The 114,229-nt window shown below is 41.1% G+C and overlaps 3 protein-coding genes across 3 annotated transcripts; 1 reads left to right on the top strand and 2 right to left on the bottom strand.

Annotated features, from left to right (window-relative positions):
• Positions 1-970: 970 nt before the first annotated feature.
• On the top strand, positions 971-51,763 carry PDZD8 (PDZ domain containing 8). Its single transcript, XM_042863859.1, is given in 6 exon segments — positions 971-1,872; positions 18,292-18,414; positions 23,530-23,632; positions 47,819-47,981; positions 48,519-49,816; positions 49,818-51,763. Coding segments are annotated over 6 exon segments (3,465 nt in total). The 5' UTR covers positions 971-994; the 3' UTR covers positions 50,718-51,763.
• A 2,719-nt stretch (positions 51,764-54,482) lies between these two features.
• On the bottom strand, positions 54,483-74,524 carry SLC18A2 (solute carrier family 18 member A2). Its single transcript, XM_042863914.1, has 15 exons — positions 74,397-74,524; positions 72,436-72,787; positions 65,886-65,944; positions 64,438-64,521; positions 62,517-62,609; positions 62,035-62,124; positions 61,886-61,929; positions 61,746-61,806; positions 59,559-59,654; positions 58,008-58,086; positions 57,711-57,762; positions 57,199-57,262; positions 56,987-57,106; positions 56,616-56,749; positions 54,483-55,820 (listed from the first exon to the last, which is right to left on the bottom strand). The coding sequence occupies exons 1-15, from the start codon at positions 74,512-74,514 to the stop codon at positions 55,713-55,715; spliced, it is 1,554 nt and encodes a 517-aa protein (XP_042719848.1). The 5' UTR covers positions 74,515-74,524; the 3' UTR covers positions 54,483-55,712.
• A 28,697-nt stretch (positions 74,525-103,221) lies between these two features.
• Positions 103,222-106,366, bottom strand: KCNK18 (potassium two pore domain channel subfamily K member 18). Its single transcript, XM_042863558.1, has 3 exons — positions 106,150-106,366; positions 105,494-105,640; positions 103,222-104,015 (listed from the first exon to the last, which is right to left on the bottom strand). The coding sequence occupies exons 1-3, from the start codon at positions 106,364-106,366 to the stop codon at positions 103,222-103,224; spliced, it is 1,158 nt and encodes a 385-aa protein (XP_042719492.1).
• Between the last annotated feature and the right edge of the window lie 7,863 nt (positions 106,367-114,229).

Genomic DNA, 114,229 nt, shown 5'->3' with positions numbered 1-114,229 from the left:
TTAACCTGATGTTCCTCCTGACCCCAAACTAAAGCTGCTATTGCCACTCTGAATATATTATTCCTTTCCTGAAAAGCCATTTAGTTGCAAATTCAAAAACTTTCTTACTGCATATGCCCGTATTAGCCATGCTAAAGGCCTGTAACAGAGCAGAGCCAATTCTGTACTAATGACCTCTCTGGTATTTCTATAGAAATGCTCTGTTAAACACCCAGGCATTTCAACTTCCAGTCACAAGACCTATAAAAAATTCATACACTGAATCTCTAGTTTCAAACCACAGCTCTGCATCATTAAGAGCTTTTCAATCCTCCCATCCCATAGACATTATGCAAGAAGGGGGGAGGGAGGCTTTATCCTCCCAGCACTTAAATTTCACATTTTCTTCTCCTGTCTGCGATTTCAACTGGCTCTGTCGGTAAAAATGTGTGAGCTGAGGACCACAGAAACAGGTTCATGTCTCATCACCACCGACAGAGCTTGAGAACACTTCGCGTTTCAAGATTCGCCCCCAACTTCTCTCATCAGCAAAGGGGCTTCTAAGGAATCCCGGCACCTCCGTGCACCTCGAGCTCTCTCCAGTGGGATTTCACTCAGAACCCACCAGCCAGCTGCTCGTCTCCGAACACCGCCCCTGGCCGACAGCCCCGTCCCATCCCCCGACAGCCGCCCGCCCCGCATCCATTCCCAGCGCCCCGCTGCCATTCCCGTTCCTCCCACCCCCGCGCATGCGCACGCCGCACAGTGACGCCATACCGCCCGGCACCGTGACGCTCCCTACGGGACCTTCCCTTCTCCGCCAATAGCATCGCGCGGAGGGCGGGCCGGCCCCGCCCCCTACGCCCCTGCCGCCGCCGCCGCCGCCGCCGCCGGGCCGCCGCGGGGTGGACCCGGATGAGGCGGCGGCACGCGAGGAGCGGCGGCCCGGCAGCTGGCAGCCTCGGGCCGTTAAGCGCGGGGCCGTGAGTGGAGGGAGGCGCGCTGGGGGGTGAGGATGCTGCCGGTGTACGCCATCCTGCTCTCGGCGCTGGCCGGCTGTCTCCTCACGCTGCTGCTGCAGCTGCTGCTCCTCTATAGGAAAGCCCCGCAGCCCCCCGGCGGGACCGGAGCCGACGACGGCCTCGTCTACGCCCGAGTCGCGGCCGGCCGCAGCCTGAAGGACTATCTGCGTGGCACCGAGCCCGCGGGCGGACAGGCGGCCCCGGAGCCGGCCCCGGCCTCGGCCCCCGCCGCCTCAGCTCCTTCGGCGGGCCCGGAGCCCGGCACCAAGCCGGCCCAGCAGCCCGAGCCCGGCCCGGAGCCTACGTCCAGCGAGGAGACGTGCCATTTCCTCAACGCCATCTTCCTCTTCCTCTTCAGGGAGCTCCGGGACACGGCCTTAGTGAGGAACTGGGTGACCAAAAAGATCAAAGTGGAGTTCGAGGAGCTGCTGCAGACCAAGATGACGGGGAAGGTGTTGGAGGGGTTGAGCCTTCGGGACGTGTATCTGGGCAACGTCCTGCCCGTCTTCAAGGCCGTCCGGCTCATCCGGCCCGTGGTGAGCAGCGAGGAGGGCTGTCCCGAGGAGCTGGGCTTTGAGGTGGACCTGGAGTACAACGGCGGCTTCCATCTGGCCATCGACGCGGACCTGGTCTTTGGCAAGTCGGCCTACCTCTTTGTCAAGCTGTCCCGGGTGATGGGCAAGCTGAAGCTGGTCTTCACCCGCCTGCCTTTCACGCACTGGTACTTCTCCTTCATGGATGACCCCCTGATTGTCTTCGAAGTCAAGTCACAGTTTGAAGGGAGGCCCATGCCTCAGCTCACTTCCATCATTGTCAATCAGTTCAAGAAGGTTATCAAGCGCAAGCACACCCTACCCAATTACAAAATCAGGTAAGAGGTGGCCTGTGCCCAGAATATTACTTGGGAAGGGGCGTGTTGGAGTTGGTGTTATGTTCTTAGTGGGTAAAGAGAGACTTCTGTCAGTATTTCTGCATTTGGGGCGCTTGTGCATCACTTACTGATAAAGCTTTCTATGAAGTTAAGCATGGATTTACAATTGCAACAGGTGGAAAAAGCCATCGCACTGTGAGACTGTGACAAGCCCCAAAATACATAGGACTAAGTGCTAGAAACAGGTGCTGGGAATTCTTGGATCCTGTCAGGTGTCTGACAACAGGACTGTGATCACCTTTGGGAAGGGCTGAAGGTTGGCTCTGTGGGACAGCATATGGCTTGGGGGTGGCCGCCTTCTGCTGCTAAGCCTCCTTGGCCAGAGCTGTGGCTGATGCTCGTCCAGAGAGACAAGGGTTTTGTTGCTTAATGTGAGATAGGAATAAGCCCACTCTCTAGGGAATATTTCTGGAATCACATGATAAGCAGTGTCCTCCTCCTTCTGGTTCGCTTTATTTCCTCATAACTTTGGTGAAATGTGCAAGTTGATAGGGGTAGGGGATGTGTTGCGACTGTTGTGGTGAAGCTTCGGGGAACTTCTTGGTTTTTTTTTGTTTGTTGTTTTTCTTTTCTTTTGAGGCTGAAACATTTTCTCTCTGTGAAGGCAGATGCTGCAGCACATAAAATGCAAAGTTCAGGGATGTTTCTGTAGTACAAGTGGCAGGTGGCATCATTTTGATTCCACCTTGAGTTCTGATTTGAAAAATCGATACTGCCTTACCTCTGTCAAGGTATACAATGTTCCCCTTATCTCAAGTATCTTAACACTTGTAGGATATGATGTTTCCTTTCTCTCTGGTTCACTATTTGTCGTTCTTGTTAGGTATTCAGGAAGGATTTTTGTTTACTACATTCCTCTCCAATAAGCCTTTTCTCTGAGATTCCTCTGGCATGAGTAACTGAAAATGTCTGTTTGAAGTGTAATTAGCAGTGTCATAATTTTTAAAGCCTTTTCAGCTGGTTCTTCTACAAGCTAATTTAGAAGGGTTCTCACCAAGGTGGATGTGTGAAATATCCAAAATTTGAAAGTCTCTAAAGGGCAGTAAGTAGTTTCTTAAAGTAATGCTGTGGTCCTTTGAGATTTCAGGGTACTGAATTGCTGTCTGGAAGGCCCTGGGCAGCAGTGAAACTGTCGAGCAATGTTGCTTCCATCCTTCTACCGTTTTGGAAAGAGACTGAAGCTGCTAAATGTGGAAAAGAGCCCAAAGGAGAGGCTGGGAGAGCACAGCCTCAGTGACAGTGAGCGTTCTCAGTGTACCTAGAAGGAGCAAGTAGAGGAAATAATCTTTATGCTCTCCAGACAAATTTCTAGCCTGTTTGTGGAAGCAATGATGATATGCTCTTCCCCTTAGCAGCAGGAGAAAGGCTTCTTTGCTTTTCCTTTGGGAGATTCATCTGGACAGCAGGGCTTTGTTTTTGTCTGGATGTAGGGGATTGTCAATATATTTCTCAAATGTTCTGCAGCATTTGGCATATGGGAGCCACTGGCATGTTAAAGAGACTGGAGGGGAGAAAGGGAAGAAGCAGAGCTCAGTGTTTGGGCCAGAAATGAGAAGAAGTGTATGAAGACGGGAGCTAACTGACACTAAGAACAACACAAGACACATAAATGGTTATAAAACTAAGAAGAGTTAACTTATTTTAGAACATTCTCTAACTTGTCAGGAGTTGGGAATTTGAGAATGCTTGAAGGGAAAGCACTGTCACAGCTGATTCTCACACTGGATAGTTGGCTTGTTTTACAGGGTGGTAGATGTTCAGTGGTGCCCATCCCATGTTTGGTGCTTTGGTCCTTTACATTTTATTTCATGTTCTGAGTATGAAATTCTGACCCACTGTTTTGCAACATTGGGGAAGGCAGGAGACTGAGCTTAATGCCTGTTAATGAAATTACCTTAAGTAAGGAAGACTGGGTCATTGGCATTCTGACTGTTTAGAACTCTGCCTTTGACATTTGCTAGTGGGACTGCAGAGCCATTCCCTCATGGGGACCTTTAGGCTCATTATCTGTGAACCTTCCAGCTGTCCACATGCACCCAGCATTTTGTAGAGCATATTGTATGAGTTAGTTTGGCTAGATCCCTAGACAGCAGAAGAAACTAACAGATAAGTAGTGACAGTGCACTCTTATGTGATGGTATAGTTGAGAATTAAAGCATTCAGGCTTATGTGATATAGAGAATTGATTTGGAAAATCTAGTTCCCTATTATAAAGATGCAGAACTTGGTATTTTCAATAGATGTACTTACATGGCTAATGTATTCTTAGAAATATTCCTTACCAAAGAGTGTAAAGAAGTCAGGACAGTTTCACAACTGCTTAATAACCTGCTACCTTATTTAAAACTTAACAATTTCTCATATACTGGGAATGTGCTTGTCCTCTCTCCATTCTTTTCATATGGTCTATATGCTTCTTGTTTAGAACCTGGTGCTTGCTTCTGTGTGTAGTTCAAAGCTCTTGCTCAAATAACTGTAAATAAATCTTTGAATAGCACTATTTACAACCCTGTAAACAAAAGCAATTGGAGTGTAGGGAGTTCTCTTTCCAGCTGGTTAAAAGGGTTTGTTATCCTGATAGATTCCAGATTGAGTCCACAAAGGAGTTTTAACTTTAAGATGATAAGTGGTATCAAAATTAAAAATATGCCATTTTTGCTGCTGTCTTTATTAGGCAACTTTTAGAGAGTTGTTGCTGTTGAATGACTTGAGAACTTCTGCCAGTAGTTGATTTTTTAACGCTCTGTAAATAAGTTGCAGTAACACAGATCCCCCTTCTTGTGTTATTTAATTGTAGAATATTATCTAGAAAAAGCATATGTGTATTTTGTCTTCGCATACATAGTGGATGTCTCCTTTTGTTGCCTTCCCAGATATGTACCAATTTTTAGGCAACAAAGCAGTGATTACCAATACCATCTTCCTCCATATCATCCACTGCCAGGAGTGCATTGCACACAGCTGCAGTGTGAATGGGAGTGAGACCTCGTGCACTCCTGATGCGCTCTGGGGATCTCTGGGGGGAGGCAATGTAGAACACTGTGTCTCAGAACTCACTTAGCGTAGCATGTACAAGTTTCTCTATCAAAGCAATTGTCTACTAATTGAAGAAGGAGGGATGCAGTTTGTCTAAACAAATAAGTAGTGATTTGTGTTTTATTCTAATAGTGTGTAATCTCTTTGCTTTGGCTCTTGAAGAAACGTATTTATATCTGGCAAATGCTCATTTTGAAGCTATTGCCATTCAGTGCAGAGCAGCTATCTCATATGGTAGGGGCTGGTTGCATTCCTAGAAGCGAGGCTGCCAATAAAATTCAGTGAATAGTAGGGTGGGTTTTATTTTTTTCAGTCATTGTTGGTGAAGGGTCTGTGCAATTCACTTGGAAATAGCAAGAATTATTACTATTCTATAGCTAACTTCAATGTTTTTGTCACTTTGCTATAGAAATATGAGCAGCTTGCTTTTCTGAAACCTGTGATCTGTTAGAGAAGCATCTTGTACAAAAGTGTTCTTCCTTTTCTTCCAATACATGTGAGCTTTGGTTCACTCTTGAGAAAGGAGATAATCGCAGATCTGCCACTTACCACCAGCTGGGTTCTGCCATCCCAGGATCTCTGCTACTGGCACTCTCTGGATCCAGTGAGTCGTACCCACCAGCACACTTTGACCCATCGCTGGGTTTTTTATGTCGGCTTCTTTTGCTACAGATGCTGATAGATGCCAGTTACCAGCATGCAGAGTTTATTGAGCAGACTGAACCCAAGCTGTCATTTCTCATAGTATGCCCTCAAACAGTTCTGCAGAAGTAGTACCACAGACATTTTTTTATGCTGGTTTTGACTTCTATATTGTGTCCATTTAATAGTAGGCTAAAGTGGTTAATGCTGGGCTGTGGTCACTAGCATTGCCATAGCACACTTAGTGTTTAGAGGCAGATAGCAAGGACTGTTTCAAGTTTCAAGTGTCTGCCTTCTTGATTGTTTGTGCTTCTGGAGGTGTTACAGGTTCACTTCTTAGTTCTCTAATGAGCTTACCCTTGCTTATTAACCTGCTTATTGGTGGCAATGTTGATATTTCATGCCAGGTGTGTAGTTTCACTAATTACACTGTATTCAGAAGCCTGTTCTTGAGTCAGCTATAGTACCTGTATATAGTATAGTATCTGTTGATTTGTACAGGTTCTGATTTTTTTTGTGCCAGGAGCTCTGGTTCTTTCTTCATTTTGGTTATCTTTTGTGTGTATGTGGTTTTTTTTTTTTTTTTTTTTTTTTTTTTGTTTTGTTTCTTTATTTGTTTTTGGCTCTAGACAACTGAAATACACATTTCTGTAATACACAGGAAGAGTTTAGTATCTATAAAGGGAAAGGAGGAAGTACTTGCAATTTCCCTCCAAAAGTGAATTTCAAAGTATTTCCCCATCAGTGATGTCAAAATTCTGGCAGCTGCTGTTTTCCCCTGAGTTTAAGGTCTTTCAAGTTCATCCATTTAGATCCTAAGCAGCTTAGGTATTGTCAGAGCAGTGGGGGAGTTCTGTGTATTTTAAGAACACTTTGTATCTCTATTCTGTATAGTAAAAAAGGAACTCTAACATTTCTGTGTGGATATAAGGTTGTTTGAGAGAGTGCATTTAGCTTTAATTTAATGCATGCTGTCAGAGTGGAGTTGCTCTTTCTTCAGAAGTAATCTCACAAAGGATTACTTCAACATTTCTATGTTTGATATTAATTAAGTGACCACCTGAAGTCTTTTCCAATGTGAATGATCCTTTCGGCTGGTCATTTGCAATATAATTAGTTACGTTAAATAGTTTTCTGCATTGTTTGTAAGCTGGAGCTCTATTGAATATCAGTGGCAAGAACCATTAGACAAACTTATTTTAATTTACTATTACAGAATGCAAGTTGAGGGTTACACAGCAGTTTCTTATTTTTGGCAAAACTGAAGCTGAGAAGTAACGCAAGTAGCTATTGATTATGGAATGTTTCTTATAATAGAGATGACTTCATAATTTGGCAGTAGAGGTATTGGAAGAAGTATAAAATTAAATATACCTATATTATCCATAAGATGAAGTTATTCTACCCAGAAATATGCATAGTGAGCATTTCTGGTTTAAGAAATTAGCTGTAGTAGAAATACCTACCTTATAGCTTCTGCAAAGTTAGAGCGTGTGGAGGTTCTTTTCCCGAGTGGATTTGTGCTGTAGGTGTGCTATGAACCTCTCTCACCAATTAGATATGTAGGGTTGCACCTATTTGAATGATGTTTTCATTCTGCTAGAAGGAAAGAATTATTGTTCTGTTAATATATCACCGTGCCCCTGCCCACTCTAAGCAGAAAAATAAAAAAAGAGCCTCTTTTTAAACTGCAAAACCAAATGATAGAAAAGCATTGTGGTGATGTGGGTTTTCAGATTGTTCCAGAGAGGTGATGTTCTAAATGACGCCAGCACAGAGACTTGTGCTGCTGCTGACAGATTGGTGATAATTGGGATCAGTAGATCTGTCTGTAGACAGCAGTTTCATGCTTGGAAGATTATCTTTGTAGTGCATGGACAAGTAATTATTTATTTGTACAGAACATAGAGAAGTAGATCTGCTGGTAAGCTGACACATGGTAAACAAACCTGAGGCCTGGAACCTTAACTGTGTTGTTGTCTTCTTCAAAGTGCTGCAGGTACAGAAGGGAGCTGTGTACAGTACTGAGCTTTTGTGCCTTCACTTGGGCACTGTGTCTCCCTCAGAGGTCGTGTCCTGAGGATCAAGCTGATGTTGCTGCCCAGTGAGAAGGAACAAATTTCTTTTGTATTCAGCTGTTGGTTAAAATTACTTTATTTGACTGTCATAATATTTTACATTTTTTTTAATGAAAGATGAAATACAAAGATTGAAAGTACCACTGTAAAGGTAATTTATTTCAAAGCAAATATCAGTCACACAGGAGTTGCAGTACTGAACTATAAGCATCTAACCCACCTCTGAGTTGGGATGTGAGCCAGGCAGGGAGGGATGGTCAAGCACTGGGGCTGGGTTGTACTGAATTGCCTTCAGTTTCTGTGCTCTTAGGTTTCCGTGGATAGGTAAGAGCCTGGGGAAGTTCAACAGGCTGCAGTGGCAGCAATGTAACTGTGCTGCTCCAGCCGGTGGGAAGGCTGGGCTCCGGCTGCTGCTGGAGCTGCTAGTCCTTTCATGCTATGGGGTTTCAAAAGGAAACTGCTTGTTCTACATTCCTGCACAGATTGCCTCAAGTCACCCAGTGTGCTCCTGTGTTCACAGTTCATGTTCACGCTTGTTTGATTTAAAACTATTTCAACATTTGACTATTCTTGATATTATAGGAAACTTTATATTTAGAACTGCTACTGGGATTAATAAGCTTTATTGCTAAAATGTGTATGAAGGGGACAATGTTACATATGTAAGTGATTTGTTAATTTAATGGATAAGCTGTGCCATCCTGATCTCTAAAATACATCAATGGCTGTAATACAAAACCATTTGCATGGTGATCTCAAACATGCACTGTTGCTGCATGAATATCACTACTTTGTTTGTAACAGTGGGTAAGTTTGCATTTTGGAAATGAGTGTGGCTGCCAGTTTGCATGGCAGAGGCTTGGGGTCATTATTTTGTACAAGCATTCCTCAGGGTGACGGTGACATACTGAGTGTGCAACTGGGGCATTCTTCAATGGGGATGTTTCTGCTATAGTCACTAAGCTTCTGGTTAAAAACTTGCTGCTGGCATGGTGTGCATCTCAGTTCAGAGACACAAGGAAGATCCATACAAGTTTTGGAAACATTTCTTGTCGTTATTTAACTTTACTGTATAAAGATGGCAGTAATTTCAATAGCCGAATAAATCTAGGCTAAAATACAGACCATACTCCAAAATGCTCTGTGTGAGATGAGAGAGAGGCTTTTCAACTCTGAGTTGGACTCCAGAGGGCTGCTTATTTTCTTGGCTCCTTTTTTTCTTTATTGTGCAGCTGCTGTAATTTATTTTAGCCTTAAAACTACGTGGGAACAGCTTACCTCTATAATTTATTGATTGCACTGTTCAGCTTGTAGCTACGCTGTTGTTCAGCAGGATGGTCTGTGAGGAGCAGTGCACTCAGCCCTCTCCATTAAAGCTTATTTGTCTAATGGAAATCATTGCTGTGCTAGAACTCAGTATTGTTTTCATGTTTCCAAAGGCTTATCTGATATTGTAAAAATCTGTCTGCAAAAAAAGAGGATATTGCAGAGATCAGCAGATGATAGAGTTAATCGAACTGTTACACGTGCTCAGGGACTGTGGTTAACTGCCAGATATGACTAGCATAAAGTCACATTTGGACAATCAGAAAAGGTTTTTCTTTGAAGAAATTTTGTGTTTGTTGAAGTATAAAACTTGCCAAGGCAATTTGAGATGAAATTTAAAAAACACTTTAAAATATTGGGCAGAAAGTGAGAAATAATTGGTGGACGTCTAATGGAAAACACAGTACTGTATTTGTATCTTTTCCTTCACCTTAATGCTAAGCCTCAGTGAATTTTCCTACATCAGTTTTAAACATCAACATAGTTCTCTAAAATGCCCGTTCAGAAAGAAATGGGTACAGGTATTATGGTCTGCTTTTATAATGGCACTAAGTACAAGATTATACTTTGGCACATGGAACAAAGATGTTGGTGTAACAAATAAATGATTCTGCAAACTTTGAAACCTACCCTGCCAGATAGACTTTTACACTGTGCTTTAAATATAAATGCTAAAGTAGGCTTTTATATGAATTGCAGTTGTGTAGTAAATGAGCTAAAGCATCATTCCTGTTTGCCTTAGCTAAAATAGGATGAGTGGATGTTGAAGATCATAGTCTTGCAGCGACATGATAGAAGCCTTCATGGAATTGTTTGAATCACTGCTGTGAATGATCTGGTGTGGTGAACACTTCCAAAGCAATTGAACAGGGGAAATGATGCAGTCTGGTTCTGGAAATTTCACAACAGCTTGTTGGGTTTTGTTGTTGTTTTGTTTTCCTGAATAATTCTGTATACTTCAGGCAATATGGCAGAATAAACAAAACAAAACTTCTGAGGTTGCCAAGCAAAGAGCCCAGTGGGTTACAAGGGGAGGTGGGGTGGGAACAGCAGTGTTTGTCAGTAGTATTGTTTTAAAACAATAGCACAAAAACTGAGATTTTTCTGTTCTTTTGAAAGAAGAGCAAATTAGAGAAAATACCCACATTCATTATGGACGTGCTGGGAGAAGGTTATGGTAATTGGAGCAGCTGCTTCTTCCAGAGGTAATCACAAGTCACAGCTAATGTGCCATGAGTGGTGCAGGGTTTGTAAGGTGCAGGAATCCCTGCTGATAATTCATTCTTGCACCCCTTTTCTGCACATGGTCATCAGCAGCAGTGCTGCAGGGCACATCCAGATGAGACAGCTGTATTATTTGGGCTGCTTTGCTTACAGCAAGGGCTCATTTCTAATCTGCTCTCAGTCACACATCTCCCCAAGCAGAACTGTCCCTAGCTGGCAAATATGCTTGACGGTGTGCCCTCCCCACTGCCACTGTCCAGGGGCTGTGGCTGAAATGGGTCCTTGGTTGCTGATGTTTGCAATAGATTTTTTAAGGTGCACCTCAGTCATCTCAGCTTTGCAAAAGGGTACTGTTGGTTGGAGCTAGGCTAGCTTCAACACTTCAGAAGACATGCAGGGTGTAAATGGGACCATCGTCAGTGCTGTCAGAAGTGACTAGATCAATGTAAATTGAGGAGAAACTTTGATACTTCATACATTTTTTAAAGCTAAATGGAGAGCAGAGTTAAACCTTGCAAGCTATGATATCTAGAATTCAAAATAAACACAAAGAGTTTTTCCACTTTTGGTTTTTGGCTCTTGGAGGCCGCCTTCAGAGTGTAAGATGATTTTCTGGCCTCTCCAAGAGCTGCCTGAGAGGGTGTCAGTAGTCTTCACGTGGGCTGGTGTTTAGGGCAGAGGACCAGAACTCTCCATTTCAGTGGGCAAGTCATGCTCCGAGTTAGGATTTCTATTTGAACACCAACATCGTTTCCTTCTGACCAGAGCTGCACAGAAATGGTGTTTGTAGAGAGGCTTGAGACCTGGGAGAGTATGTTGTTGAAGTGGGAAAATGCTGGCATTTTGCTAGCAGTGCTTACTGGAACCAGTCTCTATCTGGTTGAAAGTGCAGAGTTCTGGAGTGTCTTTGCTTTGTTTTCATTTGATTGCTTCCTGCTGTTGTTGCTGTTCTTAAATGCCTAAAAGCTGCTTGTTGGAATGGCTGCTGAAGCACACCTGCATCTCTCCACCTCTGGTGGAGATGAGCACGTTGGGCACCTTCTGTGTCCCACATATTGCAGAGCCACCGCTCAGCCTTCCTGGTTAGGTGGCTGTCCGTGTCCTGTCTCACAGTGACAGTTATGTTCTTTCTCATAGTTTGAACCAACAGATGGCTTAATTAAGTGTAATTTGAAACAAAATGTAACGAAGCCATAAAAAAAAATCTCCGCAGGAACATGAAAACTCAGGGAAATGAAACAGTTGTTGGCTACATTTACAGAACTTGGAGTTTGGGAAAATATTTTTGAGATGTGAAGAAATCTGTATGTGATCAAATTTATGGGCTAGGAATGTAAATTTTGATAAGGCTGATTTGAAATTTCCCTTTGCCTGTGGCTTTTTCGATACAGAGAGCAACAGCAAGGCTTTCCTTGCCATATCTACGATGACTTCTGTCATATAAGCTGGAAAAGAAATCTACCTTTTGTTTTTTCTTCTGAAGAGAGCTGCTTGAATATATATTTGTATTTATATATGTGTGTGTATATATATATATATATATTTTTTTTTTTTTCAATCAGCCATTGTAGAGTGTGTCTTAGAGTTTTAAGTATTCCTTTTAAATGTCTGATTTGAGGCACTTTGGGGATGCTGATACCACTGTAAGGAAGAAGACTGGTCGAAATGTGTGAAATGTATCTGAAGGAAAAAATCCTTCCAACCTGAACTCTTCCAAAAAAATAGATTTCTTCTGATTTTTGAGGTCTTGACTTAAAAAGTGACTGAAGTTACATTGGGAGCTTCCACATATGAGCCTCCCACGTCTATGGCAGAATATCCTGTAACACAGTGGGTGGAGTGCTAGGAGGCATTTGCAGTTTTCCTTAAAACTCCCAAGAAAAGAAACCTACCCTTATTGTAGTGACTTTCTTGGGCTGAGTGTTTTTTAAGCGTGGGTAGAGCTCAAATGAATGGATTTCTGTTTGAGTAAAGGCGTATTTAGGGTTGCTGAAGCCCTCAGAATTGGAATCATGGCAGCTGTGGGGCTTCGTTCCTCATGAATTCAGTGGAAGGTGGAGAACTGCATTCGCAAAACCTAAATTGCTACTTTACAACAAGAAAAAGAAAAAACCCTCCACCTATTAATTATGTTTTCAAATAAGACAAGTTCCATGCTTAATCTCTTCAGTGTGAAGAATGATATACGCAGTTTGCAGTTTAATGCTAGCAAGCCTAAATGTAAGCTGCTAAGTGCTTTTAAAATCTCATTGATGTGGTCATGCCTTTTTAGGAGTAGATTGTAACATTTTAAAGCTTTTCTGGTGATAAACTTCAGCCAGAGTTGCACACAGTGTAAGAATAGTGGGCTCTTCCCCAGTGGCAGCGATTAAATGTTATTTGGTGTCGGTCTATTTTTAAATGCATCCATTTTATAAACTCTGAAATTTCTAATTCTGTGAATCAGATTAAAAAAAAAAAAGCCTGCCTCTAAAAGTCACTTTGTGTTTCATTCTGTAGCTTAATAAACCTTTTGTATATCCCCGAAATTATAAAATAAAAATAAAAATTAAAAGAGCAAATATTCTTTCCACAATATTTTGGATATGAAAATCTTTAAGTGGTGTAGAATTATGGAGACTAAATTGTTGTTTTCCCAACCATGGTTCCACTTCAGATTTTTGAATCGTTTTCGTATCTCGTGGCAAAAATAAACGATGAAGGCTTGAAATGTGCACAAAATGAAGTTACCGTAAAAAAGCTCACACGTTTAACCAGCGGAGGCTTTTGTGATTTAGTGTCTGTCTTTTTGCCTTGTTGGTTAAGATTTAAGCGTTCACATAATGTCTTGTGACATAAATCTGTAACTCGATTTAAAAAATTCACAAACTTAGCGATGCTGAGTCGTATTTTATGGCAGTGAAGCTGCGCTGGGATTCATAAAATACAAGTGATTAATGTGGGCTTGAACAGAGACCCGTGAGGTTTGAGACCGCTCGCTTACATGTTAAATATCCTTTGTAAAACCAGAGAACGGTTTAAACATTTCCCAGAACTTGTTCTAGAAACATCTTCTCACTTGTGGACCAAAGCTCTGTTCTCGGCAAAGTGCTCACCTCCTCCTGCCTTTAGAAACGAAGCTGTAAATCTGCGTACCGAGGTAGGAAATGGGCTGCTGAGAGTTTCTGAATGTTTGCTTGTCTCTGCTGAGCCTTCACAAGGACTTTTATGCAGGGATTCGGGATGTTCTTGACAGACGCAATGAACAGAATCACATAAGCCCTGGGTTATCTTTGGCTGGATAGCCTTATATTTAGTTATTTGTTTTACATTTGGGTTTTTTTCCTCAGTTCCTAATAGATTTCATCACATGACTAAAAATACCATATTTAAGTAAGTTCTGGGGAAGCGGCTCAATCTATCCAATCAGTTTTGCAAACTAAATCAAAGTGTAAAAACCTTTTGTCCTCTCCTCCATTAACCGCTGGCTTAAGGAGCACAAAACATACAGTAGTGAACACAAATTGGTGGGAATTTGGATAAGGCATTTACAAAGTAAAGCAGCAGATTAGTCTCGTTCCTACCACGTAGGTGAGTTTTGCTGCTCCCCAGAACTGGCAACTAGAAGGCAGAAAGAAGCCATTCAGGGGCTGGACCCGTTCAGATGAAGGGAGCAAGTTTGATTTGTTTCTTTCAGATGCAGTTTTGATCTCAGGTGGTGATGAGAGCAAAGGAGCCCCTGAAGTGGCTCAGAAATGCAACATGAATCAAGTGGAGGAGTTCTTAGTGTGCAGGAGACACGTTGGCTGCAGGCAGGGTCTGGAAATGTTTTTGCTGTGCTTTGTGCATGGTGGAGCTCATATGATGCTATTTTAAGTGTATCTTTAATCCTGCCTGTTAATTGAGTAACCTTATCTTAATTATCTTTCAGTGTAATCATAATCATCTGACCTAATTCCTTATGTGAAATTACCTTTTTTTTTCTGGTTGTGCCTTGCAATATTTGTCGAAACCCTTCTGCTGCTCACCAACTTTTAAATAATTATTTTCATTTGCTAAAACTTCACTAAACAGGTCAGTGATGTTTCTCTTCTCACAAAGTCACAATGCTGCTCTTTAACATTTCCTTAATACTGTGCAATTTGAATTTTAGGCTTCTGGCCAAGACGAGACGATCCATTTGTGGAGATATTTTGTTAAACTAAAAACAATAGAAGTATCTGATATGAGGCATTTTAAAAAATTGTTAAATGATGTGCCATATCCAAGCAGGATTTTGGAGTGTGCCCTTAAGGTGTTTGGCTTTTAGTATAGCTACAGTGTGGTGGTTTTTTGTTTTTTGTTTTTTCCTCTCTGTGGAAAAGATGCAGAGTTCACAAAGACTTAATAGCTGCCGCTTAAAGACAGGGAGATCTTCCCCTGCCAAACTTACCTTGTTTCTGATACTTGTTTGGTATTGTGTACAGGTCTGGGTTTGTAAAGGAAGCTTTTGGATATATGGATCAAGGTGGTGTAATCCTGCTTTGCAGGACAAGGATTTGGGACGTGAGTGTGAATTCTTGACTTTGCTGGATAAGAAGAGGCAGCATTAGACCCTACTTGGAATGGGTATAGCGGAGATGCAGTGAAAGTTTGCCCAGGAGATCCAGCTAGCAACTCAGTTTAGAAGCATCCTGTAGTTCTTGCAAGTAGCTTTCAGTAACTTTTCCTCGGTGCTGCACTGCCAGCAGAGCCCTGCATTCCCCAAGCCTGTTGCCATAGCTTGTAACCTTTTTTCTAGCCTGCAGCAATCAAAGGACCCATCGCAGACCCATTTCCTATGGGCTCGTTCTCCAGAGTGAGGCCCGCAGTTTAACCCATAACCAACAAATTTGCATTAAAGCTGGGAATCCTGGATTAGTATTTAAAGATAAACAGCCAAGTAGACACCATGCTTTTTTCTCATTCAGGATTTCCAGAGCAAAAGCTTTGAATTCCGGAGAGCAGCTCACCAAAACAGCTTCCCTGAATTGTTACTGTCATTAAGAGCTAAAAGCTTTGATACTTCAATATACAGAAAAATAGCTTTACTTTCATACTAGAAGTGTGCTTTGTTGTCCCTGTTGGAAATGCTTGTTTCATAAAACTTTACATTTATTTTGTCAGGCAACGGGGTTGTTCTAGGCAGGGAAGTGAGATGCTGCCTGTTCTGTGCTGCTCTGACCCTGGGAGCAGCAGTGCTGTGGCTGCAGGCGATGGTGCCTTAGAAGGTAGCACGACTTTTAGGCTTTCCCTACCATGGGGGAAAAGCTGGGAGATTGTGGGATAGCTGTTAGGGCACAAGTGTGGGTCGCATGCTGCCCACATGCCAGTGGATATAAGTGATGTATTTAGGGTTTCTTGCTGAGGATTTTGCAAATGAATTTTATTGGTAAGAACATGAACGTAAACTCTTGCTGTAACTTAGAAATTTTATTGAGGGCTTTTTCTGTCAATATTATAGGAAATTTATTTATGTGCTACACACCCAAAGTCTAACATATACTCCTAAGTGTTTTGCATGTCACTATAGGTAACTGCATTGACATTTCAGATTTTGTCCTCTTTTTAATTCACTAGAGCATTAATTTAAAATATTTGTATATATATAAAACAGAAATCAAAATTTTAGTTAATATTATCTTCTTCTAGTGAAAGAAAGACTTGTTCTGGGAATTATTTCCTCATCCTGTGTTGTTGCAAAAGATTATACAACAGTGTATGTTGTATTTAACACTGTGTTCTGAAGCTACTACTTTAGAGACTACATCTTGACCGAATGTTTGATTGGAATATTTTGCTTATTGCATTCTTGCTATTTTCTCAATATTGTGACTAAATTTATTTAGTTACAGACTTTTTTTTTCCCCCTTCAATATCCTGCAGTCTGATATGTGTAAGGGGAAGGTCTTATCGATACCAGAAGATAAGGAAAGTGATTGGAACATACTGGACCCCCTGTTTTTCCTCCCTCCCCCCTGCAGCTTGCTGAGGACCTGGTGCTGGTCATTGGTCTGGAGTTCCCAAGGAAAGCTATTAGGCTATTTTTGGAAGACCTCTTGGAGCAGTTCATAGATAGCTGCTGGACTAATGGAGAAGGTGGATTTTGTTGTTGTTTTTTTATTCCTTGCACTCTTGCCTGTGCTTGTGGAAATTAAGTTCTTATTGTGCTGAAAAATCGGAAATGTACAAGTAATGACTCACTCAGAACATGGCATTATTTTTGCAACATAGTTGTCTAACAGATCCTTCTTTTCTGAACAAAATCTGACCAGGATCTGTTTCCAAGGGGAAAAATCATTCTTAAAAGGGAGAGGATGCTGCTGCTCGTACCAGGAGCAAGAGTTCCTTGGCAGGGTTGTGCTGGGGTTCAACTTGTGTCTGAGGTGGCACAGCAGCAATGCTTCTCCCAGTTTGTAGGGTGGGAATGGCGGTGGTATTTTTCCCTTTTTTGTAGTTATTACTATTTGTTTAATAGTTCTAGAACTTCAAGGTAAGGTTATAAGTAGCATATCAAACCAAATCGAACACACATATGGAGTATTTGGGGCTGGTAGGTTATGGTACTCTAGTCTAAACTATGGCCACTGTGATCTTACTGCTTCATATTTTTCACACAAAATAATTGTATAAAGTTTTAAAATCAGAGTGTTTTGAACTGTCCAACTTCAAAGCTGCCTTCTTTTTGGAGAAGCTAATGAGAGAGAAACTTGGAATGAAATTAAAGCTAGAAATTGAATTGGATTTATAAAAACAAACGGCAGCGTTAGGATGGACTTATTCACGAGGAGAACAAAAGAAATGTCTCTCTCGTGGCTCTCTCCGAGGCTGGTGCTGGTACAGAACTGAAGTGTCTTGAACCAGTGCTGGGCTCCCTCCTGAAGAGTGTCGACAGTCAAAGGGCACTTCATGATTTATTTGAATTTCTGAGACTCCACTTCAGATCCGTGTGACTGTTTCCTGAACGTATTGTGATCTCTGAATGTGACAAGCAGATGCTTCTGATGGTTAAGCAAACAGTGTTTGTGAAAGACTTCTTTCTTATGAAATGGCAGATACATCCTGCAGGCAGCGATGTTCCTACGCTGCTATTTGCAAGTCAGCTGTGCAGAAATACTGGAAGGCTGTGTCAGTGATAGAATGGAAAACCAAGCACTAGAAAGTGGTAGGAAATAGCACTAAGTCAAAATGGAAAGAAGAAATTCCCTAGAAGTGCTTTCTCAAATGCTTCATGTAAATACTGCTGCAGATTCCATAATATTTTATGTTTCCAAGGACAGGCCCTTGCTGCCTGCTCTTGGATGCTGACCGTGTCCCATGCTGGAGCAGGGGCAAGTGAGAAGGGAAGGCTGTGCTCAGAAATCGGCATACGCTGCTCAGATAGGGCAAGCTGTGTGGTGAGCTTGTAAAACCCTGACCGTTTTGAACATGTACTGCTTTTCCTGAGAGTCGCCGTGCAGTGATGAGGGAAATAAGGCTCAAGGAAAAAAAAAAAACAGACGTTTCCTGTGTTTTCCTTGTAGTTCCAGGAGATGGGAAGAAAAGAAGTTACATGCTTTTCACAGAATAAAAGAAGCGCTGATCTGCGTAACTAAACTGTGCTGCTGCTTTAGGATTCTTCACTTATCACATCAATACTGAAACCATTGAGGGCTTAGTATCTCAGTATTTTTTCCACATTTGAAAGCAGTGATGGTTTTTGCTATTGATGAACTTAAAATAAAGACCTGCTGAGGCATTTTGTGCAAAAAGGACTCTTGTATGGTAACATCTGCAGTCCTGACCGTGTTCTGTGGGATTTGCCTTGTTCTCAGAATTGTCAGTGCTAGTAAATGTCACTCAGATTACACATTGCAGTGAAGGTTGTTTACATGTTCCCTAGTTTTGTGCATTCAGAACTTTTTATTAATTTTTTATTCCTTTTGAGCAATAAATATGCAGGAACAGCAGTTTTTCTCTTGTGGAGTATTAGAGATTCTCTTCGATCCCGTTACCACTTCATAAGATGTGTGTTGATCTGGTTTATGTAATTTGAATTCTCTTCTGCATTTTTCAGGTACAAGCCTTTCTTCCCATTTCAAGTGTCGTCACCTGATGAGTATGAAGATCGAGACCTCTGCATACAGGATTTGCCACTGACAGAAGGTCGACTAAAAGTCACATTAATTGAATGTACAAGGTATCTATTGTGGGCTTTTGCTTATCTTTATTAAGCAAATATGTATGCTTCTGAATCATAGGAATTATAGCTGTACTGATTGAAGAAGTGGCATCTTTGGTGTAATGATTGAACTCCAGTTTAGAAATATATTTTGAAAATAAAAAAATGAACAAATGGAAGTTGCTGCACGTTTGAGGCGCTTCTACATTGTGTGCATACAAATGGATTTCTGTTTCTTATGAATTTAGTCTAGTTAGAGGCTCCTGTTTTCTTCTAGTTTGGCACACCGAATTATGAATCTCTTTCAGGACAGTATAAATGTTGTAATTATCCTATTGTATTATGCTGTAAGTACATGGGAATAATTTCATTTGGTTTTACTTTGATCCAAATAACTTTCATGACGCATAACTTACTGCCTTTGTCTTGAACAAAATATTGGAAACGAACAAAATCTATTTTCTTTCTTTACTGAAGAGAAAACTGTTCTCTTTAAAACTGGACCAAGTGTGCAGGCTTCTTGTTTTGTTTGTTTTTGTCAGACCTCTTAGTTCCTGGTTTGTGTTAGATCTTATCTTAGTAGTGCTTAGGCTTTGATCTATCCTTGTGCCATTCTGCTCCTTATGAACTAAACACTGGTTTATGCTGATGTTATTTTTAACTCTTCATTAGTTATATTACTATGTGAGTTCCATTTAGCATGCCTTTTTTTCCTGTAGCCTTGTATAACTATGTTGGAACTGTATTTGCTGTAATAATGTCTTATCAGTGCTACTTACCATTCAAAACAAGCTTATTTCTAGAAAGTGTTATACTTTGAAGGACTGTGTGGGGCACAGCAGTGAATCTTTAACACTTTTTTGGAAAGAATTTCTGCTTACCTGAATTCCAAGCTCTGTGATATGTTCTCTATGAGCAAGCCAGTAATTCCAAATGATTTTATACATTCCTTGTCTGTTAAGAACCGTTCCTCTTCACCCACACCGAGTAAGGAAACTCAATCTCTTCACAGACAGTCTCTAATTTCAGTCCAGTAGTGTGCTCGTTTTTATTCTAATAGGACCCAAAATAACTACTTTTGAGCTCTGTGCAGTTGTTTTGACTTTGGAAAGTCACTGTTAAGTACTTTGTCTTTCCTGAATATGAAATGCTGTGTAACATTGCCAGCATATCAGCAACGTTTTCTTTCTTTCCGTTACCTTCTAGAAGCCAGATTGCTCAGTCTGACATCATCATTTGACCTTTCAGTATTTTCAGCTGTCACAGATGCTTATCAGATGGCAGAGAGAGGATGCAGTTGCTGGCTTGTCAGGCCTTTTAAGCTTCAGGTCTGATTTAATCTGACTCTTTTATGCTGCTTGGAATTTCTAGACGCACGCTTGAGCAGACACATCTCAATCTAGATGTCTGTCTTTTGGTCCTGCAGTAATTCCTCAGATCTTCCAAGTGCCCATCCTTTTTTGAAATTAAACTTCTACAGCTGTGGTCTGTAGAATGCCTCTGGAAGCATATCTTTTCCTTACTTTGTAGCTGAAGATATTTGTGAGCTGAAAGGCATGTGAAAGATTTTGGAAGGAAGAAATACAAAATGCGCATAGAAGTAACAGTCACAATTTCCCTTTTTCATAGTCACTGTGTGTGAAAGTTGTCTGGGACTGTTGGGAAGAGTTCTTTTGCCAAGCAGCACTGTATGCAAGCACACAGAGGGTTTATTCCCCCGTCTGCCATTGGGATTTTTGGGGATTTTTGCCATGAGAGACTTAAAGTGAGCATTGTGTCTTGCTACTGACCAGTGTTTGCTTTTCCCTGACCTCAGTTCTTCAGGTAAAGGTGCTTTGAGGTCACTGAATCTTCAAGAGCACCTTCTATCACAGGCAGAGTGCCCCAAGGAGCCTGTACTATAGATTCTATATGAATGAGCTCATAGAAACCCAGTCATTGTTTGCTAATGAGAACTTCGAAACTGTTCTGTTTGGAACAGTTTAACCAACTGTTACCTGACAGTTTTTGGTCTTGACAGTCTTCTCACTTCCAGTAGAAGATCTCTGTAACTTCTGTATTTTTTTTCCGTTCTTTTGCTCAATGCCTCAGAAGGCTTTTACATTCTTTCTCCATATTGTAACTGTGACAAAGATGAATGACAGAAGCTTTATGTCAATCATTGCATGGAGGAGCAGCGGTCAATTTCTGTTCTCATGTTTAACAGTTAAATCTTGAACAACAGTGGTGACACTATTGCGATGGCACAATTTGCACGCTTCCTGTATTAGACATGGCTTGCTTAATTTTATTTTTTCTTCACAGAACCAAATACTTGAAATTAGAAAAGTGCAGTTGTCATTTTAATGTGTTTTTTTTCTGCATCTTAATGCAAAATTAAGGGAAGAATGGCCTCCATTGGCATAAATAAGAAATACAGTCTTTGCCCAATCTGCTGAAAACATGTTTTCATGGTTGCAGTACATTCATTCCCATTAACTCTCAGAACTCATTCATTGCAAAAACATTATCAGCAGGTAAAAACCTTTTACATTCTGACAGTGAAGGTCATTCTATGAAAGAGGAAACAAATCAGACCAATGATTACAGTATTTTAGGGAAAGAGAAGGACAAAGCAACATGTCCCATATAAGTTTTTTTTTTTTTTTTTTTATTTTATTTTATTTTATTTTTTTTTTTTTTTAAGATAATCTGTGGAGGAAGTCTGAAAATCCATCAACTCTATACAAAACTATGCCATAATGTGAGCTATTAAAATTAACATTTATATTAATTAAGTGGCAATTTAATCACATTTCCTTATTGATTCATTATAACTAAAGAAAGCTACAAAATTTGTATCAGAATATCTTTCTTAAGCCCTTTCAGACAGATTTACAAATCTTATGTCTGTGAGGTATAGATCTCAGTTCAATATGCTGTAGAATCATAGAATCACTAAGGTTGGAAAAGACCTAAAAGATCACCCAGTCCAACCGTTCACCTATTCCCAATAGCTCCTACTAAACCATGTCCCTCAACACAACATCCAGCCTTTCCTTGAACACCCCCAGGCTCGGTGATTCCACCACCTCCCTGGGCAGTCCATTCCAGTGCCTGACCACCCTTTCTGAAAAGTTGTACTTCCTCATGTCCAGCCTGAATCTCCCCTGCCGTAGCTTGAAACCATTCCACCTGGTCCTAGTAGTATTGGGTAGTTTTGGGTGTGCTGTGGCACAGCGTTTATCTTTTTCTGTCATTGCATTAAAGAACACAGTACCTCTGTTTGCATGCTAGTAGAGATGTTATTCAAACAAAAACTTCCTTACTGTCACAGCAATTAAAATTTCCCCTTTGTCTTCCTGAATATGGAAATTGGACTCCAAACTCCAGCGTGAAGCATCCATGGACAGTACTGCTCATTAGAAATGAAGGAAGTATTTTTGCTTGCATGTGACACGTTTCTTCAAGTGGGGTGTTGGCAGCCTAATGTCACCTCTGTCCTCTGCCTGTCTCCTCTGAAGTTTGGAGACCAGAAGATGAAATGTGTGCAGCCAGTGACCAACTGTGGAAAAACTTGAGTGGCTGGTAGCAATGAGAGACTCGCTGTGGCGTAGGCACAGATGAAAAAGTGCGTTACTTAAAAGCAGCTGCTAAAAACAGAACAGAGCAGGCACAGAGGGTTGCAGGGGATGGCTTAAAAATAAGGAAAAAAGATGGGATTTGGTCAGTTTAAGTAACCTTGAACAAACTTAGTCCTGTCAAGACATAATACCTAATCAGTTTGGTCTGAGAAAAAATTTCTTTTTACTGTAATTGATCCAGTGGTGTTTAGATAAACAAGTGCTGAGGGCCAATCTAGAAATAAGGCTGACATCTGCTCTTTTCATCTGCGGTGTTTCAATAAAGAGATTTGAATGCCAAGAGATTGGCATTAAGGATGCAGGGACTGAGCCACACTGAGCTCACACTAACACTGAGCCACAAACACCTGATGCTTTGTACACTAGGTGTGCTGGGTACAAGCCCAGTGCAAGTGTGAAAGTTGAGCAAAACCTAGGATCCTCAACTATTTTGCCCACACATTCACTTATTCACATTCAAGCAGTTAAACAAATACTTTGTAGAGAGACATACAAAAAGAATACTTAATTCCCTTTGCTGCAACACAGGTTAGAGAGCTACTGTAGACAGAGAGATGCTTTACCTTGGGATTAGTTTAATTTCACCAATTCTAGTTTTTGGTTACGTTTGCTTTCAATTATTTTACTTAATTATAAAAATGTTAACACATTTCCACATCTGGAAGTCTGTGCACTTTTTGATCATTACTACTTAACCTAGAAACATTATTTAAGAGCACAAACAGAGAACTGGTGTGGTTTTCTAACAGTTTTCATCTCTGTCATCTAAAGAATTGTATAAAACATAAAAGTATCTCAATCACAAATAAGATACTTTGCCTGAATGCTTAGAAACTATCAAACTATATAGAAAAACAGCTCTCTTGAAAGAATATAATTTGAGGTTTTTATTCCAAAATATTTATCCAATTCCAGCTAATGTGAGATAAAACTGTGTATAAGTTAAGTGCACTTACGAATCCTAAAAGCCATTGTTTGTTTCTTTCCCCATTTTGTAGTACTGGTATCCAACTGAAAGGCTTGGTAGCCCTCTGGAATAGCATATGATGCATAAAGAACCTCTTCTGCTTGTTATGAGTGTGTCAAAAGAATTGCAGATAGGAGAGGATCCTAATTCAGCAAAATAGGCACAAATAAGCAGCAACTTTAATACTACAGTAACGCCCTTCCAAACCAAGAAAAGCTGTTGTATGCTGTAAGTTTAGGACTCAAGTTGCTATCTTTATTTATAAGTTGTTACTGTCTAGGAAAGTACTCGTCTTCCAACTGAACATTTAATAAAACAAACAGAAATCCTAGCTAAAATTTTGAAATGATTTATGGCACATATAGAATTCTTCCACTAGAGGGTAGCAGTGCCTTGCCTTTTGTGAATTGCTACTGTGGGCTTGTGTTTGTGCACGCTGAAAACAGTGCGCAGGGGATGGATAAGGGAAGAACAGTGACTTTAGCATGATATCTGGGCTATGTAATAGTGTTACAATTCTTACTACAGGCTTTTCTGTTTCAGGTTATTTATATTTGGATCCTATGAAAAGGAAACAAATGTTCATTGCACAATGGAGCTGAGCAGTAGTGTTTGGGAAGAAAAATCAAGGAGTTCTATTAAAACGGTAAAATGGATATAATCTTTGTATGTTGCAGTGTGTCTTATGGTCTTACATTGTTTAGACAGTGAGCCTTCTGGGCAGTCAAATGGGTGATTTGGCAGGAAGAAAACACTGAAAACATAATGTTTTCTTTTTAATCCATAGCTTTTTGACTGTCAATTTGACATGTATGGATAGCATCATGCTCAGTTATCACAATTGTGCTTGATAATTAATTTATGCAAATTAGGTTTCAAGCACATTTTCAACTGTTATCTGCATTAGAGCAAACAGTTTAAAATGTGCATTTGTAGACCTGTTGCCTTTGGGTGAGGCGGTGTTTAGAGGTTCACCTGTCTTTCATTGTGCAGTCGTGTATTCCTTTCTGACATGAATTACCCTTTGAGCACGTCTTCAGTATTCATCACCAATTTCCTGCTTTTGCCTACATTTTGACAAAATGTGGAGCGAATTGCTATGTATTTCTAACTTTTTCTAGAGTATATGAACCCTACCATGTGTGCTAAAGAAAAATACTTCTAAAACTGTGCAAATATAGAACATAGTATTAGTGGTATTGTGAGTTAATCTTTTACTATCATGCTCGATAACATGAATTTAGCAGCACACAACCCACAAAATACATTTCTTTTGCATATGTGGGAGGAATAACGTTGCCTCTCTTCTTCAAAACAAGAGGTGCAATATATGAGAGCCTGAACATTTCACATCAGTGATATTGTGGTAGTTATCAAATTGAACTTAGCCTGAACAGAGTAAGTATTGTGCCTACTGAAAACAACAGAAGCTTTACAAAGACTTCATCTTAACAACTGGCTTCATAAAGAGAAATCACTGGAATGAAAATGAGTGTTATGCATTTTGCCTTCTACTGTCCGAGTTCAGCTCTCTTAAGCTCTGTGCATTATATTTGACTGCAGTTCTGAAGTTCAGACTGTTTTCTTGCTGGAGCAGCCAGAATCTGGAATATCTCTTCAATCTCTGTGATCAAATTCCATTTTGTGTTGCTTTTAAAACTCTGTGACAACAGCTGTGAAACTTGTTCTCAGCTTACTTATACTGTTATCCCTAAAAGCGTATGTGACTGAGCATCAGAAAGACAGTTGCTTCCCAGTGTCTTAGCTGCTGTATTTTCAGTCAACTGAAAAATAGTAGTGGTTGCCCAGAGGTTCACTCTAGCTCCTTTAGCCACCTTGAGCATTTGTCACAAGCACCTTTCTGAGCACAGCATGCAGGAGGTGGGCAGGGAAGGCACAAGCAGGGAGGAAGCCAGTAATTGGCACGCAGGCAGAGAAACCACTGAGGTTTTAAGTTTTGAAGTTTTAAGAGCCTGGTTTGGCAGCCAAACATCACAGAGAACAGTGGTAGTTCCTAGAGTTATCTCCATTTATACTAGCTCCTGGCACTGTGAGGGCTGTTTGGCTGTGAATTAGCTGTGTTAGCTCCCTGAGCTCATTTGCTGCATGTTAGCATCTGTGCCAGAGCAATTTCAAAACGTGTTTTTGCCCTCTTGTTAGCAGGCAATGTGGCATTGGTGTGTTTGTGACAGCAGATGGCAGTAGAACTAAACTGGTGGTGGGTAGAAAGACACCTTTAAAACTGCAGAAAAGTACTTGGGCTCACGTTCTGTTTGAGCACCTGAAATGAAATGGCAGGTTTCTGAGTTTTCCATCCTGAAGAACTATGACTTGAGATGTAAGGAAGTTTGAGTAGCTGTGTCCTCTGCTGTCTCATCACTGCCTGCTGAAAGCAGTGGCTCCTTGGTGAGCTGCTGGATCTGTAGCTGCACTGTCAGTGTGGGGAACTCATTGTGCTCAATCACCTGGAATTTTATGCCACTGAAGAGGTAAACCAACTTTAGGATCCTGGTTCTAAAGATCTTGATTATGGTTGAATACTGAAACTAAAAGCTAGCACTGGGCAAAGCCAGTTTGCTATGCAACTTCTATTTATCAGGTTTAATACAATCATGGGGGTATCTTTTCCTTAGAAAATCAGTTCAATTATGCAAGTTAAGTTAAAAAATATTAGGAGACCTTCCTGGATAGCAAGAGAATTGCCAATTCCTTCAATAGAATTAGAACTGTTGCAAACATGCTTAGGTTTGGAACTGACTTTTCTGAGAAATTGCAATTGTGTGAAGTCGCTCTTACATTAAATCCTTCTTTTAAATGACCGTGTCTGCAATAATTAATTGAGATGAAGTTGTTAAAACGAATATCAGAAATTACGGAGAAGAAATGATAGATTAAGTTGAAGTGAAAAATAGTTCAGTAGATTCTGGTTTAAATGTTTGTTTTCTTGTTCTCTCATATAGGCATGAGAATATATCCAATGAGGCAGGTAGCATTCTACAAAGTTCCTGAGGAAAATTCTCCTAACTTTCTGCACTTATTGGCATTTTCATTCTTTTTGTTATATTAGTAGTAGTGATAAAAGATTAGACAGGTTTAATACTTCATAATAAAGTTGGTGAGACTTTAGTCTGATCCATTATTTATGGAATATTAGCAGATGTCAAAATTGCTTCTGAAAAAAAAGTGCTGTGTTAGTGAAGGTATCTGGATGATTACTGAAGTATCTGTTGTAATTCAAAGATGTTTCTTGCTTCTGAGCTATTTACCAAATCAGTCTGAAATACCAATAAAACTTCAGAGAAATGATTTGGCACATTCCCATGTGACGTGTAAATATTCTTAAATACCTTAATTAGTACTGTTGCTGCTGGAATTAACGTTAATCACTGCACTGCTGTGGGAAAATTATTTATGGATAGGATATAGTCATTAGACAGCATTAGCAGCACTGGATTACTAGACAGGTGTTCCACAGCTAAAACTGTACTTATGTGTGTATCTACTAGCCAGCACTTACAGGCTGGGGGGGGAAGGTTTTTATTGTTTGTGACAGTGTAGAGTAATAGAGGGAAGGTTCTGAACTGCAAGACGAAATGTATCTGTTCTATGGGTTGTTGGGTTGTGGGTTTTTTTGCTTTGTTTTTGCAATAGAAATTCAGAAGCATAAGATAACTGCTGTTGATTGTGAAATAAGGAAGCTAGATAATTTAAGACAGCTACGAGGGAACACGTCTTAAATTCTGATTTCAAAGTATTAGGCTCCTTCAGGTTGCACTGCAGGAACGTCCACACTTCTGTCATCTGAAAGGCAGCAAGTGTGGGTGGGAGGGTACTTTGATTGGGGTTTTACCTGCTTTTTTCTTTTTTTAATAACATTTTTTCAAATCCCACTTGCTCTTTTCTGTGTACTTTCAGAGGTCAGCACCGAAGTAACTGAGGGTAAGGGCAGTGCCATCTGCTCAGTATGTTCTGAGTTTGTGTGTGCCCACATACACACACAGAGACCACAGTCTTTGCTGTTTGTGGGAGGTGATTCTGGTAGCTATGGGCTTCTACACGTGAATACAGTGCTAACTTGTGAAATTGCTTTAGGTGGGCTGATTGGTACATTTTAATAAAAACAAAATGGATGTTTCTCGGTCTTTCATAAAACTAAACTTACTTTATCAAGGCTTATGGAAAACTAAAGGTATTCCAGTAGTGACACATAAATGTAAAACGAGTAATAATGTAAATCAAATTCAGCACCTTCTGAAATGAGTTGCCTGCGGATACTCAACAATAATGTCAAATTTTGAAGCAACTGTGAAACGTTAATTTGTAAATACACAGAATTAAATGCCTCACAGTTGGCATTTCGGTCTGCTTGTTTAACAGTCTGCCATTTCAGCATTTAATCCTACCAAAAGAAAGAAGGAGGATTAAAGCAAGGGAAGCTTTTTCAAAATGTCACTTTTTATGAAAATTCATGATCTTGTAAAATTTGATAATATTAGTAAATTCAGTGGGGAATAGTTCTGAGATTTGTGCCTTACATAACGTTCTGTAATCCGTCTTTCAAATAAACTTGAAGGCCATCAGGATTTTTTTCTGGTTCACCTGAAACATTTAAGCTTTTTGGACTGGAAGCCTCACAGCATTTGTGCTTCTCTGTGATGTAATGAGACCTTCTGTAGTGAGGGCCAAGTGTTGGGTCTGCATTTTGGTCACAACAACCTCAGACAGCCCTACAGGCTTGGGGCAGACTGGCTGGAAAGCAGCCTGATGGAAAGGGGCCTTGGTGTACTCATGGACAGTCGGCTGAGTGCCCAGCAGCATGCCCAGGTGGCCAAGAAGGCCAGAGACATCCTGGCTTGGATCAGGAATGCTGAGGTGAGCAGGACTAGGGAAGTCATCCTGCCCCTGTACTCAGCACTGGCAGGCCCCACCTCAAGTACTGTGTTCAGTTTTGGGCACCTCAGTACAGAAGGGACGTTGAGGTGCTGGAACAACAAGACTTGTGAAGGGCTTGGAGAATATGCCCTCTGAGGAGAGACTGAAAAACTGGGGCTGTTTAGTCTGGGGAAAAGGAGCCTGAAGGGAGACCTTATTGCTCTCTTCCAGTACCTGAGAGGTGCTTACAGCAAGAGCGGGTTTGGTCTCATCTCACTGGTGACAGGTGACAGGATGAGGGGAAATGGCCTTAAGTTGTGCCAGGGTAAGTTTAGGTTGGATATCAGGAAACACTTCTTTACAGAAAGGGTTGTTAAGCACTGGGATAGGCTGCCCAGGGAGGTGGTTGAGTCACCATCCCTGGATGTGTTTAAAAACCGTTTGGATGTGGTGCTCAGGGACATGATTTAGTGGAGGGTTGTTAGAGGTGGAGTAGTATGGTTAGGTCATGATTGAACTCGATGATCTTCAAGGTCTTTTCCAACCTGAGCGATTCTAGGATTCGGTGAACTTTAAAACAAAAGCAAACAAAATTACTTTTTTGGTTCATGTGTATTCAGGTGGTCCAGAACAAAGTGCTACTGCCACAGTCACAGTGTGACCTAATACTGCTTGCTTGTATGAAAATAAAAATAATTCAGGAGATACACACCATGTTCTTGGGCATGCATATCCTGATTGAAAAGCAGAGTGCTCCACAGCTTGTTGCAGGAGGCAGTGTAAAAAGCATCAACTGCGTCCAGGTCTATAACAGCATATATGCACATTCTTTCTCCCCACAGCTGGGCTTGAAATTGTGAGCTTTCCTCAGAGCACTTGTTGTTCTGTGGTGGGTTCTGATAGCCTGCTATGAGTCTGACCTTCTGGCTTTCACATTTAAAATATTAGGAAAAAGGATTACAAAGTAAAATGAAGTGCTGCCTCCTTCCACACTATTACAGAATGTATATAAAACTTTTGAGTTTCATCAGGGATTAGTTCTTCTGTTCTTTCAACACTTATTACTGACCTGATAAGCATTATTCATTTTAGCATTTAATGTTCATTTTCACTTTTTCCTTAGAGGTTACTCACGCAATTACCAATCTCTGGTACGTATTCTCTCATTTTTACTTTCATATCTTCTATATCCTTTAGATAGTACCTAGTTAGAGTAGAAACTGTAAGCTTGTCTTATTATGCAACTTCACATTTAAAATAAACAATTACGAAGGAAGTACAGCATGATCTCTTTTCGTTAAGAATGCTTGCAAAATACAAGCCAGGCACCATGCTGTAGTGCATCACTGATGCCCTGTGCTGATTTACTTCTTTATTCTTCTCACCTGCTCAAAACATTGGATGTGGGAAAGAGTTCTAAGTAGGTTTTGCAGCAGCTGCGTTTCTTGTTTGCAAAGAAGTTGATTTACAGTGATAGCCAATCTTGCTAAATAAATAGATGGCTGGCTGATGCATGAGAGCTAACTTTGTTTGTGTAAACAGTGTGGCCTATTGTAAGAGAGATAACAGTGTTTCATTGACCAGAGTAAACAAAATGGTTTCTGGGCAATTTAGTACATTTTGGGAATGACTTTCTAAAATATGTTGTTATGTCCTGTTGTGAAGTTGTGCAGCCAGGGAGCCAGCAGCTGTGCTGGTGGTTGCTGCATGTGGCTGCAGTAGAGGGGGAAGGTTGGGGGTGGAAGGCTCAGGGCTTTCCTCCCTTTGAAATGCTCTTTTACGAGTGAATCATCCATGCAGGTTCCTCTTCCTGAGGGTCATAATGCCCAAAAGTAGGTGTTTGGCTTCGTGGTGTGGTGACTATCATGTTAGATAGGTGGCTTCCAAACTCTAGAAGTCAGAGACGTCAGAGACGTCCATTTTCAAAAATCTTTTGTTGTTTTGAAAGTCAGACCTTTTATGGCATCACATTCATCCCAGAGTGTTCTTTCTCACTTTGGTATATTCAGACTCAATTATTTGGCTCTGAAACACACGGGGGGGGAAAATGAAAGACTTTATTGACTTTAAATGGAATTATTACATGGAGTTTCTTTTACCAGCTGACAGAGTGACCAAGTGTTTCATATCCAAGACATAAGCTGAGAGACATAATTTTGAAACTTTATCAGTTTAAAATGTGACAATTTGTATGAAGTTGTTCTCTGAAGCAATTGTTTGCCTGTCAGGGTTCATGGAAATGATTCATAGAACTGAGTCTTTAATTTGGAGAGTCTCTCACTTACAGTAGGGATCTGACTATCCATCAGCAGCAATTGAAATCACAGAATCACACAGAATCACAGAATTGTAGGGGTTGGAAGGGACCTCCTGAGATCATCGAGTCCAACCCCCCTGCCAAAGCAGGTTCCCTACACCAGGTAGCACAGGTAGGCATCCAGGCAGGTCTTGAACATCTCCAGAGAAGGAGACTCCACCACCTCCCTGGGCAGCCTGTTCCAGTGCTCCGTCACCCTCACTGTAAAGAAGTTCTTGCGCATGTTTGTGCAGAACTTCCTATGCTGCAGTTTCCAGCCGTTTCCCCTTGTCCTGTCTCCACTCACCACTGAAAAGAGTCCGGCCTCGCCATTCTGCCCCCCACACCTTAGATATTTATAGACCTGGATCAGGTCCCCTCTCAGTCTCCTTTTCTCAAGGCTGAAATGTTAGACATAGGCTAGAGTCTGGTTGGTGGGTATGTGATTGAGGCTGTACTTCTTTTGCTCATCTACTTTGGCCTAAGCGTTGTACACTTAGAAGGGTGATGTGCATAAGCACAGCTGTTTGTAATGATTTTAAGTAGTGATGAGCATCAACTTCTTCTCTGGTTCTCTGTAATTCAGATTTCTTACCTAGTAATGGCCCTTTACATCTGTGTTCCTGTCCTGGATTTCAGCAGCTACCCTTCTGTTCTAATGAGTTTGAGAGATGGTATTCAAATCTTCTTGACTGTTTTATATGTAGACCACATTAACATGTCCTTAAAGTACTCGTTAGTAGAGAAAATCTCAGTACTTAGGTCTGATTCTTACTGCTGTTGTAGTTGGTGTAAATACAAAAATTACATTCAATTAAATGAGTGTAATCAGGCTAAATGCCAGGAAGAAACTTGAATGAAGGTTTTGGAAAATATCCTTATTTAATTAATTGGCATTTAATTAATTATATATAGTACAATAATTTCAGAATTAAAGATTTCACTGAAGAACCTACTATTCTTTAATATAGGTACTTGATGTCCTTCCACAGAAGGAAAATGAATGTTCATACCCCACAGACAGTTGATGTGTAGTGGTCTGAAATTGTGGTTGAAGTGTCAAAATACAGGGCTATGAACTACTGAATGACTGCAAAGAAAGCCTTTAATTTTGTGGGAGGAATTCCTTATTCTGAGTACAGTCTTATGTCATGTTGCTATCTTTATGAAGTCAAATGAGTTAAGTAGTTCAAATTCTTGGACTCGAGGTGCTGTGTTGTTACATGGGTTGTGTCTCACCTTTCTGGAATGCTGTAATTATTTCTCTGAACATTGTCTCAAATTAACTATTCTTTTATTTTTTTGTTCTTTTTCCCTCTAATCACAAGCCAAAGCAGAAATCAGATGCTTGTCTCTTGGTGTTAAGTCTTTTACAGTCTTTCAGGGTGTTGCTCAGCATCTGGAGGTCACACATTGAATGAGGATGGTGTTTGGAGTACACGTTACTGTTATTGTTCTCATTAGCTACAATACTGTGGTTGTTTTCTGTCATTGATTCTATGATTCTTAGAATTGCTCAGGTTGGGAAAGACCTTAAAGATCATCAAGTCCAACTGCAACCTAACCATATTACCCTAAGAATAACAGGGGAGAAATCTGGTTTTGAGGGCAAAAGTGCGTGCTCTGATTAATAGTACACAAGTGGTTGTTCTCCCTTTTACTTAGGGATTACTATTTTTAAAATACTTTTGGTAATGGTGGAAAAAAGCCTGAGCAGGCATTTTGTAATGCAGATGTGGTATATAACATGGGCTCTATAACTATGCAGACAGAAATGAGAAAGTAATATGGGTGGGCAGCATAGCAGTTGCCCTACAAAAGCCTGGAGGATCAAAAATGCAATTGCTGCTTCCCCTCACGCAAATAAAACGACTAAAAGGTCATTCCAGTGTACAAAGGTTAGGGAGAGCAGCCTGATACTCTGCAAAGGACACCTATGCATCGGAAGTAATCAGAAGTGAGTCATCGTTTTGAAAAATGGAGCATTTCTCTTAATGCAGGCTATTAAAAGGCTGGCTCCATTAAATTTTAGGTAAGATAAATAGACTCTTTGAACTATGATGTCTTTACAGATATCTTAAGCAAAAGTCAGTATCTTCAGACCTTTACTCACGTCATCTGTTTCCATTTTTAGCTGCTTAGCTTTTAACAAATATAACATCTGCACACTCTCAGATCCATTTGATGTTAATTGAAACTATATATTTTCTTTAGCTGAAGGAAGAAAACAACCCCCCAAAAAGCCTCTAGAAATCTGAGGCTGGACATCCAGAAAGCTTGAATTTTTAATTGTTTTTAGTTATTTTTTTTATCCGAATATAATTATATATATGCATATTTTATGTACACACATACTTTTAATGTTGGAGTGTGTATGTGTGTGCATGCATATATGTGCATTTATGTATATATAAAATCAAAAGTATCAGTTGTTCTGCAGTTAAATTTACATGATGATTTTTTTGGATAGCAAATTGACCCAATGTTTAAAAATGTAGTTTGTTACAATAACTTGTAACTCATGAGACATTGGCCTGGAACTTATCTGGGACTCATTTGAACCTACAGCTCTAATCTTGTAGGAGAGAGTCAAGAAATGCAAAGATGATGGATGGTTAGCAGAGCAATTGCAGAAATTTGGTTCTAGGTTCTCAGGTAGTTAAATCATACATCTGTGGGAGTAAAGCAAGAACAGGATGTGCAGCAGCTTGTAAACTCAAAATACTTACATAACTATGAATTACATCCTAAGTAAGCTTAGGAATACAGTGTTCACAACTTCCTAATACAGCCAAGCATTGTAATCTTCTCAGCCTCCCCTTAAAACTGATGATTTCCGTTGGTCTCAAAGCTGATGGAAATTTGTGGATAAGTAAAACAAAAATGCACATATGCAGTAAGAGTTCAATAATAGAATAAGTTACCTGCATAAGAAGTAACATAGTAAAATTATAAATTAATGTTCAGTCACTTGCTTCTGTGAAAATGTGGAGTCAACATTAATTTGAGCTATGTAACCTGTTGTTAGGGGATACGAGATGAACCCTGTGACAGGGATGTTAACAGATGGTGTATAACGTTCTTTTACTCAGAAGTTTGAATTTGAGACCTGTTAATAGACCACGAGTGAAGCTGACCACAAGCAGCAGAGCGTGGTGGAGTTTAAGTTTGGCTGGCTGCAGTGCAGGTTGGGTTGGAGGAGCCCTCTGTGATGCAAATCACAGTTCGGGGAGCAGAGGCCATGGGAAGCTCAGTCTCTAAGCACACACCTGATCTGAGATAAAAAGCAAATGCAGACATGTGCTTTAAATAACTCTTAAATTGCAAATTCCATGCTGGCGGTTTGCTGCTGCTATCTCTTTTGTTTCTTGAATGAGCTGAAAAACCATAGATTCATATTGTTGTCATCTTGCTGAGGTTTACTCGTTAAAGGTTTTCCAGTTTTTTTCCCTTCTTTTTTGTGAATAGCATAGTAAATAATGGAAGTGCATTGGAGGCATGGGTAAAACTTGGTCCTGTTGGGAGGCAGTAACTTAAGTTGCTTGTCCATGGATTTAGATCATGCGGTGAGGTTGATGCTAAAGTTCTTTACAGTAAAGATTGTAGAAAGAAAGAAGTTTGCAAATCAGTGTGGGAGAAAAAACTTGAAGAGCTCCAGCTGTGTACGGTAAGTAGTTGAGGGGGTGGAAAAAAAGGACTGTGGGCAAGGGGGAATAGATCTTAAACTTCTAACTCAAATCCCACAAAATGGAAAAGGGGCAGGTAGTGATGACATGCAGGTGAATGTGTTCTATCTAGGTGACCTTGTTTCATGTGATGTCTGAAACAGAGCAGTTATGTTTGCTTTGGAGGTCTTCGACCTGTTGCATTACTATGACGGGGTGAAGCCCAGTGCTTGAGTTTCCTTAGCTTTGCTGTTCTGCTTAAAAATACAGAAGAGTAAGGGAGAGTTAAGAGTTTTTGTTGATTGCTGGCAGTTTGTTTTAAGAGTGACTTTAATGTAGGGTGTGAAAAAGCAAGAGTTCAGACAGTTTTGACCCGAGGAAAATTCTGTGCTAGAGTAATAGGGTAGGATGTGTTGGGAGTAATATACTACTACATTGTATGTTCAACTCGGGGGGGAGGGGGAGCTTTAGAGGGCAGTTGTAAGACCTCTGTTGGCCGAGCAGTCTTGTCAGTCAGCAAAAATAAATGGCTCAGGAAAACCCTTAGAGTTTCTTTGAAATTTTCCAGTAAGGAAAATACTCAAGGCACTGGGGAGTTCTCTGAGCAGTACTTAGGGATGTAATATCTGTTAATTATTAAAAGAAAGCGGGTGCAGTATTAAGGGAGAGCAAATAATACCCATTAATGTGGTGCAGGAGACCAGGTGTGATGATAAATAGCTGCATGAACAGACCAAAGGACATTTAACAAGGATAAAATCACCACCACAGTCATTGCAGTAGTAAGGTCATGGGAATACAGCAGCTGTAAATATTTGGCTAGTGTGGAATCTTTTAATGTACCTAGTTAATGTACATATTATCTATAGGTAGTAGAAACTCGAAGATACTTGTAATTATACTATCAAGAACATTAAACAGCAGATATACTGACTATAGCAATTATATATATAACTACCTGAAATTGAGCCAATTTTTCTGCTGTAGTCAGTATTTCTGCTGTTTAATATATTAATATTAATAATCTATTAACATATAAATATATAGTTCCAAACAAGACTGAACTCTAGCTGAACAGTGTGTCTGGTTATTAGACTAGAGCCAGGGTAATGTGGAGTGGAAGAGACCTTGAGAGCTAATCTGATCCTTCCAGATCACAGCAGGGCTACTGAATTCATTTAGACTACTTTAGACTAAACCACTCTTTTTACTTGAGACCAGTCTAGGAGTATTTCTGTACTGACAGACTCAGGGTAATATTTCCTTGTATTACAGATAGTCCAGGCAGGAGGCAGTTCTAGCCTAAATACTCTTAGCAAAGCAGAGGAAATACTAAATGTATGATGTTCTTGTTTATTTCATTTCCGCAGTCTGGCTACAGGGGATGTTTGGACAAAGCATGGGAACATCTATGATGGATTTTCATTCCTTGCAGACAATATCTGAACAAAGAATATTTTTTAACAATTTCACTTTTGCCTGCTTTGATAAATGTTTCTACTTCCATAATAGTTTTGAAGTTTTAGCTGTTGAAGAAGAATCACAAATAACATTTTCTGAAAATATGTTTGTGATAACAAGGAATGAATGTTGGCCGCTGTTGTGAGCGAAGATGGTGAGATCCTTGCCAACTGATCTGTAGAAGTGTATTTGGAACCACAATCTTGGCTACATGTGATTGAGATAACCAGGGCTTGTAATTAATTCCTGAACATAAAGCTGCTAGGAGGAAACAAATTTGTAAAAGGTCACTAAAACAGTATTCTCTTAGGTCTAATAAATGGAATGAAAATAAACCACACTTACCATAAAGTAAAGAACATGTTTCCAGCTAGGATCACACAATTTGCTTTTTACAAAGATTAGTTTCATTTTGGATTTTGTTTGGCCAGCTGGGACTGCAGACCTGTAGATGCACTGGAATAAGACCAAATACTCTCTCTTTTGTGAGTTCAAAAAATAATGAAGTGGACCAAAGAGATCTGTTGATATTGCCAAACCACCAACCCAACATACACAAAATACTGATTCCAGTTCAACTCAGAAGTATGCTCTTCTTTCAAAATGGCAAAAAAAAAAAAAAAAAGCTTCTCCTGAAAGTACCGAATTTAAGTCCATGTTGGTATTTTGTGACTTAGCAGTGTAGAATTCTTTCAGTATAAATCAGTATAAATTATCTTCTGGGACTCCTCTTCCAATGGTATTCAAGTATGTAAAGTGAAAGGCTTTTTTCAAACTTCTAGAGTTCAGGAAGAAGGGCAAGCTGTGCGTGATGGAAACACATGTTTATTCATTAGGATTTTCTGACACTGAAGGCTAGCAGACTTCTAAGTTTAAAATTAAAGAAGAAAAAAAGCACCATACTGCCAATTTTATCTTCCCAAATTGTATGTCTCACAAAAAAAGAGAGTTCTTTATACCTTTCTCTGTCAGACTAGATAGTAATATTTGCATGACAGTCATTACTGAAGTATAACATTGTGCACAAATAGCTATTTAAAAATGCAAGTGTGGCTTTTAAGTAGTTTGTGTAAATAGTTTTAATAACCAGAGGTCTGCAGCAGTGAAGCTATGGGAATTTACCACGGTACCTCACATGTGGACATGCAGGCAGCAGTTCTCTAGTACAGGCTAATTATTTTCTCTCTCTGTTTTTCTTTTCCTTCACTCCGTAGATGTGGTGGTTTTACCCTTCCCCACCCCCAGTGTATGACTAAAAATAATTTCCTGACTACACTGTACTTCAGCTTTCAAGAATGTTGTAGAGATTGAACGTTTTCTTGAGTTAACGCATCTCTTGCTCTCACCAAATACACCAAAGAGTGAAGTGACTATTAAGAACTGAGAGCAACTTAGTAAGTTTGTAGTTTTGCATCCTAATGCTTTTACTATATTTCACCTCTTTTACTTTATTGACTTTATTACCATAAGCAATTTCATCCTTCATCACACTGCGCATTTGTTCTTCTATGAGGCTCTAATTTCTGTAATCTGTAGGTATTCAGATCCTATTTTTATTATCAAGATTTTTAACTTAGCTTGTTCTTATGGTCAGAAAATGCACTTGTTTATGGCTTCATTGTTAAATATATATATATGTATATGTATGTATTTTTAACTTGTGCTTAAACTAAACTTTTACGTACTTTGCTAGCTCTGTTTTCAGTGCACACTCCACTTTATTGACAACTAACTTTTAAAATAGTACTTGTCCAGTACCAATTTAAATAAGAAACAGACTTGGAATCTTTAGTACTGGGTGCACTGTTTATGAAAGTGAATCTTTCTCAGGGGAGTTTTCAGAGAGCTCTTAAATCACAGTGCAGCATTTGGTAGGGTTGCAGCCTTTGGCTGCCGAGGGCCCCGCGTTCGCTCTGTTCCACGTGCAGGCAGCACCGCTAGCTTGTCTTTATCAGCCAGCAGACCTTCAGTGATGGTCATGGAAGTATAGCACTATAGACTCATACTAAATACACAAATTATTTTTTGTACAGGATGTTTTCATCAATTTCTTCGATGTGATTTCAGTGTCTTACTCATTTGATGAAGCTCACTGAAGAGAATAAATCTGAAATATTGATACATAACTAAAAAAAAAATTCTAAAAATTGTGTTTTCGTGCAGATTCTATCCAAGTAAATAAACAATTACCACCTTAATATATAAGAAAAAAGCTGTTCCTAAGTATATCTTGTAATGCATGTGTGTTTTACAGTCTTCTCTGCCCCTTGTTAAATATACATTTTTTAAGACATGTGTCTTTCTCAAGCACCCTGTAGTATTGGATAAATCTTTGTTCATTTTTTAAATTGAACGGGGAATGAGTTGTAAATTCTTCTGTTGAGCTAATTCATGGCAATCCCAAACAAGCCTTCTTTCTGGTGTCACAGGAGAGAATGGGAAATTGAAATAGAATGGGAAATTGAAATAGGATGGGAAATTGAAATAGGATGATCATGTGTTATGAAATCTGCTGGGTATTTTTCTTATATATTTCACTAGCTATCAGTAAGATCTGTTGTTAATTTAAAAATAAGAGTGCATAAAACCAAAGTATGGGAAGTGGTGAGTACTAAAGTAAAATGAAAAGTTTTTAAACCTGGCTATTTGGCACTTTTGCATGCTTCAGTGGCACTACGGTATCTCAAATGTGTGTGGCTTTTTTTTGTTTGTCTTTCTGTATTTGTTGTGATGCCACCTTCATGCTTTGCTACCTTCAGAGGCTGGGTAAGTTCAGGTAGAGAATTCTGCAAGAATTGTGACAAAGTCAAGTGCTTTAATTATTATTTCTTTTTGTTTGGGATTGTTTCAGTGGACATCCATTGTAATTGGGCTTGTAATTGTCTGAAATAGTTATCCCAGTTCTATTTTCTTGCCAATGTGCTATCTATCTACAGGGAACAAAAAGTGTATGATCCCATTGTTTCCATGGAGAGAAAAATATAACATGAAAACTTTCAGACCTTTGGATCTTCGAAGCGCTCGTAGAAGTTCAGCTCCGTAGTTTGCTAGCGTGTTGATTCTGCATGCAGCTCGTGTTCAGTTTCTGAATCATTCTTTTGATAGACTGGGAAGTGATTTTTGTGTGTTTGGGAGGAGGAAAATTCTGGAAATGTTTCAAGTGCAAAACAAATATAGCTAAGTATTGATTTCTTTTTCACAGAGAATTGTCTGTATTTGACTTGGTGTGAAGACCTTTTCAGTTTATAGCTGTGGCAATTTTCCTAAGTGATGAATGGTAACAGTATGAAAATGTGGCATGTAGGTGTGCTGTTGTCTTGGTGCCACTAATTAGATGTGACACTGAGCTCCTATTTTGCTGCCTGCCAGCAACTTGTGCCCTATAACCATAAACAAATTGATTTGACATGATGTGTTCAACAGAATAACCAGAAATAGATGTATGGTCCTGGAAATCTTTACTGTTTATTTAGTTATGTTTATACTGCAGTGTTTTGTCTGGAACTTAATTAAGTTTGCATTAAGTGTGATTTGGATTCTGTTCTACTTAGAGGAAGATTATGATGTACAAAAGCTTGTTCTTCTTGCAGTAATTCTTCAGCACAGGCTGGATATAGATCCCCAGCTTTTCCAGGGTTGGCACTGTAGAATTTCTGCGGTAAGCTGATCTGGTTTTACCAGGTAACAGTGGGCTGGGGACAACATGTGTAACCAGAACTCAGTTTTGATCCAGGTGGACCCTCTGTTTAACCTCTGAAGAGTTGTTATAATGATAAATCACATTATTGTGTCTCCTTTAGTTCCTCTGGCTTCAGCCACTTCTGCGGGAATGTGGGAACCTGAAAAATGACCAGTTCATATGGGATGTTGGTTTGCGTTTTGCTGTAATGGCCATTTAGGCTTTTGTTAATATTGATGGGAAATGTAGCAGTTGTCAAGAAGGTGATGTGAGTACAGGGTGTAGAAATCACCAGCTGTGATTACCTCAAGTCATCTATTACTTTAAATTGTCCAAGTGCGTTGATTGCGGATACGTGTCAGGTCACTGTTGCTTAGGCTATGTTACTGCTATAAGGGTATAACTTGTGTTACCAGAAAATGCAAGTCTGCTGGTAAGACTGAGTTTTTACATCTTTTTACTCTCTTGGGTCAGTAACTGTTTAAATATCAGACTTTTAGTAAGTCAAATAATACTGCTTGACTTGACTTCCTCTCTTTTGCCATGAAGCCTGGTGTCAGAACGCCTTTACAGCTGAAGGCACGCAGTGCTGGAGCCTGGTGGCAGGGATGGCAGAGCCCTGGCCTGTCCCTGGGCTAGCTGAGCAAGCTGCTGCTGCCCTGCAGCACCCAGCTCTTCCTCAGAGCAGTTTTGTCAGCAGTTCTGCTCCTGCCGTGAACCTGTGGGTTTTGGTGAAGACTCCCAGGTGAGAAGTATTTATGAAGCTTCTGCTGTCTTATGAAAGTGAGCTGTACTCCAGATGTGACTTTCTGAAATTAGTTATTGAAAAGAAAACTCTCTGCTCCAGAGTAAAATAAACCTATAAATAATGTGCTCATTCATTCTCTATGTTTTTCCTTCAGAAATGTAATTTTTAAGCCTTTTAAAATGTAACTTTTGGGCCTTTCAGTGAGAACTAAGAGTTAAGATTTGTACGTGTTAGAAAGCAGTGTTGTAGATTTAATTTCCATGGAAACTGCCATCTGTGATGACTGTACAGACAGTGGGTAATAACTTTTTCATATTTTTAATTTTGATGGCAGTATCCACATCAGTAATCAGATTGATGCTGCTAGCTGCAACAGGCAAGCAGTGTCTTTGTGTGAAGCAGAAGGCTCTGCATGGTGCCTATTGATTCCATTATGAAAAATTCTACCCGATGTTCTAATAATTTGTCTTTATTACATGAAGATTAATTGAATTGTTTGATAAGGACTAGTTAGCTCTAATATAAGCAAAAGTAATTACTAGCTGCTCTAGGGACTTCCTTCTAATATATTTACTTGAATGTGTTCTTTCGTTTTTCTCCTCCACCTCTGGAGTGATGAACAAAACCCCGGACCTTTCCCTTGTGTACATGTACTCAAAGCACCAAACACAGCTATGTTCTCATTAATCTCACATATCTGTAATTTGCAGTGCAACAATTTAAACCAATTTACGCAAAGGAAGCCATAAGGAAGGTAAACTCTATTGATTCTGTCTTGCATGCAGTGCTAGTAATCATCTTTAACAAGCACTTTCAGTAAGCTTATTTCAGTGTTTGTTGTTAGCCTGCCCAAAACTTTTACAAAATACTCATGTAACTGAGTCATCCTGAAGTAACACCGGAGGAAGCCTCTTTTCTATCAAAGGCATGAATGGTGGTGCAAGATTTGCAGAAATCAATCTTATCTATTTTTTTCTGGGCCAAAGGAAGACACCCCAGTTGGGTTTAATAACGAGCAAAAGGATGTCAGAGCACTTAGAGAAGAGCTACGTCAGTGTTTGTACAAAATTGCTCTCCAAAAAAAGCTTTGCGCATAAAACCGAAGGTCAGCATTGTACCTGCCTCTGACACTTCCAAGTTAAATGCATGTTTTCTGACTCCTTGTTTGTCTTTAACTCTTCCATTCAGCTCGTGTAATTACTGTTTAGTGAGAACGCCTCAGCAATACATAATTGCTGAACAGCTCACAGTTTGCATGTCATGTAGCCTGCTTCCTTGTGCCATCAGCAAATGCAGGTTAGTGTTGTTTCAGGAAAAGAGTGCTTGCAATGCATCACAAGAGCTGGTGGAAAATAGCACGTAGCTTTTTGCTTTGTGCAGTACCTAGCTTGTTCTGTTTCTTGCTGGTGACAAATGTTTTTGGTGCTCGTTGGGTAGGCATGCAGCTGTTTAACGTTACTGTTGTGAATTGTCACTGTGATTCCAGACAAATAGTGTGTGATGGTGGAGTTAAACACATGCATAACAGTCACAATTTAAAAGAGGTGATGTAGAACAAAAAATAGTGATGCCCACTGGCTTTCTACATCACAGGACTAGTAAAAATAAATAAATAAATGAATAAATGTATCTTCTTCCCTAAAGAAAAATGCGGACTGCATTGCAGCCTTAGTTTGATGTAATTGTGTATCTATCCATGTGCATGGACTGTGATTCACAGAGCCAGAAGAATTACCAGCAAAGGCTCTTTTTCACTGTCTCTATCACCATGAGTACTCTTTCAGTTATTTCCAATGCTCCACAGAAAACAAAATTGGCTACTGTTGTGCAGTGATTCCACTGCTGGTAATCCCCATCTCTTTTTGTGACAAATTTGCTGTGCAGATTCCTTTACTGATAATGTTTTTGTTTTGTTTTGTTTTGTTTACTGTGGCACGTACTTTATTTAAAAATCGCATCTGTTCATAGGAAATTGTCCCATGAAAATTGCTTCCAATATAAATGACTTGATCTGAAACTCTTATTTTTCAGGCAGTGCTTTCAGTTTGCCTGAACATTTTCACTTTGCAGAATTTTCTGTCATTACTTCAACCTCTTTGTATTTCCTGAGATTTGTTCAGTCAGAAATGTCCATTAATCAATTAGTTATTAATTCTGGCAGGCAACTGATACCTGTTTTCTATGGCTGATATTATTCTTAGCGGCTTGGATAAAGTTCTGTGTTATACTTAAGGATATTGGAAATGGTCAAGAAGAGAAAGAGGAAAGCAGTAAAATCTTAGATTCACACTGTCAAAACTGTTCAATTGAAAGAAGGACCATGCTGCTGACCATGCACAGTACAGGACTGTGATATCGATATACCTGAATAATTCAGACCAGTGACAAGTTACTCTGTACTAAATCGAAATACAGTCTCTAGAGTGGGCTAATTCCTCCTGTGCAGCTGCATCAGTATCAGAATACAGGCTAGCACAGTTACGGCCAGTGTATTCATTCTATGGCATAGTCACAGGAGATGGGAAGAACTTTTTGTTCCCTGGGCATTTCCAGATACCAGCAGAGGCACTGATTCTTTTGAAGGCAAAGCTGTTTGCCTTCAAATATATAAACTGCTCTGAGTGGAGGGGAGAAGAAATGAAGAAGTGGAGTGCAGGTCGTGCATAGGACGAGCTGACTGCTGGAACTGGTCACAGCTTAGGAAAGCAGACAAGCAGGTGAACAGTTTGAAATGGCTGTGCAGCTTCTGTGTGTTGCTCAGTTGTACTGCATTTTGTATTTGTTTTGCTGTATGTTAGAATGGATTACTACCCAGAGGACCACTTGGCAGTTCCAGCCTAAGTTTCTGAAGAAATCTTTTTCTTAATTTCCATGCAGCTGTGTATATTAATACATTTATAGGCACGTAAGACGTGATAGCAGTGAACCTAGGTTGTAATTGTTGATGATCAATACATACTGTATTGATTACTGAGCTATTTAAGCATTCATAAAACAAGGCTAACTCTCAGATGCTCAGCAAACTTTCTTCTCTTCTGTTGCTGAGAGTTGTCTCTATGCCTGGGAAATTAGAGTCTGTCATCATGGATTCCTTGGTCAATATCCACATCAGACAGTTCGTGCTTAGATTGAAATCTTCTCTGAACATTCAGAACATTGCTTTTTTTTTTCTTCTTTTTTTTTTTTTTTTCTTCAGAACACTTCTGGTGTTTGTGAGGAATGTTTCATGAGTTTGGTGATCCCTGCTTCCTTTGACTGTCTGATCTAACCCATATAATTAAGCTAGCAATCAATTCCCCATGTAGGTCATATTATCGAAATCTGTCATTATAGGGTTGAAAAAGCAACAATTTTTGACAGATTATACACCAGAAACTTTTTTTAATAGTATAAATATGAGTCTCCTGAATAGAAGCAACTGCTTCCCAGTTTTGTTCTTTAATGTTATTGTTCTGACATGAAATATTCCTTCCTTGCCTCACAATGTGAAGGGATCTCTGTAATACTTCATAGGCACATTGTAGACATTTTAACTCTACTTTTTCCCCTGAACACATCAGAGCATCCTTGCAAGAGTACACAAGATCCTTTATAGTAACTCTCATGAGTTGGAAAAAGTTAAGCTTTTATCTGCAATACAGCATAGAAAGTGATGTGTCAGTGACATCATGCAGCATGACAATGAGCAAAAAATATTTGTAGAAGTATTAATCTTTAGTTGATGTAAATCAGTAAGATAAGATTTCTTGTACAGTGTGAGGAAGCACTTCTTGGTGTTCAAAATTTATTGTCCGTATTTTTTGACGTATATTATGTCATCTTAGAAACTCAAAATGAAAGTGTTTTATCTAATGCTAACTTACTGTGGTCTCATCACTATGATGTATTGTTGATGATATTCTTACCCCTGTATCTAAAAAGTACATAGGTAAAGTTTTAGAAGCAAATAGTAGATGAGATGGCATCACACTTGTATCTGTAGTATGCAGGCAGATGCCCATGAGAGGCGTGTTCATCATCCCTTTGCATTTGCAAACACTGTCAAACCAGTGTTTTTAGGAGGCATTTGGAGATTAAATCTGCATCCTATCTGAACAGTCATCCAGACATTCAGCTATAAATTTCTGTATTCTTATTCCCTTGCTGTGAAGTTCAATATCAATGTGTTTAAAGATGATTTTCACAAACATCTTTTAGGCTTTCAAAATGAGGAGACTAGGGTAGGGTGAAGCTAGGAGACACAACAAAATTCTCTGCACATTTCCAGACTGTACTTCCACTACAGAACAAAATATTGGGGGAGTTATGCCCCACATTGGCTCTTTGTATGCACTTATGCCTATAAATGAACTGAAGCCTTTAGTGTGAAATCAGTGCTTATATATTTTGTTCTCTAAAAGTCAGGCATCCACAGCTGTGCATCAAACAGTTTTATTAATTTTAAAGTGAGTGGTAATCTTGTCGTCTTCTCATTTTTTGTACTTGAATAGTAAAACACTGAGGAAATTACTTACTCTTCAGCTCTGAGCTGTGTTCCATTCGTGTTCCACGGCATCTAATGTTACTGTAAAGGGCCTGGGGAATGCTTACTTTTAATTAAAAATACCCAAATTGTATGACATAATTCAGTTCTAACACTTCCAATATAAATTGTCTGTCTTTCACTAACAACCATGTCATTTTATCTATTTGATCTTGCACCTTGTTGAAGCAACTGCAGTGGAAAGTTTGCAGGAACTAGCATCTATTGAAGTAACTCTCATTCCATATGATGCAGCTAATTGTTTAAAACTTGTTTCTCTGAAACACTGCTGTTAATTTTTCTCCCTTGGAGCAAGTTTCCTTTGTAATAATTGTCCTTTGATTATCAGCAATTCTCTAATACCTGCTCTGTCATTGACCTGACTTATAGCTTCTGATGTTCCAGTTTCCTGTAGATCTTGCATTTTTCATGCTTCTAGTGTTTTATTTGAGGTGTAACATGGCCATGTTGGTTGCACAAAGATGCTGCTGGTTTTCTTTTCTTGTGTTCCGAAAAGCTTGCAGCTAGCTGGAGGTGTGAGGGGTGTTGGCATTTGGTGAAACTGGGAATTGTCAGAAGGGGAAAAAAAAAAATCAAGAAAACTGTTCATCTGGTTTGGATTGATACATTAAACTGGTTTACTCTGTGACTCTGTGACTGTGCCAAAGTTAATAAAACATTGGGATGAACAGGATGAACTTTGCTTGCTATGTTCAAAGGCCTTCTCCTTCCAAAAGCAGCTTTCCCCTCGGATACCGTTCAGTTATTGCACATCTCCTCACCACAAGTGATTCGTGCACGTTCTAACAAGCAGTCGGTGTCCCTGCATGGAAGCCAAATGTGCTGAGATACCTAAGTGTCTTTGGGTCCCAGCTGTCCTTAGTTGCTTTTATGTGGTCTGGCCCTGCGGGAAGAGGAAAGAATGAAATGCTGGAAATCACCTCTGAGGTTTGTCCTCTCTTAAAGCAGAGCATTTGCATTGCTATGTCAGACCACTGTTGAGAGCTGCTCAAAGAAGTCCTTGAATTCAAAGGGAGCTTAACAGGATAAGGATCTATATTGACAAACACTATAAGAAGGAGGTTTTGGTAACTTTTTTTCCCTTTTGCCATCTAAGAATGCTCTTTTCTCCCAAATTCTGTTGGTCATGCAATCTGCCATGATTTGCAAGTACCAGCAGCAATTAAAGGTCCTCACTGCCTTTTTCAAGTGCTGGGTGTTGCAACACTTTTTTTTTTTTTTTAACCTTGTAATGTTCTTTATTGAAGAGAGCTTACTACTTTCTGAAGAACGAGCCTTTTGAAAGGCCATTGCTTCTCTGTGCTGCTCTTTGGAAGGATGAGGAAATGTAAAGGAAGGTAGATTTTTAGTGAGGTAGCTCCTACAGAAATATGATGGCTGTCAAGCAAGCTTAGAGCAGTGTTTTTGTAGTGACACAACATTAATTGGGATTCTTATGACTTAAAATTGTCATGTCTTATTTACTAACTCCAGTTCTGGAGGTGAAAATCCAAGCCTTTGTAAGACTTAGGAAGACACTGTATATCATCAAAATATATCCAATATATCAAGATACACCAGAAGATATATCCATAAAGGAGCTTAACTGCATTACATGAATAATTTAATGTTAAGAGCAGAATTCTCCTGTTTTGTTGTTGTTTTTTTTTTTTTTCTTCACCAGTCTGTCTAGAGATCAATTTATTTCTTGAAATTCTCTCAATAATGGCTCTGTATTTCCTGGGCTAATGAAAAGTAGAGCAAAAAAATGTGTGTAGGTTTGCTTTTTGGTCTATGTAACGTTCTTACTGAAATGGAAGTTCCTTTTCTTATCTTCATGATCATAGCTTCATTATCTATTCAAACATGAAGATCTGGAAGTTCTTGTCCAATCTAAACTTAAAGCAGGACTTTCAAAGTAAAAGTAAGAGTTAAGTACTTCAGAGTCTGTGGCAAATCCCAGAAGTGATTGCCTCCTCATCTGGTGGTAACATGCAGAGGTATATTGCATAGAGAGATTGACTGGTGAAGGGATTTTTGTTGCAGGTGTTTGCTACTGGGGCAAATTTGTGTAATTTGTGTTCTTGACAGTCGAAATACTAAACTAGTGCTTGCATTAATTGTAACTGAAAACTAACATTTTTTAATTTTAAAAGTTTCTCTTCCACAAATGTTTGCAATTCTTAACTCTTCTATGCTTTCTTCTATGCTTTGTAGCAGAGTTTGAGTTAGTATATTGCATATCAGTTGGGATGACATAAATGGGAATGACCTGGAAAAAAAAAAGAAAAAGAAGCCAAAAAATACCATTTGCTTCTGTAAGGGACCTTTTGTGTTATAGAAGAACCTTGAGTCTTGGAAATGCAATTAAGCTTATACTGGATCTTGTTATTCATGCGTAGTTACTGGCACTCTCAGTAGGTTAATGAAGTTTGAGAGAGCATCTCTTGTGCAAGTGGGAAATGCAGAAATTAAGTGGCAGAACTTAAAGTTAATGCAGGTTTGCTTTAAACTCAGTGTTGATTTTGTGCCTACTGTTAATCGGGTAGCAATTTTACCTTTGTAAAGAAGTAAACAACAAAAGGTGTTTTTTAGAATTATAGCCAAGGAGTGAGAGCTGTACAGCTAAGGAGAGTCATGTACCAAATGTAGGTAATTCATTTCATCTGTGAAATGTCACTGTACAAAACTAAGCAAGTGGACACATCCTCAGAAGAGGAGGATTGACTTCCAGACATTGCTATTCAAGTGTCTATGCTTGTAACAAGTAAATGCAGAAGGGTGGAGAAGTCTACCTACACTCAGTAAATTGAAACCAAATAGCCTATGTAAGAAACCTTCTACAAACAGATCTGTCTCTGAGCTTGGGAATAATAATATTAACAATAGTAAAAATAACGAACAAATTTATCACCGTGGAGCTGAGTTGCAGTCTGCAAGTTCTTCTTTTCAAATAAACAGAATATACTTCAGCAGACTGATAGTAGGCAGCTGTCTGAAAGATATAGCCTTTAGGGGAAAAAAAAAAGTACTTAATTCTTTAAGAACTGTCTGTTTTAAGAACAAGATTGACAAAAATCTCAGCTATGGAAGCACGTAAACAATTGGTCACAACCTTGATGTATTTTTCAATAAGGATCTCTTAACTTGGAAGTCTGTGTGTGAATGGTCAAGGTGGAACTCGGCTACAGAGCTTGTGCCTCAGACATTATTTTTAGAATTATTTGAGATTGCAATTGAAATTTGTCTTGTGTTTACCATGTCAAGGAAGATAAACATGAGGAAATTGTTGTTGGTCTTTCACAAAACTTCTTAGACTAATAAGTGTTTTATTTTGTCTTAGGCTTGTTTTACATAAGTTTTAGTAACAGACCTGGACCATAAATCTTTCTCACTCCAGATACTTCTTGCAGACTGCTGGAGAGATACCGAGAGTAATGGGTTTTATAGCATAAACATAGTATATACAAAGTGATTCCTATCATAACATCAGCTGTATAATTTCAGTGCAGCAAGCTCATTAGTAACTATGAGTCCTTACAGTCTGTTCAATCACCATACTCTTAACTTTTAATTTTCCTTTCTCTAGGCAGAGCTAGTGAAAGGGAATCTGCAAAGCGTTGGCCTCACGCTCCGCCTTGTGCAGTCCAAGGAAGATGATGCAGGGCATGTTGTTATTGAAACAGTTACACCAAACTCACCTGCAGCAGCTGCTGATCTACAGAGGGGTGACAGACTCCTAGCCATTGGCAGTGAGTAATATGTCAGCTTTCAAAATATGTGTTGTCTTGCAAACAGGAAGGGCATTTCCACTTAAAATTCAATTAGACTGCTGTTCTCAACAATTACACGTGCCTAATCACATAATAAATACAAACACTTATATATTTATTGCCACTTAAGGTTATTCACTCGTTCATTTCTCTTGCATATTTATTTACTATTTGCTGGGTAGAAGCCAACATAAAGGTAAATAAACATTTCAATGTAAATATATTTTAACTACCCAAAAAGTGTTTAAAAATAAAAACAAACAAAACAATAACACAAAACTGAACTGTGCATGTTAGTATAATTTCCAACTCCTGAAATGATATATTTGTATGGATAAAATTAAAGGGATCCAGCTGTTACATTTCAGTTTAGCTCTTTTGTCATAATTACTTGACTTCCTCTTAGTGATAATTCTATTGCTCACTGTTAAAGCTCTAAAAGTATGTGTAGACTTTTGGGTTTTTTTCCCCTCTATTATCTTATCATCAAATTTAACATTTTTATCTTTTTTATAGGTGTTAAAATCACATCAACTGTCCAAGTGTTGAAGCTTATTAGACAGGCTGGTGACAAAGTCTTAGTTTTTTATGAAAGGCCTGTTGGATATAATCAACATGGTTCAGCACTACAGGATGGATTTGGACAATTGGAAGATGCTGCTTTCTTGACACAGCAAGAAGATGACCAAGTTAATGTATCAGCTGATGTTGACAGCAGAGATTTTGATTCAGAATTCGAGGACTTAGCATGTGAATCACCTGATCAAAAAGAAGATATGCCAACAACTCCAAGTCCCAAACGTTCAGTAGTAATACTTGCTGCTAAACCACTTGGAACCATATCTCCAATTCTGAATCGAAAACTGCATTTAGGAAATTATCAGACAACATCTAAAATGCAACAGAAAGATGGAGCCAAACTGGCAACACCCAAAGCCTCTGAGAGTTCAGATGCATCACTGGTATCAGGTAAGCAGTCACAAGGTTCTGGTGCTAAGCCTCCTGTTCCACCTAGACCACAAATCAGGCCTACTTTGCCTACTAATGAAACTCAAAATCAGTTGGAGTCCGGAGGTGTATCTTCTGAAAAAACAGAGAGGCCACCTCCGTCTTCAGGTAATGGAGATAAATGTACAGAGAAAGTAGTAAAGAATAATGATCAAACAGAAGACCCAACATTATCAAAAGTAGCAGCAATACCAAAACAAGATGCATTAAAAGATGGAATTTCAGAAAATGCACGTGGTCACAAAGATGGTGGAGATGATCATCGAACTTGGGAATCACCAGAAATTCCATATCGAGTCCGACAAGGTCGGTGGCCAAAGACAAGAACATCCTCCTGTCTGTTTGAAGTAGAAGGATCTCATAAGTACCTTAATGTTGCACTGTGGTGCAGAGACCCTTTCAAAGCAGGTGGTTTTATCTGCCTAGGATATGCAAGCATAAAACTTGAAGAAATTGCTTTAGACTGTATAGCTACATCATCAATGGAATATGTTAGAACATTTAAATTGAGTGCTCCTACACCTAAAGCAGCAGTCACTAGAACGGCGTTGAGGAATTTGACAACCCATAAGGGATTTAATGAAAAGTTCTGTTATGGTGATATAGTTTTACACTTTAAATATTTTAAAGAAGGTGAAGCAGATGATTCAAATTTTCTGTTGGAGAAAGAAAAGGAATGCCATCTGGAAGAAGAAGTTAATGTACTTCAGAAAGAGGATCCTTACATGGGACAAATTGTTCTTACTGAGAACAAGCATAACTTTCAAGATACTCAGTTTCAGAATCCAACTTGGTGTGATTACTGCAAAAAAAAAGGTATGGACTAAAGCAGCTTCACAGTGTATGCTCTGTGCTTATGTTTGCCATAAAAAATGTCAAGAAAAATGTCTAGCTGAAACGCCCTTCTGTGTAGGAGCTGAAAAGCGACATGATCGAACTGCAGGAGGTTGTAGAGCAGAAGGACAGGAAACTTCCCAAGCTGCATCCATTCGTGTCGATTCAGAGTCTAAATCTGTTAACAGGACTGCAGGTTTGACCAGGCATATCATCAATACAAGTACTCGTTTGTTAAACCTCCGTCAAGTCCCCAAAGCTCGCCTTTCTGAGCAGGGAACAGAGATTGTAGAGCCTTCACCAAAGCACACGCCAAACACTTCTGATAATGAAAGTAGTGATACTGAAATTAGTGGTCCAAGTAGTCCTTCAAAACGTGCATCGGGTAGTGGGATAAAACTGGTCAGAAAGGAGGGTGGTCTAGATGACAGTGTCTTCATTGCAGTTAAGGAAATTGGGCGTGATCTCTACAGAAGTCTACCCACAGAGGAACGTTTTCAGAAATTAGAGTTTATGTTGGATAAGTTGCAGAACGAAATAGACCAGGAGCTGGAAAATAACAATTCACTTGTTAAAGAAGAAAAAGAGGCAACCGAGGCAAGGAAAAAAGCATTGATTTCTGCTGCGCTGGCTAAATCAGGTGAAAGACTGCAAGCCCTTACACTGCTGATGATCCACTACAGAGCAGGCATTGAGGATATAGAGTCTTTGGAGAGCATGTCCTCAGACCGGCAGTCTAAAAGAGTGACTAAAGATTCAGAGGAAGCCAGTATAGCAGAAGAAGTGGATAATGAAGATGTTGGTCTGACAGAGGCTCCGACATTCAACGTCATATCGGATGAATCAGTTGATCCACCTCAGTCGGTAGACTGATATTCACGTTTAGCCTTTGAAGGACCGGACTTAAACAAATGCTTTGCACTTAATTACAAACATACAGAACGAAGTAAAACGCTGGTAGAACACACCTGCTTCTCCACAGTTATTTGCCTATGTAAGAGTACAGCTGATAATGGTTCTTCTCCAGCTGCAGCACCATCGTTTTATTAAACCAGCTGGTTAAAACTGCATTTTGGGGTTTATATTGGAAATTTATTTTTAATAACTTATTTTCATTTTTTCTAATTTTGTAACCTTACCATTTCATATTAATGTGTGGTGTCCCCCACCACTCTTGGACCCCCTTCCCCCTCCCTTTTTTTTTTTTTTTTTTTTTTTTTTTTATATAATGATTTCAACAAGAAGCTATCAGGATTTTTTTTGAAATATTTAGTTTCCATTTTTCTGTTTATGATTAAAAGAAAAGCTTGTTGCATGCCTAAGCGGATGACTACGCAGAAATCACTGAGGGACCAGGCTTTAAAATTTTGATTGCAGTTACTTTGTCTGCTAGGCAATTGTGTATTTCTTGCCAAACATATCATGAAAACAAACAAAGCATCTTTTTATTTAGTCTGTTATTAATACTTGTTAGAGTGATTGAGTATTAGATCACTTGTTTTCCATGCTTTCGTTCAATACATTCATAGCAATGCTATGCAAGAAAATGCCTCCCTGCAATTTCAGGACATCATATCCTGATTTCATAATATTAAAAGGATGTACCACTATCTCCCAATAATCAAACTGGGACTATTTTTGAGATGAAGATTCTGGTTCCTTCTGAAACAAAGTTGTCTTCAAGTGTTGGTGTATATCTGAAAAGCTGATAAAAGAAAATTGTGTTTTGCAAGAGCTGGAGGTTTCATTGCAGTCTATAAAAGTATAATGACAGTTTTAATTTCAAAAGTTTTAATATGTTGCTATTTTAATATTTATACTTTCAGAAAGCCGAAGGTACAGAATAAGCAGTGATGACAAAATACCTGAACCTTGTCTTTCAATGTTTTTGAGCGGTCATATAGTGGTAAATTGCATTCAGCTTCCCAGACAAAAGAGGCAGTCTGAGCAGAAGAATCACCTTTTTCAGGACAACGTCGTACAGTGTATATACCATGTTTTAGTTAAGGCAAAATAAGTGAGTCCAGTAGAGAAGAAGAATTCTGGCCAGCAGCTTTTGAAAAGAACTATCTGTTCTTGTGCTATGTGTGAATTGTGGATGTTAGCATCACCTGGCCGAGGCCATTGTTCTTATTTATTTCCTGTAAACATGACTTCAGCTTCATCTTCTGTGTATAGAAATGCCATATAAAATATCATCTTTATTTTAGGTACTGCGTTAGGTACCGGTGTCATTATCACTGTAGTAGAAAATGCCTTTGTGGGAGTGGAGTTGATTCTAAGGTGGTAAAAGAAATAACTTAAATTTCCAGGCAGTGTACAATGTAGCTCTCCAATCAATTTTCTTCTCAGTTTATTTTGTGATGGGCAAAATGAAGAAGCAGTGATTTTTGAGATGGAAAAGCATACTTGTACTCCTAAACAGAACAGTTAACTTCCACTCATGCAACTACTTGCACTTTCTTTGTGAGTTCTGGGCGGTTGGTAATTATTTAGTTGATGTATGGAAAACACTATCCATGCTACAGTAGGCATGTGTCACACTTCAGAAATTAAGCTTCAGCAGATAATCGCACAAAATTAGCTTCCTTTATTGACTAAAAGTTGTTTAACCTATACTTGCTTGAGATGCGTACTAAGACTTTCCCACTCCATTTTCTCAGAGGCTTACCATTGGTGGTGATCTGTATTAAATCTCCATCAGTGTTTGCTCGTATGGACTACTATAGAGGTTTTCAAATATATCCAAGTGCTTCACTTAAACCCTGGTACACATGAAGGAGCTGCGAAAACAATGCAAACACTGATTTCAAAAATGCATTCGAGGTTTCACGTTCAGCTGTGAAATACAGTGGGTAAGAAAAGCTGGATATGGTTTTCCTTGTATAGTGTCGCTGATGATGATTGTAACAGAGAAATTAAATGTAGTGCAATATTTTTAAACATACTGAATGGGAAAAGGGCAAAATAGTTGTATTTTAGTGATAAGGAGGAAAACATAAATTCCTATCTGGCATTAATTAAAATAAATGCTAAATCTTGAGGGGGAAAAAGCGTAATACTACATTCCTGATGTAATCCTTGCTTTGTGCTTGATTGTAAATAGCTGAAAATAAAGAATACCACAGAAAACAAGAATATCTTGAGTTAATGATATCCCATAGGTGGCAGCTACACACATTTGCAGAAACTGCCTAATATGATTTTGTTGGCTATTATTTTATCATGAGAACAAGCTTTAATAAAATAGTTTTGCTAAATTATCTTCTTCTTTGCATTGTCTTAGTATTTTTTTTTAAATGTTTGTAGTTGCAGTAGTTCATCTTCTTCACTACTTGAAAGTACCTTTGGGAGAAACACATTTTGCATTAAATAAAATTACTGAGTGCTGAATCGGGCTTTTATGCATTCTTTGTATTTGGATATGCATTTATTTTTCTTCTGTGCAGTTTAACAGTAGGCAGGTTCAACATGGTGATTCTGTTGTGTAGCTAGAAGATATTGTAAAATGCAGAGTGTGGTGTTAATTTGCTTTTGTTTTTGCTAGTCAGTTATCACTGATAGTTGCTTCCAATGGAGCTGGATTGGGAGGGGGGAAGGACTAAGAAAAATTCTGTTTTGTCCTGTCCTTTACAAAACGCAGTGTATAACTAAAGAAGTTCTTACTGCTTACTTACACATTTCTGTCTAATCGTGCTGGTTTTCATTCTAATTCCCCATATTTGAAATCAGTCATGGAAGTTTATAACCTCAGGGGAGGAAAAAATATACTAAATGTGGGAGAAGCCCAAATTTTTGCAGCACAGAATGTCTTCTTCTCTCTGTTTTTCTGTGACTGAAGCAGCTCTCGGCAAAGAGAGTACTTGGTTACTGGCTGATAACATCCACTTACTCCTCCAATCCCCAGAAAATCCAACATGCAGGATGACCGTGAGCTGCCTGCTGTTTGGTGACAAATGCAGAGCACACTTCCCAGGGCAAAACTGTGATCATCCAAATGCCCTGTGAAACGAAAGCGTGAACCAAATGTAAATTAGCCATCAATAGGCACAGTTGTCTCTTGGCGGCAGTGAAAGACTCAGTGTGCTGCAGAACCACACTCTGTACTCTGTTGCTGTCTGTCTCCAGGACCTCTCAGCTTTGAAGGAAGATTCTCCATCTGTTACGTATTCACAAGAACGCAATAGAAAATGCACCCCTATAAAACTGGTAAGTGGATTTCCAAATCAACTACAGCACGTATTGCTTATCCTTTCACACTGTTCAGCCTCTCCCGCTGTTCTCTCAGAATATTCATTCTCTCTTCCTTCAACACTCTTGTGGCACGGTGTATGAGGGCATATCCTGGCAATGCACGTTTGGTCCTTACCCATTTCGCAGGAGTCAAGCCTCAGATCAGCAGTCAGGTGATGGGGTGGTTGGTTTTGGAAGATACTGTTTAAACAAGCTGTGCATTTATGCCCTGGAGCCATAAATGGGCTAGAAATGAAAAGTGCTTTCCCAGTGCTTAAATTAATTCATTGTTGTTGTTTTTGTACTTTACAAGAGATCACAATGCATGGGGCGACTGCTGAAGGGTAAGGGAGTAATTTGGTCCTTTATTACAGAAGATCATGAACTTATTTTAGATACCTTTATTTTAACGTGGTCTGACTCCGTAATAATTGACAAAGCATGAGTTGAAAATTGTTCCACTATTTTTCATGTTTTCTGACCATTTATATATATATGTACTTTACAAAACTATATGTAAACATGGTATCTATGCTGCAGTACATAAAACATCTGCAAGTACAGGAAAAGAAGGCACATCCATATTTTAATTATACAAATAAAAAGACACCACAGTCGATAAGGACGTTGTGTGTTACGTTAAATGCTTTCTTTCAAAGCTGAATTTTTTCTCTTCACAGACAGAGACCATCTACCCCAATGCTGTTCCTCTATTAGACTGTATACCTAAATCTTTGTTATCTTCAGCAAAGTTGATGGTTTTACTTCCTTTCTGAAAGTTAAATATATGTATTTGCATACATATTTACATAAAATACTTTTGTTTGAACTGCTCAAGTTGCCAGCTTACACCCAGTACGTGCTGAGACTAAATACTGAGATCCTGCAGCTTTCCTTAGCCACTCACAGTAAAGCTAGACTGCAGTTGAGATGTGAAAAATAAAATCCAAAAGATGGAATGTAAAACAGGACCTCCATGCAGTTCTTATTCCTTCTTAAGGGAAAGGAACTGCATACATTCAGACATGCTTGTTTACCCAGTGCTGTGTGTGTGTTTGGGGGCTGCATTGTGCACAGCTGCTTAGCTGGTTAAAACTTCATTACAGTGTACTGACTACATAGAGATACCCTGATGCATTTGACATATTTTCTGAGGTGGAGCTCACTTTGGAAAGCAGGGAAGAAGTTGCACCTTCAACAAACACAACTCCTTGCCACGTCTAAACTTTTAGCTCCAGAATCTGCTGAGTAAGTTAGAGAAGTTATTGGCAAGAGCTGAGTTCACTCTTACGAGTCTAAACAGAACATGAAGTAACGTGATGGCTTTATGAAGCAGTGTCAATTCACATGTTTATACAGATTTATACTACACATTTAATCAAAAATATACTGTGTAATATTCAATGAAATTAAATACACAGAGGAAAACACTATACAAATTCTCTATAAAAGCTTTTTTTTTTCCCTCTTTATAAGGCAGTTAGCAGTTGACTTTATATCCATGGGAGATGAATAATATACCTTTGGTTTTTGACCATTCCACTATTAACTCTACAGTACAACTAAAACATACTTCTGGATGAGATGTTTCACACTGCATTTTGTACACCAAAATGTATTATATGGCTTTTAACGTTACTCATCACTTTCATACTCTTCTTCATCACCTATGGGATAGGACTGGATGTTGTTCTGAGTATACATTTTTGTTTTAACAGGGCAGTTGTGATCCATGAGTATAGCCTGAAAGAAAAGAGGTGAATGTTAGTGTTGCTGCGTAGCGCTCAGTCGTGGCTGTGATTCACTCTCTTCCACAGCAGCAGAAACTAAATTGATTTTTATTACAGTAATTCAGTTTATGTGTCCTTAGATGTATGAGGAGGGATCTTGACAGCACCAGCACAGTTCTTAGCGGAGCCAGTATTTCAGCTCCTGTGTTAAATACATCTAGCTGCTTTCCCATTGCAGTAACTTAGCACTCATATTGGACCACCACAAGCTGGGTGAATGAGCCCACCTGTCTCCCTTGAGCCTCCTGCTCATGTGCTTGCTTTTCATCCAGAAGCAGCTGCAGTTGGTGAGAACAAAAGGACAAGGAGTATGGAGCTCAAGAAGAGAAGTGAAGCATGAATGCTTTAGAACAGATTTCAGCCTTGGAGGGGGCTGTAGGTACAAACCAACTGCAAAGTGAACTTTCTATCTCAATTTTTACAAATAATGCTGTTTTATCAGGTAGAAATAACAAGAATAACAAGTAATAAATGCATTATTAGCTGGAATCTCTGGGATTCTGCAGTGCAAATATGTGCATCCTAATGTAATAGGAACAACAAATCTTCTGCAGGGAGCACGTAACTAAGCGTTTCTTTGTGCATCTTAGAGCTATAACGTGGCAGGGTTGTTTCAGAAATGATGCATGAGGATGAGATAGACTGTGCTGGTCCTGTTTTGGGGAGTTACAGGCAAAGATATAGAAATAAGTTTTAATTCATTTCACTGGAAAAAAAAAAAAGAAAAAAAAAAAGGTGTTATGCTTACCATTTTCTCTTCTTTGGCAGGTGGACTTCGAAGGAAAAAGCACAGAGGAGCAAAGAGAATATCCACAATCCCTATAATCGTCATGAGCCATGGAAATCCAATTGCCTTTGCGATGGCACCACCAGCAGAGGGACCTTTTAAAATTAAGCCCTTTTTCTGAATACCATAAAACTTGCAGCATTCACTTCAAATAGTAATTTTACATGCAAAAATCCTCTACTTTTCAAAGGGATTGAAAAAAAAATGTACAGTTGCATTCCCCACTTGAACCAATGAGATAAGAGGTGCTCCAAGGAGCCTTCACATCCAACATCTCAGCGTGTTTCTCTTTGTGGTGAAGAACGTTATAAGCAGGAAAATGCAAGACTTACCTATTGCAAAGCCCATGCAAAAGGCAACATCAGCTATGGCATAGACACTGCCATAGACCGACACATGGCGCAGATCCACGAGGTAACCCATGATGGGCATCATGGAGGAGTCCACCATTCCTGGTTGTCAGGGAGAGGAACAGAGATCAGGAAAACTATCCTGATTTGTACATAAACCACAGACTGAACAAGGTAGTGTAATTTTTTCTCACCAATGGCAAATCCAACTCCGAAATTGGGTGCTATGAGCCCATAGATGTTCTTAGCAAATGGTACCTGCAAATGATGTTTCAGACAGCTGATCAGGTCATGCTGCATGTGCTAATGAAATTTGTTTTGTTTTTCTAAGAGAAATTCTCAGAGCAGTTTGCACATACTTTGCACAGATGTGCAAGCTAGAATTTGGGGCTTGTGTGGGACTTCAGATAAGAGCCATTACACCACTGACACTCGCCATTACAAACAGGAGTAAAATGTTGAGTGGCATTCAAAAAAAAAAAAGATCTTTCCTCCTTTAAAAGTCATCCTTCAATGTAACTGAAACAGTAAGATTTGAAAGCACTCAGATCTGCAACCTGTTAGCTGCACTGACATTCAGTTATAACTAACATTCACTTATTCAGTGAAGTATCTGGAAGGCAGAAACTTCAGTGAAATGTCACAGTAAAGCACAGTTTCCAAGATGAACACAGGGAGATTTGGATTGTTCAAATGGTCTACTTACACACAAGATGCTTATTCCCACAATGAGCATTCCTAGTAAAGCACAGAGCCACCTGAAAAGGAAGAAACATCGCTCAGAGATCGGTGGTTATAAGGCACTCGAGATGATTTGGGCTGGTTGAGAGCCACATCTGATGTGCAAACCTACACAACTGAAGGTGGAATGTGTTTCAAAAATGGTTTTGCTACTGTAGTACAACTTCTAATAACTTCCAACATCAACAAACTGCCCTGCAAACATTTGAAACGGAGCACGAACACATTGGAAGATTATTAATATTTTTTAAGGTAAGCATACCTTCCCATTTTGTGCGCAAGTATCCCAAAAAGATTAGTCCCGATAAGATAAGAGATACTGGCTGGAAGAAATGCAACGCCTGAAAAATATGAATGAGATGCTTTATCAGCAATGATTCCAGCGAGGTGTTAGGAGAAATTAATAAATGCCAGACAGCGCAGTTCCGAAGCAAACACATCTGACAAAGTCTTTGTGTGCAGCCCAGAGAATCAAATATCCGGTTTGCTGCAGCAATCTCAGGACATCATCTATGAAATGCAGGAGCAGCGTGACACCTGCAAAAAAAGTGTTTGTAACTGTAGATAGTTCAAGGAAGCTCATTTTCCCCGATGGATATTTCTGGGTTTACGGCCGGGTGTAAGGATGGAGGTCAGGCCTTGCTCCCTGCAAGCACCTCAGTGCCCTGAAGTACAGGCTGCCATTGGGCCCCTGGTCAGGCATCAGCTCAAACTGAGCACCTAAAGATAAAGCATTAAAAACAAGATTTTTTTATCTATTTATTTATTTATTTATTTTTAAGATTTAGTAGGTTTTTAATACAAATAACTAACAGCCCTATGGAAGCACCACTGGTTTAAAGGCTGGTTCCAGTGCTCGAGGCTTCCTCCTCTTCCTCACTCTCCATGAGGCTGTGGGCAGAGCCCAGACACGGGGCAATGGGGAGGAAGCCTTGGAAGGTAGTTCTGATTTACAAAGCCATGACATTATGGTACGCAGTCAAACAATTTCTTCTGAGCGTGTGTACTCCTTGTCCCTCACCAAGGCAACACAGGCTTTCTCATTTCCTGCCTATCCATCTTCCTTCCTATCTCTCTGATATTCATAAGAAAAATCAGGAGGTAATTTTTAGCACAGCAATATCCTGCGATTGAAATCCTTATGGGTTAACAATGGTGATGCTGAGGAAACCTTTTCACCTGTGCAACTGCATCTGCTTCGCTGCAGCCTGGTGCAGCCTTTTGTACAGGTGCAGCCTGGTCATATAAGAGCAGAACTTGAAAACTGGGGGAAAATGCTGCAGGTTGGGATGTACATATGCAGTGGTAAGCTGTGGTACACTGAAGCATAGCTGTGATTTTCTGAGTTCAATTTATGCACAGTAACATTAATTGACTGAAATCAGGACCTTTGCACCTTCTTGAAATCATGCTTCAAACCACTGGATCTCAAAACCGCCTAAGATCATCATTTGCTTAAACCCGTGCAGTTTGAGATATAGTTTAAGAGGCTTAAAAACTTCAATTAATGCTGACAAATCAGACAAAGCATAAGGGACTCAATTACTTATCTCACTAAGGGGTGAAAATTATTCTTAAACTGGATATTTTTCCTCTAGGAATCTCAGTTCAAATAAGAGATTTGCGAGTCTCACTTCTGTTGCATCAGTAACACCGTACTCTAGCAATAAATCTCCAGCATGGCCCTGTGGGGCTGCTCTGCTGCTCACAGTAGCAGCAGCACCACTGCATATAAGAGCAGCAGCATGACTGAATCAGCATGGAGACTTCCATCAGATAAATAACTGAACAAAAATGACATGCTGTACTTTACCGAGTTGCCATTTTTTGGAACACATGGTCTCCATCATCCAGATGGGTAGTGCTGGTTCAAGCATTGCAATAGCCATGTTTGCAAAGCAGATCGATCCTTTAGGAAAAGGAGAGGAGAAAAAACAAAGGTGAAAAATTAGTCATTTTGATTCTGAATAAAAAGCTGTGCAGAGAGCAAGAGCTCTTGAAAAAAAAACAAAACACTGTGCTTCTTGCAGTCCTGTTTGTCATGCACCAAATGTTGATCAATGTTAAAAAGAACAGAACGTAAAATCACTGCACACTACCTTGTTATATATTTCAGTTCTCCCAGAAATTCTACAATAAAGGTTAAGCTATATTCATACTGTGAAGGGAGAGCAGCAAAGTCTGCAGCGAGCCTGGTGACATTTAGAAAGTTCATGAGGTCTGAATGTTCTGCAAATGATGAACTAAAATTCCCATCTTCTGGTCTTCATCTCCAGTCTCCTGAGGCGGAATTGGAGCGCTGTTGTGTAAGAGATACGGTCCATGACCTGTACCTCCATCACAGGATGAGGAAGAGGAGATATGGAAGTCTTGGTCCTAAAAATACCATCGAGCAGCCAGAGAAATACCTGTCCCCTACAAAGGGGTGCTTTGTGTACAGACCCCACTGCCAGCAGCCACAACGCCTGGGCACGGCTAGGCTCAGCTTGCCTAGCCATGTGAATTTCAAGTGCTTTCAGATCTTTTTGAATCTCAGGACATTTGGTCACTCAGGTGCAAAGGACAGAAGTGCTGACTGAATCCAGCCTGCGGCTCCTCTGCCCAAGTAACATTTTCTTTCAGCTCTGCAGCTGTAATGCTTTGGATTTCCTTTCATTCTTCCTCAGAAGAACCTAACTCATGTACATGGGACATGTCCCCACTGCTCATCCTTCACAAAATGACTTTTCAGAGGAGTTTAAAAGTCACTGCTAGAACTGACAGCCTCAGATGCGTGTTCCCATTTTTCTTTCTAACATTTATAATCCCAAAGACTCCTACAAATGTCGCTTTTTGAAGCAAAAAAAAAAAAAGAAGTTTAAGTTGTCTTGAGGTCAGAGAAGTACTGTTCCTCTCGGAACAGGCTCCTCATTGCACAGTTCAAAACAAAATGAGCACGGATGTCATTCTTTGCTCGAACCTGTCAGACCACATTAGGCTGTGTGTCTGTGATTGCTGCATTGAACATGCAGGCCTGTCTCTCACTCCCTTCCTGGGGCAGGCAGTAGCTGCTTGGCTCACCTTTACCCTGCAGACAAAGGGTTGCATACAATGGGAACCTTTCCACTCTGTTGCAAGGCTCCATGTCTGCAAGGAACCCCAGCCAAGCACCCAGGGGCTGCCCTGACTCAGCCAAACCCAGCCAAGCTCAAGCTCAGTGCTGGAAAAACATTTCAAGCCAAACAAATTGCATCCAGAGGAGCCTACACCATTCCGACAGAGGCAGATAAGTACTAAAGGTCCTATCCCACTCTCAGCAAACTTCACAAAGTAATTAGAAGTACACATGCACGTAATAAAGCTATTTCTCATTAGGACAGGAAACATCACCAGAGCTTGTCAAGGTAGTTATGTGTGTGGTGACAAAGGTACTTTGGTCTTTAGGACATGCTTCAAGAGAAAGGTGGGAGCCTGAGCTGGCAGTCTGCAAACTGAGGATAAATCCAATAGAGACCATGCACGCTGACTGAAGCTGCCCCAGACAGGCTTGCTTGGGCTCAACATGGCTCAGCTAAAGCGAATGGAGTGCTTCAGATACATGAATCAGTCAGGAAGCACTTGTGCTTCAGAAATGCAAACCATTATGGATCGAGTGTGTGACACACACCCAGGAGATTAGATCTGAATTTATACCACAAAGTTAGTGTCCCTGAATTGAGAGCATGAAAAACACTTTAACTGTTGGCCCTTTTGCAGCAGCCCTAAGATAAAGCCATCTTTCACTTGTGGTTGACCAATAGTCCATTAGAGATGCAGTAAATTGTGTCATTTCTCAATGTAATATTCTTTTTAAAAAATAATAGTTTAAAAGCAAAAAATTTTGTTCTTTGAGCTTCACATAAAAAGAAACAGGAAATGACATTGCTGCTAAACCAAGCTAGCTTGAGGCTTTCCAGCATTCCGGGAATAATGCCTGCAGTTGGTTTAAATACACGTATGTATAAATAAAGAGACCTGGTACCTGCTGCAATGATGATATACGGGTCCTTCATAAGTGTCAGTAATGGTGTCCCCTTCTGACTCTGTGAAACAAATGAAAACTTGGCATTAGGAAAGACAAAATGTCAGCTGTGGCTAAAAGCATTTTACTACAATACTTACTTCTGCCTGTGCTCTGGACGGCTGCAGAACAAATAATTGAACAGCTGTGGAAAGAAACCAATACTGTAACACTGCTCGAAGAGGAGGGTTAGCAGCTAATGCAGTGTGCTACAGACATACGGGGTCGTATGGACTCTGTGGGTACTGACCTCCATCAAACAGAGCCAGAGCTGCCAGCACGAGGAACGGAGAGCTCTTCCCCACAAACTCATACATGATGCTCCCAAAGGGTGGGCCCACTGCGGGGGGAAGGAAGGAGTCTGGGGTGAGGCCACGTTTCTGATCCTGAACAACTGTCATCTGCAAGCATTTGGGCTGCTGGCACACCGGGGCCAAAAGGCTCCATTTGAAAAACCCACAGATCTCATTGATTATGTGATTAGGGAAACCATATTCTTCACACCCCAAAATATTCTTCCATTTAAACAAAACTTCAGCATCACGGAAATTACTGTCTGACTTTTATCCTGCCTAAGATACGTTTCTGTGTAAGAAACAGTTCTTGCCATGAATCGTGAATCTAATCTGGAGATAGCATGATAACATGGCACTTGATGAGACCTTCCAATGTTTCAGTAGATCACAGGTGGGAACTTTATGGCTTCCCTTGGTGGCAGAGCCTGACACTGACCTAATACTCCCATAGCAAGGCCTCCCAGTGCAATTCCCATCGCGTTGCCTCTCTCTTCATCGTCTGTGTATACACTGGCAAGCATACCCATCCCTAAATCATAAACAAAACAAAGTGTAAATTAGGCGGCTGTGTCTTACAATTTATTGTCATCATTTTCTAGCCCTACTGAACATTAGTCAAAGGAAACATTAGGTAACTCTATACACAGATATACATACATATATATATCCACGTACACACATACTTATGTGAGTGTCTATGTCTCCTCCTCATGGAGTTTGCCTTGAAGCAGAAGAGAGTTTGGCATACATAGATGCTCCCCATATCATGTTCTATTACACCGTATCAATCAAATAAATTAATGATGCCCTGATTTGCTGGATTCTTCGTCCTTCCCTTTGCTCCAGAGCGTTTAGATGATGCTTTTCAACCAGACACAACCAAGCTGTTACAAGTGTTCAGTTTTTTATCAGCACACAAATCTGGTACCTGGCATGAGGTCTTGTGCCCACTGACAGCTGTACCCAGGTCATTGCAAGCTGTGCTCTCAGCATAAAGGATCATGAGTGTTTCAAGAGCATCCAAAATTAAAGGGTGCTTTTGACCTTTATCTTCACTGTCCTCTCTTCTGCTCATCTAATGATGAGCCTTCGTTTCACAGAAGGAAACGTGAAGCCTAATTCATTTGTTTTTGTGAAGCTCAGAGTGTGAATGTCACTCAGAGGTGAATGCTAAAGGAGGGTTCTTATAGAAATTATTACTTTTTTTTAATTACTTCTTTTATTACTTTTCAAATCAAGGCTCTAATTGACTAAGCAAATAAGGTCCACAGCTACACAGTGAGCCAGAAAGAGGTAACAGAGCATTGCATGAGTGATCACTGAGTAAATACCAGCCATCGTGTGCACCATGAGCAGAGGTCCTGAATGAATGTGCTTACTGGAACCTGTGGCTGACTTAAATTGCTCACATGAGATGCTGGGAAGCAAGTGAGAGAGTGCTATCAGAATTGACAACAAATTTGTGCAGATTCAGAGAACTATTCTGGAAAAGAGTAGGATGCAATACAAAGCTGATGAAGGTTTATGCTTCGATAGGAATAAATCTGCAGAGATACAGGGTGGATATTGCACACAGTGCTGCAGCCCAGAGAATAGCACAGGGGATGAACAAAGGATTAGAAAAACCATCAGTGAGGAACCTCTGCGTCCCTTTGGATTTAAAACCAGAGAGGAGAAACCAACTCACAACGTGTTGTGGCCTTGAAAGTTAAACAAGTTTTCAAGAGGAGTTTTCAGGGGAGTTCTTCCTGAGGAAGCTCTGTTTACCTCCCTTCTCAAGCTAAATTTGTATTCATGAACAAAACAAAAAAAATTTCCTCTAGATTTCATTCCAGAAATGATTGAATAGTTTGGAATGAAAACCCATCCTCCATTTCACCTCTTCATTTTAAAAAAGTAAATAGATCTGACATTGGACATCTAGCACAGGCGACCTGTGGGCTGAATTAGAAGACACTGGGAACAACGCTTTGTAACAGGAATTTCAGATGCAGGCAGAGGTGCAATCCCCACGGTGATCCGTAGCAACATAAGTTCCTGGTGACCTTTGAAAGGGCTGAAAATGAATTTAAAATATTGAAGGCACACATGCAGAAACCCCAGAGAGCATACCTCACCTAGCACTCTGCCTTACTGCAGCCCGAACACCAACGAGTCTGAGAGGACATTGGGTTTTGAGCTACTGCATAGGAAAGGGGCAGAATGTCTTTTTAAGTGAAATAGATATAATTTGAGTAAGTTTGTATGATTATTGAAACCACAGAAAAAAAATAAAACACACCACAATTAAGAAATGACTTTTACTGAAACCTCTGGGATCTGTGAGCTCTATTTTATTCCCCTGTACGCTCTCTTACCTGCCACTGAAGAACAAGAGGAACCCACCCCTTGAAGGGACCTTGCAATGAACAGCAATGTGTAGCTTCCTGAGAAGGCAAACACTACAGAAAAGACAGAGGCAAATTTTGAAAATTAGGTTAACTCTAACTAGGTTTAAAAGTTAGATTTCTTTAAACCGTAATGGAAAACTTCGTGCCATTTAGTCAGGTGTTTACTGTGCCTTGTGTCACTTTCAATGCTAATTACATTATTATCTCTTATTGCATTTGGAGGTGTCAGTGTTGAATTGTTCTCAGGTGTCTGAGCCTTCTGGTAACACAGAATACGAGCACCCAAGTCGTTTTAACTAATTACTTGGGATCTGATTGCACCCTGCTCTGATTCAGCTGCACACAGATGTAATAAGACCTTTCTTTCCAGCCTTTATTTAAGCCTGCCCAACCTAAACCTCTGTGTGCTTAGGGAAAGCAGGAGCTAAGAGAAGCCCTCCAGGCTTAAAGCAGTGTTTCTTCCAATGAGCAGACAAATTGTGAGATTTTTGCAGTGGTGTTCCACACTTGGTGCTGTGCAATGCATCTGGCCAGAAATTGGAATTACTACTCTTATCCCCAACCAGAATCTGCCTGATGATCCAAAAATCCAGAGCTGTCAGAATCTACCATCAGGTAATCTTTTTCCATCACTTTGCTCTCCTTGCTGTCAGAAATACTGTCCTAATATTTAATGATTTTTTTCCTTGATATTGTTTTGTTTGTTCTTTTGTTTTTTTTTTTTTTACATATAGTGGATGTGGGAAACTTAATTCCCCATCCCTTTCTTTGCGATGCACTCTGATACATCTTCAATCTGTCTTCTGAAACAAGCTCAGTTTTTAATAATTCCTCACAGGCTTCCAATGATCCTTTGTACTCTTTCCCTCTGGATCACATCTTGAAATATCACACCAAAAGTGAACGTAAACCAGCAGCTGAGGCCTTATCAGTGCTATTTGGAGTGGACACGTTATCTCAGCTGACTTGTAAGCTATGCTCCTGTTTGCACATCCTATGGTGATGCCAAGCAATGCTATGATACTGTTGACTTTTATATTCTATTCTTGGGCCTCACATTCTCTTTCTGATAAGGCCCCGTGATTCATAGTTGTCAGGGATCCTGAAAAATAGCCCTCATGACTGAAAACTAAAACTCTATCAGTTTAAGAGTATGTGAGCACAGTTTAGACCATGGGAAGCTGAGAGGAAGGTTGAGCCAAGAAAGGGACCAGCTGAAGGGGCATGGAAGGCAGTGAATTCCTTTGAGAGGTCCATAAAAGCATGCTTGTCAAATCTCCATAGCAGCCACTCTTACAGTTTTTCTTACACCCGGTTCCTCTACATCAACAACAAGAATTCCTAGGGATAGCTATTGTAGATCACTTGTTTAAAAGTTACACCTGAACTACACCAAATAGGAAGTGGATACTTACTGATTGTTGACACAAACATGATGCAGAAGCCAGCAAACAAGGGAATCTGGTAGCCTATTCTAGAGGAAAAAAAAAAAAGTTCACATCTTTGGAATTGTCTCACTAATAGTTGCAGTTAGATTTTCCCAGATGAGGACGTTGGCAATTCAGGCAATCGTACACATGTGAAGGATGCAAAAACCCGACTTGTGGTTTCTCTGCAGCTATTTACGGTGGACCATATGATCAAATTGCTCCATGTTACAAATGCTTTCTCATTTGCTAAAGCAGAATTTTTATCTGAAATCCCTGAAAGAAGTCCTTCTCGCATTGGAATGTAGCTTTCCAGTAACGTGATGATACTGGACTTTACGTGGGCAGTACTGGTTATGTTATGGAAATTATGGAAGAGCCTACAGCAGCCCTCTTCATTTCTAGTGATAATAATAGCTCTGCAATAGGAGCATAATCATTCTGAGCTTCTGTTAGTTTGTTGATATAACTGTTATACAAGTAAGGGCTGTATGGGCTGACACAGAACAGGACAAAGAGAGTTTCCCCACAGTTGCTTTGATTTTTGAATCTTTAACTTAAAGAAAGCACTGATATGAATATAGAATAAAAAATCCTGCAGGTACAGTTACTGCTGTTGGTGAATGATAGCATCTTTCTCTGGGTATGATGAATGCAAAAATTGAATGTCCCTATTCCTTCTTCCATCACAGAGGGGTGTTTTGTGTGTCAAAGCCAACTCAGAGGTTTGTAAGTTGGACACTGTGGACAAGAAGTCTGAGTACTGTAAAGAAATCAAACAATTTGGCTTGCCACAAGGAATGTGAGACTGCAATTCAGAACTCCTACAATTACATGAAATTGAAATCAGTTATTTGCTTGAAGACAAACGCCATCTGAAGTGATTGCCATATCCATTTTCTATCAGCAGATTAAGAGACATTAGCTATGAGATCTTCCATAAGCATTAATGAGCTAAATAAATGGAAGGGCTATCATAGTCTTGTAACCTTAACTGAAGGACCAGTCTCCATCCAGTTGAAACAAATTCCACCTCTTTCAATTGGCTTCCTACATTTGGAAAGAGTCTTACCTATTGATAGTTGTAAGAAAACAAGCATTTTGGATGTCACTTTGAATGCTTAGTAAAAGCCTGTTGGAACTTTGATCTTAGTTTTTGCAGCTGTGGATTTTATTCCTCCTTTATCTTGGATGTAGTCACTAGGTGTGAAGCAATACACAGCAGAGGATCATGGAGACAGAACTAGAGCAGAACTTGCTCTTGCAACCCAGCAGACCGTGATGCTTTATTGCACGTGTTTAGGTCTAACACGTAACTTTCCTTTCGGGCAGAGAATCATCTCAGAACCAGACTGTGTGGGCATAGCTAGTTCTTTTAGCCAAAATCTGTATTACCTGTGGCTCGCCATACAAGCTGTGAAGGTATAAATGTCAGCAGAATGTGCTGAATCAAGCTAAAAATCATAATCCTCTGAAAAGGTCAAAACTGTCTAGAACTCCCCCTCTCCCCCCCAATTTGGAGGTGATGTGCTGCACTGCTCAAGGTTGCTGAGCCTCCAGAAGTCATTCTTATTCTTGCTCAGGTTCTTACCCACTTGCAGCTGACAGAGAGAGATGCAGATTGCCTTTCCTGCATAATCTTAGCAAGTCCTGCCTCCTCCTAACATAGCATAGTGTTAATTAGTGTGTGACCACAAATCTCAGCTGCAGTCCCTGGTCTGTCCAACAGAGAGAACAGACTGGCATTACCCCATCAGCCAGGTGTTTTAAGGATGGTGTCCCCTGGCCCGTTCCGCTTTTGCCATGGCATGGCTCCACTCCAACAAGATTTGCCTTGTCTCCTTTTTCCTTGCTGTCATGCCTTAATAAGTCATTTTCATAGGTGCTCCTAACAAAACACTGCATGAGAATCTGCATTAGCCCCAGGTTGAGCACATTTCAGGGAGGCCACCTGCAGTTGCTCTCCCCATAGGCGTCTCCGACTCCTGAAAAAACAGAGCCACCAGTTACAGCAGGGAGAGGGAAGGCTGCTGGTGACAAAGAGTACCTAAACTACTCGCCTTGGTGCCACCTTGGCCCCAGACAGCAGAATTGTTTGGAAGTGGATTATGTTCATTAACAAGGTTACACCACAATGAGAAAACCACTTGACAGTTTTTGTACTGCAGGCAAATAAAGGTTACACTGACCAGGTTAGCAGCTGTGGAACATTAGAGCCTAATTGCCTATCCATTAAGGACTGCAAGTCTACTGACTTTAATATTGTGACTGTGTAGTGATATGGGTACCAAGGGCCAGCATTCTGGCCACTGACTTCACCCCTGTGCAGGCTGGGGAGGATCTGTAGTAGGAACAGTATTTTCCTCAAGATCTCCATCCCAATGCTCTAAGTTGGGCAGGCAGCGGGGCTCTGGCCGGCTGGGATGGGTGCTCAGGCATTTCAATTACCTACTGAAAACCCAAAGGAAAGCTTACATAGGAATTGAGCTGTAAATAAGGAGTTGTAAATGTTTTTTGTTTCCCTGCCTCACTCTTTTTATGCATCATAAATATCTCGTGGTTCACGCCATGCTCTCATACATGCAAAGCTCACATCTATAGTCAGGCTGGCTGTAAAAACTATCATGCAAACACCTGTTCATTTGTTGATGAAATTTGAAGCCATGTATGGATAGGCATAAAGTTCAAACTATGTATTTTTTTAGGCTGGAAGATGACGGGAGAGAGCTGCATGGCAGCTGATGCTCTCATTGGCACTAGTGAGTGGTGGTGCCAGCACAACTGGGCTCTCAGACTAATTCACAGCAAGCAGCAGTGCTTTGGAAAAAATAATGGAGTGAATCAGACATAGGAAGCTGGTGCCCAATTTCTTCTTTGGAAGGATTAGGAAAAGCCTTCAAACTCCCCTTGACTGCATGTCCTGCGCACAGAGTGCTCTGTAGCAAGTGCTGTGCTGTCTGTATGGTTTCTCATCTGCTACACTACAAGTGAAAGCCAAACGTGCACCTGAGCAAAAAAAAATCTCAGTGCTGCTATGGGAGGTGTGTTGTTCACATGCTGTGGCAAAGCCATCGCTCTGGTGTTCTGTTTGCTAGGACTTCCACCAAGGCTGTGAGCGAAGGGAAGCCAGAGGTGCATCTTGAGTTGCAAACCAGTTCATGAAGACAGGTGTGTGATGTGTCTCGTGTTCCTTCAAAAGAGATCAGCTTTAAATAAGAAACGTTTTTAGCTTGCTTCTAGACTTAAATTAATTTCCAAAGTTACTGTTTAAAATCTTGAGTTCTAGTTGTTTTACAAAACGATGGAACACCTGTTGCATCCTTATACAAACTCAAGCACTCAAAGCCAGTACATATTTAAAGCCAATAACTCTATGCTTGTTTAAAACTCTCAACCATTCCTAAAGAATTATATTTAAATGAAAAATAAAAGCTATGAGTATGGTTTAGTTCTTAATTGAAGCTTACACCTTAACAGGGTGTTCACAGTAGTTTTTAAACAAAGAAACCCATCCTCCTTAAGCTGTTCTGCTTAAATTTTGCCATAACAGTGATCATTTAACAGCTTATCAGTGGTAGAGTCTTTATATTGATAACTCATATCTTCTGTTGCATTGATAGTAGTTTTCAGACTTCCTTTCAAACGAACACATACACTGTTCTTAGGAAATGTCTTGTTTTGTTGGGGTTTTTTTGCCAATGTCTCCAACACTTAATTGATAAATACATAAACTGATATTTTTCACTAAATGTTTCTCAGAATAAAGGCAGACTCTGCTACCAAGACCCGAACTACACACGAAAGAAAACCAATAATCCTTAAATCTAATTTAGGGGCAGTTTGCCATGAGGACACTGCCACGTGTGGCTGAGTGCTCTCCTTACTTCTCCTTTTCCCACTTTCTGGGCACTGAGCCTGCAGATCCTGCCACTGGGAGGGAATTTTCATCCCCATGCACAAACCTACGGGATGGTTACATCCTGGCTGTAGGGCTGCCAGCATCAGTGCTTCCACCAGGGCAGCACTGACACTGGTGCCACCAGTGTCAACATGTGAACATGTTGGAAGAAGGAGGACACCCAAGAACATCTACCTCACTGCCAGCTCTAAGATCTGTGGGAGATTCCAGCCTCTGGCCCTAGCACAGATAGGCATCGGGGTGGTTGTTCCCTTTTGCTGATGCAGAGATCCTATCTACAGCATGATCTGACTGCACTAATGAAAGAGCCACCAGCCATGTGGGGTGTGTTCTTTCTTTTTCCCAAGTTTGGCAGTTTGTAGACAATATGATACAAACAGCAAAATCCAGAGAAAATAAATATAAATGGAGCCATAACGCAGGCACTTGGTAAAACCTAGATACCTAAAGAACTATTATGAAAATATGATTTGATTTCATACTGCTTTCGTTGTGGAAGAGCTGTCATGTCCTCACAAGGCAATATAGGAAATCTAGATCTGCTCCTTACATTGCAGCTGTGTTTGCATAAAAGTTATATTGTAATGGCAAATTGTTTTGGAGGGAATACAGAAGGAGGTTTGGAGAAAACAAATAGAAATGAAGGTATCTATCTAATATAAAGCTTTTGTGTTTATATCTGTCCCAGAGATTTAATACAGCTGTGGAATTCCGAACATTCTGAGTCAAACCTCTGCTCATCACTCAGTTGGATGTTTCTCTCAAGATGGCATTAAATACTCAGTTCAGCCATCACACAATATATGTAACATGCCAAATCCAAAAAAGGAGTTTGATTTCAAAACCTGAAATATTTCACCTTAAAGAATGTTGGTTAGGTTATGGTCACCAATGATAAGTGTAAAACTACAACAACTTAAAAGTGTTTTCAATTGAGGAAGTGGACAAATTTCTCCTGTGTACTGTTTTCTGATAGGATAATATCTTCATTATGGGAATAGCTTAAAGAGAAATGGGAAAATTAGTGACCTAACTAAATATAATTTGGAGCTTATTCCCTACACAGATTAACATCTCTGTCTAGAAGAACTGCAGCTTCTTCATGGGAATCAATCATACAGAATGCTAACAATAAAATAAACTTAATTATTAACATAATTAATAATAATAATAATAATACATTTAAATGATATTACAAATACTTTTTAATCTCCATGTAGATGTATTCAGTGCTTGGATTATTTTTTGTTGTTGTGGGTTATTTTAAAGCCACTGATATTGGTGCTTACAACACAGATCCTGCTCAGATAGATATTCTGTAATTATTGTTTTAGATTTTTTTAAAAAATAATTTTTTTTTATTTCATTTCACAGAATCACAGAACGGCCCGGGTTGGAGGGGACCTCAAGGATCATGAATGTCCAACCCCCCTGCCACATGCAGGGCCTCCAACCTTCCCATTTAATACCAGACCAGGCTGCCCAGGGCCCCATCCAACCTGGCCTTGAACACTTCTTCCAGGGACGGGGCATCACAGCCTCTCTGGGCAGCTGTTCCAGCACCTCACCACTCTCATAGTAAAGAACTTCCTCCTGACATCCAACCTAAATCTTCCCTCCCTCAACTTAAAACCATTTCCCCTTGTCCTGCAGTTATCTATCCTTTCAAAGAGTTGATTCCCCTGCTGTTTGTAGGCTCCCTTTAGGTACTGAAAGGCTGCAATGAGGTCACCCTGCAGCCTTCTTTTCTCCAGGCTGAACTAGCCCAACATACTGTCTAAACAGTATGGACAGTAACATACTGTCCAAACATTTTGTTCAAGCTACCATCTATATGCAGGGATTCAGAGATGACGGTCTGAAGGTTGGACTGGATCCTGCACTGGTGTCATCCTGATCCACTGAGCTCAGAGAGGAGCATGGCCTTGGCGGGGTTTGGCAGACATGCAGGTCAATGAGATCTTCATAGAATCATTAATGTTGGAAAAGACCACTAAGATCATTGAGTCCAACCACCAACCCATAACCTCCATGCTCACTAATATCCCTCAGAGCCACATTTGCCCTGTACTTGGAAACCTGCAGGGATGCTGGCTCCACTGCTTTGCACATGGCTTTTAGCTCAGGTGAATTGGAGCCACAGCACCCACAGTACAGCGGGTCTGTGGGAGGCAGGGGTGGACCTGAACCCTGCCTGTGGTTCCAATATCCCAACTGCTATGTATAGGAGTAATAGAAGTGTCATCTGTACATAGGGCTGAATTCTTCCAACTAGGAGCTGTAGGATCTTGTGGCCCTGTGTAACTGCACTGAAGAAATTTCAACACCTCTTCTGCAAAAGTTTCTATAAAAACCTGAGGACTCAGGAGCTGGAGAAAAAGAAAAGTGCATAACACTGTTGAAGGGCCCATGTGCTTCCCAATTTATTTTTGAAATGATGCAGGCTGTTAGGAGGTGCAATTATCGGATGCATTTAGCTAAAATATTCCTCTAGATTAAGGTGAGAAGGGCAGTAAGTCAGGGCCACAACCGACTTAAAACTACTTTGAAACCCTCACCCAGACCTTAAACAGTGATGGATGAGCCCCAGCTGAATCACGTGAGCACTGTTTGCCTCACCTGTTTGTCAGCGGCCCTATGAAGGGGTTGGTGATCAGCTGCACTGTGGCTTTGGAAGCAAACAATAACCCAACTTGAACGTTCTCATTCAGCAGGTCCTTATCTTCCTTCGGGCAGTCCGGAGGCACAGCGGTCGCATTTACCATCATCGGTGCTGTCTGAGTGTGCTGCAGCTCTCTGGGTGCTGCCTTATCAGACTCATTTCCAGTAAGCACCATCGAGTGGTCATAGTAGGAGAAGATGCTCTGAAAACTGTCCGCTGTCGTTGCAATGACGTTAGGCTTAGGAGTCTGGATTTCTGTTGCATTTTTCTCATGTTTGATGCTGTAAAGGTAACTGGGAATTATTGGCACTGGAAAAACAAATAGAATATATTGGCATCTTACTATCAGGTTATGCGTAAAATGGAATCACCAAATTTTCTTCTTGATTAGGAAACACAAAGCTTTCCTACAGGAAACAGCAGTAAGGATTTCAAAAGGGTGAAACTGAACTAAAACAGAGCATTGCTCATGGGAGAAATTACACTCCTAATTGCAATGTAAAGCATAAAGAGAAATTACCCTCCTAATTGCAATGTAAAGCATAAAGCTCTTTCACATTAGTGTTTATTTTTTTCCAGGTTTTGTAATTATTAAGTATTCTAGACAGACATCTTTCAGAAAGAAAAATATGAGAAGTACCAAAACCCGTCTCTGAACAGACTCCTTGTTGCATGAGTGTTTAAATCCTTTTATTACTGTGAAAGCACAAAAGATGAGAAAAGCATTGCAACTATTGTTAAATCAAAATACTAAAAAATAATTAAATGCCTGAGTAAAATAAGCCTCAAAAATTGTAAGTAATGGTCACAAGAAGGGAAACCATCATCATAACACTTCTGTGTTAAGCAGTCAGTACCAAAGCATTGATGCTTACACGTTTCACCATTTCTCTAAACATAACATTGAAAAGATCACCCAGAAGGGACCTGCTTGATGTGCTTTAGGATCGTAGCTGTGTTCTAATTGCATTCACTGAAATAACTGTAGGGGCTTCTTGCACACATATATTAATGAATGCATAATGAAATGCCTAAAAACTTCATAACAAAGAATGTTCATGCAGAAAGAACATCCAGAACAGACTTGCTAAAAGCAGATGTGAAGTTCTGGTTAAAGTCTGCATGGTGGCATCAGCCTTACACCGAGGAGCAGGGTGCAGGAGTGGCACTGCAGCTGGGGGTGGGCTGGGCACTGCCTGCAGCCCGCTGTGCTGCAAGCCACAACCCAGGAGCTTCTCCCAACCCTTTTGAAAGTCTACATAAATACAGACCTGTGAATATGAGAGCTTATACAGCTACCAATGGAAAGTGTTCAAGCACTTTATCTGAGCAGGTTCCTGAATCTGGGCGCTGTGTTATTCGAAGCCAGTAACAGTTGCATCTTCAGCTTTCATCAGAACTCGGATTGTTTCATTCAGACATCTCCTAGAAGTGCTTTTCGTAAAACCCACTCCGATAGCTTTCGTGTTAACCTATCATTTCATGAGCAGTGCTAGGGAAAGGAGAGCTATCACAAGGAAGCAGGCAGCCCAGTGTTATCTCGCCTGTTGTTTCAGTTGCATGACCACAGGAGGAAAAAAAAAGATGCTGAGCTAAAAATACGGCCATCATTCTATGAAGAAGTAGTGGATTTTGGTAGGAAAAAAAAAAAAGAATACATATAAAAAGATCTTTGTATGCAACTCCTTACCCTGCAACTAACAGAGAAATAAAGTGTATGGCAGTGTTTGCAGCACCTGGAACACCGGACGTGTATTTTAAAAAATCACTGTGTGGATCGAGAGCGTTAAATCATCACTCGGGGAGCACATCTGTCACCGGAGATTATTTCTGGCACCAGAGAGAGGAGAAAAGGGAAAAAAAAAAAAAAAAAAAAAAAAGCAAACAAACAAACCCCGCACCACCACCGTCCACCTACCGACCACGGTGAGCAGCATGTTGTCCAGCAGCAGGGCGATGAAGACGATGAGGAGGATGAGCTTTCTGGACTGCCGGCCCTCCCGCAGCCAGCGCAGGCTGAGCTCGCCCCACGCCATGCTGCGGGGCACGGCGGGTGCGGGGGGCTGCGGGCAGAGCCACTGCCCGCCCCGAGACGTCCCGAACGCTGCCGGGAGCGGAGAGCGGCAGGAGGAGGAGGAAGAGGAGGAGGAGGATGCTGTCGGGGCAGAGGAGGAGGAGGGGGAAGGAGAAGGAGGAGGAGGACGAACTGCCGGCCCCTCCCCGGCCTCAGCGCAAGCTCTGAGTGCCCTGGAAGGTGAGCCCCAACAGGTACGTAGGGAGCAAAGACAGTGTTCCAGGCTGAACCTAAAAGGGTGTCCAGGTCGGGATGGTGCTGCTGGCACCCACGTAGGGGATTTGAAGCTTTTGGTGTTTCAGTCGTTCTCCCAGCTGGAGCGCATGGGTTTCACACCCAACCTGCGGTGCTATTTGTAGTTATTGCCCATTTCTTTATAATCTCTATTAGAAAACAAACTGGCTGTACAACAGATTAGCAATTGAGCTGATAAAGAAGCACCTCCCCTACGAGGACAGGCTGGGAGATATGGAGCTCTTCAGCCTGGAGAAGAGAAGGCTCTGGGGGGATTTTATAGTGTCCTTCCAGTACCTGAAGGGCAAGTAGCAACAGGATGAGGGGAAATGACTTTAAACTGGAAGAGGGTACATTTAGACTGGATATTAAGAAAAAGTTCTTTACTGTGAGTGTGGTGAGATGCTGGAACAGTTTGCCTAGTGAGGTTCCCCCTCGCTGGGAGCACTCAAGGCCAGGCTGGATGGGGCTGTGAGCAGCCTGGTCTAGAGGGAGGTGTCCCTGCCTACTGCAGGGGGTTGGAACTAGATGATCTTAAAGGTCTCTTCCAACCCAAACCATTCCATGAAGAGACCTGTTTGGACATAGAATCACGTCCTTATTTCAGGTTGTCATTCATGCCACACAACACATTGTTTTCTTTTAACCAACCCACACTTGTATGAGCTGCTCTTTGCCCTACCTTCCCCATGCTTCACTTTTGGTAAAACCATTTACACTGAAAGAAGCTTCTTAATGCAGCCCCAGAGCCAGCCATAGGCACTAAGTTGATAACAACAATGCTATGCAAATATTCAGTTTCATTATGTGGCCTGCATATATTTCTATACATTCATATACAAGTCAAGAAGTTAAATGGTGTGCCTTTGAATTGTGTCAGGTCTTCATAAGTATCAGAGATTTCCTGTGAAGTGATGCTCAGACATATGCTGCTGCTTCTATAGCAGTGCTCGTTTCATACAGTAAACACACAGCTTTTGAATTAATTTATTAATTAACGACATACATTTATACTGAGCAGTGTTGCCTATATAATGGTAGTTCTCTCTTTCTGTCTCCATCATGCTGACATTCAGCTGGCAGCATCTGGCCACTCTGCTTTGCTCCACTTCAAACCTCTTCTCTCTCCTCTTATCCTAGCTCCTTTTACCCTCAGCCAATTGATTTCTAGACAGCTAATTCCAAAACGTGTGTGCAAAAGCAAGCCTGCACTATTAGCGTGGAGAAGCAGAGAGCATATGAGTACATCTATTTGCATGTGAAAATGCCCATTGGTGCACAGACATCATTGCTTTATTAATCTAGCCAATTAAATCTTGATTACTTCTAGAAAATGAGCGGGTCAGGAAGACCCAAGGTTTGCTGCTGTGCAGATGTGAAGAGTATTCTGTCAATAAACATTTCTTCACCATTATTAATTCAGCTTTAGCCAGGGATCTTTGCATCTACCAAAGAACGAGCAGGAAAGGAGCAGGAGCACAGCGAAATTGGCCATTACATTTGGGAACCTGTTTATTTCTAGGTTTCCCTGTGGAACTTTTGTCTATCATATAATTGTTAAATGAGATTTGTCAAAAAGAGAGAAAGAAAACCACTTTTTTTTTTTTTTTTTTTTTTTTCCAGCTGTTAATTGAGGTTTCAACAGAACAATTGAACAAAATTTCATGCTTTGAAAATAGGCATTCAACTCCTTTTTTTTTTTCTTGTAGAGTATCTGCCTTTTCTTTGCCTTGCCTATTCCTGGAAGTATACGTGTGCTTATTAAGCTCAGAAATAACTCCCAAAATCATAGATAGATATTTAGGAATCCAAATATTGAAAACTTAGCAGCCCAAATTTCATTTATAATCATGGGAATCACAGATTTTAAAAGATGTGATTTTCACCACTGTTTGAAAGGATTTCAATTCCAAAATGTCTCACATCTTTTTGCCGCTGCCTCCTTCATCCAGACAAAAATATTCACAGAAAGGAATGAGCATGCCAAGCTACTGCCTTGACACAAGGGTCTTACTTGCCTCAAGCCATGTTCCTCAAGTTCCAAACCATGGCCTCAAAATTACAGCCCCATGGAGGTTGTGCTCCTGCAATTCCTTGCAGCCATGAGTGGAAAGGCTCCTTCTGAGATCTTTCTGAACAGGTCAGTGGCCAGCATGAGCTCATAGTTATGCTTCCCACTGAGCGAGGCACCCCAAACTTGTTAGGGAATAGGCTAAAGGCACCAAGTAACACGAAGCTGGTGACCAAAAACAATACTTTATCGTGGTCCTGACAATTACACTTTGGCCAACTGACTGGAAAACTCTTCTGAATCACCTCCATGCTGCACAGGCAAATGAGATACACAGACAGATAGAAGAGCCAAAACCACACAGGCAGTGATACCTTAAATGACCACCAGTCTGGACGTGAGGTTGAAGAACACTACAATTTAGCAGGCCTAATTCTGACCCCAGCTAGAAAGGTTCTCTGCAGCAAGATGCCATGTGTGAACAGCTGGATGCCATCGTGGCACAACATTGCTAGGAGTTCCAGCAAAAAGGGCCACTTTGCTGGCTTGCCTGCAGTTTTCTTCAATGTCCACTGTTAAAAAAAAGTAAAAACAAGTAAAAATAAAAGGTGACAGTACTCACTAGCCAGGCTGAGAAATGCACTGCCTTGCTGGCTCCTTTGGGAAAAATAATGCCTTTTAAAGCTGTCTCTTTTTTTAAGATTTACATTCATTCCTACAACTTGCAGCTTAATTTGCAATAATTCATAATTATCTCAGCTTTCTGTGTGAATTAATCATTTACAGTTATTGCTAGGGGGGAAATTCCAGCTATAAATAATTCTTACTATTTAAGTTGGAAGGCATACCTGGCAGCTTATGTTTTACTAATAACAAGTAATGTACTTAGTCAGCTTTTTCAACCTTTGTAACACTTCTAAGATAACTACAGGCCTGTCAGCCTGACCTCGGTGCCAGGGAAGGTTATGGAGCAGATCGTCTTGAGGGAGATCATGCGGCATGTGCAGGGTGACCGGGGGATCAGGCCTAGCCAGCATGGGTTCATGAAGGGCAGGTCCTGTTTGACCAACCTGATCTCCTTCTATGATCTAGTGACCCATCTGGTGGATGAAGGAAAGGCTGTTGATGTGGTCTACCTAGACTTCAGCAAAGCCTTTGACACTGTCTCCCACAGCATTCTCCTGCAGAAGCTGGCAGCCAGAGGCTTGGATGGGTACACTCTTGGCTGGGTAAGGAGCTGGCTGGAGGGCCGGGCACAGAGAGTGGTGGTGAATGGAGTTAAATCCAGCTGGCGACCGGTCGTGAGTGGTGTTCCGCAGGGGTCGGTGCTGGGGCCTGTCCTCTTCAATATCTTTATTGATGACCTCGATGAGGGCATCGAGTGCACCCTCAGTAAATTCGCAGATGACACCAAATTGGCTGGAAGTGTGGATCTGCCTGGGGGTAGCGAGGCCCTACAGAGGGATCTGGACAGGCTGGAGAGCTGGGCTGGAGCCAATGGGATGAGTTTCAACAAGGCCAAATGCCGGGTCCTGCACTTCGGCCACAACAACCCCAGGCGACGCTACAGGCTTGGGGCGGTGTGGCTGGAGGACTGCGTAGAGGAAATGGACCTGGGGGTATTGATTGATGCTCGGCTGAACATGAGCCGACAGTGTGCCCAGGTGGCCAAGAAGGCCAATGGCATCCTGGCTTGCATCAGAAACAGTGTTGCAAGCAGGAGCAGAGAGGTGATTGTTCCCCTATATTCAGCACTAGTGAGGCCGCACCTGGAGTACTGTGTCCAGTTTTGGGCCCCTCACTGCAAGAAAGATATTGAGGCCCTGGAACGTGTTCAAAGGAGGGCAACAAAGCTGGTGAGGGGTCTGGAACACAGGCCATATGAGGAGAGGCTGAAGGAGCTGGGAATGTTCAGCCTGGAGAAGAGGAGGCTCAGGGGAGACCTCATTGCTCTCTATAACTTCCTGAAGGGAGGTTGTAGTGAGCTGGGGGTCGGCCTCTTCTCTCGTGTCATTAGTGATAGGACCAGGGGGAATGGTTTCAAGCTACGGCAGAGGAGATTCAGGCTGGACATGAGGAAGTATTACTTTTCAGAAAGGGTGGTCAGGCACTGGAATGGACTGCCCAGAGAGGTGGTGGAATCACCGAGCCTGGGGGTGTTCAAGGAAAGACTGGATGTTGTGTTGAGGGACATGGTTTAGTAGGAGCTATTGGGAATAGGTGAACGGTTGGACTGGGTGATCTTTTAGGTCTTTTCCAACCTTAGTGATTCTATGATTCTATGATTCTATGATTTTTTTCTTTGTGCCCAAGAGTCATACTACTAATTACTATGTAGTAAAGCTGTGTGGTAGTTAGATCCACTGAATAATGTGCCTCATTTTCTCCAGGCATCAGAGATATACATTGTATTTTAGTCTGCCTCCATGTAGCCTACATGGAAGTGTGAGGTGAATGTGTGTGTGTATCAATAAACATTTATGCTCATTGGCATAAATGAAGTGGCATGTAGTGTTTGGAGGAGAGAGAGGAAAAAGAAAGTAGAGATTTTGCTTTTACAAAGGTCACATTTATTAATTCATATTGCTAAGCCACAGCCTGCCTGGATTTATCTGAACAACCCAGATTTAAGACTGTAATGGGCTCACCCAAAAAATCAGAATGGCTCAGGGTAGACAGATAAGATGCAGGGGAAGAAGAAATATTGTGCAGTTTGGGGTACCTCCTCCAGAAAGAAGCAACACATCATTTACTTCCCTTCACGTAGAAGCAGTGACATCAACTGCATGACATGAAAGTGAGGCTGCCACCTCCCCACGCACATGGGAATGATGGCAAGAGGTGCACTCCGTTTGTAGAAACTTTTAGTGAGTTTCAGAATGAGGAAATTGTAATCTATGGCACAACATCACTCTTTCAAAATTATAGTATTTTGAACCAGAATGTTTGGCTCCGTGTTTGGAACAGCAGCCCAAGTCATGGCGGAATGAAGGCCAGCATTGCTTGGCTTCACCAGGCCTCACTGTGCCAACTGCTCCTGTCCCCATGGCCACTGCCTTGCAGGAGCAGCCTCTGGTGCCACGTCCTGGCATGCCCCAGGTCTCCTTGCAGAGTTCCTGGAAAATCTGGCCTTAAAGAAGCACTAGCAAGGGCTGTGTTACGCTGAGGGCTTAATGTGATCCTTTTCAGGAGAGCTGTCATGCTGCAAAGCTGCAATGGAAACTATTTTTAGTGTTTTAACTGTGTTTGATCACACCGACATTGCTGGCCACAGGTTGGGGATGGTAGCATCTCACTCTGACATATTTTATTGGTCTGACAAGAAAATAGCATCTGACAAGTTCAATAAAAGCTGGAAAATAATGATGCTAAGTAGCACCTTGTTTTCCCTGTTCCTTCCAAGCTGATATTGTGTCTGCATAGCCCCCAGGGCAGCCCCCTGCCAGCTCCCTGATCAATGGAAGGCATGCTGGCCTCGGCTTTACAAACCTAATTATTTTCTTCTGAAATCTGTCTGAAACTAAAAGGCATCTGACAAAAAATCTTTCCCATCCCTGGAGGTTATAGGAATTCAGTTATTTCATGTAAATTGTGTTTATTGCTAACGTTTGCACATCTTTTGAAACTGCTGCTTGTTAGGTGGCTTTGTGAGAAACAGTCCCTCTAGCACGGGCTGTGAATGCCATGTATTAAGAGATCTGGTTAGCAATAATGTGTGTGTATATAGGCATCAGTTTGTGCTAGTGTGCATGGACTTGCATGTGTGTATGTGCATGTTTAAGCATCAGCTACTTAGATAACTGCACCACAGGTGTGCATCGGGGCATACAAGGGCAAGGAAGAGTTGTGGGGAAGGAAGCAATAGGTCTTGCTTTGGTAGCTTGGTTTCAGAGCAAACACTTGCCTGCATGTTTAGCTTGTGCCATGACTTGAGTGTGCAGGAAGCTTTAAGGTCAATTTGATCTAAATAACTCTTCACCTTTAACATTTATCTACTGGTTAAAAGATTATCCAGCTTTCACATGATTTTTAAGGCCTCTCCAACAGCATAACTGAGCTCTGCATCAAAAAGTTAATTCTACTTTCTTCCTTCTGCTGACGTATCATACTTCCTCTGCTAACACTGTTTCGTTTTGCAAAAGTGGCCAAGGCTGAGTCAATGAACATTAGGGTCTAGCTTATGAATTTCCTGTGCAAAATTGAACATGAAATGGGCCAGCTCTGAAGGATGATATCACTGCCACCACCTCTGGTGCTGGCAGGAAAAAGAAAATGTAACTGCTAAGAGACAGCAGCAGTCTCAAAGCCAGAGAAGCAATGAAGCACAATTTCCAGAGAAATGAAAATGCAGAAGAGGTGGAAACATAAGGCAGGACTGCTAGACAGGGAAATATTTTTGCTAGGTCTTGAATGCAGTCATAGAGAATAGCCCTGAGTGCTTGAACTCAGCCCAGGTATCCTCATATGTTCAAGATATAAGTCAGGAATTATAGAAGGGAGTTACATGAAGTGTTTGCCTACAATAAAAGGAAGTACCTGATGGCCAGGGAAGGCTCTTCTCACTCTGCACACATTTTGAAACTGAGTAAGGAAATGACTCCAGACTTTGCATGGATGTAAAAAATCTCTATTTCGCTCAAGCAAATACATGCAAACAAATGGAAAGAGAGAAAAACTCATGAAACCTGTGAAGGACAACTTCTTTCTCTTGGTGGCATCTCAGTCCAGTTGTCGGACATGCATTATAAAGCACAGTGCATTGCTGTATCTGAGCTGTACCATGGGTCCTAGCTCAGAAAAACATCCATCTAGCTGCTTGTCCTGGCTTCCCTGTTCCAATGCAGTGAGTGGGTGCTGGTGGCATTGAACCAACTGCCAGGCCTACATCTAAATATATTACCTTGGATAAAACCCTGTGGAAAATTCTTAATGAAAAACAAGCAAACTGCCCAGAGCAGGCATGATCTGCAAGATGGCAAGTACTGTGATTGCTTCCCACAGATTATAATTTTAACAACACCTGGGCTGAATGCACTCTGCTGATGCAACAGCCTCATGGGTTCTAATGAAATATTTATGGGATAAGAGCACAAAGAAACATTCTCAGCTCGAGAGAAAACAAACCGTAATGCAGGAACAAAGATACTAGATTAGCTGGGAGGTGAAAAGCTTTTGTGTGGCCTTATTTATATTACCAGCATAAATAAAATCTCTTCAGGCCTGCATGTAACGTGTTACCTATAACTGCAGTCGGTAAAAAATGTTAACTGCCTGGTCTGGAGGGAGCCACTGTGGTTTTGCTGAAGGATGAGGTCTCACATTAAACAACCTGATTGAGAGGTGAGTTGTGGAAAAGGCCCTTTCCACAGCCCTTTGCTCCCTGCACACAACTTTGGGCAAGCCACAAACCACTGTGTAGCTGTCACTCTGTATAGGCTGTGCAACACTGCACACCTAGTCCACAGTAGCTTTGCACAGCCTTTTGAGGTGACACATCATAACTGAAATTCTTCCATGAAGGATGTCACTGAACCAGCTTGTAGTCTTGTGTTTAAACTAATTGGCCACAAACCAAACAAGGAAAGATTTCTAATCAGCAATAGAAAAAGAACAGGAGCTGCAACTCTGACAGCAGGAGCTTTCAGAAGACTTTCCTTTTGAAAGATGGTGCAGTTCTTGGTGGGAACATGGTCTAGTGGTGGACTTGGTAGTGTTATCTTGATAGTGGGTTTGATCTAAGGGCCTTTTTCCAACCTAAATGATTCTATGATTCTACAGTGGGACTGGAGGAGTGACTGGTCAGATAGGGGTGCCAAGAAATAAACTTTCTCTGAAGAATCCTATATCAGAAGTTAAAAGCTACCACTGGACATCTCTGAATTCTTGCAAAAATTTGGTTCTGAGCTTGTTCTGAGTATTGTACCTAGGGCTTTATTTGTAATGCAAAATCTACATGCTAAAGGATCATAATTGTGAGGATTCAGAGCTGTATTTTGCAGGTGCTACTAAGAGATTATCATCTCTTTTACATCGTATGTGTTGTTGCTCTTCTATGATTCTGTGATTCCAAAAGCACTGTGCTAATATATGAAAAACTAAGTAGAAAACTAAAAGAGAGTGAAATCTGCTGGCTTCACAGACCAAAGAAAATCAGGATTAATAGATGCAGAGAGCTGAGCAGCAGCTGAATAGCAAACTGCAATTTTTTTTCAGTGGGCAGGAACAGATATCTGGGCAGAAAAGCCATTCTCCCAGCAGAACCCAAACTCCCCAGGCTAAAGCAGCTCCTGGCATCTAAGAAACAGCACTAATCACTTTGACTGCAGCAGTGAAACGCAGGGCGCACAAGCAGTAACTCCCAGCTGCGTATGACTTTCTCAGAAGCTCCTTAGATGCCTGGAACAAAAAGCTGGCTGCTGTAGGGCACCTGAAATAGCTTACAGCCATACATGCACTTACTCCCTCATTGCTACTAGTGGATGAAACTCAGGGAAAATTTCCTCTAATGTTTTGATAGCCCTTACACAAACAATCTCTTTGACTTCCAGACATGAGTTTGCAGGACTGGATCTCAACACATGCTATGAATTATAATAAATACTGAAGTATTTAAAAAATTGCTTTCTCTTTTGAATCCTAATAACAACTACTTTTTTTCCAGGATTTCTGTTTTGGAGTGAAGGAAATAAACTAAGCTTATGTCTTAGATGAGCCTGTTGAATTGTAATTCTTAATGACTCTTAGATGACTTGGTATGTATAATAACTGAAATACTTTACTTGATCAACATGTAGTTATTTCTTAAATACCTGCATATACTAATGGAAATGCTGTAGTAAATCTCTTCAGTTAAATTCTTTCTTTCTTAAAAATCTCACTCAATTTTGTTCCACCAATAGCGTTTACATTTTTATGTTCGTTTTCAACAAGAGATTTGTTTTTACTCTTGAAATATAAAATCTTCATATAAGTCTAAGCACACTTAGAAAAATAGGAAGCCCTGCCCAGGAGTATAAATTGCACTGCTGTGCTTAGTCACAAATGGCCGAGTGCAATGAGATTTTACAATAAACCAGAAATGTCTGTGTTTTGTTGTGTCAATAAATGTTCCAGGGATGCTCTTAAAGACAATAAATTACTGGTAATGGAACACTACCCTCAGCATGTAGAAGTCATTTTCCACTTCCAGACATTCTCAGATTAGGTTTAAATTGCTATTAGAAAATCCTAAATGTGTTTGTTTGAAGAAAATCTCTTTAATGCTTAGAAATAATCCAGCAGGGGCCGGTTTGAGCAGAGGTAGCTGGAGTAATCCTGGGGAGCAGTTCAGAGATTTGGAAGAGAGCTCAGCTCCATGATATCCTTACTACTTACAGAGAGATTGATACAGAAAGATTTCACATCCTGCAGTTTTTGCTGCTCCTGGCTGGCTGTGCTTGGTCAAAGTGGAAACATTGTCAGCCTGTTAGGAAAATCATTGTGAGAGGCTGTGTTTATAATGTGGGCGTACGCTTGAGCCTGAGACAGAGCTCACAGGTTGCAGAGCATCTCCCCACAGCGGTTATCCACAGACAGCCTTTGGTGCAGGGGAAATGAGCAGAGGTGAAAAGGGGAAAGAAGGCAGTGGCAATTGAAGGAAACTGTGGAAAAATAGGACTCTGGTATATGACCATTACTGTTTGTGTAAGTGGAGCTGTTGGTTTCCCTGAAGATCCATCAGAATCCACAGTATTACCCACCGCTGGTGTTCATACTCTCAGTAGAGCTTGCAGCACAAACCTGGCACTGATGTTCTTTCTCATCTTTTTCTTTATGTTAGCAGTAGCAAAACAAATCAGGACAAACTCTTTACTGCTTTTCTTAATAACAGCAACAGTATCAATGATCAGCATAGTGCATGTATTTAAAGATGTAACAGCCTATGAGTACTATTCGAGGCTGCAGCTCTTATTCTACACTGACACTAATCATACGCTGGAAAATAATCAATGAGAGAAATAGAGTTAACAGGAATTCCTGTACCATCTTTCTGATCTTTTTCACACAGAAATCCATAAGGGATTGGGCAGGAATTCCAGAGAGGCCCACTAACTCTGTGCTCCAAGAGAACATCGCTGTCAAAGTTAGATCATGCTGCACTGTGCTGCACTATCTGATGAATGACCCAAAAAACACTGAGCAAATGATTCTTTTCTGGTCAGTGCCCAAAACTGATTCCTTGTGTTTGAATTTGGAATTGCATTCCTGTTAGCATAAGAGCTTCTTTGCTCCTTTTTTTATCTTGATTTATAGAGCTGTACAATTGAAAAGAAAGGTGGTTCTTGTGAATGTATTTCCATTAGCAATAGTGGGCTTTGTTCACATGCAAGATCTCTGGCCTGTGCTGACATAACTGAAAATGAAAGGTACTGGTCCCATGTTCAGAATCATTAAAATTGGCTGTGCTACTTCTTATTTTTCTGTCGTTTGGAGCTCTTTTAAGTCTTGTGCAGGCTTAATGGGATGTGCATTTGTGCACGGTGAGCAGGGGCCCGGCAGCAGACAGAAGCAAGCAAAGGCTGAGTTTTCTTCTCTTGGCATGGTGGGAATTAAATTGGTTTCACCACAATGACTTCTAAGGGTCCTGTTGATTCCTGGCAATAGAAGAGTTGTAAGGAAGCTAATTATGTGACTGTATTGGTGAGTGGGCCTCAGGCAACTTTCTAGTTGCTGGAGTGGATTATTAGAAATTCATCACTATATAATGCATGTATAATGTGGAATGTTCCATTAATACAGAAATATATATAGGTATGTGTGGGTACATTACATCTGTATATAGTATGTTCTGTAGTTTTAGTTTCAACTCTGTTTAACAATCAGACAAAAAGTCTCCTATAATGCATGCATTACAACAGCACATTTGTGTCACAGCATATTTGACCAATCTCTGCCTTTATTGCTATTCTCCATGGGAACTTGATGACAAGATGTTAAGTGCATTTGGTAAAAGAGGAAGCAAATATAAATGAAAGCTCTAACAACTGATGAGCTTGTTACACATGAAATATTAATAGCATTCATTTTCTAGGGACAAAATCTTTCTAAGGGTTTTAGATCTGCTGTAAATGATAACTTTGTTTAGATGCTTTCAAACTAAAATAGAAGATTGAGATTGGATATAAGAAAAAAGTTTTTTACTATAAGAAATTGAAGCACTGACACAGATTGCCCTAAAAGGTGGTGGATGCCTCCATCTTTGGAGACATTCAGAGTCAGGCTGGATGGGACTCTGAGTACCTGATTGAGCTGTGGGTGTCCTTGTTCAGTGCAGGGGAGTTGGACCAGATGGCCTTTAAATGTCCTTTCCAACTCAAATAATTCTGTGCTATGTGATTCTCAGGGCCACAGGAGTCCTGACAGATATGAGCTAGGTACAAGGACCAGAAGATCTCCATGGTCATCCTGTAGACCAACACCTCCCTGGAGAAGATGGTATAAGGAACACTTTCACTGCTCTGTGCTCTGTAATCCAAAAGAGGGGAAAAGGCATCAGGATGTTTTTGCACTTGTACTTCCTTATATGCCTTTGTTTTTGCCACTGTATTTAAATATTAATACTAACATAACAGAGGATTGAGGTATAACGTCAGATGGTTAACAAACAAGTAATTAACTGCTATAATGGCAAGAAGTTGTGAGTGGTTGCGTCTGGCACGTAGGAAACGGGGCTGTGTTGATGTGAAGCAGGTGGCACCAGCAAATAAATGCTATGAGTTTTATCACAAGTGAAGGAAGAATGGAGCAAGACCCCTTTCTGGGCAAAGGGTAGAGCCAGGTTTCCTCACTGGGGAGTTTGTGGTTGCTTTCCTGCAAGTGCCAGAGATATCTGTGACTGGCACTTGTAGCTTTTCATCCAAGCAGGGGCATCCTTGAAAGGCCTCAGGTGCTGCACCAGGACTGAGAGTCAAAAGTTTTCATTTATGTGAACTGAGAAGCCAAGAACTGTAAAACTCCACTGAGCCCAGAGCTGTCCCTGATAGCTTTAGGAGGGCTTAGTTCAGCTACTAGAGATTTTTTTCTTTAACATGGCAGAATACAACGTGATGGAGAAAACAACAGAAGCCTTGAAACAGAAAACCGTGATTTGCTGAACGCTGCATTTAAAGCCCTGCAGCTCATCCCTCCCTGTGCAGAGAATCCTGTGACAGCAGAGTGCTCCCACGTAGGCAGCGAGGGCACAACTCCTCAGGTATTAAACATTTATTGTACATTATTTCCACCTTTCTGAAAAGGAAAAGGAGAAGCTGTATAAAATCAGGGTTCTTCAACATGGAATGACTTCTTTGTCATACAGTACTGGCTGGCTTTATAAAGCTCTTACCCCAATGAAATTTTGAATATAATTCCCTCTCCAGTTTTTCTGTGTGAACAAAGTCAAGCACATATGAAATACTTGGGGCCAGCTCTTCAGTGGACATAAATCACCACAGTTCCTTCCATGCCAGCTCACAGCAACTGTAGGTTGGCTATAACACAGGTCAGTTAATCACTGACAAGTTTAACATTTTTGGGGAGGGAATTTAGGCAGTTACTCTGATTTGGCAAATGTTTAGCCTCCTGATGAACAAGAAGTGTACCATTTCTTCAGCACTTTGTCATGGATATGTCAGTGACATCACAGGAGGTCCCATCCATTGAAGTACCCACTGGAGGTGGGGCCAAGTGGCCCCTATTTGCCTTGAGGATCCTGTGGCCAGGTGCAGCAGGCCAATGTGGACATTAGACTGGGAATCCACATCTGCAAGCCACGTTTTCCCTGCAGGAAGAGTCAATCATTGTCAGCATTTATAAAACCTGAATAGACGGTCTCACTGAAGGGCAGCAGGGGAGAAAAGTGTTTCATCATTATGAGTTTCCAGCTCTTCAGTGACATTTGATGAAATCATATTAACCATAATTATATTTGAGGGGAGCACGTCTAAGTTCTAATGAGCCTTTATAGTTATTCATTATCTGATTTCCTATTTTCATTTTGCAAAGGTTTGTTTGCTTCATTCAGTTAAATTAAGAGAGAGCACTTCTCCTATAACCTCTTCCCTCCAACCTGCAGGTCCTTCCCTGAGCATTATAGCCTGCATGTACTTGCTTAATTTTCATCTTCTTGGGGGTCCTATCATAAGATCAATGTTATAGATGAGAATAGGCTTATGGATAAGCACTTGCTGGATAACAGGCTGCATGTTTTTGCTTTCCATCAAAGAAAATTCTTACAATAAGAGAAAATGGACTTCACATTTTCAGAAATAACTGCATTTAGTGGGATAAAATCCAGGCGCTACAGATGCTTCTCCCAAGAGCTGTATGCAGATTTAAAGCATGAATCCCATTTCATCCATTTTGTGGACAGAGCTGCACACTGACTTGTACTGAAGATGAATATCTTCTCTATCAGTCTAGCTCATTATTTAAGTCTCTGACTTGGAAAAAAAATGATTCCTGCCTTCCTTCTCTTTCTGTGCCTTTTTCAATGTGAGGTATCCAGGTTAAACCTATTCCCTGAAAGCTGCAAATTGTGTCTGTAGCTGTGATTATGGCTAACCATTTAGATTGCCTACTGTTAGGTAGGTGAAGAACTGGTGAAGGTGCTAATTGGTTTCTGTGTAATGATGTTTTTCCCAATAACTGTTCCTGTTAGTCTCATTAAAAATCATTTTAGGGGAAATGAAGGATGCTTGAAAGAGTACGCTGTGAACAGTCACTGTAAAAGATGCTTCTGATACAAAACACCAAGTGCCAATGCTACAAAAATATTAACAGGGCTTAACTGCTCAACCTTTTATGTCTTTAACTGATAAAATTCTGAAATTAAATATTGATTTTGAAAAGATAGGCTATTGGAGCCAATCACACATGCTTTCACAGGGAGGAGACCCAGGGCACAGGTCTGAGAATGGAGCTCCTGTAAGTTTCAGGAGTTTTGGAAATTTGAAACTCGCATCAAGGTATTTGTAAATAACCTTTTTATAATAAACTGTGCATCTTCTGAATTCTGGACTGTTTGCAGTCTCATTCTGAATCCAGATGTAGTTTGAATACATCTGTAGTTTCACCTTTAGTTAAAGGTTATATGTTCTGATGCCCGTGTGCTTTCTATCTGCCAAAATTATGAGGTACTTCAAATTCCACTCAATGTATTTTGCAAAAAAAAATGACCCATAATTTTGCTCTGCTAGAGTCTGCATCTACATGAAAGGAACTTTCAATAGACTGTGTCCATTGCCTCTGTCTCCATAGACTCTCTTCACAAGAATAAATAAAAGAGATGCAGCAAAGGAATAAAGGGAAAATCAAGGATAAAAGGATTAATTTGTAAGCATAGTTAAGTCAAAGCATCATGCCACTTCTTTGTATTTCAGATAACCCCAAACATCTTCAAAGTTAAAGGCAGGATGAATATCTGTAACAACTAATTGCATCTGCTGCACCTGCTGGAAAGTGCTGTGACTGTGTACATGAATACCAAAGCAAACCCCACTGCTGCAAACAAGTTCAGAGCCTGTCTGCAATGCTACCATTCTGTGAACAAAGCTCAGACTTTGTTCTATCTTTAATAAATATCTTGTGCTTTCACTCATGTTATTCTTGATGCCAAATGCATTCTCCAAAAGATCCTTAAGGAAAAATGTTTGTCCCTCCTCAGCCCAGGAGGGTGAAGAGTTGGAAAGTTGGCATGTGGCAACTGCTGCCTCTTGATCATTCAGTGGTGTTGTTTTTCCCTTGTGCCCCTTCACACATTTCTCCCTGCCTCTCTTGTGTTTGATGTAGACCATTCATTACTTGGAGCAGGCATTACCTTTATATTATTTATTTGTACAGTGCATGGCATAAAACCTTTTGGTCCTTGACTGGAGTTTCTACAAACTACCTCCATATTGATATCAACACATCCCTTGGGGTTTATCATCACCTTTAGCAGCACCTCTCTATTGCACAGCACTGAGCTGAGCTGTTTGGCTCACTACAGAGCGACTCTGATTTGCTGAGTCCAAACAGCACCTCTATTAGACATTTAGCAGTGCTGTACTCAAAGTGTTTATGGAAGCAAAAGCAACGTTCTGCAGTTGCTGGTGGATATTGTGCAAGAAGAACACACCTGCTGTGTATGTATCACATACCATAATTAATTTGAATTTGTTTATGAAACAATAAATCATTCGGCGTCAATGGCTGACGACACTGCAAACTCCCTCCCCTCTGTGTGATTTAATTCTATTTAATTACACAGATAACATGCTTCTGTTTCTGTTTGCCAGGTCTGTATACAGAACTCATAGATGCAGAAGGAGAACCAGGTCTGAAGCACGTAGAGGAGATCAATAAACAGAAAGAATAATCTTTTAAACGTTTCCTTTCTGCATCATGTGAGCCCTGCCAGGGATTGCACATGGAGATATGATATGACTCTGTTTAAAGAACAGCTCTTTGACAGTAGGTAGTTGATGGTAGGTATTCAAATAGCATCATTAGCGAATGAAAATTCCTCTTTCTAAAATTTATGAAACTTTGAGTTTGTCCAAAATAAACGAATTGACAAAAATTCAAGGAATATTTCAAAGAAGTCATCGCTTGCCTCATCTGTCATAATTCTGCAGCATTTTAGTAGTGATTTCCAGTCATTTGTTTCTAATGCAAGAAGCGATACTGATTGGCAGCCAACACATACAACATTTGGATGTGCTCATTTTCTCTACACACGCAGTCACCTGCACTCCTAGTCCCTTTGGCTGGGGGCTGCCAGCACGCACAGCCCAGCCCAGCTCACCCTGCTGCAGCTGAGGCAGCACGACCGTGGTGTTTGCTCTGCCTCTGCACCTGCCTTGTCCCCCTTCGGCAAGCAAACAGAGAAACCCCTTCAGATGTGTAGCACTGAGATGCTGAGAGGCCATCAGCATCGATCCGTGCCCCTTTCCTCCCACTCCTCACAGAAAGGTTGCATGCTGTGCTCTTGGAATGATGCTCAGGAGACTGTCGCTGCTGGTTAATGTTTTCTTCCCCCCTCCCTAATTTCCATGGAGTCACCCACAATATACCCTTTGCTATTGCCAGCAGCTGTTGTATTTCCCCATGTGTCTCTTTCTGCATTCAGGGCAGGGAAAGTTCAGCGGCCAAGCACCATTTAGAGGGGGTAAGGTTATTGCTGGTCAGCGATGGGGCTGCAGTGCAGGAGCTGACATTTCATCTATTTGCATCTCAGCTGCCTCTTGCAGTTACAGTCAGCCATGCTGCCACAAACTGGAAAGATCCAGGCCCCACAACCTCTACCAATGCAGTTTAAATTCCACTAAAAATAGGAGTAATAAGAGAAACTGGTGACATTTAAGCAGAAGTCTGGGCTGAGTCTGAGCGAGGTTAGAAGAGAACAAACAAAAGATTATCTGTCCTTTGAAACATCCACCTTCTTGCCAATTCAAATATTGACCAGCTGCAGAACAGCAAAATCACTGCTTGCAGTAGGAGGGAAATGGCTGAGCTTTCCTCAGAGATAACCCTTACAGAAAAATGGTGTGTGGAGGCTTCCAACAAAGGCTGTGGTCTCCAAGAGAGACAAAAGATGTTGTGTGTAATGAGGTGGCTATCTCAAGGATCAAATCTAGGTGTAAACTCCGTGTAAAATCTGGATGGAGATAGCAGACCTCACCACAGACTGCTACGTGATGTTTAGAAGCATCCTTGTACCAGCACCCTGCCCCCAGCATCTTGTGCTGGGATGGGGAGAAATCAGTCAGGGAACTCATCTGCCTGCAGAGGAACCCTCTGCATTTGGAGTACGGTTCAGCTGTGTTGAACTTGCTCTGGCTGCTACTTTGTTCCTCAGATATTTCCAGAAAGCAAAGCAGAGCGATCTCCTGCAGGTTCTTCCTGTTGGTAACTCTGCTGTTCAGAGAAAATCAAGCACTACATGGTTTATGTCTTCTTTCTTGCTCAGTTTCTAACCTTGATATGACAACACCACTGAATTGCTGAAGTGGCTGCCTTCCATCACCAGCACATAGAATACACCTACCAGTGGGACTTAAAGTGTGCTGCTCTTTTCCAGCACTAGCACAAGCTGTGGTATGCTATGGTTTGACAATTCTTTTAATTTAGTGTGATAAGCAGTGTTTTGGTTTGCTTTTTTAACAACTTTTTGATTTGTCCAGGGTTTTGGGGTTATTTTTTGTTTGCTTGTTTTTGTACTTTGGGACAGAAAAGCTTCAAAATAAGTTTTTCTGAGATGTCATATGGGCATAGTGGAAATAATAAAATGTAGCATTGAGTCACAGCTTGAAACCGATTGAGCACCTGGTGGGTAGGCAGAGCCAACCCAGGGAAGCTCAGGTGAATGCAATGAAGCTGAGTGACTGGAAGGGATAGAGCCAGGATCCACCCCTTCCCAGACCTCATTTAAGGGTTGGCATTGAAGGTAAGGCTCTATCTCTGGAGGTGGCTATATGCCTGAGGCCTTCTGAAGGTAAGATGTTTCTTTTGTTTCTGTGCCTGCTTGCTTGTTGCATCTTGCTGCTTTGCTGTCTCTGCTGCTGTGTTACAATGCTAATATTCCAATACTAGAAAGACCTAACAAGTTCTGTTCTGAGAATAAATTACTATTAAAAGCTAGTCCCTCCCTCAGTCCTAATTAAATCTTCTGTCTTGCACTGAATGGAGTATTAGGCCTTGCCACAGTCCTCAAAGGTATTAAAACACTTCAATGGATGAAGGCAAATGAAGCCAAGGAGAGTTGTAACTTGCTTCAGGTCGTTCAACCAAAGGGAAGCAAAACCCAAAACTAGAGCAGAAAGAGAACAATTCTAAGTTATGTTCTCTTTCCATTAGGCAGAGTCCCTTCCTTGTAACAAGCTGGGCTCCTCAGACCCCAGTGGGAGCAGCAGGGCTGCTTCCTTGTGTGAGATCAGGTGAGCCTGGCTGCAGCACTTCTGTACTCATCTTCTGTGTCTTGGTTTACCTGATCTTATGGCCTTTGAAAAGGTAGTTAGGGAAATCAGAGATGTGTTGATGCAACATAGATATTTCTAAAAGAAATGGTAAAATGAGAATTTATTGAATAGGAATGCTCTATGTATGTAAATGTAAAGCATCACAGTAAACTGTCACTGAAATCCCTTCATGAACAAAAAGAAAAAATAGACTCTTCTATGCAAACTTTAAAAGTTTTTTTCATTCTTCTAACCATTTCTCACTTGCTTCCCCTTCAGGTCTTCACTCCCTTATGCCTGAGCAGAGAATGATGCTTCTGTCTTTGCACGAATTTCTCTCCGCTGTTCTCAAAGCAGACAAACAACGGGCCGGATCCAGAGGCGATGTAAAACGGCTGTCACTGTGGCTGTCGATGTAAAACCCTGCTTTGGGTTTCCTGGAACAGCTCTGTAAAGAAGCCAGGTCTGCGAGCACCATCTAGTGGCTCTGCTCACACAGACATCACTGCACGGCACAACGCCCTGCTGGGTTACAAATAAGCTGCAGCTACAGGTAAGTGCAAGTGAAGATAGGAAATGCACGCAGCACATGTATATGTTATATGTATGTATGCACACTAATTTTAAATTTCTCTTTCCCTCTTTGTATTACATATGCTTGCTAAGCAGAAGTACAGTCTTTAAGGTGACATATCTCTGAAAGGTTGAGAACCCATTGCTGGCAGCCACCATGTGTCTTGACTCACCATAATATACAGAGCATTAGTTCTGTCTCAGAGTATTATTGCTGGGTGTTTAGAATCATAGACTCATTATGGTTAAGAAAGATCTGTAAGGCCATCTAGTCCTGCTGTCAGTCACTGAATTTCTACATTGATGTGGCAGTGGGTGCTGGAGAAGCTGGAAGGAGTGTCAATAGCTGGGAATCTCCATTTTGCACACACAATTACAGAGAAGAGGGCAATTAAAGGCCCTGATGCCATGGGCTGTACGGAGTCAATACTTCCTTGGTGTGAATGACAGTATTGTCTTTGAAATGCAGTGAGGCATTTCCTAAGACTTTGGTTCTAAAATGGCAAGAGGTGCATTATTCAGGAATAGAGTCACATTTAAGGTCTATATTTTTCATTTGGCGACAACAAGAGCTTTGTGATGTTGGTCATCCTGTGTCTGGGAGCTCACATGTGCCGTGTGAGCAACACTGCTCTCTTACATGGGGATCAGTCTGAAACCCATTAGAGGCTGTGAAGTGTTCAGGAAGTATTGAGTTATTCAGTGTGCCAGGACCCCCCACTGCTTGGCCTCCATTCTTGGCTTCTGGTACCAGCACAAAAAAAAAAAAGCTGGTGCAGGAGAAATGGCTCAGTGTTGGTCAGTGAGGACTCAGGTTGGTTAGTTTCCAATACTTGACACCATTTATTTTACAAGCTAAACACACAACATGGTAATAGGGCTGAATTTCTTTAAAGGACAACCTTTAGGCAGAAGGTTGTTTGTGTTGTATCACAGCCACGCAGAAGGCCTCTCAAGGAACTGAAGCAAAGATCAGTTTGGTTTATGCTGTCCTTTGAAGCTTGCTCTGAGCTTGGCACAGACAACAGTTGCTCAGTTAGATCAGCACAAAGCATTTCATGGTTGTACCTGGACAAGGCCTGGAAGTGATTCCTGCAAGGCAGCAATCCTTTCTGTAATTGAAGGCATCGGCCTCAGAAGCAGATATTCATGTGGAGTTCTTTCATGTGCATGCTTGTCAGCTGCCTTGGGAAATGGACTGCGTTTATGTCCAAGCCCTGTGCAAGATTATCTCATGCTTCCACTCCATGGTTTCCTTCCTGTGGAAGAGACGGGAGTTCAAGCATCCATGAGGACAGCATGCAGACAAATAACTGAAAGATATTTTAAATAACAGACTTATGAAGATATCTCCCAATTATACCCATTCCTGCCCAATTTGAAAAATTTATCAGAGCAAAATAGGAAGGTTCTGAATTGAGCTGTTTTTTCCCCTGAAGATCTCTCAGTCTGTCTCTATCTCCTCTTGCTACAGAACCAGCATTCAAGTTTGGCTGCTCCTCTCTACACCTGTCCTAGCTTGGTTTGCAGGGCAGCCCCCAGCTGTGTACAGGCCATGCTCATGGACTCAGGATGCAGATTCTCATGCTATAAGTCTCTTGAACTTGATAATGTATAATGTGACAATGACCACTTCTACAAATGCTCTTCTTCTACATAAATGCTTTCTGGTCCTTGATGATTTGCGATTTTGCAAGTGTATCATGTTTCTCTTTCTCCACGCTGGAGAGAAAATATGTTTTATTTGCTCTGTGCTTGTCCAACTCCTGATCTACTTGATTACCCTGCTCTCCTAGCTTTCCAGCCAGCTGCAAGTACTTGAATGAGAGCTATCTGGATCATTGCTGAATGCCAAACTAGCAGTTGAAGGCTGACAGTGATACTTTCCCCATATTCAGATGAGTGACCTAACGGGCTTGCACAGAGCTGACAATAGGTATTTACAGATACTAACACATCAGTCAAACACTGATCAATGGTTCAGGTTGGGTGCTGGACTGCAGCTGGTGGGGTGATGTCACCCAGCTAGCACAGGACAGCCAGCAGTGCACATGCTGTACTTGCATGAAATTGCATTGCATGAGACTTCTGCGTTCGGGGGTCCTATTTCACTGAGTTTCTTTCTCTTTAAAATACACCGCAGCTGCTCCACAGATCTACTCAATAACCCAGTGACACATATTTGTAAACTAGCCATAAGGGTTTTTTCTTTCTTGCTTAGCCAGCACAGGCAGGAAGTGATAAGGTCTGCTTTTGTTACAATGAGAGATGCATGCTGCAGCAGGCTTGTGGCTGGAAACCTTGGATAATGGATGGTTACTTGAGGTCCTTATCTAAGATGCTCCAAGGAACTGCCACAGTAAAAATAATAAACACCAGCAATAATAATTATTAACAGAATTCAAGGAGTCTGACTCTAATCTCATGCTGAGTTTGTAACTTAATGATTCTGCTGACTTTGAAAGAGCTGCTTCTGATTTAAACTGCTGAAAGTGAAATCAGAAGCAGATCCTACATTTTTGTCCACCTTATTAGCAATCAAGCTATTCTGAGAGGTGGTGCAGCTCCTTGATGATGCTGTTAAGACCAAAAAGTAAGTGACATTTTTGGATCAAAGAAGCTTTTACTGAAGTCAGCCACTTCAAGTCCTATCTGAAGTGGGAAACTGAAGATTTTTAAAGGAATATGGAGTTTTTTTTTACATAACACCTTTTTCCAAGTTGTAGGAAGACTGAGTGTGGTTTCTAATTTGGTTTTATGTTTCAGTCAATACTGTTAGAATTAGGTATTTTACAGTGCTAGGATTACACTCAAGGGTTGGACAAAGTGTTTATTTGAACATCATCCCTAAAATCTAATTTTAAATTGTCTGTGGATTGAGTTAAATGACTTCCTTAACTGCTGTGTTGAAAGAATTGTTAATATTTGTGCTTCAGTTACCCTATTCTCTGTCTGTGGAAGATGAGGCCAATGGAGGGGATCCCCATGCTTTTTCAGGGACAAAGAGAACATCTACCCCATGACAATGTCCCAGAGACACAGTCACAAGTCTCAGGTTTTACCCAAAGCCCTGTGGGCAGGCTGAGACACTGATGGAACTGAGATGGGAGCTCTGCCAAAAAAAAAACAATGACAAAATATGGTTATGGAAAAAAATAATTACTAACCACAACAGTGCTTGATGGAGTCACAAAACACATCTTAATGTTTTTCTAATTTTGACCAAGAAAAACTTGGGTTTCGTTCAAGAGGCTTGCCTGTCTTAGTAGTCCTTGATCCTGTCCTGACTGTGGTAATAGTGACGAAAAGTACCATCCCTTGATGAGTAGAGCAAGAGCAAGCAAGGACTCCCAGGAGTTCTGCCAGCTGATGTATAGGGAACACTTCCCATGAGATGGCAGTTCAGGCATGAAGCAGCTCTTGCAGAGCTGGGATCAAATGGGATTAATGGCAGCACATACTCTATTTGTTCCTTGTTTCCAGATCTTTCACTGAAGGCACTGTGAGCTTTGCAGTGGATTTCCAGAAGATCAGAACTCAGCCCTCTGCTGCTTAGGTAGCATTTAGAAGTGGCTTTTCTATAAAGTAAAAACATGCCTACATACCAATTCTTAATCTTTTTAAGCACGAAGTTTATTTGTTTCATTGGCCAAGCAAATTGCTGTAAAAACCCTTTGGCACAGCAACAACCTCTGTTGCACAGCAGATTGCAAAGCAGTGCTGTTGGCGGTCAAATGTTAGTGCAAGCACACGCTTATTTACAGACCCAGACAGTAAATCAAACTTCTTAGTGCAGCACAGCATATCCTGCTCTTAAACTCTGAGGAAAGTTCATGAGCCTTCATTTGCATTTTAAATTCTTCCAGGAACTACAAAGCTTTCTTAAGACTATTTATAATCTTTGGGAAACATCTTTTAGCAAGAGTGTCGTGCTTTGCTTTGATGGAAGTAGAGCATACCAACTTCTCCTGGGAAAGATGGAACAAAATGTTATAGAAGCTGGAGAAAGCCGGTCCTGCTCTGTTGGCAGAGTACCATGGCATGTCGTCATCTCTGTGGGAGAAGCTGGAGCTCCTGCCACAGCGCAGGGGGATCACAGAGACCTTCATTTTTTTAGGTCCTCCTGTTCTTACTCAGACAAATGACTCATCTCAGTGAGATGTTATAGATAAAATGGCTAAATCCTTTTTTTTTTTTTTTTAAAGTCCTCTTTTGTCCATCAGCATCGAGCAATTGAACCAAAACTCATCCTACCTGTTCAGATTTGCTTTGAAAATGTTTTGTTGAAATGCTAGAATATTTTACCAGAAGATCTATTCTTTTCAAGCTTTAGTGAAATGTCAGCAGTAGTCCTCATCCAGGCATCAGGCAGCTCTGTTGCCCAGGAAGCAGAACGAATCTGTGCTTTTTCCTGGTGTGTCTACTTGGGAAGCTTTCTGTTAAGTATCAGAGAAGCCTGTGCTGTGCTGTGATTTCAGGCTGTCAAATGAGAGAGAGAGCCTAGAAACAAGAGTAGCATCAAGCTGGTGAGCAGAGGGCTTACACTTGATAATGTACTGAATGCCCCAAATTCCTGCATTCATTTAGCAGTAGCAACCTGCCATGAGAAAATTCTTGCCAATTGAAAATTGAAAAATTGAAAATTGTGGAGCGTGGTTGCTCTATACCCAGAACTCGTGAAATCTTGCACTGTTCCTCAAACTTTTCAGCAAATGGGTGCATTTCCCCTCCCAGGCACTGATCAGAGAGCATGATGGTGGTCCATCACACAGTGGATCAAATAACTCTCTTTCAGCAGAGCATCAAGTGCAATGGCAATTCTATAAGCTGATTTGTGGTAACTTCTCTCTTTGTTTTCCCGTTCCCACACGACCTTGTGGAAGCAGATAATGCAATGAGTCAGTGTTGTTAGACAACATCGTTACCCTGATTTCTCATCAGTAGATGCTTAACGCAGCAATTCATTTCTCACTGTCAAATCTCTCCACTCTTTCCTTCTTGCTTAATTTCTTCTTCCCTTCTTGCCCATTTTCCTTCAAAGAATCATAGATTTCTGGAATCATTAATGTTGGAAAAGGCCACGAAGGTCATCTAGTCCAATGCCAACATTTCCTTTAGACTTGATACATCCTGAAAATTCACAGACATGAAGTTTTATGCACAAGTTCAGTTACAGGAGGGCTGCACCCAGGCACTGTAAGCTTCATCAGCTTGAAAGAAGGTTGAACAAAACTCAAAAGAACAAGATTTTGTCTTCTGAGAGACTAGGTTTTCAACTAAAAGCATAAAAAAATACAGCCACAAAAAAAAAAAGCTCAGGTTCACATGCAAAGCTGAGTGTACATGCCAACTAACGTTTGTCCAGGCATTTCCTAAAACTCTCTAATGAGTACCACGTGTGGACAGCCAGCTATTGGCACGTGCACACCATGCACTCGTGGACCTCGCTGGCCATGAAGCTTTGCATTTAGACCTTGGGCCCCTATCCCAAAAATATTGGCCTGATGTATGAGAGAGCTGTTGTCTTCCAGCAGCTATTACCAGCTATGAGTGATGGAGCAAATTCCTAGTATTTCTGTCACCATATGTGCTGATGTACTTCAACAAATCTCCTTTGCTCTGCATGTCATGTAGTACCAATTTGGGTAGCTCAAGAAATATTTTTCCTAGCATACATGTAGAGGGCAGGTAAAGAAGCAAGGAAAGGGCAACCTAACTAAATGTTTTAAGTTACTCTTAGAATTCAAAAATATATCCTGTCAGAACAGCTGAGTACAGCCTGGGGAGGTGCTTTTTATAAATCTATATATTTTGTAATTGTTCAATTTGTCCAAGCCAGAAAGGAGTGAGAGCCGTCGTTCTGTATTTGCCACACATTCACATTGCATGCAACAGCCACACACGCTACCTTTGAAGCACCCTGGGGTCTGTAAATGAGGATCGTAAGGTATGCTGGGAACCTGGAAGCAAAGAGGGCTGCAGGGACTCCTCTCAGCTGCAGTCTCAGCCTTTGCCTCTGCTGAGGCTGCCATCGCACATGCTATTAGTGTTCATTATACGGGAGTGTTTTTGTGATGTGGGTGCATCTCCACCTGGAATGAGTTGAAAAGGCATATAGGCCATCAAAGTGCTATCAGATGTTATTAACGTTTAGCCCACTAAAATCTGGACTACATCTGAACTACTGGCACGCAGATGACAAGTCCTACATCCCGTAAAGAATTTCCTGAGTCCTTAGTGTATTGTTTGTGTGAGAGATGCTTCTGAATGGGTTGCCATTCTTTAAATGAAGAAGTAGGGGGAAAAAAAAAAAAAAGAATATTTTGTGTGGCTTTGCTAATGTCTTTTCAATGCAGCCCTTACATCTTCCTCCTGCCACTGTTTCCTGTCCCAAGAGGCTTCGTCTGCCCTTCCCATGTCTGTAGGCGATGAGGTTGTATTGCAGCCCAGCACCCTGACCCCCTTGCTGATCTCCTAAAGGCTCTCTGACCACGTTCTGGCTGCACAAACCTTTCCCAGGCCAGGGTCACCAGCCCTCCCCATATTTTCAGTATCTCTCAAGCCACTCTTCACCCTATCTACGTCTGTACAAAAAGTGGTTCTTTCTATCTTTGCAGTCAGTTCCTCCCTCTAACCTTCTGCCCAAATATTATCTTATGCTTCTTCCCCTCATTCCTCCATCCTTCCCTGTGCAGTTCCCACACCAGGAATACCCTCCTTTCCTCTCCTAAGTGCTCGTGACAGCTGCCATCTTGGCCCAATCAGGAGTGATTGATCCAGCATCCTTCAGCGCCAAGTGCATTTGATCTGTGAAGCTCTCCAGCTGGGTCTGTAATAACTCATATCCTTTGTGGGTTACACATCAAGCAAATCTTTTCCCATCAGTCACGTCTGTCTTGATAGAAAAGTTCTTCCATGAAGTCCTTTGCTGTTAATCCACCATCTCATGAAGCACGTGATGGAAAAAGTTATTATGAAAAGCAGTATTTTGTATTGCTTTGATGCAAACAAAGCTTATTTCCATGTCAATTTGGTCGAATAAAAAATGTCTCAGGGAAGAGATGGTGAATTCTGTCAGGATTTAGACTATGACAAGAGCAATCAATTCATAAACATTCATGCCTGAGGCTCACTAAATGATCTGCTGCTCGCTACTTTTGTTTCATTTTTGTTAACTCTGATGCTTTATTTACTGAGCTACATTCAAAGCCTGCTAAGCAGACTGAACTGCTGCTATCAACGTCAGCACAGAGCTGCTGCATTCTCCTCTGTCTTCTGGGAAACTGTGCTCCAACTCTGACACAAAGAAAATTAGGACCAGATATTCCTATTTGTGTGGGAGCAACACTTCTGTGCACCTGTAAGAGGACAAAAAACCTTTTAATCCCTTACTTTTGGGTGTGTGCCCAGCTATCCATCCTTCTTTATGTCCTGGACGCAATACAGGTGACCATGTTACTTTTGCTGCAAGTTGGTGGTCTTGTTTTGCCTAAATTATATTTTTCTTGTGGCATGCACTGCAGAGACAGAGTGCTTTTTCAGAAAATCTTGGGAACTGATTTGTCTACCCTGCACACAAATGTAAAACTGAGTATCTCTTCAGAAATCAGATCTACTATTTTGTAAACTGTACGATTGATTTCAATGCATTCCAGGCTATGAAACCAGGTGAGAAAAAGCACAAGAAGCCCAATATTCTGTCTGCCTATTTCCTTCCTCCGTGCCCGTGCAACATTGCACACCTCATCTATGTTCTCTCACCTCTTTCCAGACTAGAGGGCTACTCTGTGTCTCTCATGTGGGAGATGTTCCACAGCTTTGTCCATCCTTTCCCCTGGCTTCTAAACTTTTTCTGCTTTTCCTATATCCGTTGGGAGGTGAAGTACCAGAACTGCACGTTGTATTCCAGAGCAAACTGCACCGTGAGAATGCTTGTAGTGGGCCACACTGATGTGATTTGTTCTTTCTACTTCTGTAAAATATTCTCTTATCCCCAACATCTGACACGCTCTGTGTGAAGTAAAGCTGTTTACTGCCACCCCTTGGCCATAAGTAGAATGGTATTGTGTACGAGCCTTTTTGCAAGTCCGGACAAACTTCCTTTAAAGTAAATGCGTAGGTATGAAGGTAGCACACCAATGAGAAATCTGTAGAGAGCAGGTTATGAATGAATTGTTTTGTATGCAAGAAATCTCACTGATGTGGAAGAAACTAGTCCCATGACACAAAGACCAGCTCTTGCTGTTGCTGGCAGTGTTTGGAATATCAGAAGGAAAGTCCCTGGTCATCAGGGGGTGCTATCCTCTGATCCAAAGCCCATTAAATCACATGAATCTTTTCACTGATTTCTGAGAAATCTGGTGCAGGTCCAAAGTCCTACACTGATTTTAATCCCAAGACATAAAAAGAGATGACATGAGAGTAGTTTGAATGGAAGGACTTTGTGTGTGTGCCACCAAACTCACAGCAAACATGAAACAGTTAACCAGAGCTTCTTCTAACTGCTAGACTCTTTATTGTTGTCCTTATAAAGCATGTTTCTTTATACCATCACCCATTACATGTAAGCATATCATCAGTGTTTAATCACAGCAAAGTATTACTAACAAGGACTGTATGTAAGTTATTATTCACAGCGACTGTAGCAGAGTTTGTCATTTACCTTCTCTGAACATCTCATCTTCAAAAAGCAAACCTGTTATGGAAAATAATGCTCATCCTGTTAAAATTAAGCACGCTTTAATACCTAATTATGCCATCCACATCCAGTGTGCATGCATAACATTTACATGCTAACAGGCAGTTAAAGACAGTGATTTATTTTATAGAGCATGTGTACTTTTTGACTGAAAAAAATTACTGATAGTTTGATTGACATTAAAAATAATATAAGACAATCTTGATAAAACAACATTATTCCCACAATACTGTGCTTCAGTACAGGATTCACAAAACCACAGAGCAATGTGTAGACTTTTCTTCCTATGTATGGATAAAAGAACCCAGAGAAGGCAAGCACTCTGTGCAGAATAAAACCTGAACCAGAGGAGTGAACTTCTGGGAGCAGTGTACCCAGGCTGTCGTGTTTCTTTAACAGCAAAGATGGAGCTTCATCCCACCTAGAGCTCTGCTGTATGTCTTGCCCAGATGGCTTCTCAAGAGCAGAACTTGTCACAAACTCTGTTATAGCTGAGCATCATGAATCTTGACTCCAGGCTGAGCACAGATACAGTAAGTGATGATGGAGAAGGAATGATTTCAGCCCTGCACAGATGAGCAGCATTTTGACTAATTTATGGACCAGGAACAAAGAAAGAGGTGAACATTTAGTTTTCTTAATTTTAAAATTCCTCTGGATGGCAGGTAAACTCGATGTTAATGCTATGCACAGTTTTGACAAAAGAGCAGTTGGGTTCATGCTTCTACCCAACTCTTCCTGATGAAGAACCATGTTACAGCAGCATGAGCTCACAGTTCATCACCAAGAGCCATGACCCCACTGTCCCTGGCTGCAGGCAGGTGCCAGGACAAGGCAGTGATCTGGGGCCTGCTTGGAAAGCACTGAAAAAGATCCCAAACAGAGAGGATAAGGAGCACGTTGAAAGTCAGACCTTTGCAAAAGAAGCTGGGAAGTGCTGGCAGGGAGAGCTTTCTGCCTTTTGCCATGCATTGTCTTCATTTGTTAGTTAGGAGATAGGAGCTTTGTTGGAAACTGCGCCCTGGCAGTGCCTACACCAGGTGTCTCCTGTGTAATGCAACCAGTTTGCAGCAGGTTCTCACAGGAAAATAGAAAACATGCCTCTTGCAAGCCCAGGGCAGGGAGTGGGACTGAATGGGAACAGTTTCATCTCCTTGCAGAGGGCAAAACATAAAAGTGAGGGAGAAATGACTACGCTTACTTTGGATATATCTTCTTTGATGGCACCTTTTTTTCCCCACAGAACGAAATCACCTTTTTATACAAGCCAATTAAGCGGTCCTGGCCCAGCTTAAAAGCAATGAAGACAATTTCCATGCCAATAATAATATAGAGGGAAAAAAACAGGAAAAACTTGGGGTGTTCCAGTTGCGTATCTCCAAATCCAATCGTGGTCAGGGTGATAAAGCAGAAATAAAAGGCTTCCTGAAAATCCAGCCTGGTTTCCCAGTTTGGAAGAATAGCGGCTGCGCAGGAGATGTACACAAAGATAACCAGCACCATTAACACGATGGGCACATCCAGTTTTTCTAACTCTTTGCCTATTTTGTCAAAATTCTCGATTACTCTGGTCATTGTCTTTCCCCTGTCTAGTTCAGGACATGAGCTCCATCTCTCTATGCTTTTACTTCTTGATAGATTTTTGTATTTATTTTCTCTGGCAATTAACATCTCAAAAATTTGGGCGTTGCGATATGGGGCTGGCTTCTTTCTAACACCTGATTGACTTCTCAGCATTTCCACAATACTCAAGGGTTCGTTCACATCCACTTTAGACCCATCTTCTCTGATACACGTGAATGCAGAACAGAATTTAGAGGTTAGAATTTTTGACTGTAGCTTTCTGAATTCATTGTAAGACTTGGACAAAACAGTTGCAAGGATGTCTCCCATATCTGTCAGGACCAAGAACATCAGAGGAATGCCAAATAAAGCATATAACATGCAGAGGTATTTTCCAGCCCTTGTCACAGGATAGGTATTGCCATAACCTTGAAAAGAAAAAAAAGCGAGGGGGGGGGAAAGGGGAGGAAAGGAAAAAGGGAGAGAATGAATACCATGATTTGTTTGCTGAATACCTGTACTGAGACTTCTACTGTTGATCAAAACCTGGGGATGTTGTATTAAAGCCTGATGCAATAAAGCCCAAAAATGCTGTTGTTTGCAAATATATGGGTTGCTGGTCAGACTATATGAGAACATTTCTACAATCCCATGCCGAAAAAGATGGGTAAGTATTCCTAAGGAAGATGTTTTCAACAACATGACCTTCCACTTGTTAGCTGAAGTCAAAGCTCTCTGATAAAGGGTACTCTTCCAAGTGTTCCTTGCTGTTGTGTTTATTCTAACATTCACAGAGGGGAGGATTCAAGTCTGTATCTCCAGCATGTTTCTGAGCTATCAAGCTACTCAACTGTGCCTGTGGAATGAGAAATGTGGCGCTATCTCTCCAAGACAGAAGCCCTTCAGTGTGTAGCACTGAGAGAAGTGCACTCTGCAGGAGCCAGCTGAGTTTGAAGGCAGCCACCACAGCTGTCGGAGATCAAGGTTCACTGAGACAGCAGGCCCTACATGCTCCTGGAAACACAGGAACTCTCACGTCACTCCTTCTGTAGGATAATCAGTTTTTCTTCTGTGTGAAGATTTGTAATACTTGTGCTGGGATCTTGAGTATATCCCAGCGCAGTAGAGAAGTGTCTCTGCAATTTGATACAACACTACAGGACTGCTTCTCACCCTGCCTTAATCCTGGCAGGGTATTCAGATATTGTCTGTACTTGCCAGCAGCTGAGAAGCATTAGCAAGAGGATAGAAGTAACTTTGGGGATGATCCTGAGGGGGGTATTTAGCAATGCCGGAACAGCCCAACCAGAGCAGCTGTTTCAGTTTCATTTGAGTTCTGCTTTGAAATGTGAATTCAGAAGGGAAGGTTTAGAGACATGATTTAAACACCACCGCCTGCTGTTAGCCCAGAGAAGCTGAGCAACAACGACAGCACATTCAATTACAGAGCTGTAGGTTTACAAAGCAATTTTGGACATAAATACTGGGAAGCAATTTAAAAACAATATCCACATAATGAAGTACCTCTTTCAGTATGAAAACATTACCCAGCATAACACATGGGAGTAGAAGAAATAAGGCTTAACTGAAAGACTGAGCTTTCTGTCACTGTACTATAATAGTTTTGTGCATGCATCATCCATGAGCACAGCTTACAGCATGCATGCAGTGCTGTAGTTAGCATGGACCATCACTTTTGCCTAAATTCTGACTTGTCATTGTAACTCAGTGACATCTCTGCAACCCGTGCTTGCAGCACCCCTTCCAGTCCCACATCAACGCTCGGGGAAAATTAAAGGGGATTTGGAGGTCTTTTTTTTTCCCCTTTAATTCCCTGTGGAAGAAATACTTCAGAGAGAGCAGTGAGGCATTTGATTCTGGGCAGTTACTTTACCTCCAGACTTACCCACAGTGGTGAATACTGTGCAGCAGAAAAAGAGAGACCCAAAGAAAGTCCATATATCTTTTGGATTGACGAACCAGTCTCGTTCCGCTGTGTGGAGTAGTTCATGAATTTTTTCCTTAAATATCTCCTCATTTTCTGTCATGTTATCTGTTACAGTAACAACAGGAGATGCACTGAGCCAAAGCCCAAACGTGTAAAATCCCATCACTGATCCAGAAATATTTCCAGCTCTTCTCCTCCCTTCTACCCTTCCCTCAGCACAAGCGGGTCTGGGGAGCAGTGCTGCATCCCAGCATCCCATCAAGGGATGCTCAGGGCTGGGACAAGAGAGTGGGGAGAGACATTCTGAGACAGGGAATCCAGTCCCGATCAGGCAGAGGGAGATCTTACTTGCCTCTGGAGCTCAGGGAACTAGGGCAAAAAGGGAGAACACTGAAAAGTCTTAACTTCTTTCAAGTAGGAGCACAAGGACTGAGGCAGCCTACAGTAAGAACCAGAGTTAAGGAAGATCAGCAAGCAATAGCAGTCATTAGCTAAGCACAGAGAGAATCCCATTTGCAGGCTCAGCTATTATTATTTTGAATAATGTCTTCAAAAAGCAGAGGAATGAGTAACCCCACGTACAATTAATTCATTTTTGCTATTCTGGTACATACCTGATAAATTTCGGGAGATGTACCACAGATTCTGCAGGAAATGTCTGTATTCTTCACTTAAATTGACCTTTCGGTTACCTTCAATGTGGGAAAACATGAGAGCCCCAAGAAAAGCATAGATCACGAGAGACAGAATGAAGCAGGCATGTGGAAACACTGCCCAAAATATTTTCTTGCATGCCCTTTTACCTCGCTGAGGCTGTGATGTTACTGCCATCCTATACTTGGTTGGTTGGTTGGTTGGTTGGTTGGTTGGTTGGTTGGTTTAGAAGACAGCTTTTAGAAATGAGGAGGATGTGAAAGCTTTGGTATCCTTGAAAAGCTTCTCCTGTGAAAACGGATGGTTCCGCTGCAGGCTGTCAGATCACATGTCTTCTAATTGAAGATTGCACTGCAGTCCCAATGGAGAAGGAGTACAACTATCACGCCTGGAAATATTCCTCAACTGATGGCATGGCACTCCGGATCCTGGACTCACCACTGCCCAGGCACAGCTGTAAAGCACACACATTCCCACCTTCTCTTGCAGCCAGCTCATCTTTAAAGTTTCTTGTTCTGAACTGCTGTTTTCCACTGATGCAGTAGGAACAGATTTGCAACCCACCGCAGGGGAAATGCACACAGTGAGCAATGCTCGGGGTTAGAAAGGGTTCTTCCAGAAATGAAAGTGGAAATTTAAAATCAATTCAAAAGAAAAAAAAAAGGGGGGGGGGGGGGGGGATTGATGCTGATTGCTGTTGCCTCTGGGCAGCGTAGAACAAGCAGCAAGGATAAGGAGCCTCTTAAGCAAAAGAGGTTTTAGCCAGTTCTCATTTGATTAAAACCTTCCCACTAATTCAAACTGCCACTGACCTTAGTAAGTAAGAAATGACATTCAGTTCAGGGTTAGTGATCCTTGCAAACTGTATCCAGTGTTAAAAGCGAAACCTTTCCTTTCATCCATCACTCCAGAGCAGTGAGCAGCATCGCTGCCCTTTGTAATGTTAATAGTACTAGTAAGGGGAGCTGAGCTTTACTGAAAGAGCTGTTAAATATTTCATGTAAAACTGCGGCTCAGCCAAGACCTACTGAGCTATTTGCAGGCAAAACACTCACACTATGAAGAAATACCACATGGACGTAGTGATTTCTTCTTGGTCAAACTCTCAGCAAATTGGATCACAAGATATCACATGCTTGTTAATATGGCAGCCTCCCCTATAGAAAAAAGGCTTTCGGGGCTAAGACCAAAATAAGCCTGTGCACTTGCTACTTTCCTGATTTTCTGATTATTTGACCAGCAGTGTATATATATATATATATTAATAATAGATCCATAAATCCTCTTACTTCTGTCAATCTCATTCGTTTTTGCTATCCTGAGACACGGGGTTGAAGACCACCAATGTTCACGCTTACTGAAAAGCAATGAAACTTCCTGAGAGGATGTGCTCAGGCTGGGTGCCCTTACCCAAGGAACACAGGGCACAGGGCAGGTGACAGAATGAAGGGCAAGGCTGGCTTCTCTTTGTGAGTTTTGTGCAGAGCTGGTAACAGCGGTACAGAAGTTGACAAGAGCTACTCAAATTTCTAAAGAAGTTTGATGGAATCCCTCTCTAGAGTTTTTTTAAGGGAGCTGAATAGCTACAGCAGGATAAAAGGTCTTCACAGGATGGAATTAATGATTCGTGGAGAGGAAGAGAGGGAAGGGTCACTGCTGCATCATGCGTGGAGCTGTGCTGGAATTCTGCCCTTACTCATGACCATAAATGACCTGGAGACGGGAGCTGCCAGCTTTTGCTGGTCATAGAATTGTTTCAGTTGGAAAGGACTTGTGGTCCAACCAGCCATGTGGTCCAACTCCCCTGCAATGAGCAGGGACACCCACAGCTCCATCAGGTGCTGATGACATGATGCTGTTCTGAGCAGTAAGGCTGAAGACAGGAACTGTAGGAGGGTCTGAAGATGTCAGCAATAACACAGTATATAAAATAGACGTAAGTACATGTAACAAGATAAGCAATCCTACCTTCACACACCACATGGTTGGCTCTGGGCTGACTGTCACCACTGGGCAGCAAGTTCTTGGAATACATTGCACCACTTCCACAAATGCTTCAGCTCAGTGACAGGGTGGACAGTATACTCACATTTACATTCTTCCAAAAAGGAATCTCACTGCCCACTATGGTGATTCTGACACAGTTTGTCAAGTGTATTTTTTCATCAGTATCTCAGATATAAATCTCTTCTCTCCAAAGTGCTTTAAAATCTTCTCTGCTCCCTCCTATACATAGCAGAATTGCAAAGTATTTAGCAATTCCCAAGAGCTTCTCAGCCATTTGCAACATCAGGCTGCAAGCTTGTAACAATGAGCAAATTTAATAAAAGTGCATTCAGAAATGATTTTTACATTATTTTCTTAATCCAAACCATTTCCCACTATTGCTGTATTACATATTTGAATTCAGTTGCTTAAAAGCAAATCCTACTAACCACAAATTTTTTCCAAATTGAGTTACTGGTACTTGTATTGAGATGGATTTTTGCAATACACATTTCCTATTCATGTTAATGGACAGCAAACATGCACTTTTCCCAACTTCCATCACTTTGATGAGGGCAAATGTGAGTGTTCTGAAGGAGCTGCTTGGCAGGAAAGTTTGTGACCACAGATGTAAGGTTTAATTATTCCATGCACATTAGAATTCATACTTTATCTGATTTTCTCAGCTGACAAAGGTAAAACCAGGAAGGTGTATGATGGTGGTATTAGCCCCAAGCAAAGTAAACCCAATCAAAGCAAAAACCAAAAGCAGCCAACCGACCAAATCCAAGTAGCAATAATAGCACCCATCACACCCTGTGGGGATGTCAGCCCACAAACAGGCACAGTGTGCACAGCCTGCTGAAAGTTCCCCATGTGCTTTCCAGGTTCTCTGCCGTTATTTTTTTCCTCCCAACCTCAACTGTCTGTTGGATTCCCCAGCCTGCTTTGTATCCACCTGTAAAAGTCTCAGCTTTTTCTTGAGATGAGTGCTTGAGCTTGTAACCTCTGGGAATATTTGAGGGCACTCAGGATGAGCATTCTGGCACCACACATAATGCTAAGTGGATCCAAAGATGTCCAAGACTCTCACTCTGAATAAGAGCATTTCCTATCTCATTCTTTGCTCACACAAGAGCCAAGTACACAGCCCTGTCATTTCATTTATGAGAGACAAACACTTCACATCACTCCATGCCCCAGGAGTAGCCAAGATTTGAGTACCAGTACATTTTTAGCACAAATGAAAGTCACGTAGCTAGAAAACACCCAAGTCCCCTGACTTATAAGGAGCAGCTAAAGGAACTGGGTTTGTTTAGTCTGGAGAAGAGAAGGCTCAGGGGAGACCACAGCACTTTCTCTGATTGCCTGAAAGGAGGTAGTGGCAAGGTGGGTGTCAGCCTCTTCTCCCAGGTAACAGCTATAGAAGTGATGGCCTGAAGTTGCACCAGGAGGTTCAGGTTGAGTTTTAGGAAATATTTCTTCTCAGAAAGAGTGGTAATGCAGTGGCACAGGCTGCCCAGGGAGGTGGTGGAGTCCCTGGAGTTGTTCATGAACTGTGGAGATGTGGCACTGAGGGACGTGGTTAGTGGGCATGGGTTGGGGTTGGACTGGATGATCTTAAGAGGTCATTTCCAACCTTAGTGATTCTGTGATTCTCTGAATTTTTCACCTGGTAGCTGATCAGCAGGACAAGCCTTTGTTCACTGCCTACCTCCTTCATCCTCCTCCATCCTCCAATCAGACCATGCAGTATGTGAGACTCCATCCTGATGGGACCAAGAAGGGAAGTGACTTCTGAACAGAAAACATCACTCAGCCCCCAGATTTCTCTTTCTAAAGGGCCATGGAAGAGGAAATCAGCCCCTGTCAGATGCAGCACAGCAATTCTTAATTAGTGTGGGGAAGGCTTTGCAAACAGCCCAGCCACCATTACCTCCCAGCAATGTGTGCATTGCTCATTTGTTTGCGTGACTCATTTCAAGGATGCAATAACGCCTTCTGGTGTTACAAGGAAGTTAACATTGCTGTGAGTCACTGGGTAAGACCCTGCCACAAATGAGACGCGGTGCAGGAGTCCTGGGCTGGCAGATAAGCAAAGGGGATTATTGAGGTTCAGCTACATGTCTTATGCCAAAGTCTTTACTGAGTTAATGTAGTGAACGTAATGCTGGTATAGTGGAGACTATCTCAGCCCAGTAGTTTCATTTTAAGTCAAACAAGCTCCCCGTGGAGAGATCGGAAAACTGCTTCTTTGGAATTTAATTAACATTAGAGCATGTGAAATTATATGCTGCATAAAAGCTAAGCATCATGATTCATGTCAACAGAGCAATTTTACACTATTTGAACTGGCAAAAAAACCCAATACCTTAGATTCAAGATGACAAGTCTACTCAGCTTCTTAAATAAAAAGAGATTTATTCTTTATTATTATTAATGTGGCACCATACACACATAAGCAGTTTAAAAGAGAGGATTGTAAAACCTTTAATACAGGAGCAAGCTTTTAGCTGTAAATATCCACCAGCATGCATCCCACATTGTCTCTGCAAGTGCCGGAGACCCTCTCAATTCTCAGCATGCAAATTGTTAATGTAAAACCATCCACTGAACTTATTTCCAGTGTCAGATGCATGTTCAGATGTTAAACAGAGCAGGGAGAAGTAGCTGTGTATTGTAGGATGTACTACTGGCTAAACGTTACCGATAACGCTGAGGTCAAAGCTGTAGTTGGAACGATTAATCCTCAAACTGCACTATTTGCAGTAATTTCTGCCCTCAGCCATCCACTGCAGTGCAGAAATCACAGTCTGCAGGACACGATCAGACACCCGTCTGCTCCCCATCACTGGCAGTCAGAAGTAGATTTATGTCAACGGCGCAGAGTTTCTTGAACTTCAAGATGAATTTTCCATCGCTTACTTTCATCCTGATGTTTCTAATGACGCTCTAAGTAATTTCTCTAGCCATTTCTGAATGAAGCACTCATGATATTTTTATTCCCATTATCCTACCACTCATTAGTTGCTGCGGGTTTGGGGAGTGGAAAATCATTTCAGAGATGGGTGTGCCATGGGCCATCATTGAGTTGACACTTCTCTACAATTTTTTTTCAGTTCTATCGATCTCTTTCAACTTTGAACAAAGATACATGAACTTTTTGATCCCTGTCCTACCCATTTCAGCTAATACACCATTAATTATCTTATCCCTTGTTATGCTGGCCCTTAAAATGGCCTTAGCATGGGAATAGCTCCTAAGAGCTTTTTAGTCAGCAGTAAACAACATTTTACCACCTTAGTGGTATAAAAATGCATACAAAATTGTCCATCATTTCTGAGGATCTTGTTATAAAAATTGAGTATGTGGAATGAAGTCTTTTCTTCCACTCATCTCAATAAAAAATGAATTATCTAGCAGCATTTCAGAATGAGTCACCCAGGCCAAAGTGTGCCACAAGCCCAGAAGGTTCACCAAGGCTGCTCCATCCCCAGGGACCGCAGTGCTTGCCCAGACTGCCTGGCACCCAGCAGTCTGGCACCCAGCTGCCAGCCAACAGCCATAGAAGTGGCACTGACCCAACATAGCCTTCTCCACAGCCACTTGGGAACCTGGGGGAGATGAAGGGAGAAGCTTAACTGCAGAACGAATATAAATGGAAGGAGAGTCATTCCTTGATGCCAGTCAAGACCTACCTGTATTGTACTGTAAGAGATAAAGTTTTAGGGTAGAACAGCTCATTGCAAGGCTGGACTGTAAGGTGGGAATTCAGATTTCAACTAATCTAAAAGATGTGAGAAACAAAGCAGAAATAAAAGGGTCAGGGGCTGAGCAGTTCTGAGAAGCATTTGCATAGCTGTCATAGCAGGGATTTCACTTCACCTTAAGGTCCTGGACATGCACAGCAGGGAGGAAGCAGGGCTGGAGGTGGCTGTGTATCTTCATAGAGTACCTTATAATGCCTTCTGAGCATTGCTGCCTTTTTCCAGCTCGTTTAGGATAACTGCTGGTGACATGAGAACTACAGGTGATGGCTGTTCTCGTGCTGTTCACCAGTGCACTCTTCCAAAGTGCTCAGCCACTGACCTCCAGCTGGCAGCATGATGGCATTGGCTTGCTGCAGCTGTGTATCACATCATGCCTGCCAGCATTTCTAGGTCATTATGCCAGCACTTTCTTCTAAATTATAAGAAAGCAGTTCCTGTGGAGGCTTGCATATACCCACCAAATTTCAGTAGCGTGCAGAGCTCAGTGTGCTTCTCCCTGGATCATCCTGTCTTAAGGGGAGATCAAAGAAATTCTTTATCCTGTGCAGCCCCTTCCCTTCTTTTTAAGCTGCTAGTGCCCAGAAGTCCTGAGAGAAGAGATATCTGATCACAACACCAGATAATTTGGAGTGGAATGGAGTGGAATAGAATAGTTCAGTTGGAAGAGACTTCCAAAGACGGTGAAGTCCAATTGCCTGACTACTTCAGGGCTAATGAAGAGTTAAAGCATATCATTAAGGACAATGTCCAAATACCTCTTGACCATTTATAGGCACAGGACATCAACAGCTTGTTAGAATACCAGCAGCTGGCTGAAATTCTGGCCTAAGAACAGACGCCATTACATTACACTTTCAGATCAGCTTGTCTGGCTGATAAGACATACCTTGAATAGCTCAGAGGTGTGGTACGCAACACAGGCACAAAGCCCACTGTCTCATTTTCACACGTCAGGAGTCTCCTTTGTGTCTAAATGTTGGAAACACAACACAACCATATCAGTAAAATCTGCCAGACTGGGCCCTCTCAACAAAATGTTGCTGCCATAAGTGCCTTGGCAAGTGGTGTCTAAAGCAAACCTTGTGGTCTTTGCCAGCAAAACCACTGCTGCAGAGCCAATACATTATCTTCAGTGATGTTGGCTAGGGAGATGTGTAATTATGCTTTCAGGAAAGCTTGCTGGCATGCACCAAACTGCTGCTTTAGGCCACTTCTGCAATGACCGTCCTGCAACAGCCATAGAGCCACAAGGTCTTACAGACAAGAAGCAATGGCAAGGAAAAATGCAGTTGGATGCAAGGGGGGAAAGGATCACGACGACAGTGATTAAACAGCTGAACAGGAACACCAAGAGGCTGTGAAATCTCAACCTTTGGAGACTTTCATTGGTCAGATGGTTAAAGCCATGAGCTAATTCTGAAGTTGGGACCAGAGATCTCCAGTCCAACCTACATTCATCTGTAATTCTTACTCTATGTTTTGTTTCCTTGCCCAAGCACAACCATTAGAAAACAACCATCTCAAAGTTAATTACTCATTAGATCAGACCTTGCACAACTGCTGAGCTGCACAGCCTGCAGCCCTACAAATCCCCACTGGGAATTCAGCTTGAAAAGGTTACAGAGGCTGCAGTGGGGACCCAAAGTCTGGGGGCTAAATGGACAGATTTATATTTTATATTATTGACTATGAATCCTGCAGCTACAAGCATTGGTGATACATGCTCTTGGAGTTGGGATGGTACGCTGTCTGCTGGGGTAGATCTCTGAGTATTGCTCTCAGGTGAGCAACTGATTCCTTTGAGATTATTGCATAGCTGTAGGAGCTGCCCTGGGAAGGAGTTAGAGGGCTGCTGAAATGTGTTACAGACCAGTATTTATAGAAACACTTCTAAATTGAATGAGTGAATTGCTAAAAACCTCATGATGTTCCAGGGTATGAAAGAACAGGTAAGGCATCTCCGAACCAGAGTCTTGGACAGAGCTGGGGTTTGTTCTCAAGTGCCCAGGGAGAGTGTTGCTACAAGAGCCCCTTCCTGAAATCACATTTCAGCACTGCTGAGAATGTACCTCCTTCTTTGTGGTCAGATGTTTATGTAAACAGAAGTAAATTATCTCAGGAAGAGTCCTCTGCAGTTTTCACCCTTCTGAAGCTATCATCATTTTTGCTCATTAATTTCAGAGTGAAGCTGCTTGCAGTCCAGCACTAATAACAGAAATACTGCATTTATACCAATTAAGCTCTCAACTTAGTGCTCTTTATATAGCTGATATGTAGCAGAACT

This window comes from Lagopus leucura, unplaced genomic scaffold, assembly GCF_019238085.1.
Source record: "Lagopus leucura isolate 7727_CA_CO unplaced genomic scaffold, USGS_WTPT01 Super-Scaffold_741, whole genome shotgun sequence".
Classification (NCBI taxonomy): Eukaryota; Metazoa; Chordata; class Aves; order Galliformes; family Phasianidae; genus Lagopus; species Lagopus leucura.
Note: the sequence above shows the minus strand (reverse complement) of the source record. Positions and strands in the feature narration are given on the sequence as shown.

What these genes read in the sequence shown, in the direction of transcription:
- SLC18A2 (XM_042863914.1), bottom strand. Translation starts at nt 74,514, where the DNA reads ATGGCGTGGGGCGAGCTCAGCCTGCGCTGGCTGCGGGAGGGCCGGCAG. An exon ending in CTTGCGCACAAAATGGGAAG is followed by an intron (nt 57,763 to 58,007) that starts GTATGCTTACCT and finishes CTTCCTTTTCAG; the next exon opens with GTGGCTCTGTGCTTTACTAG. An exon ending in CTGCCAAAGAAGAGAAAATG is followed by an intron (nt 55,821 to 56,615) that starts GTAAGCATAACA and finishes CTTTTCTTTCAG; the next exon opens with GCTATACTCATGGATCACAA.
- KCNK18 (XM_042863558.1), bottom strand. Translation starts at nt 106,366, where the DNA reads ATGGCAGTAACATCACAGCCTCAGCGAGGTAAAAGGGCATGCAAGAAA. An exon ending in CATCTCCCGAAATTTATCAG is followed by an intron (nt 105,641 to 106,149) that starts GTATGTACCAGA and finishes TTACTGTAACAG; the next exon opens with ATAACATGACAGAAAATGAG. An exon ending in CACAGTATTCACCACTGTGG is followed by an intron (nt 104,016 to 105,493) that starts GTAAGTCTGGAG and finishes TTTCTTTTCAAG; the next exon opens with GTTATGGCAATACCTATCCT.